Below are 144,179 nucleotides of genomic sequence, written 5' to 3'. Positions count from 1 at the left end.
TAAAATCTCCTCCGAGTTTCTCTAATTCGTGCGGCCATTGGGTGTATGGTGCACACTCGTGGTAATTCGCTTGGCTCGGCCGAGTTTTATTGCTCGGCTTGATTATAATGTGCATACACGGGGGCTCAAAATCACGCGTGCTCTTAAAAACCCAGCTCGTTTTAATTGATTCCATGAAACGGTGCTAGCATCAACTCGAGTCGAGTGTGTTATTAACTCTAAATGAAAAGAATTCGCTTGGAGGTACATATATATATATACCAGACTTGCGCACGATGTTCTTCGCTTCAACAAACTGCAATTGGCTTTCTGGATGAATTTTAATTTACGCCCAAACGTTAATTGCGGGTGTTACGTGTGGAAAAGCCTCTTGGATGTATATACTATATACCAAACAAACGTGTAAATTGTTGAATTAATGTACATTAGGTTCTTTCACTATACCGTCGTTATTGATCCATTTGATCATTTTGGAGGCTTGGGTGTGGCGGGGAACAACTTAGGCTTTTATTCATCATTACTCATTATGAAACATTAAGAACAATTTCTTTTTTTTCCGGCAGATCGTGTGCAATTAATTTTAAATATTGCAGTTTAATGTAAAGTTATTTTAAATTTAATATTGAAATAACTTTTCATGTATACGTTGACCCTTTATTTCAATTTGTTTTCTTTTCAATTGTAATCCATTGTTACTGATGTAAAAAAAAAGTACGTTACCTGCGGGAGACTGTAGCTGTAGATTTACACGAATCCAACGCTTGCTCGAAAGTTTGACATCACATTTTAGTTCGCAGACAAAAAAACTCATCCACCACTGCTGTTATCAAACTTTTCTAGATCCAACATCCAAGCGCTGATTCCCCCCAGCTTATAACTTCACGCTCTCGAAGCAACACATATAATATATGTATCGCATCTTTCGCGTACCAATAAGTTAACACTTTTACCTTCCATTTTCCGTAGCGGCTTTGGGAAAAGCGCGAAACTTTACGGCTTACACGCGTATACCCGCCGTCTTGTAACAGGGGGGTATCCTCTCACGTACGTGCACACATATTATAATACAGATACGAGCTGCTCGGGAGATCCTCGCCTCAAGATTACACTCGCGCAAGCATTAATAAGGCAGGTGCATGAAGAAAACATTGTGCACGTATATACCTGAGCCTATGTATATTTCTTTCTCCCTCCCTCTGGTATAATAAGCGGGAAATATGTTACGCTTGCATTGTACACGCGCAACCGCGGTATGGAGACAAAATGTTTTCACCGAGTCCCGCGCGTGTGTGTAGGCATTTGCGATATGATGTACGGTATGCAAGTAAGGGAGGAATCGAGGAAAAACGAGGAGAAAAATATACAAAAGGGGGGGAGGAGATGAGCGATAATTGCAGTACCCGTGGATGCATAGTCAGTGCGTTAAAACTCGCTGCTTTACGGTGACCAAAGTAAATGACTGCGGTGGGGAGGCAACGAAAACGCATTTACGCTTGTGCCGGGGCTGATGTTCCTCGATATGATAATATGGCTCTTTTGATAAATCAGCGCGGTAAACCTTCTTGGCAATAACACGCCACGCACGCGATCCTCAGCCGCTTTCGTTGGTCCATTTTCGTTGTTTGGTTGTATACAAAAACGTGTCGCGGCCAAGCATTATCAATACGCACACTGGCAACAAAATCTACACGCTCTGCATCGTACAACAATCGAGAGCTTCGTTTTTTACAATGATATACGCTCCAAACCCAATAGAGTAAAATGAAACTCTACAATACAGCAACTCCTTAAAATTATATAATAGTAAAATGGCAAAATCACTCTTTATCAATGGTAGTTTTGGAGATTTCCTTTTTCCGAAGAAGAAATTTTCTGTTATTACTCTTGTTAAAAGAGCAAAGAGCCAAAACTACTCTTTTCAAAGAAGTATTGATACTAGGAAATAACACTTTTGAAAAGAGAATAAATCTTCAAAACCGGCATTAAAGATAAAGAGTAATTTTGCGATTTCACCATAACATTGAAAAAGCGTAATTTTGATGAACTACTCTGTCCACAGCGTCTTCTTTCACTCTCTCTTGGATACAGATTATGGAAATGTATTAATGGATAAGTAAAAATGAGAGAAAAAAAATGTATTTAGTTTCGCAACCACCTCCGTCACCGGCTCGAGGCTCGCTCGCTCCATCTTCCGTAACTGAAAGACGAGTAAACAACCATACGGGTACTACTTATTATTCATCCTAGCGATCGATGCCAACGGACTTGCGAAACGATCGTTGATCGAATCAATTAATTAGCGCCAGATTCTCTATCATGCAGGCAATGCGACGATTGTTACGAGGATTATGGCGACACCCAAATCACACACACACATACCTATCACCCGATGAGTCCCCGGTAATTAAATACACCTCCATCCACTTGTACAAGCTCTCTAGTTGGCGAATGATGTGCAATTAGAGTTGCCCCGCCGTATATGATTTATCCCGCACAGACGCAAACACGGAAGCGTATATATCGCGAAAAAGCATCTCCAGCGACCCGGTGCCTCATCTCAAAATATAATGATTTAGAGGGATCCCTCTCTCTGCAGTGCCTTTCACCGAATGCCTGCCGGATCGATTGTGAGATTCCCATGGAGACCATCTCTCTTTCCCTTTCGACCGATATATTGCACCCCCCCCCTCCCCCGGAAAAGAAAGGTGGGACTCGTATAATATGTTATATATGTATGTGCAGCGCAAAGTCGCCCGGACAAGAAAATCTATCTCAGGCATCAGGATGAATTGCCCTTCCTGCAGAGTACATCTCGCGTGCGCGCATTGTGTTATATGCGGCCTGTAGCGCAGCTATATTTGATGATTAAAAAAAATAAAAAAATAAAAAATAAAGAAGTATAAATCTATATATACAGGTAAGTGTATACGTACAATATACTCTCGAAAGCGAGCTTAGCCCGAGGCGCATCTCGCGTATCGCGTACGTATATCGGATATCGTACAAGTGCAAGCGGTCGATGCATCCTCTGAGAAGGAAAGTTGTTGTGGGTACCTTATGGTTATACTGTTTTTTTTTTTTGTTTTGTTTTTTTTCACTCGCGCTTCGGTGAAAGTGGCCACGACTGTCTTTGTGCGTTATATGTATAATACATGCACTCGAGGCGTGAGCGATGATCTCGCCCACGAACGATATAATGATAACAGTATGCAGCCCCGTTATACCGTATACCGCCGCGGGTCGTACACCGTATACGAGTATCGATTCTTTAGGTATAGTGTTTACGGTCCATCTGCCGGTTCCAGGCTCATGCCTTATGATACTTGTTTGTTGGCGTGTCTAACCTTTGCGCATCGAGGAATACCCGGATGCTTGCACTATCGCTATTATATACGCGCACGTGGTTGCGTTGTTACGCACGCACGGGGTCCAGTGTGGGAAACAGCGGAGCATTAATGTATTATACGGTACAACAATCGTTTGGAAATAACGTATCTGCGGGGTGTATATGTGTGATGTATACATGCATTTATGGTTTCACTCTCTCCGCGAGATTACTCGTTTGGCGATTATTTATTTATGTATTTGCGGATCATGAGCTCGTGAATACGGTCATATACGGCGCGATTAGTATGGTGAGGTATAAATGGGCTTATTTCCACGCGTTTTTCCGAGATTAAAACCCCGAAGCTAAAAAGTCCGGATGGAGCCTATACTGCCCAAGCAGATTGATTGTTTCAGATTATGTGGTGTTATTTATAATCTCTGCTATTTATCTGAAAGAGCTGATGGGTGTACGCTTTTCTTTTCATCTGTACTGCGTGAACAATGCATGCCAACTGTGTGTAGGTGTGGTACAAGTATGTACACGCACTCCGAATAAAATACACAACGGGAAATCGGTGAAAAAATTGAGCATCGTTGTTTTTGCCTTTGATGAAAGGTGTATCAGCTGCATTGTATCAAGAGGTATTTACTTGCTGTATTGACACTACTTTAATTATGACTAATTAACATTCTTCTACCTTGGGCCTTTATTATCTATTGTGTTTTCTGCTTCAGTTATTTAGATAAGTAGTGCCGTCATTATTCCTTTTCAGTTGATAATACAAAATTATACATTCTAATTGCTCTGAAGTTGGCTACGTAGCCTCGTAAGGGTAAAGAAGTGTGATCACAAAAATTAAAGAATACATGAAATTTGTGATTATGAAAAGTTTATTCAATCATAGATACACAAATTTTTCAGACAGTGCGTTTTTCATGACAAGAAAATCGATAGAGGATCCAAAAAATGAGAAAATTCGTATGTTCTACAAACAAAATTCTTTTATAATTAACAAACGTAAAAAGTGTTTGTACTTAAAAATAATAAAAAAATTTGTTTTTCAGCTTAATCTGGCCACTACTTACATTTTCAATATTTTAAAAACGTTTTTACAATGTTACTAACAGTTTCTTTACAACAAAGTAAAATGCCAATATATTTTCACGAGGTTATATGAGATAAGTGATACTTCTTTTTTTTTTTTTTTTTTTACATTTTTTGCTTTGGTAGGATTTTGCTAAAATAAAAATAGGAATTTTAGAATACACACACTAAACGAAATGAAAACTTAATGACGAAAAGTACTGGAAAATGAGGGCAACACTGAATTGACATTCAGCAAATTATCGGTGTGAGTGTTTTCATGCGACATCACTATATCTTCTCGGGTAAAACTAGTCGAACACGGTAGTTGAGAACCTGAAGGCGTTTGATTCCACTCCTGTACCTTTAAACTATGTTTTCGAGGGCAGTTTATGGAACAATTATTGCAGTGATGGGGTGTGGACTTCGTATGGGTCCGTCCGTGTTTTTTAAGATCACCCTTTTGAGTAAAACTTCTCGAACACTGTTTGCAAGGATATGGCTTCTCCCCGGTGTGAATCATCTCGTGTACTTTAAGACTACACTTTTGAACAAAACTCATCGAACACACTCGGCAAACGTGGGACTTGTTTCCCGTGTGAGTCTTCTCGTGCGTAGTAAGATTGGATTTCTGAGCAAAACTTTGCGAACACACTTGGCATACGTAGGGTTTTTCACCCGTATGAGTTCTTTCGTGCGTCCTAAGAGTAGATATTCGAGAAAAACCTCGTAAACACACTTGGCAAACGTGAGGCTTGTTACCTGTATGAGTTCGCGAGTGAATCGTAAGATTTGATTTTTCAGCAAATCTTTTCGAACACACGTGGCAGACGTGGGGCTTTTCAATTAAGTGAGTCTTCTCATGACTCGATAGATGAGATGCTCGAGCGAAACCTTTTGAACACACTTGGCAGATGTAGGGCTTATCCCCAGTATGAATTCGCTCATGTTCTACGAGATGTGACTTTTGAGTAAAACTTTTCGAGCACATTTTGCACACGTGGGGCTTATAACCTGTATGAGTTCGCTCGTGCATCGTTAGATTGCTTTTCATACAGAAATCTCGTCCACAATATCTGCAAATGTAGGGCTTGTAACCCGTATGAGTTCGTTCGTGTTTTATAAGATCATCTTTTCGACAAAATTTTTTCGAGCAAACTTGGCAGACATGGGGCTTCTCACCCGTGTGTGTCCGTCTATGCACTACAAGATTGGATATTTGAGAAAAACCTTGTAAACATACTTGGCAAACGTACGGCTTTTCACCCGTATGTATCCACTCGTGTACTTTGAGCCTACTTTTTTGAGCAAAACTCATCGAGCAAACTTGACAGACATGGGGCTTTTCGATTGTGTGAGTCCGCTCATGTACCTGAAGAGTATATTTTCGAGAAAATTTTTTCGAGCAAACTTGGCAGACATGGGGCTTTTCGATTGTGTGAGTCCGCTCATGTACTTGAAGAGTATATTTTCGAGAAAATTTTTTCGAGCAAACTTGACAGATGTAGGGCTTTTCAATGGTATGAGTCCGCTCGTGCAATATTAGACAATTTTTTTGAGTTAAACTATTTGAAGTGGAACTGCAAACGTGGGGTCCATTATTCCCATGAATCCGTTCATGTCTCTCAAGAGCAACGTTTGTTTCACAAATTATGCCACATACGTAGCAAATGTGCAGATAACTACTATTTTCGGCCATATTGACAATTTGCCACTTAGACAAGCTATGGTCCAAGTAAAAAATGATGGCTATGTCGTTTTTTCCGTTGATGGTTTTTTATGTGGTAATATTTCCACACAAATTCGACGACGCTGGCGGTACGTTCGATAACGTGTATTTCCATTTAACAAAGACTGTAACAAATTTTTTATAACAAGTTAAATAACTGAAATATTGAAATTTATTAAAGTCTCAAAACAAGACAGTACTATTTGTATTTTATTGGGGTTAAAAAACTATCTTCAATTTGTAAGATAAAAAAATCTATATTACAAAAATTTTTTAACTATTTAAAAAAATAATTGTGTAACTAGATGGTACCAGTAACTTAATATTGTTGGTAACCTTGGAAACAAGTAAACAGATTTAAAAAAAAATTAGATTTTTTAATTTTTTGTTAAAACTAAAAATTTTGTAACCAACCATTTGCCCTGAATTGTCACCTGAAAAGTATAAGCTGCTGACAAATAATTTTTCAAGTTCATGAAAACAAAGTTTGATCAGGTTCAAAATTATTAGAAATGAATTAAAATTATGTAAATGATTTATAGTATCCACACTCATTATGTAATTCAAATTTTTTTACTCATTTTAGATATAAACGATACAAATAGGCTTTACTCTGGTAAAAATGTTAGGCACTGAAGCTGGTATAGTCGCGATTAAATAAATACTTTTGATTATTCAATTAAAACTCACCTTTTATTTTTCAAGTCCAAATCATGAGATTAAATTGTTTTGTTCAAACACTTTTTACATTCAATTTGCTCATGGAAGCGTATGTGTTTTCGACTCTTTCTGAAGTAGTTGGCGTTGTCTCGTACTTCGACGTAATTCAGAAATTTTCTTCCAAATACTTTTCTAACACATCTGATTTAAAAAAAAAAAAAAAAAATGTACGTGCACAATATAAGTGATCACATTGTTTACGGAATATTACTACAGTACCTTTTAGATTATTTTCTCGCTAACGAATGAGAAACTGAGATGTATACGCTAGTAAAGTTTTTACAGTCCTCCAGTGAGGGAGTTTCAATATGAAATGTCATTGTCAACGCTTAACATATTTTTGGCGTCGAGGAAGTGATCGCTTCTAATAATATATTAGTTATAATGTTTGCTATGCTCATTAGTATATCGGGAAGCAGGCAGTTAATGTATCGTTGATAACAAAAGTCTTAAAATATTCCCAATGAACGTACATTATTGTATACCTGTAGAATAATTAAAACTGTAAAAAACTTTACAGACAAAAATATTCATCCATCTTATTGATTGTATTTGTCCATTGTAAAACATGCATTTCATCCGATCCGACGCTTTACTGTATCGATACAAACGGAAAGAATAAAAGGATGATTTTAAAATGATTGGTAAAAAAATGGTCAATCTACGACAAGTCGAATATCTTTGTTTTCGGCGTACTATTTTAACACGATCGCACATCCAAGACGTATACAGTGAATAATTTAAAAAATTTTCTTTGTCAGTTTCAAGCCTTTTTGTTAGTTCTTTGTAGTAACACCACATTCTACGATATCAATCAAATACAGTATAATTAATATACGTTGCCATTTCCTTCTTTTCGATTTGTAATTTCGTAAGGTGTTTGACTATTCAAGTTCCAATTTTTTTCTCTTTGTTTTTTCATGGTCATTAAAAATCGTTATCACGTGAATTGCTGAGCATCGGGTATTACATCCACGTGAGCTTACTTATATAGTATAAGACAATATACGAGTGTTTGATAAAATTTATGACAATAAATCCTCTGTTGGAGAGATCGAGCACCGATTTTCGTAAAGTGTTGCTCGACGTAATTACTCCCTCCAATTTAACGATTACGTATGAGGTGATGATAGAGGTGTGCGCACTTTTATCCGTCCGTGATGTACAAGATGTATTGTTTCATCCGTATATACCTTAGATTATAACGTGTTAAATTGCAGGTATCGACGCACGTGCGAGCGCGCATGATTTTTCTTCTTGAGATTACTCTCGAAGCGAAGATTCAACACTCGTTTTGCGCAATAAATTTTCTCGCACGGCTTTTCCTTTTGTACTCGTACATCATGTTACATACATACAGTATGAGTTATACTTCTAAAAATTTTATTTGTTGATTGATAAATTTTTATGCACAAGCTGATGATATATTTAACCTCTTGAGCATAATATTGTATAAATAAAAAATGAATATTAGTTTCTTCAGGTGTGCTTGATACATTTCAGTACCTCCATTGTGCGTGCATTGTCATACAATTTTTTTTTTTTTTTTTTTTTTTTTTAGACATAGACATAATATGTCACGTGAACCGATCAGTCTAACTCTGACCATCAGCAAGAGTTAAAATTCTCAGAGGGAATATTTAAACTGTTTGAGTTAAGTTTTTGATTTTTTTGCTAGCAAAACATAATCATATGGTCATGTTTTTTATACACAGAAATTTAAAAAAAGTTATGGTAATTTTCCTTAAACTCTTACTTTATGCTTTATATTACATTTTGTTGTTTGCTTTATTTTCTTTTTACAGCTTAAAAACAATGAATTTTACTTTTCAATGAAAGGTGTGGAAATCAACGATTTAAAGATCAAATCTTTTCTCGATTGTACGTAATAGTATACACATAGCTATTATTTTTGTGTAACTTACGAGATATAAAATGTATGAGACGAAAGAATTCGCTTAACAAAAAAAAAAGAAACACACACACACACACACGAATAATGTATATTATGCATCTTCCTTCGGTAAAAATACAAGGCACTCCTTTAGAACAGTCGTGTCTGAAAGAGAAAACGATGAAACTCGGCGATGGAAAAAAAAGTCAGCCGGTCATATACGATAATGAATCGAGCAGCGTCGCGAGTGTACGCGAGTGCATTACATCCCGTTGAAATAAAACCACAGCCTATACATATAAGACCGTACACAATTTTCCCTTTTACATCTATGATACGTATAGGCAGAACACTTTGCAAAGTAAAGTAAATTCGCGCACGCACATTTACAATAGGTACAACGTGCTTTCGCGCTCGTCCGATGAATAAAATTCCCGCGCTTATCGAGAGCCAAAGAGTTCGCACGGCTTAATGTATATGTTATACCTACCGATCTGTACGTGAATTATCTGTATGCACTTACGCGCGAGCAGGCGATGCTGCGCGAGATTAACTTGCAACCTTATATACCTGTGTAGTTGCGTGAGAAGTTACCTATACGTGTGTACAACCTGTACTCTTATGCTTGTTAACTTCGTCAATATAATTATATGTTGAGGTGTCTTTAATACAATCGATAAAATACCGATTTCACGCAAGCTCGGGGCTGTTTAAAAAGTGTAAGCCGTACCGATCTCCAATGACCCATTTACCGATCATTACGGAAAGTAGGGTGACAACTCTCTGTTTTTCATTACCATTTTGTGCTTCTTCTTTATATAACCTAGTGGTGTCGTAACAAAACTTCAAGAAGAACAAATGTGTGTCAAACGACAGATGACGAGGACGCGCTTTTGCGAAAGGCTCTCCTTCTCGAGACTAATCGGTCGCCGATCGGAAAAAACTCCCCGATTGGTGGGTAAATGTTTGGTAATGGGTGTCGAATCACATCAGTGGCAGCTTGATAAGCACCTGCAACTCGCAGACAGATTAGAAAGTGGGCGTGGGCTCGTTTCGTACGGCAGGTATATGCACTTATGCCCACAGTTTTGACGATGCTTTTTTTTCTCCTCAGGTAAAATCGGTAGACGCGCGTGCGAAAGTCCCGAGAGATCTGCTGCAAAAATTCAATAGAGACTTTAGATCATCGTTTTACCGATTATCTTTTAACATGGGAAAACTGGTTTTGCCTCTCGGGGGGGAAAATACTGTGTCTTTCGCACGTGTGCGCGTGTCGTTTATCTTTTCACTTTTCATCGGTCCCATATGCAAAGTACTGGGTTCTCGTGGCGTCGTCGGTAATAAAAACGAAAGAAAATTAATTAGCCAGTAGCGACGGCGTTGACGACTACCATATACAAGTATACCCAGCACAGGTGAGAAGCGCCGCGGGGAGAAAGTGTTTCATCTGCCGCTCATATGTGGTACAAGTCTCTCTCTCTCTCTCTGTATGTATAGCAGAACGTCTATTCGCCTAAAGGCAAAAGCCGACGTTGTCGTCAAAGTCGTGTGGACGCGAGAGAATTCGCTTCTACTTGTTGCACCGCGAGGCGCGAGCGAGAATCCAAATGCCAAGTGTGTATTTACGCAGTTCTCCTTTTTTCGCATGATGCATGGCTCGTTCCCTTTCAACCTGCGTAGTTGTATTGTACACGAGGACGCTGCCGAGAGCAAGTAAAGAATAAAGTTTCGAAAGAGAGACGGAAAAACATGCGTTTTATCCTTCGAGTTTTTTTTTTTCCTTACAAAGACTGATTTCAGAAATTTGTTGTGAAAAATGAAAAAAAATAAATCCCGTCTTCTACCATACGGATGAAAATTTCAAAGCCTGCTTTTATACGTTACATCGTTATAAAATCTCCAATTGTATCGACCCGATAATTAATGGACGTTAGGAGAAAGAAAAAAAAAAAAAAAAAAAAAAAAAAAACACCGATTTTGCAAACTCGCTGCACCTATATGCGTTACTTTATCTAGCTCGAATTACAAAATTTTCCGTAGAGCGCGCATATGGGTGCCACACACATCAGTGCCAGCCTTTAGCTTTTGAAATTCAAAATAGCGCCTATATGTATACTATATACCTACATTCAAGCGTGAAACGATGTCTAGAAGGAAGAAGAAAAAATAATCTCACGCGTAATTAATGTAGTGAGCGGTACAACCAACCGTAGGTATACCTCAACAACGCAATATTCTAATCACGAGTCCGCTCGATAAATCGCGTACGTAAAAGTGTACAAGTCCATTACGTTATACATAGACAGAAATGCGCTCTCTTCGGATGTTATATGCACAAACGAGCATCTCTTTTCGTCCCGATGGGTTGTACTTACCAAATACGTAAAATGTCTAATGCTCGCTTGTATACCTACTTGCTCTTATAGTATCTTCTGTACATATACGTATAATATTGACTTTGGACGCTCCTCCTCTCGGCAACTCATGTTATCTGTGCTCTACCGATTTTTTGCCAATGCAACGCTAAGCGCTTTTAAAGCCCATGTCGACTCCGTTAACTATGCATACCACTTCTGCAATGTACCCATGCACTGTTGTTCCTCGTTATTACATCAGGTAATATACCTGTACCGTTCGATTGCGCGTACAGTGGCGTTTCCGGCTTTTGCAGTTTATATGCGTGTATGGATCTGGCAATGAGTTTCCAACGGGTTAAGCTGGTACTTTTTATTGCACGCGGTGTTACTGCCATAATAGGTATACTTGTATGTGTGTTTATCTTTTCTGCATACCCCGCCAAAAGTGCTTCATATCTGCCCTGTGGCAAAACAGATAATCAGTTCTTTCGACGAGGGTATGCAGAGAAATAGTATACGCACCACGTTCAGAGGTTTAAAAATGCCCTATAGATTTCACGTTAATTCCCGTGAAATCTGACATTCTTGACCTTGCTCACTAGGTGCGTAATGTACTATTGCAGGTTTATTGTACGGTCGAACTTTAAGGTGTAGTCCATTGGCTCGAGAATGAAACGTTTGGCCGAGCTGTTACTTGAATGTACAGATACATTGTTTGGATAGATGTTGATTGCGATGTTTTAGCTCTTTTGTAAAATAACCGGCATGTTTCATATTGAAAAAAGTCTGAGAAAGTCTACAATTTTTATGTGATTAAGAAATATGCAATATCGAAACGATTTATACTTACAATCGGTGTAGACAAGTAGAAATCTATGCTTGAATTTTTTATCTTTGCATTGCCCAAGAGATTATAATCAAATAACTTGAAAACGTGAAATTTAATAATAAAAAAACTTAACGATGAGGAAATAAAAAATTGAATTTTTACTAATCAACTACTGACCGATTTGCAGACTTAGTTATCAAAAAAAGTAATTAATTTTCTAGTAAGGTAGCATTAACAGTTTCGGAAAGAAAAAAATACGAAATCCTAGATAACTGTCACAGCTATTAAACTGTGTGCATTGCTATTTCTCGTTTGTCCCCGAGAATATCTTAGAGTCACGGTGGTCGAATATTATTCCAGTACTAGTCGGAAGCATATTCAATTTCACGGGTAAATTGAACGTAAAAAGTAGTTGGACAAAACAATAGCTACTCAATCGTATAAGATCAGATTAGATTAATTCTTTATTCAAACCTTGTGGTATAACCACGTATGGTTCTCGAATAATTTACAAATAATTAATAGAATAATAGGATACATAACAATTAATCAACATAATTAATAACAATGGATTAAGAATATAGTGAAGTTGACAAAAGTAATAGTTCGCAATATACATATAATTAGAATTGATAAAATAATTACTAAATTGGTAATAGTAATAATCGTGTAATTTGGCAATAAATAAATTTAACGTAATTGATTAGACTTATTTTAACACTATTGTAAGATTGTATGAATTTGTTTTTATTAAAAATAATTTTAAAATGTTTTTAGAGTCGTGGGATAATGCCTTGTTCACGGTTCCAATCTTGAGAATCAGAATCAAGCAATTTATTAAAAAGAAATGTTTGAAATTTATTTTTTAACCTTATGTCGAAAACTGTAATGCCCAGCGAATTTAGAAGGAGAGTGGATTGGATGAGAAATGAGTGCCTGTAAGGTTCAGTGTGGAATCTTGGACATACCAGGGCTTCTTGAGGCTGCCAAGCAGATCGACGAAGATGATTAAGGTCGGCTGTATGAATGTATTGAGATGATAAGTATGTGTTAGACTTGAAAAAAAAGGTGAGTTTTTTTTTTTAATAATAAAAATTGTAGTTTTCGTCACGGAAACATCTGATCAAAATAATTTTTTTTATTATAATGACCGTCGTAAATAAATTGAGCCGCATGTTTAATTTGAACTTGTTAATTTTGAAACAACTCCGTTTCATACCGCATAGAGTCATAGTTCAACTGAAATATTTCAATAGTATATGTTATTAATTTGTAATTGACAAATCAAAACTTAGCAATGTCTTAAATATAATAGTCCAAACAATATTGTATACAAAATTAAGTAAGAACTTTTTTACAGTCTTTGTTAAACGGAAATACACGTTATCGAACGTACCGCCAGCGTCATCGAATTTGTGTGGAAATATTACCACATCAAAAACCATCAACGGAAAAAACGACATAGCCATAATTTTTTACTTGGACCATAGCTTGTCTAAGTGGCAAATTGTCAATATGGCCGAAAATAGTAGTTATCTGCACATTTGCTACGTATGTGGCATAATTTGTAAAACAAACGTTGCTCTTGAGAGACATGAACGGAGTCATGGGAATAATGGACCCCACGTTTGCAGTTCCACTTCAAATAGTTTAACTCAAAAAAATTGTCTAATATTGCACGAGCGGACTCGTGTAATTGAAAAGCCCCATGTCTGCCAAGTTTGCTCGAAAAAATTTTCTCGAAAATATACTCTTCAGGTACATGAGCGGACTCACACAATCGAAAAGCCCCATGTCTGTCAAGTTTGCTCGATGAGTTTTGCTCAAAAAAGTAGGCTCAAAGTACACGAGCGGACACATACAGGCGAAAAGCCGTACGTTTGCCAAGTATGTTTACAAGGTTTTTCTCAAATATCCAATCTTGTAGTGCATAGACGGACACACACGGGTGAGAAGCCCCATGTCTGCCAAGTTTGCTCGATGAGTTTTGCTCAAAAAAGTAGGCTCAAAGTACACGAGCGGACACATACAGGCGAAAAGCCGTACGTTTGCCAAGTATGTTTACAAGGTTTTTCTCAAATATCCAATCTTGTAGTGCATAGACGGACACACACGGGTGAGAAGCCCCACGTTTGCCAAGTATGTTTACGAGGTTTTACTAAAATATCTAATCTTAGAATACACGAAAGAACTCATACGGGTGAAAAGCCCTACATCTGTCAAGTTTGCTCGAAAAAATTTTCTCGAAAATATACTCTTCAAGTACATGAGCGGACTCACACAATTAAAAAGCCCCACGTTTGCCAAGTATGTTTACGAGGTTTTACTAAAATATCTAATCTTAGAATACACGAAAGAACTCATACGGGTGAAAAGCCCTACATCTGTCAAGTTTGCTCAAAAAAATTTTCTCGAAAATATACTCTTCAGGTACATGAGCGGACTCACACAATCGAAAAGCCCCATGTCTGTCAAGTTTGCTCGATGAGTTTTGCTCAAAAAAGTAGGCTCAAAGTACACGAGCGGACACATACGGGTGAAAAGCCCTACGTATGCCAAGTGTGTTCGCAAAGTTTTGCACGAAAATCCCATCTTACTAGGCACGAGAGTATTCATAAGGACGAAAAGCCCTACGTGTGCCAAGTGTGTTCGCAAAGTTTTGCTCACAAATCCACTCTTATAACACACGAGAGGACTCACACGGGTGACAAGCCCTACAAGTGCCAAGTGTGTTCACAAAGTTTTACTCGAAAATTCAATCTCATAGTGCACAAGAAGACTCACACGGGTGACAAGCCCTACAAGTGCCAAGTGTGTTCACAAAGTTTTACTCGAAAATCCAATCTCATAGTGCACAAGAAGACTCACACGGGTGACAAGCCCTACAAGTGCCAAGTGTGCTTGAAAAGTTTTGTTCGAAAATTTAGTCTTAAAGTACATGAGTGGATACATACGGGTGAGAAGCCCTACGTTTGCCAAGTGTGTTGGAAGAGGTTTTCTCTACAACGTAATCTTCAGACGCACGAAAGGACACATACGGGTGAAAAGCCTTTCAGTTGCCAAATATGTTTACAAAGTTTTTCTCAGAAATCCAATCTTACTACGCACGAGAGGACTCACACTGGTTATAAACCCCACACCTGCCAAGTATGTCCGAAAAGTTTTGCCGAAAAGTCTGCTCGTATTAAGCACGAACGGACTCATACAGGCGTGAAGCTGCACCTTTGTCAATTGTGCGGTAGAAGTTTCAGTGGCAAGGGAAGGCTGGCAGCTCACAAGTGTACTCACGCAGGTGATGTATCCCACCGTTGCTTACAGTGTGGGAAAGATTTCCGAGATAAGAAGAATTCCACAATGAATGATCGGAGTGGTACCAGTGATTTACGTGGTCACTGCAATAATTGTTCCATAAACTGCCCTCGAAAACATAGTTTAAAGGTACAGGAGTGGAATCAAACGCCTTCCGGTTCTCAACTACCGTGTTCGACTAGTTTTACCCGAGAAGATATAGTGATGTCGCATGAAAACACTCACACCGATAATTTGCTGAATGTCAATTCAGTGTTGCCCTCATTTTCCACTACTTTTCATCATAAAACGTCCTTCTTGTAAGAAATGTTGTGAGATAAGTGATAAAAATAAAAAAAACTAGCGTGGAGTTTGTATGGAATTTCATTGGTATTTTCCTTTTTATTCCGGAAAAATTCTACTACGGCAATTAATGGGAAAGTTTGAATCTATCCCTATGTCATGATTGTTGTTTAAATAACGAGGCTAACTTTATTTTTTACCAAGGGATTTTTTTCTTAATTACAAAATACATCTTAGTCGCTTGTCTGACAAACCGATTTTAAGAAGTTTCTTTCGCAAAACAAAACTGCTGCTTGTCAACGCGATCAAACTTTGAACACATATCAGGGCATGCTTTTAGTCGAATATCTGAAGTTTGAGTCTTTTAGTTGAACACAATGCAAGCCCTAATTTTGGAGTGCTACTCTTCGATAGAGGGAGGATGGAGGCTTCAAAGTAGCAACTATAATTATGTAAAGTAAATTGTCAGTCAGTGATTACAAAAAATTGGTGGTAAGACCCTATTTTGCTATTTTTATTTTTATGCACGACCATATGGTATAGCTTTATGTTTTTGTCAGAGCAAAAAATGTAAACTACTTGAAAGTCGTCTATTTTCGATGTAAAAAAAAATTTTGAATCGAATATGAAGGTGATCCAAATTGGTCGCATGGTATGCGTATAAATGTATGTGTGTACGTAATCGAGTTTTTCGACTAATTGAAATAATATTGTAATCTGATGAGGCTTATATTTTATAGATAAAAAACTGCGAAAAAATCGGTTTTTTTCTTACGAAAGAAGGAAATTAAAATTTTATGATAAAGTGTTAAAAACAAAAATTGTAAATCTTATTAAAATAAAACTTTCTTGTTAAGTATGTATTCCTCGATAGTACCGTCTCAATTCTCTAAACAATAAAAACAAAAATCGTAGATCTTATGAAACTTTTTTTATAAAACAATAATTGTTTGTGAGATTTAATAAATGGCCTCTTCTCAAAAAATGTATTCTTTTATTCGTGCAACCTCATGTCGTTAAGCTTTTTAACATTTTACAGGCTATCCATTAGATAAATTACCACTACGAGTAAGAAGTTGAACATTAGAACCAAAAAAGTTTTTTTCGTGCAAGTTCTGTTTATAATTTACGCAGCAAAAGTTGAACTTTAGTATATACGACCATACTACGTTATAACCATATACATATATAAATAGAATATATATATTACTATTATTATTTGACACCATCAACGACGACTAAAACAACGTCATAATACTGCCAAAACTTCCTTTTTTTATAGTCTTTTGTCTACTGTCTAAAATAACGCTTCGCATCTGATCGAAACAAAAGTTTTATGGTAGTTTCTTTTTTTTTCAAACCCGTTTTTATCTGTACAGCTCTGAAGTAACAAGATCACTCGCGTATGTATATTAATTTAAAAAGGCACAACCTAATGAATTGCCTTTTCTTTACACGCATGGACATTATACTTGCCAAATGAAAAGGATATCACGCACGACGTGTATATAAATAATGTCCCGATGTATTATTTACGCGCCCGCGTCTGTTGGACACCTATACCCCGTTTATCCTTAGATCTCGATATCGAGTCAGAACGGAATCCAGTTGTGAGTGCAGCAGCCGCACACACGCTGGTTCTCGGTTTCTCTCGTGCACGGTCTTAAAATTTTATTTTTCACCGCACGAAGGATCGCTAGTATCGGGTATAGTCGGGACAAAATTATCATACTTCGGATGTGTACTCATCTCGTTGCTTCACGTAAAGAGTACGATACGACGTTTCATGGATTTAGAGAAAAAAATGTCAACTACTCATTTATTTCTTTTTCTTTTTACATAAGCTAAGAATTTTCCTCTATGCAGTTAGGTACATCGATTAAAAGTGCGCGACAAACCGTTATTTGAAGCGGGTCAAGTGTTTTCTTCTTTTTTTTTTTTCCTCTATCCTCTCGCAATTGGAAAAGTCGATAAACCCGACAACAAAGGTGTGTTCGGTGTACATTACATCGCAGCAAGTTGGCATTGTACATGCAATGAAGCCAAGAAGAAAGAGAGAGAGAGAGAGAGAGGGAAGAAGCCCCAGCCTACAGGCCAAGTAACAGTACTCCAGCCGACTTTGCTATTTTCTAGCCCTCGCTGCCAAGAAGAAGCAGAAGCAGCCAGAGTCACAGTCTCTCGCGTTGTATATATACACCCAAGTGCATAGGTAGGCACAACCTACCGGACTTTGAAGAAGAGGATCGGCTCTTTGCTTACGGTACATGTGCGCGGGACACGGGCTACCTACTGCAGTAGGTATAACATTTCCCCCTTTATGCCTTGCGATCCTGCCGAACGATATCCCTTGGCTTGTCCATAACTTTTTTCCTTCTTTCTTCATCTTCGTTTCGATACTTCGAAATTGTTTCCCTCGGATCTTGAACTGCCTTATGGTATACGTATACCTCTATACGTTTGGTATACAGGGCCATTAGAGGGACCAAGAGGATATCACCCATCCTTTCCTCGTTATTGTCATTACTCAGCGAATCGCAGGGATAATGCAACAATCACTCGGTTAAACTCTTTTTTTTTTTTTTTTTTTCATCCGCCTGATTTTTCACAAGATCAATTTCTATGGGGTGAAACTTTTCCTCCGCGTCTTCGTAATGGGAAGATCGTTCGGATAAGCAGTATATACGATTGGCCCGCAAAAGGCTCTCTCTTACGTGATTGACGATTAATCAGCGATGGCATTAAGTGCACGGCCAATGGTACTCAATGCTTATTGAATTAGCAGGAGAGCAGCCGTGGCCAATTACAGGCTTTGGCTGCGCCTATGTCGGTTTTGCTCAGCCGGTACTGCTTCTCAATTAAATAATTTTCGTCCAACCGATCTTTTGTACGTTATCACGGAAGTCGAGTGATTTGTGGATCATTGAATACACGCTTATCGTGTACGGATGCTCGGGAAGACTAATTTTATTCTAATGCCACATCGTACTAAACCGTAGGAATTCAGATAAAACAGCACCGATGGATGCGTAACTAATGGCCACGTTTAAATTGAAAGCGAAACTATCGCTGTGGTGTATCCTTAATTTACATTTCTCTTTTCTCCCATTTCGGGAGTCTCGAAGCGAACCAACAATCGAGTCAATAGCCAACATCTTACGGATGTATATCAAGTAAAAATCAGCCTTCCTCCAATTGATTCGAAGCACATCCATTTCGAGCGTCAATTTAGACTCTCGTGATAACTTTTGTGCATGAACACGTGCTGATTTCAATTAGCCTATTAGCAGAAATTTATACTTTAACTATACGAAATTCACTGGTTCACAGTAATCTGAATTCAACTTTTTAAACCAAAGTGTCCATTTACTGCGAATCAGCGTATTATCCTATGGAATGTACGGCACACAGCGTATATACTTTGTGCCATGATCGTAATATTTCGAGCAGTGACACATCACAATAGGGGCTCTCTTGCGTTGGTCTAAGAAACGATAAGCGGATAATTAGACAGCGCGCAATATCTCCCACATAAACGCATACTTCCATCTAGATACACTATGATAAGTTAAGGTTCCATACCAACGCAGTTGCAAACAAATTAAATTATCACCGAGCGGCGTGTCTGTGATAAGAGGGAGATACATGACACGGCTCTACTGAGTTCTCCCATCTTCTGATTCGTCCCTCCACATATACATATAAAATATGATTATTATACGAACGTGTATACACTCGTACATACAGGCGGATCCATGTAAGTATACGCCGCGAGGGTTTAGCCCTTTTCCATGTGTATATACATACGTAATACATGATTATTAGATACAGGTTATACGTACACCATATGTGTGTGTCTCTATCTCTTCGGATATGCCACAGTCACAGTACAATATAATATAAGAAGTACAGGTGTATATATTACATACTTTGGGGCGTTCCTTACTCGAGCTCGTTCTAACATCTATACCTATACATATACCTCTACACGTAAGTATACGCAGAGAGAGAGCCTCGCGGCTGGTATATGGAATGTAGGCTGCGATGACGCGATGATACACTAGACCTGCTCCTGTTTTTTTTTTTTTTTTTTTTTTTTTTTTCATATGAAATTCAGTCTATATAGCTCAAAAAGGTCGCACTGCAGCATCCCTCGCTCCTTATAGCTTCGATGATATCTATAGAGCGTGTCGCCCTCTCCCGGGTTTTTTTTCCTCGCGCACACGCGCCAATCACGCAATTGCCTTTTAAGGGGTTGCGTGCCTTGAATCACACGTACTCATGTACATATATATACGTATGTGATGAGGTACCACCAGCTTTTGTGGTGAGGAGTTTCGTGGAGAAACTGAGATAAAATAGATGTAGATTCGCGTTCGAGGAGACGGTGGTCAATCGGGATATTGTGCTCAGTTCACGGAGATATATTAGTATGCTCAGGGTGCGATACTTTTGAGCCATCCAAATTTCATTAACGTTAAGGGGGAACACATTCTATTATATATATATGCATTGAGTATTTTGTAGATTTTTAGAAAAATGCTTGCTTTTTTCCACTCTTGCGTACATGGCTTATGGTTTTAAATTGGCACATCAGCCTCATTGTACACACACTACACGCGCGTGTAGTATCATGTATTATATGTGTGATCGTATATCTCCAATTACAGAGCTACGGGCATTGGAACAATATTACATACATATATAAGTAGAAAATCACCTACGTATATACCTATGCGTGTTTTCAGGAGTCAAGAGGCGTTCGCTTACCATCTCTTCGTTGGGCCCCGGGGCAGTATATAGTTCTAGCGCTAAAAGAAAAGCTCGGAGTGTAATTTATTGTCGGTTTCTCTATTCGGCCGACTCGCATAGGTACACGAGGTGACACGTTGGGTAAGAAAAATTCCAGTGCGAGCGTGTATACCTACTATTTGTGAGAAACAGCACGAAAGCGTGGGCGACGTATATTTATCACGCGGACAATGAGCCTTGCTGGCGGCGCTAAGAGCCGAACTTTAGGAGCAGGTGCAGGCGATTATTCATTGGACTCGAGGGCACCTTTTTTTCCGTTTGTCGCATTGATTCCAACGCGAGCACGATATGTCGCTCTGGTTGTGTGAGAATATGTGTGTATACATAGTACAGGTAGGATCTATAGGAGTATCTATATTATACCAGACGGCGCCTGGATGAAATTAATGATGCTTAGACGACGATGTCGCGCGCAAAGGGAGGATCTTGTGCATATGGATTTTTATTCACGGTGTGTTTGAATGTAATATTTTCCACTCCCTTTTTTTTTTTTTTTTTTTTTTTTTTTTCATCCGAGGCGTGATTACAAAGTGATTTTTTTGTTCCCTGAACGTCAACTTCAAACCAGTTGATTTATCAGCTGAAAGTTAACTTAAATTTATATAGGCTCTCGGGGGAGCTGGCACAAATTATTGTACACAAGTGCACGTGTACGTCCAACCTGTCCAACTACCGCAGCATCCCCACAGTTGTTCGTCCCGCGAAAACAAAAAAAAAAACAAAGGGGCCTTTCCGAGAAACCCCGACGTATACATCGCTCATTGCTCGCAGCTGGAAAAATTAGAAATGAAACAGCACGCGCGCATTCCTCTTTTACCCTCCCGTCTCCTTCCCTACGGGTATAGGTAAAAAAGCCAAGATCGGCCGCAGTAGCAATTTAATGTCTATATGTATATACACGTGGAAGAAAAAAGGCGGTACAAGAGAGTGAATGACTGTTGGTTGGCGGCGGCACCGCATCAGCGTAAGTATAGCAAGTTCAAGACTTTTTCCGAGGCACTCTCTCTCTCTCCCCTTGCTCTCTTTCGCTTCTTCGGTAAATCGACAGCAGTCCAAGAAGGCTTTTCTTCATGGGTGTATGGTTTTATACATGACGATAACTATATATGGTTTTTTTCCCTCGCCCCTCCGTACCTACGTCTGGCGGATCGGAGGAACGATTGCATTTTAGATCAGAAAAACCCCCTGGGATGACTCGACCGACCTTATCATACATTGGGTCTAATGAGATTTCCTCCCTGCGCAGCGTTCTCGCATCCAATGTCGCACTCTCAATCTGTAATATAACGAGGGTGGAGTGGAAAAAAAAAAATGAACCGTTTCGGTTTACATGCCGTGGGGGTAGTAGGTATCAGGCGTGCGAAAATTTTTCGCTGAAAACAGTATACACCTCGAGAGTTGGCCAACGAAAGGCAGCTGCGTATATACGAGGCGTTTGTATACCCATCGACTATTTCCCTCTGGGTTGTTTCAATTACCCCTTGGTCGAGGGAAAAGTATCAATGATTCTAAATTGTCGACTGCAATTTGCCGCGTAATGATAGGCCTGGGCGCTGCTCGTAAATGCTCTTGTAGAGAGAGAGCCCGCGCGTATGAGATCGGCACGAAAAGAAAAAAAAAAAAAAAAAAAAAAAAAAAAAAAATAAGATTAGCAGACGAAGCAAAAAAGCATCGATGATAAAAATGGTCATGGTGGGAGGCACGACTCTCGTGAATCATCATCGGGCGAGGGCTAAATTGCCGGCCTCGAGAAGGAATAACTCCCTGGGTTTTTCTCTCTTATCGAGTTTGGCCGGCGGATGGTTTTATCGGCAATAAAATCACTTTGATTTCCATCGCGCGCATGTTACGCCTCGCCGGGAGCTCGCGTGATGGGCGCGCGGATGTGAAACGAGATAAGTAGAGGTGAAAAACTGGAATATAACTGCGGGCTGGTGCCGTCGACGTCGATTATACGACTCGTGTGGGGGTTTCGGTCGGCGATTGTGACTTCTCGGATCGCGATAGAAATGGCGTAGAGGAAATGTATACTACTACTTTTTTTTGTTTTATTTGGAATTGATTTTTCGTTGGTTTTCCAGATAAATAAATGACGTTGTTCCAAACTGATGAATGAATCCCTGATTTTTTCACATTCAGTCCGAGTTCGTTGTTTTTCCAAACAACACACATGAGCTGTCTTTTCGTATTACAATTCAAGAAATCGCCTTAATGCCAATTTTTGTGTAAACATTGGAAAGTGAGGCTATGGTTTTATGATTCAATCGTTTGGATGTAACAATGTGTTGGAAAACTGTTATAAAAGCTTGTAGTATTACTAGTATTACTAATTTACGTTTCCGCAAGTAGAAGTAACTATATAACTGCTACAATGTTTCTTGGATTTAGACTTATCGCCCGCAAATGAGGGTCATTATGATACAGTTCAATGGAGGTGACAACGCTACACGCATTTCACACTTGCTCTTGTAGCCGACGCGAACTGTTTACGTGCAGGCGTTAAGTTATCCTTCATACATAACTAGTATCCAAGTTAATTCAGCTGTGCTTGTTGCGCTTCACTTAAAGTTTACTAAACTTGGTGAACTTTGTCTTGTCCAATTAAGTTTACAATCCTATGGCCACGTTAATTTGCAGTATGATGTTTGTAAAAAGTCTGCTGGCAATTTTTGTGATTCAAGGTAAGTGCTTTTCGTTTGTCCATTTTATAATTAACTCATCCAACTCATAAATAATTTAGTTAGTTCCTCTTGTATTGCACAACATTCAGGATCAAAATATGATTTACGTTAATTTTGTGTACATCAAACGTGTTATGCACTAAGAACTACTAATCATACATTTTTTACAATAATAATCATCTTGTTTCTTAGTTTTTGCCAAAGCAAAAGTACAATTCCATATGAGTTGCACATACTGTGGTGTTAACTTTTAAAGTGTTTCAAAAGTAATTTGTTAACTTTATAATTCTACAATTTGATATTACAGTCTGACAGTTCCGTGTAAAGTTGTGTAAAGTGTAAAGACGGTAAAGTTCCGTGTTAGTACAGTTGATGAATATTGAATGAAAATAGTTCATAAATTCTGCCTTTACTGTCAAAAAACTGTTTTTTCTTGACTAAAGAAAAAAAAAGGTTAAAAAATAATAGAGTATAATGCAGATAATCGAATACTCGGTATCGTTATTAGAAAGTAAATAAATTGGTAAAACTTAAAAATATGTTGACGCATGAAATCGTACTGTATGCTTTGGTGACAACTAATGATTTATGACCTTATTTTATAATATTAAACAGAAAGTAAAATTTTTTAAACGTTTAATTAGTTACAAACGGTGACCACGGAAGTGTTCAAATAAAAGATGTTCCATACCACGTCGCCATTTTAAACTTGGGGAATGGCAATCAGGAAGTCTCATCACATAGCGCTGCACTTATCAAAGAAAACTACGCTATAACGAGTGCTAGATTTGTGTACCGAGGACGTGATAAACCTCATCGGTATATAGCTAAAATTGATGCCAACTTTGGTTTTCACTCCGGCAAAAATGTTTCCATGATCAGAAAATTTTTCATTCACCAAGACTATAATCCAGTGTAAGACTCGTTTCCAGTATTTTTTTTTTTTTTTTTTTTATACATAATGATAATTAAGTGGTATAGAATTAACTACGAATTTTCAGTGATTCATCCAATGGGAAATATGACATAGCTGTGATACAGTTGGATCAAAAACTGGATGTTAATAGAACTGCGACATTGCCTGCATCAAAAGAAAGAGTTGAAAATAATGAAAAAATTAGAATAATGGGCTATGTACCATTTGAAAGTATCGATGATAAGAGACTGGAATTTTTCGATGTTTCCGTCGACGAGTCATGTAAGGAAAATTCAATGACCTATCATGAATTGGTCTTACCGGACGAATCGGTATTGTGTATCACAGTTGGGAATAATAATTATGATGTGTTTGAGGTAAATATGAAACGTACACACTTATTTGAAAAAATTTCAAGTGGCAAAATTATATTTACAAGTTTTTTTTTGTTTTACATCAGGAGGAAGATAATGGTTTCATTTTGGTTCAAAGGGATGGCAACAAATCCGTACTGCTTGGACTTTCTTCTCAAGACAATCGACATTTTACCAAGATTTCGTTGCACATTGACTGGATCGAAAATATAACAAGCTATACAGAAGTTCCAGTTTATTTGAAAAAAAATGATAGTACTAACCGAGGTACCAACTCTGCCATTACCTTAACTCATTGCTATCTTTTGCAATGTAAAATTGTTAAAAAGTGTTAAACTTTTATGCTGAATTAGTTGTAGAGGCTGACCACGAAAGTGTTCAAATAAAAGATGTTCCATACCACGTCGCCAGTTTAAACTTGGGGAATGGCAATCAGGATATCTTGTCACATGACGCTGTACTTATTGAAAAAACCAACCAAGGTACTAATTCTGCCACTGGCTCAACACATTGCCATGTTTTGCTAACTTTGGTAGTAATCCGCCACATGTTAAATATTGTTCGAGTGTAAATTATATGAAGTTATCAAAGCCATTTTTCTGGAGGAACAATTATTATTGATTTGAGCTGTAAGATTTTTTGAAAGATGTAAAGATAAAGAGTTTATTGTTATCTGATCCTCCAAAAAACAAACGGATTTTCCAAGAATTGTACTAGTGATCGCTACCAGTTGGCTCCGTTCTACAACTTAATTCTGTAACACAGACGGTGTTTGTTAGAAGGTGACCATTTCAAGTTCTACAAAAAACATTTCACATCTGTAAGAGTATCGATAACGTATGTGATTTTGCAATTGAAAAGCATAAACAATTACGCACGTAAAAATGGCTTTCACTTACTAAATAACCCTTACTCAACTAAAAAACGAAATCCTGAAAAATCCAGCAACGGCACGCTACCGATAACATATCTTATCAGTTTTTTTTTTTTTTTTTTTTTTTTTTTTCTTCTAATAACATTCCTAACAAACTAGATGACCTTCGGCCAAGGATATACACGAGCAAGCTTGCCTGTCTAACTTGATAACAAATGCAGCCTAAAAACAATACACGTGGCACGCGCGCATACCAGTCCTTTCTAAACCTCAATTACCCGAAGCACATAGCAACGACAGTACAAGTTAAGTCCAGCTACCGGTTTCTGATAATATAACTCACAAACAGGTGTGGCAGTACCTATACACGTTCCGAGATAAGCTTTCTTCCTCCTTCTGCCACCGCTGATGCAGTGCGATGAACTTTAGCTGCTCTCCTTTGCAAAGACGCTTCGACAAATCGATTTTTCTGGTCGACTCGCTAAATTTAAACTCAGTTGAAAGCGAAGAAAAAAAAAAAAAAAAGTTACTCCTCGATACTGAAAGGTTGGAGATTAGAGGGTTGTTTTGGCCTCTTTTTCCTCCCCCCCAAAGAAGATCCCAGCTGAGCGATAAGAAGACACGCATAAAGAGGCGCACGACAACACGTCGAATGGGCTCCTCGCGTGGATGCAAGGCGCTACAGGGCCAATCAGTGTCCGCGCCGATAGCATCGACTCGGGACACACGTCGCTTGACTTTAAAGCTCAAGCGTGTCGAATAGCCTCCTCCTCCTCCTCCCCCTCCTTTTTCTTCTTGTCCTTAGCTGTGGCTGTCCTCCACCTGCTTTCACTTTCGAGACTCCTTGTGTCACGAACGGGGAGGCTCGAGAGAGCCGAGGAGCGCCTTTTCACTCGAAATTGCCCCGACACGCGCCGCTACCCCCCCTTTCTTTTTTAATGCTTGCCAAGGTGTCTCGAAAGGGATTTATTTTTAGTACTTTTTTTTTTTTTTTCCATTGCACCAGGTCTTTTTCACCACTGTCGTACGGCTTTTGCAAATAACGAAGTGTTGAACGCTTCAAGCGGCTCAGGACACGTAAATCTCGGTTCGTTACACGTACAACAACCACACGGGGTGATGCGTGTAAATCATCGTCCCTTGTAAAGTCCTTTGACGCCGTTGAACTCTTGTACCGCAGCTTTGCGCAGCGAAAGCAAATTTTCGCTGACAAGGGGAGAAAGTGGGTAATAAGTGTCTCTCTCTTCCCGTTATCCCCGCATGGTACGATACTTGACGGTGCCACCGAAATGATAAAACCCATTAAGCAGAGAGTTTTGATCGCGCCTGACACCGCTCGGCTCCTGAGATCTCCGAGATACGATGTCGAGGCAAAAATTTCATTGTACACGTTATGTATAGAGGCACGCATAATAATGCACGTTGCCCGAGCGAGCGGGGGATAATTGAATCCTTTCGTAACAAGGATAATAAATCCCCCGTGGGGCCCCTGCAGTTCGAGGATTTATCACCCGCGCGGTGGAGTGGGTTGGGTGAAGAAGAAGGAGGGAGGAAAAAAATTGGTTGGCTATACAAATCGGCGCGAACGAGCTCAACTGTGCGAAATGAAAATTAGGCGAGATGTATCGCGCCTTGGATGATTACGGGGTACCCCCCCGGTCGTGTTGCGATCCGTCAAATTTTCGGTTTGATTTACAATACGCATTGTTGGGGATTTTTTTGCTGTTTTAAAATAACATGAATGTCCAATGATGAACAATATTGTGCTATAATTTTCCATTACCACGTGTTTTATGGTGAAAAATAAAATAATCAATGGTATTTTCGTTTTTCTTATCTGTTTCAGGTAACTATGCATCTATACTCTTGGTCTTGGGCACACCGAGTACGCGTTACTTACGTGAGTCAAACAAGATATTAAAATTAAAATTTAAAAAAAAAACCACCAAGTTGCATCAGACTCCGAACTGTGGTATTATCACACAAATCATTGTTGAATGTGCGACTGTGCGTATTTTCGTCGCCAAATGCGGGTTACTCTGCAAATATCATATGAGCACATGCAAAAACGTATACGCCTTTGAATTCTTCGAGTGAAATCGCATTATCGAACGAGTATTAAAAAAACGCAAGTATATGGGCACAATACCAAAGTCATATCTGCACGTGATCGCTGTTGGACCGGTACGCATTTAAATACCTCACAGGTACATTTATTTGAAAATGTATATTACTTGTACACTTTTGTTATTTCGTTTACACCGAATCCTCGAACCGCGTCCGAATTCCTCATCGTAAATCAAACCATCATGTTCCTCCTCGCTCGTGACGGGATATCGCTTAAAAGAATCAATATAAATCGGCGAGAAACGCAAAACACAAAACTCTGGCCGGTGCCAATCATCGCTTCTCTCCTCTAAACGAACATGCCTATACTTTCGTCTGCACATTATGTACACGTACGCGATGTCGACAACTCACCACCAAGTACTATTCTTGTACGTAAACTAGGAGAAGGAAAAAGTAAAAAAAAAAAAAGAAAAAAAAATCCCTTCGCGCGGACTCTTGTGTAATTGGCCGAGAGAGGCCCATGGGTTGCGAAATTGACACCATCACCTGGTACACACACTCTCGCATATGCACGCACGACCGCGAGGGGATCAACCCGTCCGAGAGTAGCTTTTTTTTTTTCCTCATTCGCTCCTCGCCTTGTTCATCAACACACCGAGAGAGGCATCCCCGCACACCTTTTATTTAATTAAGTGTTACGAAAGCTCCGCGGCGGCGCGTGTCTACGGCTTATCTGGCATCTCGGCGAGTACGGGTATGAGATAAAAATTCATTGTTCTCCCTCTCGGTGAGAGAAGAAAACGACAAAAATGCCGGGACGACGTCTGTGTGTGTGCATGTGTATATTTTGTTTTTTCAACCGATGCGTCTATACATATACCATGGATATCTCGATTGCTCGATACGTCATTTGCGTATACGTATATGTATACACATATCTACGTAATACGCATTGGTCGGAGTGCAATGCAGGTATTGGAAAAATTCGCAAACAGCGAGTCCACGTACATCCAAGCACGTATACGTATTGCTCGGAGAGGCAAAATCGCGTTTCGAAACAACAATAGAAATAAACTAAGAATACAAACGAAGAAACTTGAAAATTGGGACGTGCCTCGTAAAGCTCCAGCTTATATAGACGTACGCGGGGGTACGAGCAAGTGGAAGGAGGAAATAAAGAAAAAAAAGGCGAGGAGGGTTAGATGGCGAGCGTCGATAGGATGATGTAACGAAAGTGAGTTAACCATAGCGAGGGGGCATCCGCGAGGGACGTACACGTCGATTGTTGACAGACGAATGGACATCGGGCATTCCTTTAATCGCGATCGTTTATCCGATGCGGCCGGAGTTGGGGGGGGGGGATCGCGCCTTGTCAGCGTGGTAACTCTTTCGCTTTTAAAGGAGGTGCTCGCCATACCCTCCTCGTCTCTCGTTCTTGGCGCTCTCCCTCCCTCTCTTTCATGTTGGGCTGCACTCGAGCGCCAATTAATTGGGCAATTCATTAATGGAAGTGGATTAATCTGTTTCCCTCGCCCTCTCTCCCTCCCCTGCTTATCTGCTTCATGATGCCTTTTTGCGAGTAGCGCGCAATACTCGTTTGTCACCACTCGCCCATCGCTACAAGGAAGCTCATATTGTTTCGAGGGGGTCCACGCGAGCAAATGTTCAATCCGATCGTTTAATCGGTGGAAGTATGCTGCCCCAACATCGTGAACAGTAAATATTAGTTCGTCTTAGGTGATATAACATAATTCCTAAGGTAACAGGATGAGGCATTATCGATATCGTGTCTAACATGGATTGTGAAATTGGTGAATCATTTATTATTGCTCAAATTTTTTTCATCAATAGCCCACACGTGAGAGGAAAAATTTTTTTTCATAGTATTTGTGATGTTGTTGTATTTAACGATTTCGACGCTTCACCGCGGGAATGTAATATTATCTCGTTTGTTCTCTCATTTTCACAAGGAAGAGATGATACTATTTTATTTATGTCTGAAATTTACTAGTCGACACCTCGATCACTGGATTGTGTCGACGAAATAACAACTGTCATTATGACCTTCTACAATCGTACAAATCCAACTTATTCGATAAAACTGAAAAAAAATCTCTCAATTAAAAAAAAAAAACGTATTCAACTGCACGTACTCCGACGAAGTAATCAAACTTCAACAAAGCTAAAATCCAAAGTTGGATACCAATCTCAGTAAGAGGAGCTCGTTGGAAACCCATTTGCATTTCGACGCGTGCGGACGGTAAGTGACTCGGCACATCTTACCACGCCGGACGCTCGCGCGACCATAGCTCGAAGCGGATTATCGCCGTGAGTCAGCTTGCAAGATATCTCACTTGGATCTTGCTTATGAAACTATAGCGTCACGGCTGAAAAAAAAACAAAAAAAAAACGGAGAATTCGAATATCAAGCAAAATCATTTACTTGATAACAAAATTCTCATGAAAACACGAGCAGATGATCGTCACTTGCTTTTTCTCAACCGTGTAAAATTACGTAAAACCCTGATCCTCCACCATCGATCCCGTTGTCTTAGTTGCGCAACCAAAATCATTGATCATCCTTACACGCTTTTAAAGAGCCGTACCAGCCTCATCGTCATTTCGAAAATGATTAATGATACGCGTAATAAATCATCGTTATAGTTCAAAGATACGCGTGTTTCGGGGAGCAAATGTGAAATTGTCCCTCGTCCGCGCGCTCTTCGATAAATTTGCGCGTAGCGGGTTTGCGTAATCAGCACCGTCAAAAAACAACCCATTGTGGTGAATGATTTAAAGTATCGAATGTGTGCACTCCACGTCAACTGCAGACTATATACCTACGGAAAAATCAAAAGAGAAATACATTATACGCGTACATCAGCGGCGTAGGGAGATAAGTAGTTGATGCTCGCGGAATATGCGTCGGTGAAAATCTTCGCGTGCAGCTCGAACGATAATCGACGCCCGACGTTCTCACGAGGGAAAATCGCGGCGATGGAGCATAAGTACACTTGCATCGGATGCAAAAACCATCCTCCTCCTTCTCCGATGCCTACTGTTAATGCGCGTCTGCAGCGTCTCCTCTGCTTCGGCGATCATTGTGTATATATACATGCGTATACTCCACCCCCTTGCCTTTTCTTTGCGCGCAATGGAATAAAGAGATTGTGCCGATCCTTACACGAATTTACTACCTATACGCGCACAGAGACCCGACAGCGTTGCTTGTTACCCATTGCTAACCACTTGGGTGTACATTTAAAACAACATAATGTACAAGTATACCAATACCAAACGCATCTTTTGCGCGGCCTTTTCCACGTGGGTTTATACATGCTTCCCTTTTATTACGCCGTGTGTTACATGATATAGTATATATTTATGGGTTCCCGCAAAAAGTATCGCATCGATGCGTTTACGATACTGTTGGACGACGATAACGACAATACCTACACTCGAGGGATATTTGTATGTTATTATAACATATTCTCTCGTGTACAAACACTCGATCGCGTCGTTATCGTTTGCGTATACATGCCGTGTAAAACTTGGTCTCGATTGCCGTACTTGATTGAAAAATACGCTCGTATAATCCGGTACGTGTATAAAAGATCCGTCGATGAACCAAAGCACATGGAAATCGCATAAAATCCAAAGAGAGGCGAGGCTTGGATTTTCATTCGATATAATACATTTCTCGGATACGGCGCCCTCGCAAAGATACTCGCTCACTGGCAGAGATGGAAAGGCATTAATAAACTCGGTCATCGAGTTGGGGGAAGGGGGAGTATATAGGATCGGTATACCATGCACGAGTTTGTATGTGCACTTGAGGTGATTTTTATGTAATGCGTGCGTTTATAAACAGGTGAAACGGTGGTTACCTCACATGTGTACATATGTATATGTATATCGAGGGCGCAAACTTTTTACCGATTCCCGTCGTCCTCGAGCTCCCCGAGTGCACGTATACGCGAGCGTGTATTAAAATGTAGGTGTGTCCGTATGCATGTATATATGTATATACACGTAAGATACGGAAAACAGGTTGCCTCGGCTTATTACGAGTACGAGACGATGCGAAATAATTACGTGTCCCTTCGAGGTCTCGTGGGCGGTGCATAGGTGTATACACACACGTGAAAGACATCCAGTTATAGGAAGAGGAGGGCAGGGAACTTTGGTTTGCACATAAAAAGGAAAAAAAAAAAAATAGAGAAATAAGTGCGGATGTCTCGGGGGAGATCGCGTAACCGAGAAGAGGATCGAATTATTTATTGGTCCGCGATGACGCAGCCCCATCGCTGCGGAATCGAGGATAATAATCGGTTTTTTTTTTTTTTTTTTTTTTTTTCTTCCAACTTCCACGTACACCCGCAAAGTGATATAAGTAATGTTTATGTATAATGTTAACCTCTATATGTATATGGGTGGGGTGTAACATATTCGCGTATGTACGGGTATTCCGCGAAGGATCGATTTTTCGCATACATATGTATTTACACTTGCAGCTCAACAACAAAGCCCATCGTCTGTCGAACGAACAAAAGTAATCGTCCCTTGGTTGGGGTAGAAAATGCGCATCGACAACGCGCCAAGAAAAAAAAAAAAAAAAAAAAAAAAAAAAAAAAAAAAACTCGAGTCGCTTCGCGCGAGGATGATAATTGGCTGGACAAAAAAGAGAGAAAAATCCATCGAGCACATCTTCCCGCGTCTTGTTCCTTATGCCTCTCGGTGCATCAGTTGTTCAGGGCCACCGAGGGACCCTGGCGTAGAGACGAGTGCGTGACTGCCTGCTTATATAGCCGGTGACGACAGGTTTGCTCTCTCTCCTTCGACTGCAGGGTGGAGCAGTGGCAGAAAAACCACACACGGTCCCCCCTTGCTCGTCCTGGACAGTATATACACACACGTACATGCGTGGCAGGTGGCACATGGTCATTCCTAGTTCTTCGCTCCCGATTTCCAGAGCCCCGAGGGCGATTTTATCAAGGGCGCAGGCATCGGCATCAGAGGGCATGAACCTCGCGTAGGGGGGGGGGGAATCTCCCTTCTCCTGCCCTCGCCGTGCGTGTGTACAGAGGCCAACAATCGACGTGCACCGCCTGTATATACGTGTATGTAATTACGCGCTCTCGAGAAATTACTCACGTGTGTGTACTTGTGTACACTATACACCGGGAGATGAGCTGCACCGACGTCTCTCTCGCGCTTGAATAGCCCGCAATTAAAGGGTCTCTGGGTTCCCCCCCCCCTTCTTATCCTATCTCTCGTCTTCGCGTCTTTTTCTCTCGACCGTGGTTGCTTGGCTCTGCTAGAGAAGTTGGTGTTGTACACGTATACGTAGTATATATGTATACAGGTACTTCTTGAGTACGTTGACCGATGGCCGGGGTAAGAGTTGATTATCGCGTGCGGCGGCGTCTTCCTCGCGCGACGCTTACTTTTTCACGCTTAATTGCCTCGGCTCGACTTTGCCGAGTGATTTTTCGCGCGTCCAACGTGTAACTCTATACTTTTTTTTTTTCCTTTTTTTTTCTTCATTGTACGAATTCGATGCATTTTTCCTTCAAACAAACTTTACACTCGGCAGTTGACGACGCCTTTTTTTTTGTGCTCCAATTGAAAAGGAAGCCCACAATGTGTGTATGGCATGACGCGCCCGAGCAATCGTATAAGTTTCATTATCCTTCGAGGTATAAGTACTCTTCAGCCAAAAGCCTCTCGTTCCCACTACGCAGTCCCACTGTATTATATATATATATATGTGCCATTCACTAGCGTCAAAGAGATTTCAAACATAGAATTTCCTGCGAACGGTTATTGGACAAAAGGAGGAGCGAACAAAGTATATATACGTACCAGCATATAATATTCAGACACACAGTGAGGGTATACTTATACATTATAATGTATGCGAAAAGCCATTGTATCCGCAGCGGATACACATATATAGCTCCAACTCGGACTGTAATAAATTGTCCGCTTACCGTACGTTTATTTACAATATCTCCTCCACCAAGATACAGATGCGCAAACTTTGAAAGAAAATCCTCTCAATCTTCCGTGTACAGTCGCCGGAAGCCAGTACTGCATAGGTTTCGCTTGATCATCCAAAACATCGGTATTTCCGCGTTGAAACAGGTTTCGAAGACAAATTTTCTCTCCGGCTACTCAGAGACCCGTAGGGGCGGGGTATCGATATTTTATACCGATGCGTATATGATGCGAGGATGACACACCAAAAGACACCGGGAAAAAAGGATACGGGGGCCGAAACGCGTTACCGAGGACAAAGATCGATCGAAGGGTGTACACTTTTCTGCCCCGTGCCCATATATCGAGTTAGCGGCAGCTGTATACGACACCATCGTGCTTTATCATCTTTGCTTCTTACAAGAACCTATACCTATACTTACATGTATAGCTAGTTGCAGGCAAAGGGTGACTCTTACACGCGCGGGGAGATCGATTTTCATTTTCTATAATGGGTATCGGTAATGCTCGCGCGTTCGTCTTCCGATGGGATTTCTTATAATAGTGTATAGGAATAATGGGCCGATGTTGTGCATCGGCGGCTGCTCGAGGGTCCTTTTTGCCGGCCACGGCGCGACGATCGGATGCTGTTGAGTTGCCCGGTTTTTTTTTTTTTTTTCTTCTTCCTCATAAGTAGTCCGTGCGGCGCGTGGCAAAAAAACTGGTCTCGTTTCCTGCCTCGTGCGCGTCAGGTAGATTGCAAATGGGTTATTGGCTGTTTGTGCGTTAAACCAACTAGTTGCTAACTAATTTTTAGTATCTTTTGTATCGCTTTTCATGTATATATCGTTACCTTGGTTGGAAAATAATTTGAGCGATGATACGAGTACCTGTGACTTTTATTAATGAGTATTCGTCGGCTGGTGTTGTTCGGTCGATACAGAGTATGGCATCGATCTCCGTATGTGTAGGGATCGATGTACAAAAGTTTCTCCAGAAATACGAGCTGCTCATAAAATTTACTCAAACAAAAATACATACATTCATTGTTTCAGTATATGCAAAATTTTTTATTCTTTTCGATATTAGTTTGTACTAACTAATGAAAATCAAGTTTGAATTTTTTTTTTTTTCTTACAAGATATAAATCAAGTTCTCCGATGTACGTATACTCGCTCAAATTGAAATAATACAGGGCAACTTAGGAATTTGTCAAACCTCAACATAAAAATAAAAAAAACAGTACTTCATTTTGATCTTTATCAAAGTAAAACTTATTAAAAGTGACATTAAACAGAACTCCCATTGTACCCAAACACATGTGATATTTGGTTTCGCAACCTAATACTTTTCGTATAGTATAGGTACAGGTAAGTACGTCATCTAACGAGCCTGAAATTCCATTCTCAAAGCACGCGATAATCGGCGCGCATGTAAACAAAACAAAATGTCTCGCGTGACGATCAAACACGACGGCACGTGATCTCAATCTCCTATACTTTACTTGTTTGAAAAAAAAAAAAAAAAAAAAAACAAACATTTTTTCTTATCCTTTATGGGCCATACCGGCCTAATGTCCATACGAACCGCATAACTTCGCAACGAAGTTTACACACGTGCGCACATGCATCAAGTATATGTGTGTGCAATATCTGCATTACAACAGCGGTAGGATAGGTATGTTTGAAAAACGAGTTTTCACCATATCCAGAGCCACACAGCTTCTCATTTAGAATATACCCAATATTCATACACGCGTGTATTGTGCACAATCGACCACCTTCTTCTCGTGCTACTGCTGCTCTGCCCTATGTATAACATAAATTCACGATATATACAGCGAAAGAAACGTTCGCTTAAGACACAATTAATAATAAATTGTTGCTCGGACATTGAGATAGAAGCGCTTAGTTTTGGGTATCAATTACCTATATACTATTATGGCCATCCCTTGCATCCATCCTCAAAGTTGGGAAATTTAATTGCACCGCACGGGATAGCACTATTACAATGTATAGATATATGTATACATAGCCGCAATCGCGTATCCATTACAATTTTCTGCTTTTGCGCATCCAGTCGTTGGAAAAGCCTTTCGACATATGGCGCTTTTATTGACAAGAAACCCCGTAATTATCGAACGGAGCATCGATTATGCATATATATATATATATATCATTTGCAAAATAATCCTCTCTGTACATTAGTTTGGCAACTTCCGCGAGCTGTGCAATCAATCGAGCGACTCCTCCAATAATAATCACATGCATTGTTCGTCCGAGCACAAAATTACATATACCTGCACTTACACATGTCAAGTCGGTCTTCTCGATCGCGCATGTGTACGTATATATATTTATCCGTGGATTCGATTAAGCCCACGAATGAAGATGCACCTTCCCCCCCTCTCCTTCGCGAGTGAGGCTGTGCAAGCATCGCTCGCCAATGGCTAATGACTTTAATTGCACCTCCGAGAGCTACGAGAGGGTTACCTTTATACAGCGAGTGAATGTTCCGTGAAAAAAAAAAAAAAAGGAAATAAAAACAACAAGCAAACAGCAAGAGAGAGAGAGAGAGAGAGAGGGAGGATGGCAGCCCGGAACAACTCAATCGCCAACAGGAGCTGCATACATAGAGTACCTATACACAACAAACTCAAAAGTATAGCTAGCAACTGCATTATTGTGTAATTACGCGCACACGGCGGACCGGCCTTGATGGCCCGTGTATAGTCCACGTGAGAGGCCTCGACTGACGACAGGAAGTCATTACCGTATGCAGATGCGCGCTGCGCTGCACTTTGTCCAATACGTGTATATATATATATATATATGTGTGTGTGTGTGTGTAAATCGAAAGAGCTGAGAAAGAAAAGAAGAAGCCTTCTCCAATTCCAAGTGCAGTCCATCGCTATATCGCTCGGGTATTTGTACCATTACGTTGTTTGTGCTGAAATTCCACCATATATTATACGGTACACTCACTGCGTACGGACACCTACACAATTTTGTACTCAAATTATATACGCGATAAGCGATTCGATTAATCATTGGGAGGCAAAATCAAGCAAGCCTAAATGTATATATATATATATATATATATATATATATATATATATATATATACATTATAGCTACGGAAAAAACGCATGAATAAACCAACGAAATAATAAGGGACACGAAAACCCGTGGGATGATGAAAATAATAACAATGGTGGCAACGGGGTGTAAGCCGGGAAAGAGGAGAATAGTACAATATATCCCCCCCCCCGACCCGCGCTCGTTCCGTAAATCTTCCTTGCACTTTGGCCCTTTGCTTGCCCGCACCTTTGGCTATAAAGAAAAAAAAAAAAAAAAAAAAAAAAGAAAAAGCTCTCGCTTACATACATACACACACGCCTACGGGGCCATCTAATGGAATAGCACGTACAAACACGTACACGATATGGGGGGGGGGGATAAATGCATCGCGTGGGTGCGCTCAATGAAAAACGCTGCCTTCTTTCCTTCCTTCCTTCCTTCCTCCCTTTCTTTCCGTACACGCGAGAGTTAAGGAGAAAAAAAGCGGATATATATAACCACCCGGCGTGCTGCACGTAAAGGTATATATACATAGACACGAAAGCGCGGGAGGAAGTATATAATATATACACACACGTAAGAGGAGTAAAACGCTTTTGCCTGTTCGAAAAGGGGGAAAGGACAGCCATGGAGAGGAAAAGGGAAAACAGCTTGCACTTTGTTGGGGAATGTATACAATATATACCCATGGATAAAGTACAGTGTGGGGAGTACAAAGAGAGAGAGGGACGATTTCGCAAAATAGCTGGATATACTTGTATATATATGTATATAGTGACAAGTAAATGCTGCGGCCGTAAACCGATGGAGCATCCCTTCGAGCCCACTTCGCCCCATCGGACCATTTAAACGCGTTAACCCACCCTTGCATCTCGAAAGCCCGTGCCAAACAGCAGCAGCCTTAGATCCGCGAGAGATTCCTCGAGAGCTCGCTCAACCTCTTTTATCATCGGATCTCCGTGCTAATACCGTTTGTACGTGGGAAATCGCGTTGTTATACTCCCTCGATTGTTTATCCCTTTGCCACGGTATACCGATTAAACATTTTCAACCTCGGGCGCATCGGGTGCAGGTAAATCAGTCGCATGTGCGAGATAATGGGAGTACATCGGGGGGCGGGAGGGGTTATTTTAATCTCTCGCGGCTCATCGGGAGCGCGCACTCGTAGATATACATACATATATATATACATTTCTGGGAATCCCCTGATGGCTCGAGTCGTCCTCTCGTCATAAACGCCGCGTATACAAGCGAAGATCTTGCAGCGTCGAACGCGAAAACCTTTTATCATCCGATAGCGATCGTGTAAGGTGGAAACCAAGGGAAAATGGAAAATTGCGTTGATAAATCCACTCTCCGTGGCTGGAAACAGGGAATCAGTAACAACAGGGTATGGGTACAGGAGGGGGTCGAGGGGAAGAATAAAAAGTTTTCTCTCTTTGCTAGCAGAGATCGCAATAATTGGGGAAAAAAGCTCCGAATGGTATATAATACATATAATGTATAGCCTCCCGATTACGAGACACCGGACAGTCGGTGTGTTGTTACGTGCTATTACACGTTTGGAGGCCTATTTTATACACCATACGCGCGCGTATAAATAAAAAAAAAAAAAAATAGGAAGAAAAAGCATTATTTCCATCCGCGAGGAAAAAGAGCCTTCGGGCCCCCCTCTCTTATATACTGCACTCTCGCGCGTTCCGATAGATATAACCCATACCCATGAGCGTATGTGTGCACGGTCGATGGGACAATGAGATATGAAAATGCAGCCGCAGAGTCCTTCTCTACATATATATGTACTTATAGTTGCTGGTTCGGCGTGGCGAAGATTGAAATCGTGCAGCTTTCCTCGTGCATGCACGGGCTGGGCTGTACCCCTTATTCGAAGCTATTATGTATGTGTGTATGGGAAGAGTTGGTTAAACAGACACGCAGAGAATCGACTGGAAAATCGCGGGAAATTAAACAGTCCATCCTATATAGGATATAATACACGTGTGTGTTATTATATTTATGCAGCAACAAATTTTTACCTGCGCTATTCCTACACGCGTACAATATAACAGGTTTTTGTACAATAACTGTGTACGCGGGAGACAAGAGTATATTATACGATGATGACGATAATGTAGACGCAGATGTATACATAAAAATGACGAGGCGAGAGAGAGAGAGAGAGAGACAATGAGCTCGGATCGTTGTACCGAGGCAAGGTCGTCGTTGTCATCGTACCTACACTCTGTCCATAAAGATGGTCTACGCGTTATTAAAGAAATCGCGTGTATAATGGTCGACTCGGCGATTATGCGTAATCTCCGTGACGATCGAGCGCGAGTGTGTTTGTTTGTGCCTATATTCGTCAGTACAGGTATACATATATATGGTATACCTCCAAATTGCGAGGCTAACGGGGAAAAAAAAACAGTCCTTGTCGTGTGTAACAAGTACACCAAGTGAATTGATATATTGAAATATCAGTTGTATAGGAGAATCGCACGAGTATGTAGTATGATGATGAATCGTCAGCAGGATGACGTGGGATTTTTATTCTGTGCCGCGCTGTCGTGTATACCTTGGGCGATTAAAACCTCAAGACCGCCGTGAGGCAAGTCGAGTCTATTAATATCGATTGTACCCTGTAAGTACGCGGTATACCCAATGCCGATAATTTCACGTATGTACCGTAACGGATTTTATACATTTTTCGACTCGCGCGGTCGAATGCGAAAATCGCGGGGAATAACGCCTATATACTCACGCGTTCGGTGTATACACCTTACATGCGTACGCGTATCGAATTGACGCCGTTGAATCGCCCGAAATGAAATCAACAAGAGTCACAAATAGGTATGTTGACGCTACAAGTGTCAATGGACCGGTACTCGATTAGATCGTGGCGTGGGATGGAGATTAGCCGATACACTCGATCCTTGGGTGTTTCGTAATCACTGCGATGTATATATATGTACTATTAACTGTACGGATTTTTTCGCCCCGTCACGCTACGACAGCGTTGACCAATTAATCTGCGATTTTTCATTTCCATCGAGTAGCCGCTCGTGGATCTCGATAGCGGATGGTAGGAAAAAGAAAACCCGAAACTGCGGGTGAAAAATAATAGTACTTGCGATCAACATCGAGGGAATTGCGAAACGAGTCAGATTGCACTGGATTTTTCAATCAAGATCGCAGGGAAACAATAATTTTCCCGTTTATCCCTTTTGCAAATGTTCACGCTTCCGATTGGATTTTCGCAACATTTTTTTTTCCCTCAACGCCTCGAACAAACAAACAAACAACTTTGGCGCAACACAGTGTACACAAGAGACGAAATTGTTTCGAAATTGTTTAAATTAATTTCACCCCATGAAGAAGGGAAAAGACAGCTCGCCGCGATCGTGGAAAAAGCTAACGGACATCGGGGGAGCGAGCCTATACAACAAGTGTCCACGTACGCGTGCGCGGTTATTACCGGCCGATCTTCTATATTATATTCGGGCCCCGACAGCGCACCTATACACCGTCATTAAGCGTTCGCACATCCTGTGTGTCGTCCCCTTTCTTAATCGTCTCGCGGCTGCAGCGATCATCATCATCCTCGTGTGTGTATATATGTATAACAACACTCTGAATATATATAAATACGGAGGAGTCGCCGAGAGAGCCCCTCGGTCGGGCTTTCCGCGACGGTAGGAAATTTCTAGAGGTGCCAGTGCACACACGCGCTCCTCTCCTTCTTTGGGACTGATGGGTACAGGCCGCGGGCGAGTAAAACAAGCGAGTACACATTATATACATATATGCGTACGGGTATATATAAGTGAACAAGTGGTCGCGGAGTGTGTGCCCGGCGGTCTAATAATACACGCGTGCGGCGGAAGGGGGGGGTGGGGGGCATGCAGGGCACCGGGGGAGAGACGAGCTGTGTGGAGGAAAAGGTAGCTCGCACCGCACTAGCGTTGTAAGTATACATAGGGTCTATACAACCCACCACAGGAGCGAAGCCGCGGACTGCGAAGTCTGTACATGTGTGTATGTGTGTTTAATCCGAGGCGTATCATCTTCCTCTCGTATTCGAGCTTTGCTGCGGGGGTTTTGGATTTATCTCTCGGCTCTTGATTATGATAAGGGAAAACCGGGAAGGAGATATTATATTCCAAGGGCATCTTGCGTGTGTTTGTTTTTGGTTTGATAAGGTGGTGATGTCGTTATTAAGGCCGAGGGCCGATTACTGATGGCTCGTGTTGGTTTCAACAATTAAGACGATGCCCCTAACATCCATTTTTGAGTTTCAGTTCTTTCAACCGTCAATATAGCAGTGGGTATGTGCAGCACTGTGCAAACAGCCCAACACGTAACGGGTGGCGGTTCGAACACGTACAATGACGAATAAAACCTTATAATAATTGATATGGATGAGACATCTTCCCAAAAACCATTTTTTGTGTGTGTTTCCATAAAGTAAATCACGACTCGTGTATTTTATATATATATTTCTATTTGGTTTTTGACTTTGGCGTCAAAAGTGTCGAACAAATTAATTTTGGCTCGTTCGCGACTGCACACACGCGGACACGCTGACGGTTTTCACTTTCAACGCCTCATCCGAGGAATTTCACGCGGGCAATCATATACATGTATGAATACACGGACGGTCATTTCTCGAGGAATTCTTACGTGTAGGCTCGGCGCAATAATAAGAGCAACTGCCTCTACGGCACTTGCATATATGTAGGTACCCGTATACAAGTGCAGCAAAGAGCACAGATACGGTTTTTGCCCTCAAGTGTATTTATTTGCGAGCGTGTGTGTGTCTTCTCCGTTCGTTCGCCCCGCGCGCGTGCTCGCGCTCGGCTCGGCTTTCCAGGACACGTTTTTCCCCTCTTTTTCCACGCGCGGAGCGATTCCTCGGAGCAGAGAGCAGCTCTCGGGGGAAAAGTAAAAAAAAAAAAACGAAGTTGAGAAAAAGCCGCCTCTAAATCAAGGGCCCCTGACGTCCCTCCTCCAACAACTGCGGAAACCCTATTGTAGCCTCCCACATACATGTATATACCACCTGAGGTGCTTCTTCGTTTTGCAATCGGTGCCTGTGTAATATACAGATCAGGTCCTCCCGTGAGATCGAAATTAGTAGAGGTTCCTTCCTTCTAGATCCGTCATGTGCTTGAAGACACTGGTCGACGTGGCCGATGCCGGTACACGTGTTGCTCTACTGTTCGGGTGATTGCTTTCTTCATGTATATGGGACGACCGCGAGGGAGATCGGGGCTTTGCGCGTGTAAGTGGATATTCCGCGATGTTACGTAACGCCTCGCGTTTCCACGTGGTTTTATATCCCATTATAAATTTCATTTGGAATCGAGTTGATATTCTGGTTTTTCCTGGAAACGCGTGTGTACCTCTTCTTCTCCTTCTTCCTTTGCGTTGTTAGGTATACACATCACGCGTGTGAATGCATCCGTATAATATGTAATAATTGAGCGCTTGATTGATGCAATAATCAAATCCTTTTTTTTTTTTTAAATCTTTTTTCTTCCTTTTCTGCTTCAGGTGAGTGTTGCCCAATCATCACTGCACACATCTCTCCAGGTACACACACACGTATGTATACATGTATTTTACACACTATGTATACTCTGTTCATAATATAATATACGCGTGTGTTGTTACATAAGACCATTAATATATACATGTATTATCATTATTGTGGATTACTTTGCGCGATGAGCCAACATGTAGGTATATGCTGGCTGTTAAAAATATATAAATAACACGAGCCATGTATTAGGCAAAAGACAAAACGAGATAAACCATATACGCAGGAAAAATCAAATGACGATGATTGAGCTATACACAAATGATGCTTACTATGTGTGTATATACATACACACCGCCGAGGGTCGGCGAATCGTAAATTTCGCGTTTTTTGTTAAATAAGTACACACATATGATTTTCTCATAACGCTGCTAACGAAACAATGAAACAGCAGGCCGCGTTGCAGTCGGTTGAGAGTTTCGCACGCGTTACCTATACAATTATCTACAATATACCTGTACTTTCGTATAATGTATGATTACATTGTACTGCAACCCATACGCACGGGACACCCTATACTCTTCCGAAACGCATTTTACCACTCGTCCTCTGTCATATTGATGCATCATATGGTATGTATACTATAAAGTCGCCATAAACAGACGCGGTATAATTTGGCTTTTTGCTTCATCCTCCTCTCTTATACAGCGAGTGGAAAAGACAGGCTCTTATCATTTTCATTGTACGCGGAGAGACGCGAGCTCTTTTCTCCGGGAGTCTCTCGCGAAATGACGCTTCTTCTGAGAATATAACGATGCTTCGCGTACGAGTATAATCGCTCGTTGGACCGATGATGTATACATCGAAACAATATCAGCTGCGGAGAGACCAAGTTAATATCGCGTATGATGTGCTTCTCCAAGAAGGAAAAAAAGAAAAGAAAAAAAAAAAAAACAGGTGTGATTACGGACAATACATCGAGGGGTGAAATTGCGTCACCGTAATAAGAAAAAAAAAAAAAAAAAAAAAAAAAAAAGAGGGAAACAATCACCAAAATCCAGAAGAAGAAGGATCGCGCAACCCAGCTTCCTTGGAAACGCGCCATTGCCCGCGTGCACATCGGAACAAACGAAAACCCGTGACGAAGGGAGGGAGGGGGGAGGGGGAGAAAAAAAGGTCCAGCTTCATCAGCGCTTGCACGCGCGACACGATTATATGTACACACAGCAGCGACACCATGGGTAAAGGTATATATGCATATATGTATATATATATAGCCCTTTGATTGCACTGAGGAAATTCGCCATTAGCGCCGCCCCGTAGGAATTTTCCCGGTGTCTCTCTCGCGTGTGCATAATGTGTACACGTATATATATAGGTATATGTCTATACAAAGTCTTACTCCCCCTGCTTCCGAGTCTCATCTTCTATATATAGGTACCTGCAACAATGCACCACCGCAGCATCGTCTCTTAACTTGTACAAACTCTTTTATACGTGTGTGTGTGTGTGTACGTACAAACAAACACACAGAGGCACCATAATCCACTCGCTCTCGGGCTCCGGGGTTGCGCAACCTCTTATGCACACGGAGGCCCGTGTCTTTCTCTCTTTCTCCCCCGTACGTTCACCTTAGCCCCGCTGCATCCTTACGCTCCCGTGTAGAGTATATAGTACTATACCTGTCCATGCACACACACACATATATATTTACACACACCCATACTACGTGGATACGCAGTAGCGAAGCAAAGGAGAAAGAGAAAGAAGAAGAGCAAGCGTATAGCCTCGCGGTACATATATATATATATATCGAGGAAGTGCGCGAAAGGAAGGAAAATCGTCCCAGGGTGATCGGTTGTTTTCTTCGCGACTCTCAACGCGCAGGCAATAACCGCCCTGTGGGAACAATCGTACACATACACACATTTAAACGTAAACCCGAGATCAACTACATAATATACATATATATACGTACGTACACACAAGCTATATAGCATCCTGGTCCAATTTACGAGCAGGACTTTATTGTGTGTATACACATATACACAAATCCACGAGGAAGCTGTAGCGCGTAAGAGGTGCATTCCGCGGTTGCAGGTGGACTCGCTCGTAAATCTCCCGCTCGCTTCTGCTGATCCTATATAGTGTACGTATATACGCTCCCGGTGCTGCTTAATTCCCTTCTCGCGGATATAAAGAGAGGAAAGGATCGACGGGCTGCAGCCTCCCTATATAGGTATATACATGTCCTCCACCTCGCGTCTACACGCACACTCTTGAGTTTCTAAGCTCTCTCTCTCTCTCTGTATACTCTCCTTTGTACGAGCGGACACTCCGTCGTCCAGCCGTAGTATAGGTATGTATGTATGTATGCTGAAACCCGACCTTCGCAGAGGCACATAATAGGTACCGGGTGTATATACTCTGCTTCCTGGAAGCCCATTAGTTCCGTCCAAAAGTACCTATATACCTACGGCAGCAGGAGTCCGATGTTTCCCCGTCCGCGTGCACATGCGCTTTATGTATACGGTCTTCTTCCTCGTGTATATGCGCGCTTGCGTGAGCCCACCCACTCTCGCAGCCTGATTTTCATTAGATACACCTGTTGCTCGGTTCTGCCTGCGATCGCAGATTTTTACTACCATGTATAGCTGGGGAGGCGGGAAGGTAGAGAGACAACCGTCCCTTAATGGCCGTGCATGCGTGTGTATAATATATTTATGTCTATACCCGTTTTGCGCACCCTCGGGTATTCCGAGTTCGCGCTGTATATACTTATCACGTATATGGCTATACGTCGTACATTATATTATACGTATAGGATATGTACAGAAGTATGTAGGACCCTTTCGCTTTGGCGCGGACGCAGATCTTTCTCGTTTGGTATAGGCTTCGTGAGAAAACTCGAGATAAGGATAATTAGCGCCTATCGAGTGTATACATGTATGTACATAGCTTGAGGTACAGTTTTCTGTGTGCACACGAATGCGTATATTATATTACGTTTTGATGTAAGTAGGTATATATACGCGTTACGAGCGTCCAAGCTGGATGATACGGTGTCTTACCAACTCTGGACTCGTACTACTTGGCTCTTTTGTACGTTGCGTCGGATGTGCAACGTACACTTTTGTGCAACTCACGTACAAGATTATTATTTTTGTATGGTCACGTAGAGCTGCCGTGGTGCGTCTAGTTTTTTTTTTTTTTTTTTTATCGTGTAGGTTCACGGAGATGACATAAACGTCCGCAGTGCATTGCTGTGTAATATATGTACACATCGTAGCGAGGAAATATTTATGAGGTTGCGCGTAATTTAAAATAAACACCTATGTGCCTATATAATATGCTCTCCATCGGAGCGTCGAGTGGAATTCGTGCATAATATGGAGTCCCGGCGTTACTTCTTGTGCAATATCGGCAATTCGATACGATATATTATATTATATATGTGTGATATAATAATAAACCTACAGCTTCATATTTTACGTGACTAATGTACCTATACACGGTGTGCAATGATCAACGCTCAGGTCCACACATGGGGGCGCCCGTTACGTATACGTGTGTAAATAAATTAAGTAGATCAGTTGGATCAAGCTCAGCCGTAAACATAATATTATTTTTGCCGTCCCACATGGTCAAACACATTTGGGTATTTTTAGATTCCCAAGCTACACTTCGGGGGTGACTTTGTACAATTTATTTTTCTTTTTCTTCTTTATTTGTTTTTCCACGATTCTCGCGCTCGTCCTTGCGCAAAAATTCAAGGATGAAAGAGTGTCTACTTTCAAAGCGTCGGCTCGATGGTTATTTGGCTAAAAAATTTAATTTAGCACCACCAGCTCGCGCCCACCGAGCGAGTAGTGAAAAAAAAAAAAAAAAAAAAAAAAAAAAAAAAAATCAGAACCAATCCAGTTTTTGTTCCCATAACTCTGTAGCGCAAAACTACACGTGAGAGCTTCCTTTTTCTTTTATTTAAGCGCTTTGGTCTGCCCCGTTCACGCAAATTTCGTCGAAACAAAATCGCAAATCAACGCTGGCTAATTTTCCTCGACGCGCACGAGTCATCCGCCAAATTTTCATAAAGGAATGCCGCAACAACAACACCAACGTAACAAACAACGGTGGCGGGCACGCAAATATAATCGCTCGGAACAATCAACGCAGCGAGCGCAGGAGCAGTTATAGCAGACGTATACCTATCATGCCTCGTCCCAGCGCTGTACATAGCCAAAATTCCTCGTCGCTTTTGTTGAGCGAATAATCTCTCTCTGGTTGCGATAACGTCGCGTGTGCTGATGGTGTATACCCATACATATACAGCGGAGGATAAGAGAGAGAGAGAATCTCGTGTTCCAGTTAACACTTATATACACGTGGTCATGTAAATGCACTTGTACCCATGTGTATATACGTACGGGGAGGAAGACGACAGTGCTCAGTTGTCTCTCCGTAAGTTATACGTATGTGCATGTCCTTTTTTTTTTGTTAATCCCCATATCTCTCTATGGTGTGCACATGTGTACCGTGCAATTGCCCAAGTATATCTTTCTACGTATGCACGCTTGTTGTTGCTGTTTTGCTCTCCTGCAAAGCGAGCGACTTGAATACAAATAAGCTACCTTATGGCACAGCTCGAAAGACAGAGATTAAATATATGTATATATGCGTACGTGCTCTGACAAACCGCGAGTGTTGCGCGCGACTACCATCACATTGTCTTCCTTGTTTCGTCACTGTCGAAAATTGAATGGCAGAGATTCTGGTTTCGCTCTCGTCCTGCGTTTTCTTCTTTTTTTTTGTCATCGAGTTGTCTTTCATTGCTTGCGTACGGAGAAACTACCATTTTTTTTTTTTTTTTTTTTTGATCGGCTTACGACTGATGGGCACTGAGCAGTTGGAAGCTCATGCATAGAGTAAATATTTTGATTGTACAAACTTATTAATATTACACCATGAAACAAGCGTCGTTACAGTGGGATGTATTAAATGTGCACACTTATGTAAAACCAAAAGAAATTCACAATGAAAAAGACATTTACGTATAAACACAACTAATAAGCAAAAATAGACTGAAAGATTCGTCCATCCCTGATTTTGTGTCCACTCCAAAATTTGATTTCCTCCATCTCGGGCTATTTCTGCGGCAAGAATGTCATGTTTTTTGGCTGCAGTGGTAAATACCTGTCACAGCCCAGCCGCTTACGTGCTTCATCCATTCGCGGCACACAAAAAAAAATCCTCGATTTATCGATAAAAAAGCCTTAAGGTCAATTTTTATTTTTCCCCCCTACACAACCTGCTGCGTTTGATACCCTATAAATAAAACTTTCTTACAAACGGGTGTACAGACAGTCAATCGCACCTACGAGATAATGATGAAAATGAAGAGTTTATTCGATCGCCGAGCATCACAGAAACGTGTCTCCGAAAAATCCATGCCCGATGACGCTTCATTCACCAGTTGCAGCTTGCTTCTGTCACACTACAATCAATTTGCAAGCTGTAAATTATCCAGCAGCTCTATTGCGCCGCCAATCAACTCTAATCCGCTAATCCATACAAAGGATATCCTTGGAAAGAAAAAGAGAAAAATCCAATTCTCCTCGGCCTTACTTTTATACAAGAAGACAGTAGTAGTTGTTGACCCAAAGTCCTCCGATCTGCTTACATGTATTATTTTATACACCAACACTCACCTCATACGTAACGCGGACGGTGGTGCACCTCGGAAAAGTACGTCTCGCTCCAATAATCCTACTACCCCCCCCCCCTCCTTTCCTCGTATATGGACACATGCAAAGCCAAGTACGTAAGCCGAGTACACCTACAGTGAAGAAGAAATCCACTGACATGCTGCCACACAATATTGCGCAGGAAGCTCCCACGGTCGAGTCGAGCCTCTCTCGTAGCGAACGCCTATATATGTATTCTTACTCGTCCTTGTCTCTCTCCGATTGACTTCTCCTTTGCAGAACATGCATGCAATACATAACTCCGTTCTATGCATACCAACATGTATATATATTCGAGACAACTACAGATAGTATATACAGATGAAAAAACTAAGCGAGGCGCAGTTCATCTCTCAAACTGCAAAACTATCTATCGTCACGTGTATTGTTGTATTGTACCTGTATACGCGTGCGTATAGACGTAGATGAATAGGCAAGGGGGGGGGTTGGACGCACTAAAGGGGGGGAGGAATAATAAAACGATAAATCTCAAGCATCGGCAATATGACGTGATAATCCAGTCCCGCACACCAACAGAGAGATAAAACGCACCTCTCGCGGCTGCCGTAAGGCCCCACCTCATCCCACTCGATCTGCTTCAAGGGCTCATTGCGCATATGTATATGTAATGCCTTTTCTCTCTCTCTGTTTACATGCATGTTTCATAAAGGGAGTCGAGAAGTGTATACTTTCGCTCGCAGTGATGTATAAGCACATCTTACGAGTTGTTGGTTACATATATGTATGTATACGGTTGGGATGCGCTCGAGCTTTTTCGCGGGCGTTGAACAATGGGCCGTTTTGTACGGACCCCCTTTTCTCGATCTCGACGCTGATGTTTTCAGATGAGATCACTGCTCTTGTTTTAAATACATTAGCATGTACATTTTTTTTCTTTTACCATTGATCTCGTACGTTGAAAATGTTAAAGATAACGTGAGTGAATATCCGCACAATAATAATAACCATTGAGTAAATAGTCATTGATATTTCGTTGATAAACGAATTAAAGACTTTTTTCTTACATAGATTTTAATTAGTCGACGACTAATTGGGTTATCCATCAAACTATTATTTTTACTTTTATCTCGAAACAGCGTTTTATTGAGAATTTTAATATGTGCATGACACAGTAGGTACTTGTCTCGTCGACACTTTATTTCGTTTTTCCTTCTCGGCTCATCATAACCATATCCCTCGAATTAATTGAACCTATACATCGCAGGTGCGTGTAACGCGTTACCAGATCACCTTTTCTTTATTAAAATAGCGCAAGAGGAAAAGGTTGTTGAGACACTTTAGATGCATCCAAATGTGGGCCGCTTAATCTTCAGATTGGCATGTAAATTGCTGTAGAAATTTTTTCGCCTGTTTTTGCATATACGCTTCAAAAGCGTACAGTCTATTAAAAATAACCGTGAAAGATTGATCATCATCATCATTACTAGTTTCTCCGAAGAAGAGAACTAGTTTCGCACTCTTTGGCTATTATTTTCCCTCAATACCGAAACATTTTTCAGACCTTATACATAGTACAAGTAATAAATGTACAGCCCATTATTTATCGACGCGATTTATTATCTGTTTTTATAAAAAAAATTGATTCGGTTGTAGGTCATACACGTTTCTCACACCTTAAACGTGCATCATTATAACAACGTTAAGAACAACAATCGGAATAATTGATTTAGCAATTAGCTTATGCAATAATTTTCCCAACGATATTGCAGCGCAAATCCTCGTAATTGTATGCTTATTTCCGTCCGACCGACAAATCTCATTTCCCAATTGGCGCGTATTACAATAATCCCGTGGCATCACCGACATTTGTACGATTAGCATTGAAAGCAACGATCCGTAGTGATGTATATAAAGAGAAGAAGAAAAAAAAAAAAAAAAAACGAAATCACAGCGCAACGATGATCTTCTTCTCTATCTCCTTCTATTGTGTAAAGTATAAGTATATGTGTGTAGTAGTAGTAGGCGGAGTTGGGTCTGCATATTATGCTGTTTTGATGCCGGGCCGGGCGTGACGCGTAGCCTTGACCTTCCTCTTTCCCTGTCGTAACAACATGTTTTTGCGCGCGTGTGTGCGTATCGACACATCGTCTCTTCTACATTGATATGAGTCGTATATACATATATATACTGGATCCTCTGCGTGCTATTCCAAGGTCATCGACTTTTGTGTAGTCGAAATTCCTTCGTAGAGGCGCACACGCGAACTGTTGGTTTTTTTGTTTTTTGCATCGAAATGATGATCATTCCTGCGCCTTATTTCCGTATTTGGTTTAAAAGAGGGCCCGCTAATATGGTACGTTTTATTCTCTTTTTTTTTTTTTTCGTAGAGTTGTGGTTTTTTGTCTTAATCGATGGACAGGAGGAGGAGGAGGAGGAGGAGGAAAAAGATGAGGATGAGTGCTGTGTGTATATTTATATACTTGGGGCGTAATGTTGCTGCACGTGACGTCAAGAGTCGTTTGATAAATTATCTGGTTATGTTTCCATCAAGGCTTTTCTAATGATTCGAACATTGTTTACGCGCCGCTACTCTCTAAAGTTGACTAATATTGACCAGTTCGACTGATCTAACTTTAAAGAGTATGTTTGCGAAACTACGGAATTTCATATTTTTACTAAATCATAACTTGGCTCGTGAGACTTGTACCATCGATTGTTTCGTGTATTGTAGCAAGTCGCGCATTTAAGTTTTATGACTTTTAATCACATTTATGAAGTTGTCTCATTAGAGTTGCTATCTTCTTTTTTTCTGAAAATTTCTGGCTTGGTTTTCTTATCTGAGACATTAATGAGTAGTCATTTTTTTGGAAACTATTTGAACCAGACTAAGAGTGTTTACGATCAACCAAAATAATACGATGATAACAACCATTGGTGGTGATTTATTGTATGCTATACTATGTACATGTGACTGATGTATGGCATTGCACTAATATATTAAGCACAATAATGACCTGGACAGAGACAATACTTGGATGGCACATGCACTGCAGAGAAGTTGGTTATAACCATGCAGTGATCGACTTCCTCTCTGATAAATAATTGAATCTTCTGACCCCATTGATCCAAAAACTTTTGGTTAACAAATAGCCTGAAATCGAACATCGAAAAGAAATATTGTTGGATCAGTACGCCCAATATTTTATACAATTGTATTGATTAATTTTACACAGCCATCACGGCAGCTTTTATAAATAGATATGTTTAGATTTATACAATGTGCGTTATAAATCTGGAGTAGTTGTTTGGTTACTGAGTACATCATATGTTATTTTAAAAATACTTATAACACTAAATAAATACGAAAAATGGCGATTAACGATGAGTTAATGAAACACGAATACAGCAGTGAAATCATTCCACACCTCGTTAAAGTATTTATTGATTCACAGGTTCGTGAAATGTATTCAGTTCTCTTTAGGCTACTAAACACGAGCAGTTGATTGTGAAAGAGGAGTTTTATTCTCAAATTCATAGTAAAAATGGTTAGGATGGTTCCTTCAAAGATTGTTTTGGCGGTTTTGCTAGTTCAAAGTGAGTTTTTGGTACAGTATACGTATTGATTGCGAAAAAAAAAATTCTCGAAACAATACAGTAAAGTAATTCATGATTTAGCTTTTAATAAAATAAAAGTTGCAGCTATTAGCGGAGCCTATGTTGGATCTGCAGATATAGTGAATAAAAAGAGTAAGTACTTTTTGGTGTAATTGCACTGTTTCTGAGTACGTATGTTCAATAGTTTTTTTTTTCTTATAAAAAAAGGTGCAGCCATAGATAACATTGATCCATTTGATTCTACAGAACAAGATAAAAGTAGCGAAATCATAGATATTCCATCTGACGGTGAGTAACTGTTGGTTTTAACGTATATTTTATTCTATATATTAAGTTCACAAACTATGTTACCAGATACAGTACTTTTTTGGTAATTGTACTGTTTGTAAGTAAAGTTTGATAATACTTTTTCTTATAAAAAGGTGCAGCCACAGATATCGATCCATTTAATTATACAGAACAGGATGAAAGTAGCGAAATAACTGAGATTCCAATTGATGGTAAGTAATTGTTGGTTTTAACGTGCACTTTAACATGTAAATAAAGTTGTCAAATTATAATACCAGACAAAGCACTTTTTTTGGCAATTGTACTGTTCGTAAGTAAAGATTGATAATACTTTTTCTTATCATAAAAGGTGCAGCCACAGATATCGATCCATTTAATTTTACAGAACAGGATGAAAGCAGCGAAATAACTGAGATTCCAATTGATGGTAAGTAATTGTTGGTTTTAACGTGTATTTAATTATGTTAATAAAGCTGTCAAACTATATTACCTGATACAGTACTTTTTTGGTAATTGTACTGTTTGTAAGTAAAGTTCGATAATACTTTTTCTTATAAAAAGGTGCAGCCACAGATATTGATCCATTTAATTTTACAGAACAGGATGAAAGCAGCGAAATTATAGATACTCCGTCAGACGGTGAGTAACTGTTGGTTTTAACGTATATTTTATTCTGTATATTAAGTTCACAAACTATGTTACCCGATAAAATACTTTTTTGGTAATTGTACTGTTTGTAAGTAAAGTTTGATAATACTTTTTCTTATAAAAAGGTGCAGCCACAGATATCGATCCATTTAATTCTACAGAACAGGATGAAAGTAGCGAAATAACTGAGATTCCAATTGATGGTAAGTAATTGTTGGTTTTAACGTGTATTTAATTATGTTAATAAAGCTGTCAAACTATATTACCTGATAAAGTACTTTTGTTGGTAATTGTACAGTTTGTAAGTAAAGATTGATAATACTTTTTCTTATCATAAAAGGTGCAGCCACAGATATTGATCCATTTAATTTTACAGAACAAGATGAAAACAGCGAAATTATAGATACTCCGTCAGACGGTGAGTAACTGTTGGTTTTAACGTATATTTTATTCTATATATTAAGTTCACAAACTATGTTACCAGATACAGTACTTTTTTGGTAATTGTACTGTTTGTAAGTAAAGTTTGATAATACTTTTTCTTATCAAAAAAGGTGCAGCCACAGATATCGATCCATTTAATTCTACAGAACAGGATGAAAGTAGCGAAATAACTGAGATTCCAATTGATGGTAAGTAATTGTTGGTTTTAACGTGCACTTTAATATGTAAATAAAGTTGTCAAATTATAATACCAGACAAAGCACTTTTTTTGGCAATTGTACTGTTCGTAAGTAAAGCTTGATAATACTTTCTCTTATAAAAAAAAGGTTCAGCCACAGATATCATTGATCCATTTGATTCTACGGAACAAGATAAAAGTAGCGAAATCACAGATACTCTATCTGATGGTGAGTAATTGTTGGGTTCAACGTGCATTTCATGATGTAAAGAAGTTGTCAAATCTACAATCATTTAAACAAGTTTTTTTCTAACGTGAAAATTAATAAAACTATCTTTCAAAGATTATATCGAAGCTAATCAAGTGACAGCCAACAAAGAACAGTTCCCATATCACGTGGCCGTCGTGAAAATTTTAAAATTCTTCGACAAATCTCGCGAAGTCTTATCATGCAGTGGCGCACTAATTAAGGAAAACTATGTCGTCACGAGTGCCAGATGTGTGTACAATAAAATTGGTGAATCATTCGCCTATATCGTAAAAGTTGATGCCTCGAGTAACAACTTTTCTGCAATCGGTGTCCAGTCCATTAACATCCATAAAGTTATCATTCACGAGTACTACAACATGAGGTGAGACTACCTTTCCAATTTAATTCGTATGAAGTGGTGATACAAAAGTTTTGACATTTTTCCAGCGACACGCGCAATGGCCAATATGACATCGCTGTCTTGGAGTTGGCCCAGAAACTGGATCCCGCTAGAGTTGTTGGTCTGCCCAAGTTTCAAGATAAGGTGGGAAATAACACCGAGATGACGCTGATTGGCTATCAACTTGGCGAGAATGAAAGGGACCTGGCATCTATTAACGTCGCTGTTGCCGATTCTTGTCAAATAATGTTGGGTAGTGGCTATGAAGTTGTTACACTCGATAAATCGCGCTTTTGCGTCACTGACACGGAAAACATGTTCCAAGTGAGTACCTATCGAGGTGATGAACCAATACGTTTGTTTAGCTACAGTAAAATTTATTTTGCCTGTTTTTTTAATGTTTCGCAGATCATGTATGGGTGTATATCGGTACAAAGAGTCGACAACAAAACCGTTCTGACGGGGCTCTCTACCAAAGAAACTTCCATTTTCACCAACATTGCGATGCACATCAATTGGATCAATAAAATTACCAGCGGCGTCATCGGCTTAACCCACAGCTTAGCTGTGCTGATCTTTGCAGTACTTTGCAGTTATGCGATGAATTCACTTACATTGTAAATGGTCCTTGTGAACCATATTTTAGATAAGTTATTAATTGTACGTTTATGCTGTATTATTTATTTGTATAAAGAAACATGTGAAGGTGCGCCCCTTTGGCTTCGGTAATCAATATGTTTACAACAAAGAGCCAGAGACGAGATGAATCACCTTACTATCAAAGCCCTTGGAAATAAATTGATTCTTTGAAAAGATAAAAGTGCTCGTGTTGGTTGACTAATGCCATCGGGTCCAGTGTAATCGAAAGGATCTCAAGTCAGTGTAGAAAAACAACACCCATCTAAATACCTTCGAAAAAAAAAAAAAAAAAACTTAACTCGATACAAGCAACAGTGTGTCTTACGGACCAAAGAAAATATACGCAAACGTATACGCATGAAACTCATTTCCTACTCGAATGAAAAACCTATCAATCGCACTACTGTACCGTACAGGTATAGTAACCGCAATTACAGATTGTATCAATGTTATTTATTTTTTTTTTTTTCTTTTCTTACTCCTCACTTGAATACATCCGAAGCAGAGTAACGGTGACTCGACCCCGCTGTACACGTATACCCACACGCAAAGATCGACTCGTCCAAACAATAGAGACCCGATCCCAAGATCGAGCCGCGGCGCGTATTTCCTTCACCCTCCGATCCAACATCCCGAAGGTAACGAACGATCTAAGCAAGAAGCAGCCGCTGTCCCGCATTTAATCGGCATCCGGTGCACGCACGCGGCAGCACCATATTTCACGCGGTATAAAGTATTGTATACCCACGTGCAGCATCGAGGAAATCGTTGGCGCGTAAACGCGCCGATGTGCCTGTACGCGACGAGGATGCAGTTTACCCCGAGAACTCGTCTCGCTTTACATTCGTGAGGAGTCAATGATCTTGATCGTGATCGCCGCGGTTGCCGCGTTTTGCGCCCTCCTTACCTCCGTTCGCTCGGTACATAGGCAGTATCAAATTCCCCTTTCCTCTTTACCTACTCGCCGCTAGATAAAACATCCCGTGTACTCGCTGCAGCTTGTGTTTGCATGCACGCGCGCACCCTCGCTAATCCGAAACTCCCGGATGGTGGTGGACATCAGTTTTGCTCTGTTGACCACGACCCAAGTGAGTCCGTCGTGTATATATATATAATGTCAGCTAACTCGCCCGATCGGCGATCGATCGATAAATTTCACGGTGAACGCAGCGCTGCGTCCGATCGTTAGTGCAAAGTGAGAGAGAGAGAGGCGTGCTTTTTTTCCGCGAGACTAGAGCCGGTTTTTCGAGCGCGTTTGCTCCTAGACGCACGTGCGCGGGTTTAATGCGCCTAGGAGTGTACGTGTGTGCCGATATGCGTGGAAATCCGGTCGCCCCCCTGGCAAATATGCCAAAAGGAAACTGCGTTCCGGAGCGTTTTTTTTTTTTTTCATCCGATTATTGCGCGGCTGTGAATTCCTGATTGATCGGGGCCGATTTTGCACGCCCGTGAAGCTGGAATTCTCGCTCTCGTTTGCAAGCGATTGTTGGGAGAATTGACCGGTCTGTTTGTTATCTGGATGAAAGTTGCTCGTTGGACATTTTTTTTTTTTTCTTTTTGTTCAATATACATCTCTGTTATAACGCAGAGATCGGTAATGCACGGGGTTTTTATCGATGGGGAAAAAGGAATTTCAACCGCATGTGTGCGCCTCATCGGATTAAAACACCGCCAGAGGTGTATACGTGATATACCAACCCCCGCGGGTGTAAACACGTTTTCCGCGATGTAAAATCTTTTTTGTCCTCTCGCGCTTGTAACGCTCTATTAAGATTTAGGTAATCATAAATTAGATAAACGATATCTAAACGTGTCGTGTATGGATATTTCGACAAAATTACGTACGCTTAAGTAACACGCGCGCATTACGTTTACTCCCAAAAAAAAAGAAAAATCAAGTGATCATGAAACAAAAATGTTTCAACAAGTTTAAATGTATAAAATGCAATAATTTACCGCTTCGGCAAAAATTGCGTGCATATAAACAAGAAACCTGGTAAGTTGACGAAAGCTAGCTCGTTTGCACCGTTTTTGGCGCCAATACGTCTCCGAATTTGATAAACTCACTCACGAAAGGCATTTCAAATGGACTTTCCGAGTTTCGCGGTGACAAAATTATGTTCCCCTCTTAACAGATGTATCATTAAAAACTCGTAAAAATTCATCACCAAGTCCCCGAAAGCCCCAGGAACAAGATTCCCAAAGTAAACTGGATACGCGCCCACGCACACTCCTACCCGTTCATTTTTCACGCGAAATCCATTATTATAATGACCTTCTAAATGGCACGGTCGGACCGGCGCATTAATAACCTCAGCCTCCGACCGAGTGGAAGAAAAGCCGACGCTGCCAACGGATCGTCCACGCGATGGGGCCAAAGGAGGTGGATGAGGAACACGAGAACACAATATGAGCCGATGGCGGTGGTGGTTTTTGAAATAAATTGCGGGCTGCTTCTCCCCCCAATTTATATATCCTTCTCTCTCTCTTTCCACCTCCTTATCCCCATCCCACTTTTTTGCCAACGCGTACAATAGACGATTCGTCGTGGTAGGCTCTTGGAGCTATTCATCAGGTGGTCTCTGAAAAAAAGGAAAAAAAAGTGCGGAGGAAGAGAGCGGTCGGCGAGTGGCATTTCCCCGCGTATATGCGTATAATACTTGTACACGGAGGCTAATGCCACGCATTTTTCGAGCATTCCAAAGTACCCACGTATACGTTACACACGTAAGGTACACAAATGCACGTCCGGGAGAGGACGAGGAGGAGGAGGAGGAGGAGGAAGAAGCCACAGGTAGCGTGTATAGGGGGGACGGAGGCTATTGTGCACGTGTAAGTATACTATTCCGGCAGTGGGAGAATATTTGCATGCAGGGGAGGATTTAATGGATCCGTGCAAAAGTAGCTGCTGCTGCCGCATAGCTCCGACGTCTATTGTGCTGGGAGAACTTATGTAATGGAGCCTCTTCACACACACACACACACACACACACGTAGTTACACTGTCTGTGTGTATATATATATGAACGCGAGATAGAATCGCGAGCCCAAGAAAGAGAGAGACACGACACGTAACTGCACGAAGAGAGGGAGGACGGGCCTCATCCCTCCGGGTGACTGCGGCATCGGTCGGGAATGATTTATACCCACACGCCTACTCCCACTCTAATCGATGCCGGTCATCCCTTCGTTCCTTCTCTTGGCTCGACCTGATAAATCTAAGGATGTATATACCGCGCTGCGCAAAACGTCGCGTGTCCGCTCATCTAACGAATGCGATACCTTGGGAGTCGCGTTGGTCTATACCGATTTACGTGTATACCTTGATCTAACGGAGTTTCAAGCTTTTTGGCGCCCATTGTTTTTTTTTTTTTCCTTGCATAGTAATGTACACCTTAGTTACGCTCGTATCGAAGAAGCGAGATGACGGAAAAAAAATAAATCCGGTTTTAACGTGAAGACGCGAGCGTAAGTATCGAGAGTAAAAGTTTTGTCCACCGAATCGAGTCATCAGTGGGGTATTTTTGGAGATTCTATCGCCTGCCCATACTAAATCGGGTTCACGTGTACATTAGAAACTGTTTGATCCACTATTTTGGATGTATCTTAAAAAGTAAAAGTGACAAATGACCACGTATTTACATTACCTTTTTTTTTTTTTTTTTATAATGTATGCTAATCAGTTGTACGACTCGGCGTTAATCCTCTCAGCTCGTCGGTCAACATCCGACCGAAAATAACGTACACGAGCGACGAACGATTTTCAGCTGATTCCCTTCCAGAAGAACCTCTTTCTCAACACCTGTCCGTGTTCTCGCTTATAAGCGATGCATCCACGCGGTCTTTTTTTTCCGTGGCTGATTTCTTTTTTACACCGAACGAAAAAGATCGGCTGGGTTCCCAAGGCGATTATTTATTGCCGTAGTCCTCCCTTCCTTTTTTTATTCCTCTTCCTACACCTCCAACACCGCGCCATCTCCAGCACGACCTTATCTCCGTTATAAATAAGGTGCATTACATCGCGCGCTTCGAACGATGATTTATATATAAAAACCAAAAAAACAAAAAAGAAAGAAAAATACGACGCGGTAAATAGCGTCATTGACGAAGGTCACCCGATGTGTTCTCTAAGACACCGTCTCCTCTGTTGACACTAATCAGCGTATAAGATACTATGTGACGTAGATCGCTGTTGTTGGTTGTCTTTCTCTCTATCAGTGTGCTCCTACGTGGGATTTTGCGTGATTGTGTAATTGCGTACAACATAATACCCTCGTCATCTCGTAATAATGAGCAATAAAAACTCGAGACCTCGGAAAAAATAGAGAAGCTCGTTTGTAATTGATAGCCGCGTGTGCCGTGTTCGTACCTCTTATACATACATAGGTGTCATCCGAGTGTTACGGAAATTATTACTTAATTTAATTCATTTTTTTTGTCTTTTCTAGATAATCTCGCGTAAAAATCTGGGCGTTTGCATAATTTTTGCGTTCATATGCTAAGGTCTGTTGCATAAAATGCGCGCAAATCGTTGAAAAAAAAAAAAAATATATGTATATATAAGAACCCGACACTCGGACACGCTTGGATGCATAATTACACACCTATTGGACGCGTAGCGTTGAGAAAACGATAAAGAGGCATTCGGATAATTTTTGTTTATTTTAACTCATCCCATCTAAAAAAATCACGAAAACCGCCAATGTATGAAAAACGCGCGCGTAAGCGATATTTCCCAATTCCCGCAGCGCATAAAGTATAAAAAGTATATACACACACAACACGTTACGTATAGCTACTTGAACATGAGCACTGGAAAAACCGTCATAATTGGCGCGCAGGTGCGCGCAGTGACCGGAGTGTCCTCTCTCCTCTGTATCCACGAGCGGAAACGGATACACGCTTTTTGCTCCGCCGTTTGCTCGTAACCTTCCCTCCTCCCGCTGCTGCCGAGTGTACTCGCGCTCTACGCGTTCACAAACGGGAGAACGTTTTAGCCGGCTATTTGTGCGATACGTGGATGTCATGCGTTATAAATGTTATACGCTTACCTTTCGTTTTCGTCGAAACCTTTTTTGTCGTTGCGCAAATATGATACTTCGATGCGTGTGCTACTGTGAAATGCGGGAGCCATCGATGTCCATATATAACGAATATTCATTCGGTGGAAAAAGAGAAAATAGCCATTTCTACATGTCTCGTTATAGTTGAAGTCTATATATAGATGATGTATCGAATCATAACGTGGATGAATGGCTAGTTCCATATTACGATTAGGTATTGGGTATACACGAGGAAAAATCTCGTGCGCAATAATAAGCGCTACTCCGTGTTATATAGACGGCCTTTTTTTTTCTTCTCACCGCGTGCGTGTGACATAATCGACTAATAACTGTCGTTCAACTCTTGATGGTATTACGTGGCGAGAGAATGTGCAAAAAAAAATGAAGATTACGAATGTAAGTGTGTAATATGACTCGAACTCGTTTGAGGATAAAATAATCGAGCAAAGAATCATGAAAAATCTTTAAATGCTCGGCTTTGGATGACGTGCCAGTAGATACAGACAGTTTTAGGGCAGACAAAACGCTCAAAATTGTTTCCACTCTGCTACACTTTCTGCATAAGTTTGCATAAAGAAAATAATTGTTTTTTTTTCTTTCCCTCTCTCTCTTTTTCCTCTCCAAAGTCAGGAGGAAGCTATTTTCACGCGTAATTATATACCAGCGCTTTGGACTTCAAAGTAGCAGAGCAGTGCCTAATACTCCCGAATAAATCACCATACCAATCATTAGTTTCTCTAAAAAAGCTTGCTTTCTCGAAATCAAATAATTTACTATACGATTTGGCATATTTGTGTTTGCAAGTCCACAGCCCATGCAAGCAATGTGGGAGTCTATACCTGCAGGTACACCGCGAGCCTCGGGAGCAATTTGCCAAAGAGCCTAAAAATCCTCGCGCCCCGCGGTATATAGGCCTCTCACAATTGTTTGCAATCGCCGTGGCGCAGCAAATGCGCGTAACACGTACGCTCCTCTCTCCCCCCTCCCCGGCCCAACATCTTTAGCATAAAAAGTGTGTCGTGACACGGCTCTCGAGGAAGGCTATGCAAGCGACGTACAGCACAGCGAGGAGCAAAGTAAGCCAGGCGTGCATGTATATATATTTGTGTGTACACCATTGCTGCGGGCCTCGGGAGATAATATTTCGAGATAGAGCGACCCCCTCTGGGGTTATCTCGGAGCGGAACACAATACCTCCGCCGGCTCCTCTCTCTCTCTCTCTCGCTACGAATAAAATGCATAAATCAAGCCGGGCCCTCTTTTATACGTGCACACACCGAGTGCCCCCCTTTACCCCTTTTGATTTTTTTTTCTTTTCGCATATATATGCGTACTCGCATAAATAGCTTCTGCGAGAGCTGTGGAGTGCAGCTAAACTGTGCTGTTTTCATTTTTTCGTCCTCATTTCGCATTTATTATACCCATGCGCGCGTGCAGTTGGTAGGTACCTCAAGTGCGAAATAACAGGTCAGAGGTAAAGAAAATACTGCACATAATAATAATGCACTGATATCATTATAATCCATTATGTTTAACAAACATGTTATCGTCCACTAGACTCACTCTAGACGTTGTACTACGTTCAATGTAAATTTATGAAAGGCGTTTGTGCTTACTCTATACCAGCACGTATTGGTTCAGAGGTACCAGCTCGGGGCACGACTTTTTTTGTACCCGTCGCTGTTGATTTTTTTCTTAAGTAACAGTATATACTTGTCGAAAAATTTAATGTACCCTCCCATCCATCGACATGTTTGTCCTAGACGGTGAGTTTATCTCTCGAAACCATTAGGTGCGTATACGATGTTCCGTTGGAATTTTCGGGTACGGGTCAAGTGTTCGAGGCATCATCACGAACGACGACAATTCAGTAACTCTCGAGCAGACGCGCTCGTTTAGATTAACATTTTTCGTATCGGCGTGTTGGCGTTGTACTGTTATGCCATTCACGAATTTTTGCATAATAATCCCGTTCGCGCGTCTTTTGCGCCAAAATCTCGACTATACCATCGAAGATACCGGGGAATCCCAGAAATATAACTCAACGAGTTGCTGGTTGTTGCGCAACCGAGTTTTATTTCAATTATATAGGCAGCTCTCGTTATCAACACTTTAAGCCTTTTTTTTTATTTTTGGAAATCCAAGGGATTCTCACCCTCTATTATTATAGCTGAATAAATAGCTAGATGTAATAAAATAAAAGCAAACGATCCCTGTATTCCGTAAATCATACTTAATAGACTCCCCGCAACTCGTGTCGCTAAATAAATCAGCGGAGCCATCTATTTCCTCACGTTTTCCCACAGATAATTCATGCCCCCGCCATCAACTGCCGGCGTAAAATTCCTCCCAACGCGTTCTCTTCCTCCGCTCGTTCGCTCACCGTGCAGCAATCGCACCCAGTTACTCGTCATCGTAATCATCCGCTGCATCATTAGCGCGTTTTTCCTTCCACCCATACGTGTATAACGCGCCGAGCGGCAGCAAATGTACAAAGAAACAGGCCGCCTGTTGCCATTGGCATCACCGCCGCGTACAATAAAATGGTATACACACACACACACCTCATTTCCATTCGCACATGGTAACGCCTCCAACCTTGACTGTGCGCGCTGCCGCGCTTCCAATCGATTTTCCATTTCGCGATGTACTTGACGAGTCCAACCGCAGCGCGCATTGTATAATACTCGTTAATCCTGCCCTCGACTTAGGCATGCGATCTACATATGTATATGCAGGGCGCACGCAGCAAACAAAGCCACGCGCTCGCCGAAACCGCGGGAAATAATGTATGATTTACCGATCAACTCCTACAGAGTACCTCCTCTCTCGCGTGTAAATCATCCTCGCGGACTTCATATAATATAATATACACGTGTTATGTTCTGGCGGTTGGCTCAATCGTATACGGCCGAGGCGAAGATAAACGGTGAACGGGAAAACCGAGGGGAGAGGGGGAAAAAAAGAAATAGGGGCTTTCAAAGTAATGGGCCGATCGGCAGCTCGTTATGCCCGGATTTATATAGATATCGGATCGATCACGCGGCCAGAGTTTGGTTGCGTATGGTATAAGACCGGCGAAACTAATTGCTCCGATTTAGAGGATCCGCCGATCTGATTACCTTGTATATGTACAGAGCGTGCAGCGAGAAAAGTACGAATCCGTGAATCAATTCGGGGATTGTAATTCGTTGAGCAAATTATCCTCTGGCCCTTCATTTCGTTGGCTCCTTTTTTCGCGATCCCTGCACGCGTGTAACACGCAAGAGTCATCATACAGCGCCCATCGTAAAAACCACTCGGTCATATTTCGGCCCAGACAGAGCGCGCGATTTGTCAAACCTGTTTAAATCCGAAAGTCCCGGGCTTACCTCTATACGGTCATTATCCTTCGCCAAGGATACCTGCGTGTGAGATTTTCGAAGTCGAGAGGACTGTGAACCCGTCCTCTGCGCCTGTAAATAACGGAGCCCATGTGGCCGATGCGCCAAGGGGACGGTGATCTATCATCCCGGCAAAGAGCAACGACGCGAATATCGATCGGCAGCGGTTGAGGCCTCTGTACGCTGCCCTCTGCGCGTGTACCGTATACCTGTACGTCGATCGAGTGTCAAGATAGATCTCACTGGCAGGCAGAGCACGAGGATCAATTTTAATCTGGCGATCGAGCATCGGGTACACTAACCGATCTCTCTCTCTCTCTCTGTCTCTAGGGGTATCCATCCGGAGACGAAACCTCGCGTACGATGATGACAATGATCGCCAGCATCCTCGTTCTCTTCTCGAAAGGTTAAGGGGGGAAAAGAGAAAACGAGAGATGGACTCGTAAGAGGAAGAAAAAGGAAGGGAAGAAAGACCAGAGCGTTGTAGCCGATGATCGAGAGGATGCACGCAAGGTGTTGCACGAGCGGGCGCTACCTCGGCTAATTTCGTCCCATTAGCATAATGGCCGGGCGATGATAGCCACGTGTTCTACACAATACGAAATCTTGGTGGAGGAAAAATGAAGCCTCGGACACGTGTGAGATACCAGCCCCACGCTCGCCTTACTTACCCGCACTGATATATATATATATATATATATTTTTTTTCTTCCGACCGACCGTTCTCCTTTCCTTTGCGCGTATCTGCCGTTAAGCGGGGCCAACAATAACCGGCTTGCCGAAAGGAGAACACTTTCTCCGCGGTCGCTGCTGCCTTTGACCGCGAGACACACAGTGGGCGACGTTTATTTCATTTCAGGAGTATCGAGAGCATGTACATGCGAAACGAGTGAGCGTGGGTGGAAACTATGGGTTGCCCCACTGCTGTCCCGGGGTAAATAGAAACCTCAATCGGGCATCGGTGGGAATCGTTTGTTTGCTCGTTTGTGCGCATACTTAATGTCTGCTGTGCCCTTTGCCATATAGGAGATAAGTGTCGATGCACGAAAGTATATAGTAGAAGGGGTGGGGGGGGGAGCACCTCATCCAATACTCGTGTAATGCAAGCTGGCTACACAACGCAGCTGGTCGATAAAGGTGCACAAGCGTGGGCCTTTTTTTTTTGTTTATACTTTGTCCGTTTCGTCGGTATCGCGTGTAGTTTCGACTAATTAAATTATATATGCTCGCGCACGAGCGTCTAATACGTACGTTTCGGTGTCGCCTTTTTTTTTTTTCTTCAATTTTATCTCGATTCTCTCCTCTGGATCTTTTCTTTCGAGCGCGAGCCGTTGCATATATTATTACAAATTGCGTCTGTTGCCATACGTACGGCGTGGGTCAAATTGCGAGGATCTTTGGGCGCGTGTATGGCTATACGTAATATATGCATGTATATACAGACTGTGAGTGATCGATAAGAGATACCGAAGGCTGGAGTCGACTTTATTAGTTGCTACTCTCCGGGGAGAAACTTTAAGATTTCTTTGCGCGTATATATATAATTAGCATAATAAACACGCAATAACTCAGAGGCCGTGCCATGTTTGTGTGTGTATAATAGGTACTCTACCATTTGCTTGTGAATTACCGATGGCGCGACAGTGGCGTGCAGGCGTTGAGGATGCGCTGTCTGCCTCCAATACGTTTTTTTTTTTTTTTTTTTTTTTTTTTCGTATAGGATTCTTATCGGTACAATTACGATGTGCGTACGAGGCGTTATCCTGATTCCAAAAATCCTGATATCGATGAAGCCGTAATTTGAGTGAAAGAGAAAATAAAAACTTCGAACGCTATAGTATAGGCTAACGTGTCTTTATCAGCCGCAAGCTAGCGAATTAAGCAGAGTGCTTGTTTCGCGTTTACCACGTGCTTGTAGAATGTCTTTTTTTTTTTTTTTTTTTTTCTTGTCTGTACGTAATCGTATGTACGCGAAAAATGCTGTGTTCGTGTGTGGCGTCGAGTATCCTTCCATTTGATTGTCTGTGATGATTCCAAGTGCCCGTAATTATTATCATCCGATAATATGCGTAGTTAGACATGGCGCCATCGATCTTCCCCGACTTGATTACTCAATCTCTCGGCTCATCCTTTGTCTTATCTTCGATTAACGTATCGTTTCACTCGCTATCTTAGTCGATGATGTTACGCTCTTATGTATTTTTTGTTCTTACATTTCTATAGCTCCTTATTCTCTTACCTTTGACCTTTACGAAATATAGGTGATTCTTTGGTCTATAAGGTTCTACTCCAAATGATTATAATGTTGTGATTTTCATTTACTGGATATAGTTTAACAATGAGTTACTTACTAAAAGACTGTCATATGGATGTATCACTGGAAAAATGATTGTTTTGTTGAGTCAAAAAAAATCAGTTACACATTTTTTGTTTTCGAACCTAAATTTGTACAAGATATCAAATATAGTTTCCAGATTGTACGTTCTTATGAATAATGTGATTATCTCCTTCGCGAAGCATTTTTTACCCCCAACATCAAGTTAAACTGGGAAGAAGTATAAGAAAAATTTGTATTCAAACTGCAGATTTTTCGTTAAGAACATTTAAATATATTAAATATAGCTCAGTTTACTCTATTTCTCATCATTTGACGCTGCATATTAAAAAAAAAAAAAAAAAAAAAAAAAAAAAACTTAAATTTAATAAAAAAATTTAAACTACCTAATTACGAATCAAATGAATAAATCCAATACCAAGTGTCTAACCATTTCTGGCTTCAGACGTAACGGAATATTAGTGATTATAGAAAATAGTTAAACTCAAAAGGAATCTTCTTTGGCTCCCTAAAGATTTACAGATAATAATTTTTCACTTATGTTTGACGTATCTACAATTGCTAGTTAACGAAAGCAGTGGTATTAGATTGTCTATACTGACCAGGATTGAGTATAGTGACTCCTTCTCTCGCTCTTTATGTGGCACAAAAAAGAAAACCAAGACAAAAATTGTACATTGATTTCTTGATATTCTTTTATAATCTAAACTTCGAATTTAGATTGTAAAAAAAGATGCAGATAATCACACCGATGACTATCACTACTAAATAATGTTTTACTAAAAATAAATAAATTAAAAACATAATTAAGGTAATCAATATACGTATGATTTTACTTATGTGTTGAATTGCACACGTATTAGCACATACTTGTACACATTCGTATTATATTTCTAAATAGTTAATGCAGCGAGCACGTATAGGTATAATATTCATACATTTATAACAAGTAAAGTTAAAAGTTTCAACAGCACCAAAAGTCGTGCATATGTACACGTACACATAAAGTACACACATATAATATATGTGCACTTATATATACCGGATGAGATTAAACAAACGCCGCAGCCGTAAGTTGAGGTGAGCGAGCAAACGAGGCGGAGAGAGTAGATAACGGTACGCTAGCTGTATATATAATAATACCACCACACGGTGTACGTAGCCCCGGCCAACTCTCTCTCTACGTCACTTTGGATCTGATTCGCTGCCGTTTTCTCGTTTATACTCGAGCCACACGCGGTTTTGTTTTGTCAACTACACAAGTAGGTAGTATATGGAAGAGAGAAAAGATCACCGATGATTTTGGTTTGTTTTGAGGTCACTCTGTTAAACGTCTCATCGCGCGCGCGCGTGTGTGTGTGTATGTTTTCGGGGGAGTGGAGGCGGCTCCGTTTTTCGAGGTAAACGGAACTCGGTGACGCTGAGACACATTATGCGCCGAAACTTTCACGATCCGTTATCGTTTATTCGAGAGAAAGGGATGTGGGCCGCGAAAGTAAAAACGAACGAAAGAAAAATTCGATTGGAATTTCATGCAAATTAATGTGCCTCACTTTCATTATCACTTTAAAGGTGGACTCGGATCGGATACACCTAGATTTTACGTTTGTTTTCTTTTTTTTTTTTTTTTTTTTCTTTTCCCCGATGCATCTAAAGATAGCAGAAAAATGATTTTTCAAAGTTCATGATTTTTGAATTGTTTAATTTTGCAAAAGTATTTTTTTGTCAATATTATGACACAATTATCGAAATGTATCAAAATATACCTAGAATTTGTGCACCTTCATTTTGAGTATGAAGTCAAGCTTTGAAATCACCGTATATACTTTGTTGACTTTCGTTACCGATAATTTTTAATACAAGCTTTGTTTAGCAAAATTTTTTGTTTCTTCCATTCATCCAATAATATTGATAGGATGGTAGAAGAGAAAACTAATTCAGGCATGGGTTGAAAAATATCAGGTAATTTAAAGAAGCGGCTGATTTATGAAAAACGTTTTTCTCCAAATTTATTTTCAACCACTTGCTTTACCAACCAAAATTTTTTTACTGTTTCAACGTTTAATATATTTAAAAAAAAACATCTTATCTACATGTTAAAGCTACAATCAAGCCAAAGGTTTTGTATGACTTGAAAACTTCTCTCTATCCGTAATATTTTTATAAATTAATTTTTCATTCTGAATAATAAGCTCATCATCGATTATCATCAGTGCCGAGTAGAAACTATTCAATTAATTGAGGACCCGACAAGTGCTACTCTCATTTTGCCAAGTTAAAAACCGTAGTCCGTACTTTAGCAGAGACAAAAGTAAAACCTTTACTTCCTATACACTAGTAAAGTATGAAAATGATGTAACAGACCACAACAAAAGTCCATAAACAACGCATACACAAAATAATAGTGATAAAAATTGTAACTGACAATCAGAAGCTACAAGTAACCGAACCCCCGTCCTGTACAGTTACAGATCGCACGGAGTACGAAGAGCGTCAGGGGCGGGCGTCACTGCCCACGGAGTCACCCCGAGTCAAAGCACGCAGGGAAGACCCGCTGCGTGGCGTCCTGTCGTCGAGACGGCGCAAAGTCCTCCGGCAACGAGCCACGGCCGAGGGGGTGATGGTCGTCGGTAGCTCGCGACGGGCGTCCTTGCGCCGCAAACCGGTGATCAGGGAGCAGGTGATCATGGCCGCGGACGTGTTTGACATGCAGGAGTCGCAGAACGGACTGTACGTCGCTGTGCCCGAACAACCGACCCTCAACGACACCCACATCGTCATCGAGACGCTCGGCAGTACCGGGTACGTTTGTCTGTACTTGCGATCGTTTTTATTCAAATTTACACAAAACGCAACCGTATCGGCCCTTTTGGTCAATTGTTTTTTTTTTTTTTGGACCACTGCCAGCCAATCATGTGTACACTAATTTTTTCCTCAATCAGGCCGAACGATATAAATCTCAGCGGGTGTACTCCAACTCGAGACGTCATGTTTCGTACACCGTGTGCCTGTGCAGTATACGTATATGGGTCCCAATGATTTATTCCGTATTATAATCGCGACCCGAATTTCCCTCGAAAGAGCGCCCCCGAAAAATTTCATATGCTCTATCGCTCGAGGGTTTTTGCATCGGCCCACACTCGCCCGATATTCCCACGTACGGAATCGTGACCGAGAGGGCTCGACCGAAACGTTGCACGTGCATGTATGATGTAAAAATATGTCACTTCTACGTTTGTGTCTCATCAATGTGTATTATATAAAAAAAAAAAAAAAAAAAAAAAAAACCACAAAAAAATGTTTTGATGAAACTATACAGGAGCAGGCGCAACTCTACGGCTGGGAAATCATACCGAAGCCACAACAACGGTAGCATCAGTTTGAGTCCTTTGCCATTGGAGCAGCGTACGAAGAAAATCGTAGCTATGCCCGACTCGTTGTACAATCACTTCAGACCAGTCGAGGACATCCCCATCGAGGACATGTCCCAGTTCTTGTATTTCGGCCAGAAGCTACGGGGAACCGGTAACGCTCTCGTTTCTCCCTTCCGGCTTTTTCCTTTCGAAAGTCCTCCTCCTCCCACCGCTTTTACTCTCTTCCTCTCGCACGCGCGGCTTATCTCCCGAACGTGACTCACCTTTTCGCACTCGGTTCAAAGACCCCGATACACGACCGGCTCTTAAAAGCCCCCCCCCCCTTCCCCACCAACGAGCCTTTATCATATACATACTTTTATTATGCGCTCGCACTTTCTACCCAACCAACGCACGTCCCTTTCTCCCTTTTCATATCGAACCGAGTCGAGAGAGAGAAAGAGAGAGTTTATACACGTTCCAGTTTCTCTCGAAAATCTGGGTTAACGCGCGCTCGGCACACACTTTTATTGCTTTATTTTCATGCTCCGCAAGTAGGTGTGCACTCCATCGGCATAATCCTTCCTCGAAGCTGCTTGTTGTACAATGTTTCCACGAGCGACCAAAAAACATGATGATTCTTAGGTATGGGAAAGGACAGTTCCTCGGCGAGTCCGTCGCCGAACAAGCTGCTGCCCGGCCTCGAGGACATAATAGACGAGGAGATGAACAGCGTGGACCGGATGGGTGGTGGTGGTGGTCTGAGTCGCAAGTCCACGAAGATGCGGTCCGTCACGAGTTTTCGCGAGCACACGACCAGGCCGTCGTGCCCGGACAAGGAGGCCGAGGCACGGGGGAGGAACAGCTTGAACACCACCGACGCGGAAAAGAGCGCGCCCGGCGTTCCCGACGCGGCCAACACCGCCTCGAATCTCAGTTTGCGCATCGTCGTTACCGAAGCTCCGGTTGTTGCGATCACGACCGCCGGGAGCACGTCCTCGACTACGACTGACCTGCCAATTCTCACGGGCTTCAACGCGACGGAGGAGGCCAAGGTTTGCCTTTTTTTTCTTTCTATTACTTCCACATCTCATATCCCTTTGACTTCTTGAAAATCGGTGTACCTATCTTCACTACTCATTTCCATTCTCGCATAGTATGTCCAAGAGTGTTGTTCAAAATTCAATATTTATAATTGTTTGCAAAGTAGCCGAATAGATCGAAGGCGTGAGACAATCGACTCTTTCGCGAGGGTCTTAAATCAGTATCAGATGGAAAAAAAAAAAAAAAAAAAAAAAACTTAATTCAGTTTCGTAGTTCGTGGAATAATTGTCAATGGATCGATTTGGTTGATTTTAAAACTCTTGCAAGCCTGATTGCGGTGCACGACAGCTGCATCCGATGGCCAAAGATCGGTAAGCGCTAGTTGAAATTTGTTTTTTCCTCGTTTGCTACATTTTTATGAGTACGAAAAAAACCACACAATAGCTTTGGTTTACAAAAAAGCCGAGTTCATTAACAAATTCCAGCGCTATCGCCGCGAATCTCCCTGGAAACTCATGCATTTTCAAATCGTTCGTACGTACAAAAGCCGCGCGCAAAATGTGTGCATAGGTATACTTATATATATCGTGTTCCGAACAATCTGAGGCATTATTGATAAGTAACGTGGTCTGATCTCGCAGGAAAAGGATCAAGAACAGGGGCAGCAGCACGTGACCGAGCCGCAGCGGAGCACGTTGCGCAACTCCCGCGTCGTCGCTGGCCCTACTGCATCAGCCGAGACCGGCAGCGGAGCGATCACCTCGTCCTCGTCCGCCTCCTCCTCTTCCTTCTTCTTCTCATCGAGCAACAACTCGCCGGCCGCTGGCGCTTCTCGGCTCAGTGCCGGCGCGACCGTCGAGCAAGCCACAGCCGCTGCTCAACCGAGCGCCAACCGATCCCCGAGCTTACCGATCGCAGCTACCACAGCAGCGCCCCAACAGCCCCACTCGGGCTTCACCATTAGGTGGACGGACGCGAGGCCCGCGAGCGCCGCCAGTAAGAGGCGCAGACTCGCCGCGGCCGCGTCAGCAGCTGCGGGCAGGCGCCGTGACAAGTCCGTCCGCAACCACACCATGGAAGAACCGCCCAGCCCTTCGGCCGCACCGCCAATCAATTACACCACTCCCGTCGACAGCAGCAATGTAACCAGCACTGCGGTGCCAATAGTGCCTTTTTCCTCGAGTACTACCACATCGACGACGCCGATGCCAACGACCGAGGCAGTGGAGACCGCGGAAACGGTCACGGAAGCCGAACCGATCGTCACGACGATGGGCAGGATGCTGGACCCCTCGGAGGTGCAAAAGATGTACAGGTCGGGCAGCAGTAGCACCACGTCGACGACGACGAGCCCACCACCAGCGCCGACAGAATCGACGGAGGAACCGGCAGAGACAACGATCGCGATCGGCAGTAGCACGACACCGACGGCGTCGAGCCAGAGCCCGGAGAGATCGCCCGAGGTGCGCGCCCGAAATTTGGCGGACAAGGCCAAGGACGACGTGCTGCCGATCATGCAGCGCTTCAACACCTCGAGCATGTTCAACTCGAGCGAGGCGTCGTTGGTACCCTCCACTACTGCCACCCCGAAAAGGACAACGCCGGTGCCGATCGCCAGGCCGGAAGTACTGCCGATCTCGACGACGACGAGGCTCGAGCTGCCGACTGAGCCGTCGACCGCGCCTACAACGAGTGCGGTCAAGCCAACCACGGCGACGTCGATGCCAAGTACAAAAGTAACCACGACGACGACGACGACGACAACGAGGCCAAGGACGACGCCGAGGCCGGTGATCGGCCAGAGGATGGGCAATCAGTCGGGATCGGCAGCGAGGCCCTACGTTCGCGAGTTCAACGGTTCGGGGTATTACCCGCTCGAGTTGGGCGGCAGGTACAACAACAGCCGGACGTTTTTGGTGCCGGGGGAGTCCTTCGTTAACGCGAGTGAAGTGGTATCGAGGCGACACGACGCCGACGCCCTGGCCAGCCAGGAGACCCTCGCCATCGTCAGCTACATACTCGCGAGCCTCCTCGTTTTTCCGATCGCCGTCGGCGTTGGACTGATCTTGAGAAGACTGATACTTAGGAATCGTAAGGTGAGTGCGCGAATCATATAACGGTTTTGCTTCGTCCCGAGTCACGATCGAAGTGTCTTGTTTTGGAATTGTCGCGCGCGCTGTGGCGTACAAAAACTGCTGACGTTCATTTGCAAAAACTATTTCGCGTGGGTATGCGCGTGCTTTTGTCATCGGAAACGAATGAAAAAAAAATAAAAAAAATAAAGAAAACGTGATTCGATGTTTCCGGCGAACGCTCGAGTCGCCGATTCGCACGATCGCTCTTCTGACTGTGTTGTAAATTGGCTGCGTCGGTGGTTTCCTTTTTTCTTTTCATTCACCAAGCTTGAGGAACCCGATTGAGTTTTTTACTATTGCTTTTTGCCGCGCGGAGCAAAAAAAATTTGCGAATGGAATATTATACAATCGGCAAACAATAAAAAAAATTTAAAAAATAATAAATAAAACGAATCGAGGTGGGAAACACAATTTTCACGTCCGTGCCTATTTGCGCGAAATGTATCATAAACGAGCTCTCGGGATTTCAATGTCGACGAGAGGAACTTTCTCGCAGTGAATCGGCAGAATCGCAATCGTGTAAATATTCGAAATTCGACGGAAAAGGGAGCGAATACAGAGATGTGTACAGTTGGGCTCGCAGAGTCGTGGTTGTTAAGCTGTCAAGGGAAAGAGCAACCTTTTCCGCTTAGCGACAATAAATGCAACACACGGGAAGGGGAGCGGCGAGGGAAAAGGCTAATTAGCGCAAAGTAGAGCATGATTCCCGTGCTCGGCTATTATTTTTTTCCCCCTCGTTCCGTATACAGCTTGTACACACGAAACCACGAGGATGGGTGTACGTAGGATTGATGAATTTACCCGTGCGTTTTTTCTCCTTCTTCCATCCACAGAGTGTTAATGTATACACAAATAGCACTTACGTACCGCCGTGGCTTTGCTCCTTACACGTGTACTACAAACACCTAGAGTCCATCAAAGTCGCGCCGTTACTCTATCAATTTTTTGCCGGTCCGATGAAATGCGGCACGCCACGGAGAAAAGCCAAGCCAAAACAGGTGTCCGATACAAAATCGTAAGATTTTTCTCACGTGTACAACCTCGTGTCGCGCTTGTGGACTGTTCGGCACTCGAGCGCATCTTTAGATGTATTGTAAACTTCCACCCACAAAAGTACCATTGTATATTACAGAGGGACTAGGACCCTCCGAAGAAGAAGAAGAAGAGGAGCAGCCCCTCTCCGTAGCGGTTTGGGTGTATATACGTGTATACAATAACCGCAGGCACTTTTATCCCGCGAGACGGATTTATGCCCCTGCCGATTTTACGATCGCGCCTTTGAAAGCGCATACATATACGTGTGTATATATTATAAGGAGGAGGTATCGGTGGGGGAGCGAGGGCTCCATTCTCAAAATTCGGGCCCGGGGGTTTCGTTGCGCTTGGCGCTGGCGGGCGTCTTTCTCCCGCGTGGGCACACAAAGGGACATGTACACAAGGTAAAGGATGCGCCGTAAGAGAGGCACAAAGGACCAGGAGGGTGGGGGAGAGGCATGATCCGGTGTGTATTTCACGGGGGAGGACGTGGGCTCGGGAATTTCGGGATTTAGATGCGGCCGATCGGTTGTATGCCCCGCTATTTCTCTCGCTGGCGGTGAATGTATACATAGGCGGGTATAGTCGGGATCGCGGGGAGGTCAATTTAACTTTGAGACGTATAGCGGCGAGTTGATATCTTTACTGTGATTCCGCGTTGAAACACTTACCTACTTAAATACTTTTTTTTCTTTTTCATCTAAGCTTTCACGAAACCTTGCACCCAAATTACATACGTATAATCATTTATGTAATTTGCACCATGACTCTACGATTGAGGCGTTATTGCTTCGCATCCAAGCATCGCACGAAAAATGGTCGTATATCGAAATTGGCTGTCATTTTGTAGATGACTACAGTACTTTATGAGAAGGTTCCCAAGATTTCGGCTCTCGGCGTTGACGTTTATTACACGGTGAGATAGCCATCAAAACGAGCGTATCCTTATTACCGACTCCCTAAAATTTTCTCTCACAAGTATCAGTACTTTGCGTCGTCATGAAATACTTGTCGAGATCTTTTTTTTTTTTTTTTTTTTTATTTGATCACTATATTAAATTTATCGAAGATTTCGAGTAAAGATTATGACGAAATCCAAAAGTGCAGCACTGCCGAGACGTTTAAGCTTTTCGTTAAAGTGAAGAGTTGAAGGATAACCCATAAATTATTTTTACAGTCGTTTTGTTTAAATGTACAAAAGATAAGCAAAAATCATCAATTTTTCTCGAATGACCATGGGTACCCCGGAAAAACGACGGCAAATGTCCAAGTAAAAAAAAAAAAACCAAAGAAAACTTCGCACGAGCCAAGAGCTAATCGAACAATTTACGCTCACGCACGTACGATAATTCGCTTCGCCGTTTTAATAGCCTCCCGCGCTCTTGCGTAACTCGAGAGCCCCGAGACCGCACATATCCATGTATACAAATTCACTGCGCACTTGTCGCTTACCACTTACTACACACACACACACACACACTCACGGGTATTTATCGGTATTATACGCCATTATTTTCGTCCCGCTCATCAGACCCCTAATATTATATACCCTCTCTCTCATTATGGCTGATGCCCCATCGAACGGAAATGCGTGTACCTATACTTGTTTTTCCACAATCTCGTTCCGATCTCTTTTTTTTTTCCCCATTTCTTTTCGTTTCAACTGTACTTGTACTCTTTTTGCTTCCACGTGTGCTCCGGTTTCTCCCATGTCATTAAAAGTGCGTCGAACCTCTCATACATGCACACGCTTACACGAACGCTCGTGTAAAGGTGAGCGCGATGCTCGTTTGGTTTTCCTCGGCAAACTCGACCGGAAAAGCCGCAAATGCGACAGTTGCCACTTATGGAGCCCTCGGCTCTCGCGCGGTATAAATATATAGCTCTCGGATATAATTGTATACTCGAAAAAATCGACGAGGAGGCGGATCTGATGATTATTTTCGGTATACCATTACGGAGACCTTGCGCGTGTCCTATTTACACGCGTAAATGCTAGAACAGAAACGGGAGATGAAAAAACAAGACAGAAACCCCGTGTCCGTCACTCCGTACGTATACTTCGAGAGTGAATAATTTTTGTAAACGTATAGGTATAACGAATTCGTGGAAGCACTTGATGGGGCAGGTAATATAGGTGTTGCAGCTGTGCATAACACACGTGGCCTCACTCCCGTCGCGCAAAAGGTATTGTTTTACGGGCCGTAGATTCAATGCCGCGCAAAAACCGACGTTGCGCAATTGCCGATCGAGTCGACTTTGGCGTACTTATCGTGGAAAAGAAAAAAAAACAATCGAAACAAAAGAGTTTGCGCGATTAAGCGTCATTTTTATAATTATCATCAATCGTCCTTGCCGTTACGAGGACCGAAAGGGAGTTGGCGCGAGTTAAGAGAAAGAAACTTGTTTTGAAGATGACGACACTGCGATACGTGTATAGTTAGTTACGTATGCGTAACACATACCAGGGAAAAAAAGAAATGATAGCACTTTCTTCCCAGCTAGAGATGGCGCTTTCTTTTCCTCGCGCCCTCGACACGCGGACGATTTGTAAAACAAATATTAAAAACCCGAGTGATCGATGTCGAGGTGTTTCGTAAATGTAGTGGTGACGTCACGGGTGATCGGTACATCATATATACATATACAGGGAGAAATCAAAACAAGAGGCAGGAAACGCCACTCCGCGGCACAGTCGATGAGGGAATCCGTATTTTTAGAAAACGCTCGGCTACTTACATTTTTGAGACATCACGAAAAATCGATACATTCCCCCTTAATATTGCGCGCCGACTCTTTTTTTTTTTTTTTTTTTTTCTCCTCGAAACGATCGTATACATATATATAACCTCTGCGGAGACTTTAGATCAAATTCAACGATATCTAACTATACGACTGGATACACGAGTCGTGCGAATCCAAACTAAAAACAAACAGGAGCCAACGTGGAGTATTGTATGAAGTACATGATTATTCAAACGCGCGTATCGAAAGGAGCGTCATTCGGTGTGTACATTAAATTACCATATTCCAGTTCTCGGGTGATATGTTTAATAATGAAATTTCAAACCACTATTCAAATTACCATATACAAAAGCCACTTCTTCTCCTCTGTATACGTGTGATGTATGTGTATATACACAAGTCACCTTGCGCGGGCCACATGCGGCGGCGCATTCATGTGCTGCCTATTTAGTATCTCCCCGTGGGCCCGTATCTCTTATCGGTTTTGAAAGATATTTCAAAAGAAGTGCACGCAGAAAGGAGGGGGGGGGGGAACGAGCGAGCGAAACAACGAGTAGATTCGACTGCGTGGGGCGAAAAATATAAACTACGTGCCATTCGTGTGCGGGATTCCATAACTGAAAGTGCCATTGTGCATGATTGTGTGTGTGTGTGTGTTGCACAGGTGCTGGAAGAATCGGATACGTCGTCGGAGATAAGCTGCAGGAAGGACGCGCTCGGCCTCGAGAAGGGGGACTTTAAAATGCCCATCGAAAAGACCATCACGAAACTTCCGAGGATACAGCATCTCGTGAGTATTTTTAAATTATTATTATTATTATTATTTTAACTAGAGTTGAGATGCTATGGTATTTTTGACGAGGTTGGCATACGATGCTTCGTTTATCTTTCACTATTCACATCATATTGTATATTTGCCAGTATTGGCCAATCCACGCGTTTCCGCAACAGCTGCGACGCGTCTTATCGAAAAGTACTTACTTCGAAAAACACTCGCTTCGCACACCCGCTTTTTTTCGTGAGCAAATCTTGAAGGTGTACATATACGTATACGTAATGATTTTGTAACGAGTCTGCAAATATTATTCCACCTATACCAACTTATTTAGAATGTATAGATAAGCACGGGGTACTTTGTTCTCTTGTACATATACCTATACAATACGCCAAGTTTCGACTCTGTCGTCGAACACTCCCCGAAACCTTCGATTTCACCCGTGTAAATATTCAACGACGCGAATCTGTACAGCTATACAAGGCATACATCGCACATGGATTTAACCTTTGTGTAAAAATATAATGCAACCATTAGCCGTTGATCCGACGATGTGTTAAAAAGCAAATGAGTGTGAAATGAGAAAAAGCTGGTTGCGTGTCGATATCCCAAGATGTGTCATTTTAATTTATTCAAAGTAAAAAAAAAAAAAACAAAAGAAAAGTCGTATGAAACGTGTGTACGATTGTAGTGTCACGAGACGGAAAAGCCACCGCCGCCCGCGTCACAGGAGTCGCGCTGGGAATTTCCTAGGGACAAGCTCAGGCTGCAAACTGTGCTCGGCGAAGGGAACTTTGGCCAGGTGAGTTGAAACGATGCTTCGATCTTTATCTCTTTTCTCGAGCAAATTCAGTGTTATTTGCAACAACATAAGTGAAATTCACCTCGAGTACGATCTCGTAATTTATACATATTGTAAACAAATGAGGTGGCGAGAGAGTCACCGGTTCACGATGATCGTACATTTCGCCGTATTGTATACATGCTCGGACGGTTTATATTCCACGGATTGATTCCATGATCCGTTTCGTTAAATCCTAAAAAGATCCCCGCGATACAATGAACGAATAAATCTAATGTGTGTGTGTGTCCGTGCAGGTGTGGAAAGCGGAAGCGGACGATTTGACGGGCCACCAGGGCACGACGCGCCTCGTCGCCGTCAAAACGGTCAAGGAGGGCGCCTCGGAGCGCGAAAAGGAGGACCTCGTGCGCGAACTCGAGATCATGCAGCGGGTGGGCAGCCATCCCAACGTCGTCACGCTCCTGGGATGCTGCACGGAACAAGGTGAGTCAGGCATCTGTACCCGTATATAGTCTGGAGATTGTTTTTTTTTTAAACTGATCCTCCGTAGGCGAATCGTATGCGTTTGCTTTTTTCGTTGGCATTCGCGAAAACGGCAATAAACGCGCCGGACGCGTCCATATTTATGTTTAATGGTGCTTTTAGCGACATTCATCATTCCTCGCATCGATCGACTCGTTTCTATACGTATACGAAATCGTAGTTTATGGTATAGCAACAACAGGTGCGTCAACGCACGTATTTTTCCCTCGAAAGACGCAGGAGCGCGCGATCGAAACGAGAGCCGATCAAAATCGGCAACAACAATATAACAAGTTGAACGAACAAGCAAACAAACAAAGGGTATACCCGTGGCTTGAAAAGCGCATAATCGAGCAATCAAGTCCGAGTCTGTGTGTGTATGTATCTTCATCCCGTGCGTGACTGCGTGCCCTCGTATATATATATATGTGTATGTATATAAGTACACACACGCACAATAAAACAGCTCGCCTCGTGGTATATACTCTTGTCCCTTTTCCAGCTCCTCCTCCTCTTCCTTCCCCGCGCATGTATTTACGTATGCGTACCTGTACATACGGGGTCTGCTTGAGACATCAAAACTCCGGTACAAACGACCATCCGCGTATATAATGGTATAGGTATACAGAATAAACAGCAGGGCTTACACGTATATATATTATATGCGAAGGGAAAACAGGGAAGGAGGTGGAGAAGAGAGCCGCCCCTATGTGCTCGTGTACACATATATATATTTTGCTCTATACTGTATAGGTACGTGATGTATCCGATGCCCGAGAGAGTCGGGTCCGCCGCGAATAAATTTCCGCGCGTCCTCAAGATGATCTTCCGGACACAATGCACTTATTACGTTCGCGAGTGCAGCGGCCGAGCCCTCGGTGCATAATACCAAAGCGGGCGGGATCGCCCGCGGGTACATATATATATATATATACGCCCCTTCTTGTAGCTTCTTGTACGCGTATACGAGGGGTGGAGAGCCTCCTACGAGGAATAAAGTGGTACACAATCGGATTTGCTCCTTTCATCCTCCTCCTTCGCTTCGGGTTGTACGTTGTATACTCGTGAGGGCTTTCACCGATGAATTAGCATTCGAGAAATTTTAATCTTGTACCTATTACTCGTGGGATGTCTTTCTTTCCCCCTCCCCTTTGGAGCTAATGAGGATAACGAGAGACGCGTGACCTTTTTTTTTTTTTTTTTTCTTCCTTCTTCTCTTGACCCTGTGGTAATAAAGATATCGATCCGCGTGCTTTTCCTCGCGATTTATCGTGTGATTTGCAGCGCGTGCGGAGGAGTAAAAAATTTTACTAGCCAAAAAGTAAAAGTTCCTAATGCATTGTTAAAAGGCTGCGCGGTGCGCGATTCTTTTTTTTCCTCTTAATGGCCCGTGTAATTTTGTTATCGCGAGAGAGCCATTGTTTCAAAAAAAAAAAAAAAAAAAAAAAAAAAAAGAGACAGAGAATAGCGTTTTGTTGTTGTTTTACTCAACGTCCGCGCGACACTATAAAACGCTCAAAGTGCTGCGAAACAAGGACGAAAATCAGGTTTGAAGGATGTATTCTTTTTCTTTTTTTTTGCCGTTCCAGCTCGGTTTTAATTTTCTATACGCTCAAAGTTGACGCACGATGACCGAACCCAACAAAAAACAACAAAAAAGAGGCTTTCGCTCGAGAAAAAAAAAAAAAAAAATCACTCGTCGATATCATCATGATACATTACTCACGGACATTCACCCCGGAGAGAGATACTTATTAATGATGAAAAAAAAAAAAAAAGGAGAGTAAGTACTTAGTGCAACCGATGAGTAATCACTATACTTTCGGGCAGCTGCAGCGCCACACACACGTAGTACATACCGGGGAAGCCCCAAATAAAATGGCCCGAGGGAGTACGTATACATACCGCGCGGACGCAATTACTTTCACCGGGGCCAACGCGTCGCGTTGTATATATTTATATACCCAAGCAATTCAGCGGGTGACGGAGGATCCTTTCGCCGGTGCTTGTATATGTATTTACATCGAGATGCTCACTCTCCCTTGCGCCGCCGGTGGTAGTGGGTTATTGCCACCATATTTTTGCAGGAACCGGAAATGCCGGCTCGCAAAGCGCGTAAGGACCTTTCGGCGGACTCTGCACGTGATGCAAGGACAGGTTGATCGATCGAGGCGATAGCGCAGGGGGCCCGTGGTGGAGCGCGAAAGTCATCGCGTGCTTTAAATCCCGCGCGGCTTCGTGATGCGTTGGAGAGGGAGGATCGTGCCAGTGTAGCGTTACACGCGCGGGTAATAACGTCATTACTTTTCTTTATTACCTCCGTATGTCAATTGGGCAGAGGGAGGGGGTGGGATATGCGTTATTTTTTGGACGAGCCGAGGGAGACGGGTTTCGTTGCGCCACAGCGTTTTCGGAGAGAGAGAGAAAAACAAGTTTTTAATCGATACTGCATCTTTTATGTATAGGAGGTTCGATATCAAAACCAGAGAGAGAAACATGACATTTTATACGTAAAGTTGGGAGAGAGAATATTAATTTATGGGCTTGGAAACTGATGAGTATACGATGCGTTTTTGGCCGTAACACGTGGTGAAGGATTTTATACGAAGACGACCTGCCACGCGTGATGGGCGGAACAGAAGAATCTGACTAGTCCTTTTTTTTTCAAAGAAGCAATATAGAGTCGGTTATTCAGGGAATTCAGGTTGTGCCTACCAGTCGCTAATTGGCTATTATTTTTTTCAATGATGATTAAGTATTCGATGCCCCAGCAAATGATAAAAATTATTCGCAAAGATAACTACAATAGGTTTTTTCCCGCTCGCGTCAAATCTAGACTTACGCGTGAGTAATTACACGCGCGCTCTCTCTCTCTCTCTTGGACTATATTTAGCCGTGATGGTGTATTGACACTATACGGCGACTAAACCAGGTGCATATATAGGTATTTTCCTCGCTTCCTTGCGGGGCTTTTGAGGAAAGTAATAAAATGAACCTCTCCGCGCTTTTAATTACAGCACGATGGTAAAAAAACGGCGCGTTGCGAGTGCATAAAATACCCACAACGGGCGCTTAAAGAGAGATATATACGTACTCCGAGGAGCCGAGAGGCTGCGCGATTTTACGAAGCCAGACCCTCCCCCCCCTCTTTTTTTAAGGACCGCGTGTATGCAGGCCTTGGCTGCACGCGAGGGGGACCGCAAACCGCGAGCGCGGCGCGTAAAGTTTACGGTATTTAAATGCGCGTAGCGGCTACAACCCCCTTTCTTTCGGGGGAACGGAGCATTTTTACGGGAGAAAAAAAAAGGGTACAAAATAAGGGCCATTTCTCTCCGTGGTATGGTGCGTCGATGTGGTCCGGCAAACTGTTCTTTCTCCGCGTCGAACTACTCGAGATCGGATTTCGCCCCTCGGACCTCCTATATATATGCACGTATATAGGGTCAACGTGTCCAGTATTTTTACCCACACGAACACTGGGCATGTTGTACCTTGCGGGCTCGTGGATTTTTCCACGCAGGGCTTGGATTACAATTTCACGCTCTTGTGTGTAAACCTCTAAAGGCATATACCTTTATACCTATACTTGTACATAATGGTTTTTCATGGTACACGCACACCCCGCGGTGCAAACAACTCTCTGTGTGCGTATATTTATTATTTACAAGGAAAAGGGTTAATAACGTGCGTGCCCTTTTTTTTACGTGGATGCTTTCACCCTCCCTGTATTTCCAGCGCATTTGCGTATAGGTGCGAGCATGAATCGATGTTTGATGTGCCATTATAGCCTTTTATTTAAAAAAAGTTTCCCTATCGCGAATACATCTGTTTAAAAAATGTTGTCATCCCAACAGCTAAGCGTTTACCACCTTCGTTACGTGCGCTTGTTTGCTCGGTCCGATCGACCGGAATACGTATAAATACATCGTTAACCATTAAACGACGCAAGGCTCCGATTCACCCGGTAAATTGATTCGAAAATTTCATCGACGGCGCGCTATTAAATTTCACCTCGAACTCCTCCTCCCCCCCTTTTCTGCATAAATATATAATAATGATAATGATGATGATAATAATATGCGCTCGATGGCGCGAAAGAAGAGCATCAGCGGCAGCCTCCGACAGCCCTATAATTTAGCACTTGGCAACGCGCGTGCAGGCTAAAGCTGCGGAGCACACTCGAGACAAGAGCGAGGGGGTGGGGGAAGGGGTGATGTTTAAAACGCGCTCGAGAGCAATTACAACATTAGCCTTCAAATAATCCTTGTGCCTTAATGGCTTTCCCGGTGCAACTATGTGTGTGTGTGTGTGTGCGCGCGCGATATGCAAAACCGCGCGATAGCGTGCGTCGAGGAGAGCGCCCCTAATGCCCTGCTGTCACGGACGTCTGGGATAAAGGGTGGAGGGAGTAGTGTGAGGGGACTCGATAATCGGTAAAAACTTGCTGTGAGTATATAAATAAGATGAGCGGCCAGGGGTAGATGACCATCCGGGGCTCTAGAGGAAGGGTACGGTGGTGAGACCTTTTCATCTCGGACGAGAGAAGTTGTTTTTTGTTTTTTTTTTTTTACGCATGATCGGTGTATTACGTGCATCGGGAAATAATCGCAAGGCTTTCTAAAGTTGAGCTGTTCCGTGAGTCACCGTGTCACACGACCGTTTGGCTTGTTTTGAGCATATACGGATGTTTCAACATGAGAAGAGGAAAGGATTTTGATTGAACGTGCACTATGTACTATTTATAGCCGCGTGTGGTGAATGCATATGGTTATTTCTCGTTAATGAATGAACGGTCAATATAAGTCGATACGTGCGTGCACAGGTAATGACTCACGGGTGAGTGCGCGAGTCGAGACGATTTATCGCTTTGCTCGCGATTGTGATTTTCGCTCGATTTCTCCGTGATTTTACTTTGAAGAGCTTTTTGCCGTAACGTCGTTATTTGGTAAAAAACGCGTTGTTTGGGGCCCGGGTGTTTATTACGGGAGTGAACAAATTTTTTACCCGCGATCAGACGACTCGTGACTTTTTGACAAACATCGTAAATCGCACACACATGCGCGCGCGTATAATATAATTTACGATCGAGACGCGTGTTCCCATTCACACCAAAAACAACATTACCGGCAGTCACATCATCTTTTGCCCCCCAATTATACCTCAACAAAATAACAGTTGTAACTTACTTTTGCCGTACATCGTAAAAACACGCAATAAAACCCAATGTAATATACGCACGTCAAAACTTTCCGCTGGTCCGAGGAGTCCTCCCCGAAAAAACCCCGATCGGCACCAATTTCACGCGTAACAGTATACGAGCACGTATTACAATAATGTACGGTCAATCCAAACAATAATAATCTTCGGGCTTAATCAGGCAGAAATCGTCGCTCGTTACGTTAAAACGGCCCTCCTTAAAATAATTATGTTGGATTCCCCAAACTCCGTTACCACGCACACGTACTCCACCGGTGAGAAAAAAATACCTCAACCCGATCGCAAATAACACATCCTCCCTCGGTCTGTCTCCGCAACCGGATAAAACACGCAAAATCTGAACCCTATGCCATTTAAGGTATATACACAAGAGGAGCAGGAAACCGTTCGGAATCTTCGCTAAAGCAGCTCATGGTTATTCGGGTAAAATATACAAGTATCGAGCGGCGTACACAACACTGATTTTTCACCCAAACGAGAGATAATACGTAGACTTTTTCCCTTCCTTATACAAGTAGACTTTGGTCCAGTCGGACTGTACCTATATATGTATACGTAGTAAAAGCGTCCGTAACCGGTGCATTGTACCCACGGGGCAACCACAAGCCCGCGCGCACGCCATTGTTTAGCTTTATGGCGGGCAAAGCCACGGGATTATTGTTTTCGACATACGAGTATACATATACCTATACTACCTACTTACCTGCATTGGGCACCCGTATCGCGCGTATATACAATAATAATATATGCACCCGGGAGAAGAAAGTAAAAAAAGAGCGCGCGGGCCTTTTTCCGAGCATCCGCGTTACATCATACACGTGGCACGACGAGAGAGGGCACTGCAGCTTTTTTTATCTCCGTTATAGGGGATGAGTTGAGTCTTTCACTTGGCTGTCCCTCGTTGTTCTCTATACCCTTCGTTCCACGGAATGTAGGAACTGCACAACAGGTGCAATCGTCCAATAAACGTGTACATCGTCAAAGTACAATCATACGAGGGTTTCTCCGTCCACGCTCGCAATCGTGGATCATGACTTGCCGGTACGACTGCGAGAATCGCTGAAACTCCCACTCAGATGGGTGGCGATTGTACCGTCTTTTGGTTAACAGTTGTAGCTACCTATATACTCGAGTTAGCGAAACGAGAAGAATGAGATTAAATTAAATGAATAATGTCTATATGGTGTTGATTTCAGAGCCGCACTACCTGATCCTCGAGTACGTCATGTACGGCAAATTGTTGGCCTACCTGCGGGACCATCGCACGCGCCAGGACTTTTACAACTTCAGCGAGGACTCGGCCGCCCTTACGTCCCGGGATCTCACGGTCTTTGGATACTGCGTCGCCCGGGGCATGGAGTACTTGGCTTCGAAAAAGGTAACCAATACTTATACATCCTTATTTCTCTCTTTTTTTTTTTTTTTTTTTTTTGTTCTCTCCCAACTCCCTTTTTATGCTACCTTTTAATTTTCGCGATCGGCGCATATAGCAAGCCTACAGCTCTCTCCTCCTGTCTGCAGCTCGTTGAATTTTTTTTTTTCCAAAAAGGAGGTGCGTGTATACGCGAGCACGTTAAGTGAAAGGAATTTTAATCCTCCGCATTTGTCAGGTCCATCCGCTAACAAGATGGGTAACTGATGAAGAGCCACCCTTTCTTTCTCGTTCGTCAGATGTTGGTTGTGACGTATATTCTTGTACATCAATGTACGTATACGGACCCTTTCGTCTATATTACAATCCATTCGATCCGAAGGCGATGCGCGCCATCGGTATAAAAGTGCACCACGTTATCGTTGGAGCTTCGCGATCCTATAGTACGTATATACCTATAGCCCGGGAGAGAAAGAGGATCATTAATCCAAGCGTGGAGGAAAAAAGAGACGCGACGGGTGGGCTTATTTGGGATGTGAACAAAAGAAAGAGAGAGAGATGGACCGGACGCGCGGAAAAGGGATATTTCGCGATAGAGACGGTGATAATGGGGTCTCGGGAGCGACTTGCAAGTGGAAGATAAGAGAAGCTCGTTTCCAAGGACTACGATTGATTGTTTTAGCCGAGTAGCGGAGATCGGATTCCTTTGTGTTTTTTTTTGTTTCTCCAAAAAAGAAATCTTGTAAACGTCACCAGTGGAAGGAATTCTGTCATAAAATTATATTTGTCAACCATTTGCAAGCTTTGCCATACGTGGGCATTTCTCTTCTTCTATACAAAAAAGCCAAAGTATCCAGGACGAATGGTCGCTTGCAGCCGTAGAGGAAAAGGCAGAGTGTCTTCTAATAAACTTTGAAACACGGCTTGTTCTCGATCAAACCGAAATACGCTCACCTGTATTTATTGCCCCGATACGTTAAACGCCAAACGAATCTTGATTACGACGTATACGCCGTGTTTTTGTAAAATCTTTTATCGCGCCAACGCATGACTGTATGTATACATACACATTCTTGTTATCCTCATTACACGCGCCTGACTCCAATTGAGTTGGAGCGTTTCGAGAGCTGCGATGCAAATTACCGAGCCCGCACCTCTTCCATGCATTTTTTTTTTCTCTCGGATATCTTCCGATCCTCCTCTCTTTACCGTACACGAGCATTTAATTGTCAAATGCATTCCTTCACGGCATCGTGCATACATATCATGTATTGGATACCCTATGTCTGCGAGCTCGTGCGCAAGTACTTGCACATTTTTCCGCAATTGCCGAGAGATCCGCGCTAAATTCCTCGATTCCCTACTCCTTCCCATGTACACCTGCTTATCTCGCACGGGCTCTCGCGTCATCGCCAATAATAATACATGTACACGCACACATCAATGGTATATTGTAATTTTTTTTCTCCCCTCCTCTCTCCCTCGCGGTCGTCCTTTTTCTTATTCCACGTTATATGCATGTACACACGGCCTCTCCGTATCGGCCCGTATCTATCGTACGTATAACGTTATATCCATGCGCGAGCGCAGAGTGGGACATCGAGATAGAGATTGCCCCCCTCCACCCCACCCGCTCTCTCGCGTTTCAATTGAGACGACAAACGGTATAATTACGTTTATTCGCGATGCATATCAGCGTCGGGGGGTTAGCGCGTATCCTTTCTCGGATGTGCGATTTCTTGCGTAACGTCATTTTTCTTATGCCTATATATATATATATATATATATATATATATATATATATATATATATATATATATATGCGCGTATACATTTATGTCGTCGCTTCGCGGTTTGTTTATTTCCCCTCCGAGTGCGTATATTAATCCATAATGTGCCAGGAGAGCGTACGATGTATACATCCCCGCGGTGATTGAGACGGGCTTTTGCCCGGTAGAGGGTACTTTTTTGCGTTTAACTCGAGGAGGACATTGTCAAGTGGATGGAAAATCGATACAATTCATCGCAAGGCGAGTCCCTCTTTTTTTTTTTTTTTTATTGGGTTTCGCTTGTAACTCAAGAATCATTGGGCAATCGACGCTCCCTGTGTCTACGTGTTTTTCTCCTTATCCTATGTACCGCGAGTCGATAGTACCGATGCATCCTCAGTGTAATATATGCACCTGTGTGTGCTCCTCCGACTCGTTTGAGTTATGCGATGATATGGCTATCTGGCCTTGAATAATTACAGTTTTCTTTTCTTTTCTGGCCCCTGTAAAAAAAAAAGAAAAAAAAAAAAAGATTTTTCTGATGTCACGTACATAAATACAGTTCGGATAGACCCCGACGGGGACGAATAATTATATCGTTGAATCAAGCAAAGTTCGACCGATGAGCCACCATGTGAATATCGTCGCACTTCCATGTAACTATGCACATTGTATATAAGTATTGAAAATCGCGTGTAATTTCTGCGATGGTATACACAAACATGCACACCTTTTTTGGCCGATCAATCGAAAGTATAACCGCCGAAATGAATTAATTTACCGCGCGACTCCTCCCATCCCTCGTATGTAAACGTATAATATATACGCGTTTATTTGAAAAGAGAAAAAAATAGAGACTCCCGTATCTCGCCGAGAATAAATTTCTCGCTCCGGATCTCGTGTACGTATACACCATCGGGTTGTACCACGCGCTCCACGGAGCCCATATTTCTTCCATTGTCTCTCGTCCCAAATCGGCTGCACGTGTATCCAACATCTGTATACGGCATTAATTAAGGCCCCCACGAGTATGTACTATCTATTATATCCCTCTCTCTATCGCATCCTTGCCGCTGCATCAATTTAGTCCGCGTCGAGCACCTGCGTATTATCGCATCGACGAGATATCACAGAGAGCTATAGGTATATTATGCGTCATCGTCTTTCTGTCGTGCTCGCGTGGCACGGATATAATATCTTGCACCTACTTGGTGCTTCTCTGACTCATTTGTTCTTTTACGATTCGACGGAGTTTGTACGGTAGTGCACGATATACATACGTATATTACATGAGAGAGAGAGAATAGCCTCGCGCGCGTACATTAGCGAAGGGCAAATATGCCTCGGTTATAATAGGTCCCTCGTTCGCTCGTTACATACACGCCGATAAATAACAATTACACGGACCGATGCGGCTGATGATGCCTTTTCTTTTCCCATCGCCGTACATCGGTCTTGTCCTAGTTCGCCTTGTCCATGTGCACCCGTGCGATTATTATACCGTGGAGGATGTGCGAGCGTTGGGCTTCCCTTTTCTCGGTACATACGTAAGTGTACACACGTCTGAAGCTAAACTGACTTTTCAATCAATCAGTTATTTCTCATCCATTCGCTCGAGTCTTATTTAATGAAGAGCTGTGGGCACGGCCTTGTGAACAATAAAAAAAAAAAAAAATTAATCTCTTCTTTTCCATCCGTCGTCGTTGGCTTCTTATGATTTGCCAAAACGACTCTATACTCGATGTAGATTTTTTTTCTTTTTTCTCTTTTCTCCGCTGTATTAGCGCTAAACGCTGTAACGTGACTCACGCGCGCTTATCTGTACGCGTTTGAAAACCAGTTTGTTCTCGTAATTGCCTTTTTTTTCTTTTTCAACCTCGTGCACAAATGTTTGCTCTTCATTAAATATATACATATACCTCGGTTTCGCGGTAGAAATTATGTTAGTTTTAGACAAAATGGAAAGAGAAAAACAAAGAAAACGAAACAAATGGTCCTTCGTTTTCAGATAATCCATCGCGACTTGGCCGCCCGCAACGTCCTGGTGGATCACAACAAGCTCTGCAAGATCGCCGATTTTGGTATGTCGAGGTTCGCCAACAAGGACGACGAGGTGGTCGAGGCGAGGTACGGGCGTAACGCGATGCCGATCAGGTGGATGGCGCCGGAGTCGCTCGTCTACTCGCTCTTCACCACCAAAACCGACGTCTGGAGCTTCGGCATACTCATGTGGGAGATCGTCACCCTCGGTAAGACAACACTCCCTTGAGCTGAAAAAAAAAAAAAAAAAAAAAAAAAAAAAAATGCTCACCAATCGGGGTGTTGGTGTTTCAGGCTCGACGCCGTACCCGGACATGACGGCGCGGGACGTGATGCGCAGCGTGCTCAAGGGCTACAGGCTCGAGAGGCCGCTCCACTGCCGGTCGGAGCTGTTCCGAGTGATAGCCCGTTGCTGGAGCGCCGATCCCGAGCGTAGGCCCGAGTTTCAGCATCTCAGGCGGGACCTCGCCCAGCTGCTCGAGGACAACATGAACGGCCACTACGTCGATCTCGAGAGCTTCGTCTCCGAGAGCACCGACTGAGCCCCGGTTGTTTTTTTTTTTTCTCATTTCTTTTTTCTTGTTCTTGTTGTTGTCGTACAATTGTGAGTGTTTTTTTTTTTTCAATCGATGCGTTGTATAAAAAGGCGAGTAGTGCGTTCGATCTCTCTTTTTTTTTTTTTTTTCAAAGGTGTGCTACATGTATACGAGTACGTTCTTTAAATGCCAGGTCCAGGGGGCAAGCTTGAACAGGTGAGGACCTTTTGTGTGTAGGGGATAGTGGTTCTCTTTTTTTTCTCTGCGCTTTTTATGGATTAGTGAAAGGATGGAGGATGCGTCGTTTGCTTTGAAAAATCGTTCGATTTGTTATAATACGTTGCTTCTTTTTGTGTATAAAGTTAGTTTCATCCGTGTTGATTTTGCGATGATGAAAAAATAAAAGCAATTGTTTGAAATTCGAGGCTATTGTTTGCGAGGAGGAAAAAAAAATAATGTTGGGTTGTAGATAACTTTGATTGTTGAATCGTTGTTCAGTATTTGCACGAGAAAAAGAAGCGAAGAGGGTGAAAGATTTTCCAAAGAGAGGCATTATCGAGCGAGTAATGGGATTCTTTGTTTTTTTTTTTTTTTTTTTTTGTTTTGTTCAACTTATACGTGGGCGAGCTTGTTAGGAATGCAAGTTTTATTTCTATTGTTTGCGAAAATTAGTCCTTAAGATAAACAGTATCGACATCAGTGATGTTCGCGCCATTTTTACTTCAAAGCTCACGCGCTCTACACTTATTATTTTTTACAATATTTATTGTCGGCCGGCGAAGGTGCAACACTTTCATAAAATCCTCTGTGTAAGATCTTTGGAAAAACACTCTTGTTTCTCCGGTCTTTATTTTTAATTTTGTATAATTTTTTTTTTTTTTTTTCTTGTGCGATATTAACATGCTCTCTTACGTAAAATCAAAAAAAACAAAAAAAAAAAAAAATGAAAAAAAACAAACAATAAATAATACATACCTGTAAAATTGTACATAATAGTTTTAACCGAGCATGTTTCTTAGTTATTAAATCCTATAATCAAACGTACCGCAAGCAATTTTGCATCAACTTTGACTTTATCAAGCAAAATTGACAATTACTTTTGACAATACTTGTTAGTAATATTTACATGCGTTTAATTTTAATGATTCTAGTCTTTCGACACATGTGGAGCTGAGATCAAGTCGCAAACATTTTTCGTTTTATTTATTTCTCTTTTTTTGTATACGTCAACATATATAATTGTCAATACAATTGTAACTCTTGGATCGAAGCTCCACTTTTGTCAGTTGATGTTTTATTTAGTTTCTATAATCAAACACAATTAAAACTTTCGATTACTTTGCTGCGTGAATTTGTCTATTTGTCTCTCGATTACTATCGAATCAATCGGTTAATTGTAAATCTCTTCGTAAAAACAAAACTCATTGTGATTCACGTACGTACAAAAGAAAAAAAAATCTCTGTACATAATAATAAAGTTTAAAAAAACAAAAAAAACAAACACGCTGTACTTTACATTACATATTGTATTAAGAAAACATTTGTGAGTAAATGTTATTATATATTTTTGAAAATTTCGCATTTGTTCTTTGAAAAAACAACACCACCGACCATCATCCCGTAGATCTCAACGGCAATGCATTTATCAACGCTTCGAAAAAAAAAAAAAAATCGAATAAAATCGTACACGATGTTCATACTCCACTCGTAGCTCATACAGTACAATATACACCGTATCGCGAGTCAAATGCATCTATGGCCGTATCCATTGTACAACATGCATCTCCGTACGTATTATTCATTTTGAAATGATCATCACTCACGCCCGAGAGATTGCAGCGCGCGAGCCTTGAAAGGAGTACGAGTGTAATGCATATGTAATTGAAGATACTACGTACCCGAGAGTGCCACACTCGCGTTATTTTTAAATCGGTTTATTTACAACATTCTTAGAATTCGTAAACACACTTTAACGGGCCGACTCACGCTGCAAAAACGCGCGTGCATTTCAAACGGTAGAAACTCCGTCATTGGGAACACGGAGGATGAAGGATATAAAAAAAAGGAGTGTATACCGATATTTCATTCAATTGAAACCGTCCACACTCTGTATACACTTTCTCGAGCTGGTACTTTATTATTAAAATTCAATTCCAAAGCGTTTCGGTTTTAATTGTTCCGAGGAGGAGGAGGAAGGAAAAAAAACTACGATCCACCGAACATTTATTGAACTTTCTGCTCGTTTGGTTTTATTATACCTCCCCGTTCCGCGCGAGGAAAGGGAAAAGCGTCTTCGAGAGCGCCTCCGGAAAGTAGGCGTTTGACCCGCGCTGGCATAAAACTGTGTCAACGGAGCTCATCTCGAGTGACGCGCATCGAAAGAGAAAAGGAAATCATAACAACAGCACCGAGATCCGTTAAATGTATACCCGTGTGTTATTGTCCGCGCGTAAAATCGGCAGCTGCATCGAGAGACTTGGTACGGTAGCGTATTAATCGCACTCTCTCTCTCTCTTTTCAACTGTAAAATTAACGCGGGGATATACCAAAAAACATACATATGTAACACTGGGTCATCGAGCGAAAGTCGTCGCCTTTATGGTTTTGTTATGGTGTATTTTTGGGATCGGATGTGGGGAAAACTGGCCAGTGACAATATTGGAATGATAATAAAAAAAAAAAAAAAAAAAAAACAGCAAGCCTCTTTGAGCGACACGTTGTCGAACCGAGTCACCATCTCCGATTAAAATAAACAAGCCGGTGGCTCGTGTTTCCCAAACATTTCCTGGTAATGTCGGTAGAAGGACGAGTGATGACTTTTATTTTTTTAAATGTCCCTTCAGTTGTAAAAATAAACTCCACTAACGACCCGACAACATCCTCCCCCCGTATTTTTTTTATTGAACCCTTGAACCCTCGTTTAGCCCATTTCCAAGCGCAGAGCCGTAAACGCATCCTCGTTAAACGCGCTACCTCACGTACGCGTAAACTCACGTAAATCAGCGTCATTTCTTTTGTTTTTTCCATCCCGTCAAACGTAAATATATATATATATGTAAACGTAACGATTCAATCCAACGGCGCGCAACAAGTGGCATCGGCTTCTTTCGCTCCTTTGGCCGTCGTTACCGCAAATTGGATCGCATTCCGGAAATCCCTTGCAGCCTCCGACGTCGTTCCTCTGTACTCTCGGACGCGCAAATCAGAGGCGCCCGCATATGCAGGAGAAACGGGTGATGATTTTTCATCCCGAGCGACTCGTATCGTCCTTTTGTCTTTCAACACACCACCGCCACCTTTCAAGCGCGTGGCGCCTAATACACCGTATATGTGTGCGCGCGTGTAACGTATATACATATACATAATAGGCCGAGCTAAGAGCGCGGAGATTTATTGGCAGAGAAGAGCTGGCCTTATTAAGTTTGCAAACCCTCGCGGTTGTAAATCAAGTCGGGGATGCGCGGGGATATGCATCGCGCTCTTCTCTCTTCTGCCCCGTGATATATATACACCGCGCGCGCGCGCGAGTGTTGAAAAATTTATTTAATGGACCGTGTGTGCGTTTATTTAACACGACTTTCAATGGTGTATTTTCTATGTAGGAATTTTTTATATTTGCTTCGCGAGGGAAAGACTAGCAAATGTTTATCAGTTACCTAATTAGGACATTTAGAAAATTAAATTTCGGGTGTCGCCAACGACTATACCTTCGGCTGACTGATTAAATTATACATACATTGACTGTTTTATAATAAAAATACACTTTTTTCTACAAATTACAAGTATAAAATGGGGTAAGAGAGAAATTGACGTGTGGCACTATTGAAATAGTAAAATTTCACCCCGATAAAGTTAATAGTCACTATTTGAGCAGTGCATCATTATGTGGTACGTATACGTATTGTAACTATTTCAAATTTAGAGACAAAGGAAGCGTTAATTGTTGAAAAATCCCTCGGTGACGTTGTGTCTATACTGTTGCGCTATTCGTTTAGCTTGTAAAAAAAAAAAAAAAAAAAAAAAAAAAAGTTATAAAATAATAGACAACAAGAGCTTCTGTATCGTCTTGAGTGGGCGCCCTTATGGATACATGCATGTGGAACACGACTTGGAGTCGTGTGTACCATTAAAATATCCGTGGCATAACCACACGTATACTATGTATACCTACAACGCTTTCCGGCAGATAGTCTCGGAAATCCAAGCCCCAACGTCAATCAAACGTCAAGTCGCGCGAGGAGGGGTGGGAGGGTATAATGGCCCCTGCGAGTGGAATCACGACGAGGCGCGGTAAGCTCATAACAAGAGGAGCCTCGGTATCGTCGTCTTTATTTCATCCCGTCTCCGTTTCAGTCTTGTTTTTTATACATTTAAAATTATTGAAATTAACGCTAATAAAGATAACGAATCGAAAGCGAGAAATGGCGGGAAAACGTCAAGCGGAAATCCGCGCCTTTTCGAGCCATTGTGTTTTTTTTCTTTTTTTTTTTTCCTATTTTTTTTCACTTTCAGCGACGCTCGAGTGCGTTGGCGGGCCGAGTGTACACTTGCTTCGTCAAGACCATGTTGTGGTACAAGGCAGGTTTGTCCCAGCCGAAAGTGAAATCTCTCGCGGGCGAGGGTCAAGAAAACGCCCAAAAATCTCGGGCAGTTCCAAGTAAAGCCAAGATATTTAGGACATTGTAGTCAGGAAGCGTACGGTTTCGCTTTTGTTCTTAAGCGGTTTACGTTATACCTGTATGCCTTTTTGATGTTCCTTGCGTCAAACGTTTTAGTTTTTCTTTTCACAACTTTCTAGAATCGTTGCTTGTACTTCTTGGATGTATGAATCAAGTTGGGGCTACAGGTGTGATATATGCAAAGAGTAAAATATACAGTGTAAAAGTATGAAACAACACTACTTTTAGGTCAAATTGTTACAGAAAATATTTGTTATTAATACTGTTTTTTATGGTCATTGCATTCAATTTGAGGTAATTTTCCACGCGATGCGATGTATTTGTTAATTAAAACGTGTTTAGATAAAAATTGGTAACAATCAAATGTTCCCACATTAGCCAATCATTTGTTACTCGCGCTGTATGGTTTTACTTGAAATGATACATAATTAAGTTTTACCAAAAATTCACGTGATGTGAAAAGAAAATTGAAAATATCACGATAACAGCGGTCAAAGATAAAAATAGCAACGCTCGGGTTCATCAAAGAATTTTACCGACTCTAGGAAAAAATTAGGCAAGAATTTTAGTGAGACAATTTTTTGTACAAATGTTATTTACAAAATCAAGAAGATGTGCAAGCTAAAAACTATAGAATCAGATACCTAATACAAGAAAAGGACAAATGTAAATTACATACCCCTACACCCATCACCATTGAACAAAAGCAGATATGGTTGACATTGAAATGCACTCGTATTACTAACAGGGTTTCTATAGATCCGGGAAAACCGGGAACCCTCGGAAATTTTTTTTACATCATAGAAACCGGAAAAACTCTAGAAATTGACTTTTAAATCCTGAAAAAATCTTGGGTCTACTTATACGTATGAAGGTAAAAAAGACTCAAGCACATACTTTTATCGTATTCATACTGTAGTTTGTGCAAGTATTTGGCTAAAAAAAATTAGTTAAGCTTTCATAAGTCATGCACAGTTATAAGTTTTTCAACAATTCGTACACTGCATATTTGTTAATTTATTATTACTATTATATTACTTTAAATTATTGTACAAAGTCAAATGTCTCAGATCATTGTTCACTGTATACAAATTATAAATTATTGTACTCGGATAAAATATCCGGGAAATCTTTCTGTTAACATATTTTAATAAATCCAGGAATTTTCAGATTTTTGAAAGCATACCGGCACGTAACTTTTCTTTTCCCCAAACTAACGCCAAACATCATTGTTCGTACGCCTACGCTGGAAACCGTTTCATCCAATTGAAGAGAGAAGTATGTGTACGTAAGCTCAGGAGAGATGGGAATAACGACTTTAGTATTTCGTAATAACCATCTAATTTTATATGGGTATACGTATCGGATTAGGCGAAAAGAGCGCGTCTACGAGAACCCGATTTTATCGGAAACTTCCTTTTTTTATTTTCGGGCTTTGAATGACATCGCGCGTTTCAGCGCTAATTTTTTCAACCCATTACACCGATACCCGACGAAGAAAGCGCCCGAGAGTTTGTCTACGGATTCGAGATCACAATCTTGATAATGGACGGCACTTGTACATTGAGAGAGACACCGTAAGAGGGTACATTGCGCATACATGTGTACATATATATATATATACCTTTTGTACACATGTGCTTACAAACTGCGAAAACTCTACATTATACGCGTGTGAGAATTACGTGCTATGATATATCGATGTGAAGAAACACCCCCATGCACACTCATTAGCCGTATTAAATCGTGTTTGGTATTTGTTACAATGTATTTGTCTTTCTTTCCTTACGTTACAAAAGGAAATTTTACTACCTTTGCACGCGGAGCGTTGATCTTATAGTCCCATTTGTTTGTTAACCCAACGCAGGTTTCTTGTGCGTGTTCCCAGGCACGTCGATCGTGTTTGTCGTTGGTAGACGCGTTAACTGTCGTGCGTTGGCTTAAATCACTTTCGTTCGCTGATTTAATAGCACACGCGTGTTTTGTTTGGATCACTTTTTGTGAGAAAGGGAAAACAAAGGGGCGCACAGAAGCCCATGGGATATATATATCTTCGAGGATGCGCCGACCAAAGAATAGATAGTTTGTGGGAACTCGTCTTTCTCTGTGTACAATCGATCCACGCTGCCAACGCCCATATTATGTGGTCCCTGGATAAGTTAATCAAACTGTTTGGTGAATGTTCCATTATTCACTCGATCATACATGATTTTTCCTTTTGGCTCAATGATGTTTAGCACCGAGTACTTTTACTTTCACTGTTGCATTCATAAACATTCAACTTGCTTCATACCAGTTTTTTCTTTTTTTTTTTTTTTTTTCTTTTCTCACTTACCTTTGATCAATCACCAATTTGATCGATTTTCAAAAAAAAAAAAAAAAAACAAGAAAGAAAAAGAAAAAAAAACCGGTTTCACCGTGGTATTGTTTTAACAGATCGCAGCGCGGGACTCGTATATTTTTACTTGACAAACGTGTCTCTAAGCTGTACGTACTCAGTCTTTTTTTTCTATTTTACGACAGACTTTCTTCCTACCTGTCTAACGTCTTTACAACTTCTACGAACGCCGGGTTTTTTTTTCTTCTTCTCTTTCTACGTACCTTTTATCATTTTTTTTTTTTTTTTTTTTTTTTTACAGTGAATTCTCACGTGTATCCATCCCTCGAAAGGACGAGACAAAGACGAAGAAGAAGAAGAAACGTGTGATGTCTTTATAATAGCCGGTAAGCGCGACGAGTTTCAATGAGATTTGGGTTGCGAAATCGCGAGCGTGCGCGCATCTCCGGAGTACGGCAGGCGGCAGCCGCAAAAAGAGCGACAATTGCTAGAAAGTGTATTTTTGTGGGTAAAAAAAAATTTAAGAAAAAGAACACGTGTACAACGCGTACGACACACAGCCGTGGAATGAAGAACCGGTGCAGCGATGCCCAATTGTCCCGGGCAATCAACGCCGAGAGTCAACTCCGGCGCGCGCGTGTGCATACGCCGCAATTAGTCGGCTTTTTCTTTTTCTTTCATCTCGGATTTCACTGTCTCGCGCGATTTGCCATAGGGTTCTCGTGAGTGCAGGTTTGTTTTTTTTTTTTTTTTTTTTTGTACTTACATCCATACGAGATGGTGTGTTATACATCGAGAGCTTGTCCTGCCCCGATGACGAGTGGGAAGCAAAGAGAGCCGGGAGGACGAGCGACGGCTACGGGCCATTGGCTTTCGGAAAAAGAAAGTAAGAATTTCTCAACTATCTCGGTGTTTCTCTCTCGACGGAAATTCACACGGCTAATTGCTCTCTGGTGCTTTGAGAATCGTGTCTTTTTTTTTTTTTTTTTTTTTTTTTTTTTTTCTTCATCTGTCGTGGAACTGGTAGTCGCGCTGTTTTAACGCTGTAAATTGATTCGAAGAGTTGAATGAACATTACTTTTATCAACGTGTCACCCGCATAGGGGCATATACATATAGACAACCTGTTGGAGATTTCTCATTACATCCGGTTTTTTGCCGATCACTTCCTAATTGCTGTACATATGTAAACGAAAGTGTGTACCTAATTTTTTGGAATTACTTTTCTATTGCTAACAATAAATTTGATTTATTGGAATATTTGTGCGTCACAACAATTAATAGCGAGTCAAAATTTGGTTAGTGGGAATATTCAAAATTCAATCAGTTGAAGATTAATGTCGACACAAAAAAGTTTTGAGATGCGATTAAAAATAAGTAAATGCCTTTATCTGTTTGTGTGTTTTTATAATGACAATATTTTCTTTCTAGATTTTAACATCACTTGCTGTACGAAATTGTTTATTTATAATTATTATCGTTTGTTGTGGCCAAAAAGCAGCAAACGCGAGTTTTAATACAAAAAAAGTATCAAATTCATTGAAAAATAAACTCAAATTAGAAAAGACTTTACAAACATCAATTTGAGACAAACAGTGGTTACATACTGATATTTGGCGCACAACGTTAAGAGGCTTCAATGCGATCCGTAATAATTGTTGATTTGGAATACAACTAAATCAAATGAAAGGACAAATTGACCAAATACATAGTTACACTTTATGTCATTGCATTGATAAATGTACAGTTCATTGGCTCTGACGAACCCTCATTGCATACGTCATCTGTATATAAGTTTTCTCTAAGTTGCAAAAAAACTATTTCCCATATGTGGCGCAAGACTTTATTTTCGTGGCACGAATTGAAAATTGACCGTAGTTGTTTTTTTTATTTTCAACACAAAATATCCATTGTGTACAAAGAATATTCACTAGATGACTTTCCAATTCGTGTGCATCTAAGGTGCAGTACACACCAGTATTGTAAAAATACGTGTGACCATCATTCGAAATTAATTTAATAATTACATACTGTATTTCATAAATGACGTAAACGACGAGACAATGGCATTTGGAAAACCAGTGAAAGTTAAAAACCACACCCACGTGGCAGCCTCGAAATGTCTCACTCGAACTCTTTGAAAACGTTAATAACAATGCACGTTTATACTGTAAGTAAGAGGCAAACCCGATAATTATAAAAATTTATGTCAGATTAATTGAGCGCCTCCCCACACATTCCCTTCTTTATACACTTTGCTGCTATACACCATGAAAGGGCCCATCGCTCGAAAAAAAACCCTCGCCGGAAATAACAGCCGCGGGCTAACAGGTAGTTTTGACTCTCTTAAAGCGCGGCGGGCTCTCGGGTATTACACCATAATCAAAAGGTGAAAAAGAAAAAAAAAAATGATGCACGATTTTTTAAAATTACGCCCCAGAGTCCGCCTTCCTCTTCCCTCTTTGAGAAAGTCTCGCGAGGAAAAGAAGAAGAATCGAGATTAAATCAACGATTTTCACGTAACGCGTCGTTACAATCGCACCACCGATATTAACCGATATTTATCTACTCACGTGCGCGCACATGTTTGCATTTCAGCTGCTGCTCTCGGTCTTTTGGTACATAAGTATACATACGTATACATGTATACTTTGCTCAATCGAGTTTTCGTTCGTCTCGGTCGGCAAATCTACGCTCGAATGGCTGTATACACGTATAGATGTATATACATGTGCGTAGTGTCCGGCCTACTTAAATATGCCTATACGTCTCTTTTCGCGAACTATAGTCGGGTTGCTAGAAATGAGGAAGAGTATATACATATATTGTATAAATAGCGGAAAGAAGAAAGCTTGGGTGTCTTTTCATTTTTGCGAATAAAAATTCCTTTTATCTCTCGAATTTTAATATCACGAGATACAGCACTGGAGTTTGGGTGCGAAATTTTGATTTTTTTTTTTTTTTTGTTGCTTTCTCGAGGAGAAAGCACGCGAGTTTCGATGCGATATCAAAGTTATTGTTTCTCGTTTACTGATGCATATATGTGTGCGTGTGACAATTATATTTTTGTAACCATTAGAAATTATTTTCACACAGAAATGTACTCGTGTTAGAAATGTTTATCGATTTTTCTATGTTTTATAAAATATTTGGAATTTTTCATGTAAAATAATCACGAACGGGAGAAACTATAAACTAATGGTTTGATAAACATGTGAAACCAAAGTAAAAAGTATTAGTATATAAGGTGTACTGTAATGTGAGTGGTATCAGTGAGTGCAAGAGATTTCACTCTCTCGTTTTTAGAAAAGCTCACGTATTCGATTTTTACGATAACCCGCGTTCGTACATCAGAAATTCACGAGTGATATTGCTTTTAGAGAGATTTTCACTTTGTGGTGCTGCAAAATTAAAATAAATTACGTAAATTAGAATTATTTTTAAAACCGCACTTTTTCATTACGTCTCTCTCGTACAGTTTCACGTTTTTAACTTTTATTGTTGCTTTAATTGCTTCGATTAATCCGTGACACAATAAAAAATGTAAACTATATTACCATCGGCAAGCGATTGACCAAATCAAAGGAAAAACACCTCTAACAAAATCGGTTCAACGCAGGTATCATAAAAACACACAAGATATTAGTGACCTTTTAACACACATACAACAATTTTTTTCGTCCCAAAATATTAAAACCGTATAAGCACGAATAACAGTATATTAGCGTGGGTGGACAGTTGGTCAATGGCTCTTACTTTACGAGTACCCAATAGGCAAAAATCGCGCTCATTCACTTCGTATTAGCTTTGAAAGTGAAAATCCACGAGGTGATAAGATCTGCCGTCTATTCTTCAAATGAGTATAGTTTCGGTAGTTATTTAGATCCCCGTACTCTCCAACAGCAAAGGAGACCGGAGAAAACGATCTCGAAACATCGGGAAGACCGGCTATAACAGCCATGTAACACCTTAATTGCTGGAAAAAAAAAAACGGAGGAGAAAGAAGATGCACTTTATTACAACACCTTCCTCCGTCAAATGGGTCGAAGCTTTTCTTTTCCGCATCCAACCATCCTCGAACCGGAGCCAGCACCGCCGATCTCCTAATTCTCATTCCCTGCCGGTAATAATTACTTACCGCCGAGAAAAGAGAAAACCGATGCAAAGCGGAAAAACCAAACGAAGAGAAAAAAAACGAGGCCGAGTATCATCGTCATCATCGTCACCACAACTCTATCTGTATACGTCACTTCTTTTGAGAGTCGCGATTCATTTCTCCTCTTCATTAAGCTCACCTCGAGCTGTACCAGCTCGTAAATAATTGATTAACGCGCTGACAACAAAAAAAAAAAGAAGACAAAACCCACGGAGGAAGAAAGGAAGGAAGGAAGAGGGAGTAGGCCAGTAACCGCGCGCGTCTCCCCCTCTTTTCTTCGGCTCGTCCACCTGTCCACTTGCCTCCGCGATCTCTCTCTTTACGCGGCTTTTTTCTTCTTCCTCCCTGTTTTCTCCCGATCACACGGCTTCCTTCCGTCTTCCATGATATCGGCATCGGAAGTACAAGCGTTTACATATACCTCTGCAACTGTCAATCGATACCGATCACTACCGATCAATCGAAAATCGGCACTCGCGTATACAAACGTATATATATGTACAGACGGACAAACGGGCCGGTAGAAAAACGACACGCACGAGGAAGCGTGGAGATTTTTGACCTACAAAAAGCGCCAACGGCAGCAGTGGCGGCCAGTGTATAGGCAGCCCAACGGAGCCGAGCGAGCGAGCGAGCGAGAGGGATCATCATTAGCGGGAGCGCGCACCGGGATGAGGCTCGCCGCCGCTATACCACTGTCAGTCCGAAGCCGCGAGCTGCGCGACTTGCACGCTATTAACGCCACCGCCAACGGTTTATATCGGCCGTGCGCGACCCCCGTGACAATAGTTTAATATATATTTTACTATAAGTTGCAGTTTTTGTTCCGTGTGCTCTTGTACATCGTAGTTTTTGTCGCTGCAACAGTGGAGTGAATTAGCGGACGAGTCTCTCTCTCAGGATGAGGGCCATCGTCAGTCGAGACGGGCTCTTTTTGCTCCTGGTACAAAAAAACAAACTCAAACATCGATCTGTTTCGTTGCCTCCGCTCTATTATATGTACCTATTTACGTGCATTTAAACTGCATGGCTCCTCTCAATTATACAGCGCGGAACGGAGCCGTTGCGGTGCACACTTCTAGCGGTCGCTTCACGGTTTAACCCGATTTTCGTCTCGGCCGTAGTTTTTTTTTTTTCTTTTATTTTCTCGCTTCTTGCAGTGAATTTATGCAGTGAAATCAACTGCGCTCGCCATCGTTAATACACGCCGGTTTAGTGGGTCAAGACTCGATTGCAGTGTGTGTATATATACATACACGGCTATATGCATGGAAAATCGGACTTCCTGTAGTGTAGCTGCGTGACTTATTACAAGCCGCGATAGTACAATGTACATGTATATGGTGTGTATAGGCTCCTTTTGGCGAGTCATTTTTCTCGACGGAGGGACTTTTCCTCCTTTGGAGGGTCTCGCGTCTTTTCCGCGACTTTCACCTCGCGCCTCTCTCGAATCGACGAGTTTTCGCTTAATCACTCGGTTGCACATTTAGATGCGACCATCACCCCTCCTCTCTCTGTTACTTTAATTATAATTTTTTTTTTTTTTTTTTGTTTGGCTTGCCGAGGACAGGCGCTCGCTGTTTTGGGCGCCGCCAATGCGATCGAGGTTGACGGGGATTCGGGCGACGAGGACGAGCGACAGGGGATATCAACCACGCTGAGGGTGGACAATCGGACCCTGGGAAGGAGCGCGAGGACGAAAATCGGGCACTCGCAGGTGAGTCGTACAAAAATCGGTAATTTACTTCGGCCCGGCTTCGTTGGTGAGCTGATTTTTGCGGTGATAAAAGCCCGAATATTCGATCGTCACGGTGTTAATTTTGAATATTAGATACAGAGACCTTGTTTTCTTTCTTTTTTCTAACTCATTCGATACCATTTATATTCATGTATCCCGTCAATGTCAAACTTTAAATTCGACGCGAAACGAGTATCGATTGTTTTCGTTTTACAAACGCACATATATCGCGTTTAGTCACGCTATATCCATACGATAGTCGCAAAAGATTCCAATACCAAAGCAAAGACTCGGTCCTCGTTTAAGCGAAAACGGGATTGAGCAATCGAATGGGGTTTAGCGCGAATCCGCGTAACTGCAGCATGGGAAATTAATAATATTTCTCGGCGTGTCTCTCTCCTTTAAATTGAGCGCGTACCAATTTGATTAGCATAAAACGATCGGCTCGTCCGACATCTCGGAGAGTTATTCCGTTGTCCTTCGTTGTCTCGGTGAAATAAAAGTATAATCACCGTTTCGACGAGAAATAACGGTGGTGTTTGGTAATCCTAAACGGCGCATCGAGGAGAGAAAGAAAAAAACAAAAAAAAAAAAAAAAAAGGATCGACATAACATTGATGTAACGAGTATACCGATCGGCGGTCCTTACCGATGACGAGTTTTCTCTCTCCCGCACACGTGTGTGTGTAACCGTGTGCCTGTTGCAGGTGTCCGGTGGAGCAAACGTAACGGCGGGCACCATCGATGCAACGGCCAAGAAGACAATGGCCACGGAGGAGGGAGCCGAGGACAAGCCCGAAGAACTGCCCGAGGTGAGCTGCTGCGTCGCTCCCGATTTCGTCCAGTCTGGCGTATATTTTTGCGGTCGCGTGCGAAAGCGTGTGGACGACCAATTTTGGGGAGATTCTCGATGGATTTTTCGCTTGCGAAATACGCCTGGCCGCTGTAGTAAATTCTTCCTTTTTTTTTTTGTTTTTGCTCCTCGTCTCCGATGCGAAAGTCCGCGAAAGCAAGAGCCCATCACCGGAGTTTGCATGATAATGCGCGTCCACGTCAAAAGGCTGATGTATCTAAATTGAATCTCCGATCGGTAATGTTATTCATGGGCTCGTTCGCCCATCGGTAAGGGAAAAAAAGAGAATGATTAAACAGGAGCATCTTCTTTCCCGGAGTACATAGGGGGACCCATAGAAAGTCCTTTCTCTCCGCCTATAGGTGACGGTATAGTCATTTGAACGACTTGAGCGTCAAAATTGTTTCCCTGGCGTCGTTAAAACCGATATACTACCGGGGAATTTCACTTTTTTTTTTTTTTTTTTTTGGTTGCCGCTAATAACAGCCATCATTAAGGCCTCTTCCATCCTCGTTGTACCACTTTCGAGATTAGTAAATGTCGTTCTTCGAGGCCGTAAAAGCGCAAAAACACCGACTCACTTGCCATCTGCATCGGCTTATCGATACGCGGGCGAGAAGAAAATTAGAGAAAACCACCGTGTACTTTCCCGGCTGTTGTGTATGAGTACCGCCATAAAAAAATAATAATAATAATAATAATAAAGAGGCAAAGGTATGCGCAGTCGTAAAAATATACATTCGGGTACAGTCCATATAATTGGTCATTCTCTGGTGTTTCGCGTACTTTTGACTTTCTTGGGAGCAAGAATGAGCGCAAAGCCCTTTTTACCCGCGTTTATTACGCAACGCCTTTGTTTCCGCGTAAAATTACCAAAGAGTTTTATGGCGATTTCAACAATGACAAAACACTTTTGAACTGCACGCTTATTTTCCTTTGCTTTTCTAGGTACACGTATAATCGCTAAACCAAAAAGTAAAACCGTCGCATATTTTCATGAATTCCCTGCTGCACCGCACGGTTGGGTAAAAAGTATATACTACACGAGAGAGGGAGAAATAACAGATTTGGTGGGTATCGCAATGCAATCCACGAGAGAGCGTATAGCGACCATGTAGGTACACGGAGGCTCTGGGTGTAATATATCTCTCGGTGGCCCGAAAAAAAAAAAAAAAAAAAAAAAAACAGCAGCAGCAGAGCCAGACAATGCGCATCCGCTCGTGTCTTTGGAAAAGAGAGGCTTATCGCGGGAACGGTTCGCACGCGCTGCCCAGGGGATACTTGTATTAGGGACTTTCACACGATGACGATGACTGCACCGCGTTGTTTCGCGTGTATTTTCTCGATTCTTGCCGAAATCCGGGCTTTCCCTCCTCATCTCCGTGGATCGGTAATTAGCGCGTAGCGAGTGCCCTCCCCTTCGCTTAGGAAAATTTCACGGCTCCGAGGACCATTTTTGAACGAAAGAGCCAAGTGTATGGCTAATAGCGGGCGTTTTTGCCTTTTTCTTTTTTTCCCCCTCGCAGGCGCTCGAGCTCAGGTTGGTCAGGCCGAGCAAGTACAGGAGGCCACACTACCCGCCCACCCGGCGGCCACCCGTCAACCGGAGAAACGTCTATCACGGTGAGTGTTTTCTTTTTTTCTTTTTTTTTTTTTCGAGCATATTATATTGGAGCGGACAAAATAAAGGTCATCGTCTGGTTGAGAAGAAAATAATAAAGAGTCGATCTCAAAGGAATTGGAAGATAAAAATTATACCGAAACGTGATATTCATTGTGATAAATTGCGGCTGTTAACTGGGTAGATTGGTTTAACATATAATTAAAATCGATGCCTGTAATTATATACGACTACGTGTGATAATTGCATCGGGCGAGCTTTTACGTTATCATTAATATTTATACTTCGTGGTTTTTTTTTGCTAATATAATCAGAGGTCCGTACGATATTTCATGCAATTTTGCTATTAGTAAGAAAGTTAAAAAAAAAATAAAAAATAATACAAGTTCAGGTTTAAAGTTGCAATAACCATACCTCACGGTGGAGCAATCGGTTTTTTTTTTCAATTCTTGATTAAATGTCTGGATTTTTTACGATCGAATTACCGCCTTGTTTACTGCTAGGCTAGTTATCACCTTTCTCCTCTTGGCTTTGCGACATTAAAAGTCCACGGTATCTGGGTCAAAGCGAGAGCAACGCCTAATCGGCAAATACATATATATATATGTATATAATAAGGAAAGTGAATTAATACAATATAAATCACATTAGTCGAGCAAACAATTAACAACAAATAATAAAGGTGAAACGCTTAATCGCGCAAAAGGGGGGGGGGGACAAAAAAAGTAACCCACGTACACGCGCGGACTTACCGATCTCATAAAGATCCATTATCTCCCGGGATCGGTGTACAATAATAATCCCATCAGGGATCGATTGTAAACACCCGAGCACACACATTGTGTATGTGAGAACGACTTTTCAAGGCCCACTTTCCATGCACCTCGGAACCATATACGTACATACACATAATACCGATCTCTATTCCAAAGTCATTTCGCGTGATTATCTTTCTTTCTTTTATTTTTTTTTTATCCCGCGTGTAGCACCTACACTCGCATAAAACTTAACTGCTCTTACGCACGTGCACGCGCGAGTGAAAAGTCGAATCTGCATTATAGACTTACAGCTTGTCAACCGCACATATATTTCATGCGCCATTGGTACGAAAATTTCTCTATACGTATACATCACGTGTATATGTATATGCGTTAAGCCGATCGGATAACTGTATAGAGACAAAAATAAAAACACGACCGCGGGTCATTATCCGTGATTGCCGTCGTCAATTAAACTCTCTTATTTTATTTTTGCTCCTCCTCACAATACCCGGGTGGAGGAAAAAAAAGAAGAAGGGGGTAGATAATAACGATTTTAATGAGTAAAAACCGTAACTGTACTATATGACCATGATGATGATGATGATGAAATGAAAATACGAGTGTTAAAACAAAAATGAAAGAGAGAGAGAATAAGAGATGAGGAAGAGTGTAATGAGGGAACGGCTTGTTTTAATTTCGAAGATAAGCCGCTGCGCGGCTCGGCGTCGTCGCTGCGCCCGACGAGGAGGCCGCACAACCCGAAAAGAGCGCCGACCGAGAGCGAGTGCACTTTCTTTTCGAAAACCGTCTGCTTGGAGGCTGCCGATTATCCCATGTATGTATACATATACCAACTTGTGCTTATATATATACGTTTGGGTTTTGAGAGATTGGAGAACCTGTTCCGTCGCCTATTTCTATGTGTGTACACGACATCGCTTTCCGCTGCACTGCGCTTTGTTTGGTTGCTTTTTCCCTCCGTCTGCACATATGTATATACATGCCCGTCCTTAAAAAAAAGCCGAGTTTCACCGGTAGGACTGACCCATCAATATTGTTGCTCCCTTTTTTCAATAGGGAGGCGATAATGCGGAGTATCCGGAACAACAAGGAAATGGTGGCAGCCCTTCTCGCGGACTTTAAGGTGCAGGACTCGGGTTTCGCGGACGAGGAGGACTTTCCCCAGTCGTCGTCGTACAAGACGAGCTACGACAACAGGTACGACAAACGCTACGAGAAGAACCGCTTCGAGACGAGCAACGAGATCAATAGGTCAGTTCATGTTTGTTATTGGATTTTTTTTTTTTTTTTTTTTTTTTTTTCGAGAGTGGGAGATCGGTATACTGGTATTGCCCCTGGAACTTCGTCGTACCGAGATGGGTGCACGTGCGCCGGGTCGTCGTGGCACAGGGGCACGATTCTGTTTGTCAAAAGCGATGTGGAAACACGTTGGTCCTTTGTTTCGCGTTATAATTTGTCAAGAGCAACAACGTGGAGATTCAAATACTTTTTCCACGGGGTTTTCTTGCGCATCTGCCGTCTTATAAATATTTGTGTAGGCACATTTGTCGCTGTCAAACATCTTTTTTTTTTTCCTACATGGTAATGTACACCATCACAGGAGGTTCGAATTTAATTCGCCGTACAACAAACACAACAACAACCATAACAATGACAAAGACGACAACAACGTGGAGGAAGGCTACACTTGTCCATCGCAGGTGAAGTACGCCCAACCTCAGCTCGCCCGAGCTGCCTCCGGGGTCTGGAAGTACATCATCAACACCGGCGAGCACACCCAGACTCTGAGACTCGAGAAATGCCTGTAAGTTGTGTTATGCATATACTCTTACTCATAGTACAGCTTTACTTACGATACAAACGTTGTTTCGTGCAACTTATAAACCAATAATACCTTTACCACCATAAATTGTACAATTTGCCGGCTATAAGCATTTTTTGGTTTACCTTTATACTCAGGTTGCATATGGATATACCTGTCAGGAGTGACGCGCGTGTATGTTGTCGACGCCTTGCGCAATAAGTTACCAAAGAGGTCGGGGGCTGTTCATTGTTTTAACGAAAAAAATTCGTAAAACTGGTCTGTTCAGGCAAATACCTACTCGATGCAGTTGGGTAGGAGAGGAACAATAGTCACTTGTAATCTCTCAAATTCAGTTTAAGTGTAAATGCAGATTTAAAAAAGCGGTTGTAGCGAGCTGTCAGAAGTATGGGGTAAAAAATGGCCTGTGTATACAGATCCATTTTTTATTCGTCATAAATATTTTTGACTGCGCTCGTCAATACAAGGATCAGTCACAATATCGCGTGCATATTTTTTAATCAAATTGAATGGAGAATGAGTTTCTCCACTAAATATTCATCCTGTCGTTGAGATAAACGCGAGAGCGATTAATTAAAGGTATAAACTTCTCATCTCCCCCAATGGTAAATGACGTCAGTATGAATGCACGTACATTTTTTTTACACCCTCCTTCCCTCGCGTGCTTATTTTTTTCTTGCATAAGGCACGATTATAGCCGCAAAAAGCATCAGCTCGATGCTGCACAGTCTCTGCCGACACGACATCCGGGCTCTCAAAGCTCATGCTTTTTCCGATGACTTTCCTTTTCCCCCGCCTAATACCATTGTCTAACCACCGCTCAGTCGATCAAAAAAAAAAAAAAAAAAAAAAAAAAAAAACGATTTGACGTTTGTGCACGAGCCAATCTCTTTTTTTTTCCTTCCATCAACGAGAAGAACTTCCCTCTTCTGTGCAGTTGCATAAAACGGGACGGGGCTTTCTTGGGAATCCGGCGATGACGACGGCAGAGTTACGGACGCCCGGGATTTCGTAACCCGCGATCTGCACTCTACAGGCCTTTTCCGCCTTTTCCGATCGAAAGTGAAATTTTTCGGGAAAAAAAAGTGCAACAACGCCCCGCGATGATGCAGCGGTACATCCGTATAAATCGTGCATAGCTAATCGGATGAAATTAACCGAGTATGGGTGAGACAGTAATTCCGAATCTTTGGCGCAATTTTTATCCACAATCGATGAAACCTCCGTGTCCCGGAGTCGAGCCCAGAGTAGTCACTTTCTCCATATCATTGTTCCTCCCTCGGACTGGCAATTTCAATAAATATGAAAATCATTTGCCGATGGTATCGAAATTCTATAGTCCACTTTTGAAAATTTCTCCGCGTTGTAATCTCATCCGATCCCAGTTTCGTTCGGTATGTGTTTACGGAAAATTCGCGACCCGCCCCATGTAAACACTGTCATATACCGCGTACCAAAGCGCGAGAAAAAAGTGACCCGCTTAAATCTCCCGAGAAAGTTTGGAAAACGTTTGCACGAAATGGAAGACCAGAGCCGTGTGTAAATTAGAAAGTTTCGCGGGTGGGGGGGGGGGGGAGGCTTTAGTTTTATCGCTCGTTGTCGATAAAAAATATACACCCTTTGGCAGACACGCCAAACGAAATCTTTGAGCGAAAGTACCGTTAAGAAAACGTCAAAAAGGAAAAAATCTTAAATTTCAGCAACCCCCACGCAAGCTGCTCCTTCATCTCGGAGAACTACCGGTCATCCTGTGCCCAAGTGTACAACTACCACCGGCTCCTAACCTGGGACGCCAAGCTCGGCCTGCACATGGACATATTCAAGGTGCCCACCTGTTGCACCTGCCACGTCCACGGTTACGCTGACCTGTTCCCGCCCCACCAGACCGATCCGCCCCTCAAGTCCCAGGAGCCCTTTCCAGGCGCCGATTTCGCAACGAGTGATCCTCACGTGGGCAAAGGTAGCCTATACATGTAAGAAAATCACCATGGCTTTTGAATAACTGTACCTATCCATTGACGCGCAGGATCGAGCAACATAAACAAGTACGCCAACAGCCTGGACTCGGCGGCGTTGAATCTTTTTCGCGAGAGCTACGGCCAGGGCGGACAGGAGCAGGACCAGGAGACCCAACTGCAGCACTCGAGCAGCGCGCGGAGGCCGAGCATCGCGCGACCCCCGAGGCCAAGGAAGCCCTCGAGCGGTGGTGGTGTACCACGGCCCTTCAACAGTAAGTTGCCGCAGCAGCACGCGCCCAATACGCGGGCACCGGGGTACACGGGGCCGTGGCAGCAGAGGCAGAAGGGGCCCTTTCGCCGAGACTCCCCGTCAGCGGATGTATCGGATCATCCGGAAGGCCCAGCGAATCTTACGCTTAACGGGTCGGTACAGTGACTTATCGTGTGTTTTTTTTTTTTTTCCTTTGTTTTTCTTACAATGGAAATCCCGACAGATACGGTCAATCGATTGACTGGGACGCGATAGAGTCGAGCAGCACGAGGCTGCGCTCGAGCGGCTTCGACGAGGAGTACCAGGAGACGCAGAGGCGGGTCAACTACGACTACCACCCCATCATCGACTTTTTCAAGCCCGAGGCGGCGATGCTCAAGTCCGAGGGCCCGTCCTCACCGGCGACGCTCCACGACTCTTGGAAGCCCATATTCAAGACCTGAGCCCGCGCGCTGACCTCCCCCCCCCACCCTCCCAATCAATCAATCTTATTCTTTCATCGAATGTACCTGAGACATACCTCAACGAAGACGAGTATATTATATATACATGTGTGTATGAATAAGTGAAAGGAACGCGGCTGCCCCACCCACTTGTATAGTATTAAGACTTCACGGACGATTTTTCTCTCATCGGGTGTACGTATACCCCATACCTTATATTATACATTTGTATCGTTGTTGTTGGTTGTTTTCCCCCCCCCCCCCGTGGTGTTCGAAATTTTCAAACTTTGCTCTTTATTTATTAGCTTTTGCGTCGTCGTCCGTGTATATGCGTCGTTGGACTGGCGACTCTCTTCGTATCATGTAATTTTAGTTTCCTACTACCTGATAGATCTTACACTTAGTCGATATCATCTTTTGTAAATGTCCCTCATGCTTTCGTGTACTATTTATGTTGTACTGTATGTTTTATACATACATATATTTATATATATATACATGATTATGTATCAAATGTGTATTATGTGTTTTTATAGTTTATCGAGTAATAAATTTGTTTAACGTTATCATATATTATTGTCGCTGATCAGTGCCCCTTGACGAAATGACCGTAAAAGAGTCCGAAGAAAGCGCTTGGCGCAGTTTCTCGGTGAAATGGATTTAATTTTCAAGCAAAAAAGAAAAAAAAAAAAAAAAAGGAAAGAAAGAAAGAGCGGGGCAATTGTTGTCGATGCCCCGAGAGAGACACTCGATCGACGCGGCAAAAAAAGTCCAAGTTTCGCTCGACCGAAGCAAAGTCAGTCTAGTGTGACTGCCACAGTCGGACGAAAGATCGGTTTAAGTTCCCGTCATCCATTATTTCCCCTCCACCCTTTCCGCCACTCCGAAGCGCGGAAAATATAAATTAGAGTACAGCCTGAGCGCGGCGTGCAGTACCGACCGACTCCTCCGACGAACGAGTTGTACCGGTGAATTAAACTTTTCTTTTTTTTAATTTTACGTCACAATGTGTTGAAACATAAAATATCATAGACGCGCGAGAGCACAATGAGGTGAAAGACAATGATCGAGCTGTGCTATTGGATGCTCGTTTCGTTACTCTTGACCAGCGAGTACACGTGCTTGACCATCCGAAATCCAAATTCGGGGTCCATCGGCGCAATCCTCGAATCGTACGCCAATGCCTACACGACAAACGCACCGGTTCAACGACACACCTACTTGAACATTGGAGTGGAAAATCCCAACTACCGCGCGTATCCTCGTGCTGGGGTGAAAAACTCGGGTCACCCATCTCGGGATCCCGTCGGGGAAACCTATTCGAGTGGAGCTCCGGAGAAATCGGACCATCGCTCGGTCCCATCCTCCGAAGAGAGCGAAGAAGAAAGTCCCAGGGGACCTCCGGACCATGTCGTGCCTCATTCGGAGCACGAGAACCCCAGGGAGCCCAGGACTCGGCCAAATTACACGGCCCCCGGCGCTTGGGCCAGACCACCGGTGGATAGAAATATTCCACTTGACTTTGTACCGACAAAGTTGTACGCCCAGGTCCGCGGGAGCCACACGGTGAAACGCGTCCCGAAAGAGGAGGCTATCGAGGGCGCCGAAACGAGCGAGGAGAGGGAAAACGCGGCGCGACTCAAGGAGGTGGTGAAAGTCACGAAAGCCAACACGGTGTACACCGAGGAGGGCTACGAGGACGCGGCGTACGATCACGCCGGACAAATCAGGGACGCGGACTTCAATGAGGACTTTGCGAGGAAGTCCAAGGAAAACTCGAGAAAGAAGAAGAGGAAAAAATTCAGGAGCAGCAAACCGCACCAGCGGAAAAGGAAAAGCAAAAGCTACGGTGATCGCGCCGCGGGGGAGGAGTCGCGAGTTTTTAAGGAACAAGTGACGTCAGAGAGTTTGGAAAACGCTGTGAACGGTTCCGTCGTTGTACCGAAACTGGTCGTGGAAAGTGGGATTTTACAGCTCGAGGAGGATTTGCGGAGAGAGTCGCGCGAGGCTGAAACGATTTCGTATGCCACTACGACAATGCCCACAAAAGTGGCAACGGTGACGATAAAAAATCAAACTGCCGAGACATCGACAACTGTGAGGCCTAATGTATTCACGGTTAGGCCACGGAAGCCAACATCTACCGTGCGTCCAAAAGCTCATGCGGCCAAAGTAAGAGGACCAAAAAGTGACATATCAATTTCCAAGAGGAGTGACAACTACGATGGTTACGATAGTAGACGATCCAACAAGTATACAAACATCGATAACATCCAATCGTCGGAGCCACTCGACAGAAACTTGGACCAAAGGACCGTGGGTAGTTCTTTGGACGTGGCGACTATCAATGGACATGGGGCTTATTTGGATAGGTTGTCAAACCCTTTGGAAAAACGAGATTTGGGACCAAACGTTCGTTACGTTCATATTTCTGCTAAGGACAGGAACAAAGCTTCAATCAATTCGTATCTTGAACGTAAACCCTTCCACAAAGAGAAAGTACAAAAAGTGGAAGTGACGAGTGAGAGTAGCATTCCTCAATTGATGTACGGCATAACGAATCATCGTCATCACCGTCCTCTGGATGTAACAGATGACGACGAAAGTGATAGTAGTTACGAATTTCCGGGACTCAACGTATCTGAAGATTCGACGGAAACGACGGATCATTTGAGCAGTGATTACAATGATGGTTTCGAACATACGGAGATGATACGACCACCGAAAGTTTCGGGATCTGCCGTCACGTACCCCGAGTATTTGCTAGAGTCGCATAACAAAACTTTCAAGCAGAGATACGTGATGCAAAACAGTGGCCAACCACCGAGAAACGCGTACGAAGTGGTGGAAGCCGTCAACCCTTCCCCCTATGAGGTGGTGCTCCAAAACGGTGCCTTTTTTCCTATCACTGAACTTCTTCCACCATCTCCGCTAAGTGTCAGTGAGTACACAAGCTTCCTTGTTCAAAACAGAAAAAGTGGTTCTGTCCTACCAAAAGTGGTGGCCCTGGTACCCATCATCCGAGAGATTCGAAAACACGAATCCAAAAAAAGCTCCTTCTCGTTTTTCTTGAGAAAGAAGAGGTCGACGGTCAATCATTCGAAACGACTGGAGTCGTTGAAAAGAAGCAGAGATCCTGAAGAGGCTCCACCTAGTGCGATTAAAAATAAAAACACATCCAGAAACGTAAAGTACCCGACAAAATTCAAGTTTTACTTAAATGAATCTCCAAAGGTGGCTGGGGAAATAGTAAACCTAGAAATCGGCAAAAGATTCAATAACGATTCGACGAATACGACAAGGGAAGGCAAACCGAGGAATATGTCGGCTCAATTTTCAATTGAAAATCAGACAAGTTCATCAAGCGAGGTCTTGGAAAATGAAATTAAAAAGAAAAACGTGACAAAAGAACAGGATTTGGTTCAAGTAGAAGTTCCAGACTTTGACTTTAGCGGTGCATTTGAAGATGATGAAAGTGATGAATCAATTACAATCGAACCAACAATCAACGTAGAAAAGTATCCGTTTTATAACAGCAAAGTTTTAAGAAGCACAGCATTGAAGTACGTTATAAATCCAATGAAAGTTCCTCGCAAGACTCTCGGTGGTATGGAATTTTACGAGTCACGAAATTTGGAATGTAAAGACGTGGATCCTAATTTGGAAAAAATTGTACCTGAAGATGACTTGGAAGAAAAACGTGGCCCTAGAAAAGATGAGTCAAGACTCGGTGGCTTGGGTGATAAGTTGGATTGCTTCAAGGCCAAATACTTTGACGAAAACCCTTTGGATAGCCCACTATTTTTCGAGAAAAATGTAGAAGCGCCATCTTCACCCAAAGAGCTTGATCCTAAACAATTTGCATCGAGGATTTTTGAACTACCATCTGAAAAAGAGGAGTACATCGTCTCTAAAGGTCCAAAATCACCCGAACGATATACTTTGTCAACGCGAATAGCTTCAAAAAATACATCAAGAACTACTCCACAGAAAACTGTAAAATACAATTCTAATAATAGATTGAAAACTGTCAGTCCATCGGTAACACGCAGTCAAAAAAATAACAAACCACCGGAAATTCTTCTAAATAATAGAAGTAGACTTTCGTTAAACCGTGCGCGATCCAATCCTCGATATAAAACACATTATTTGACAGTACCACCGTTTTATCAACATCACGTTTACGAAGATGTCATGGGAATCATCAAAAATTCCACAAAAAATAATAAGCCATCGATTACGAATGAAAATCTTGCTTATCCTACCTACCATTCACAGGAACAGGACATACAAGAAAATCAATCCAAAAATACTCTTCAAAAACATCTACCAAATGATATTGATGGTTTAGTCCCTCCTTCACTGTACCCGTTTGTTTTCGTGCCTCACAAAAATGGTCATTCAAATTACAGACCTCCTTCACCGAATGTACACAAAAAAATTGTCCAGAGTGTACGAGTGTTTAAAAGAAGTGCCAATCTTAATGATACCAAGAAAATGGAACATTCGTCGAACAACACGAATGGCACCGAAAAAGTTGAGAAAATTTTTAGAATAGTTTTAACGACTCCGTTGGCTGAAACAGAAAAGCCAAAAACTTTCACAACCACCTTGAAGACATTTGCTACTCTAACAAATCCTAGTAATGGTAATTATTCGAGATTTACCGGATATCCATCGGATGTCGGAAGGTACGGTAAATTTTACATCAAACAAAATGTCAACTCATCAGCTGATTTCAGAAGAAATGAACCTAGATACAATGATTCTTTTCGGAAAAATGTGACAGTCGGCTCCAACGTGCCAAAAGTAGTTTCAAAACCCAATACCGATTCAAATATCTCAGATTCAACGTTGATTCCAGTTATTGCGCTTCCTGATAAACAGCTCACCACTCGAATACCCCAAGAAAGTAAGATTGAGTATTCTCGACTGAAATATCCAAACGGTTACAGTAAACATGCAAGCGACGACAAAGTTGTGATTAAGTATCGCGAAGGAATAGATAGTGAAGAGCACAAAGAATTGCTTGACTTTTTAGAGGGTGACCCACCTGGGTACGCTAAAGCATTCAGCCAAAATTCGTCTTTTGACAGCAACGAGAAACAAAACAGCAAGTCGGAAGACTTGGACAACGAAGAATCGAAAAATCATAGTTCAAACGAAAACCAATCGGATGAAAAAAATCAATCCATAGAATTGAGTTTGGATGAAAGCTCGGCTGAAAGTACTGAAACTAAGCCCCAAGCGGAAGATCAATCTCAAAGTGGAGAGGATTCTTCAGAAAGTGATGAACAAGAAAAAAGCGATGAACCCTTCGAGAGATACTCTGACAGACCTTACTCGCCGCCAGAAAATTACGATGATGAGAAATACGCGGATCTCGGCCCTCGAGTACATAAACCGTACTTTTATCACCCGCCATTCGAAGCTCCTACTGACGAAAGACGTGAGTTAGGAAAAGTGGTTGATTTTTCGGATGAAGATCACGGGGACGAGTATGGCCACGACGAAGAAACAGATCTCACCGAGAGATATCCGTTTTCATTGGAAAACGATGAAGCTCGCGAAAAAAGCGAAGAAAGTCACCAGTACTCCAGTTTAGGCAGATACGAATTTCCATGGGACAGAAAAAAAAAGAAAAATAAACAGAGACGAGACAGAGAAAAGTCAAGTTACAACGATGAGGATGAAAACGACGAAGAAGCAACGAATGCCGAGTTGATGTATGTTCCTCCTAAAAAACGGCATTCACGAGGTAAAAAAGATGCGTACGATGTCGAAAAAAAGACAAAATATCGTATCCCAACGGAACAATCTTTGAAAGGTCTTGTAAAAAATGTAACCAATATCACCAACATTTCAAAAGTAAAAGAGAGCGTAAGGGACGTTAGTTCGACCCCTTCACTCCTAAATACTTCTACAGCCTTCACACGTTTGAGAAATCGCATCACATCATCCAAACCATCGACCTCATCCAACTCAACAATTAATAATTCTAATCTGATAAGATCTCGTAAAAATATTCTCAAAAGTGGTAATTCCAATGCTACAACTGAATTATTCAATAAAAGTGATATTTCGCCAACATCAACAACTAGAGTAGTTCAAAGACGAGGTCAACTCCATGTGAATACCCTATCGACAACAGTGTCGCCAAGTACATCTACAATTCGAAGAAGAAACCGGTTGATAGCCAATACAACAAGTCCTACTGTCTCAACTACGTTGAAAATATCGGATGATCAAAATAGACGATCCTTATTATCGAGAAGAGTGGCGAATACCCAAGATTTGCGTAAGACCCGTCAAAACAATGTAACAACGTTACCTTCCGTTTCTACGTCGACCGAGCAAACGATCGAGCATCATTCTCTGATTTCGAAAAAAGAGATAATCACTAAAACATTTTATCCGGATAACAATAGAGAAAATTCGGAGGAGTCGTCACCGGAAGAGAAAAATGTCGAAGCATCAACGAGGGATCCACAGAGGGATCGTTTGAAACTGAGTCGTCGTCGAGGGCCAAAGAACAGCTCGAAGGAAAAGCACAGCACGAAAGAGAAAGTTGAAAGAATAACCATAACAATGGAGGAAACGCCGGAACACGTGTACAAGACGAGAGAAATTGATAAAGATGGCGTGAGAGGGAAATTCGTTACCATCATTGCAAACAATCATTCGACCACGACCGATAGTGGAGTGGACGACTTTCGTGTACTGGATGAGGAAATGGAGGAGATAAAGAGCAACATGAGCGCCGTTCGAAACCATCGGGATTCAGCCGAGGACTCGAGTAAAATTAATCGGGCACAAGTAAGTCTTTCCCTGTGGCAAAACAAAGCGATTCAGTTTGGAAAAGGAAAGACTATTGATAAACAAATTTCAACACACGATTATCAATGTCATGTTCTTTTGAACATTTTTAAAAATGTGTAATTAATGTTTTGAATCTTTTTTTATTTTCAGCATTACCTGATGCAGAGTCTTTTACAAAAATCTCCACTTCCAGTAAGTGACTCAAAAAAAGCAACCAGTTTATCGAAACAACAAATTGGTAAAAGCAAAGAAGACGACAAAAACAACGAAGAATATGGTGATGAAGAATATTACTATGACGAAGATAGCGACGAAGATAATGGTAACGACTACGAGGGCAACGACGAAAGCGTGGATGAAGCAGAAAACAAGGATCAGCGTGACAAGGAAATAAATAAGATTAACGTTAGGAAGGAAAATGGAAAGGAAAAAAATGCCACTACAAAGCCAAGAATTTTAAAGGACCCCAGCCGTAGGCAGTATTTTTACGTCGAATAATATTCTATGAAATAAGAATAAGATTGTTGCTCAAATTACGATTTTTGTACCAAAAAAAGTGAGAGAAAAAAAATGTTACATTAATGCTCCTTTGTGTTAATGTATTATATAGAAACTACGTTGCGTTAAATCCATAACTTGCTGTATTTCATAATGCGACAGGTGTCACCTCGTAACACCACCGAGACGTCGACAAAACTCGAAATTCAAAACGCGTAAGTATATAGTATCCGCACGCGATCTCTTCGATCCAAATTAATTCTCGATCCAATCACCTTGATCCACTATCCCAGAGATTGATACATACGCGGTAGACTCGACTCTCGAGGAAAAAGTCACGGCGCGCTCTCGTCACAAAGAAAGCAGCAAATGACTTGAAATTAAATAATTACACGAAGAGGGTCCGTGTGTATCGCAATGGAAAGTTTCATAATCATTTCCCATCGACAAGTGATGAGTCTCAATTTCTCTTTCTTCGGTGTAAGTACATGCATCGAGAGCACTCGGGTCAAACACAGCTCAGGGATAATAGTATGGAGGGGCCATTACTCTCTCTCTCTCTCTCTCTCTCTTTGCCTTGATCGCACCCTCTCGCCCGCGGGAGAAAGAGATCGACACGTGTAAAAGTAAGTATTGTGCGCGAGCCGGGGCTCTATTCTCTGATGGGCTGCATCAAGGTCAAGGTAACACCAAAGGCATACAAGTACACTTGCGCTGGTGATCATAAAATCCATTGCGCGCGCGCGCGTCGATTTGAAAGGAAACGCTACCTCGCTCTGTATATAATTCGTACTTTGCTCTCGTTTGCCGCTATTTCGGCCTGTTGTTCGATAGTCAAGCTCCGGCCCGAGTCTCCACGCAGGATTTCGTCAACATGGCCTCTCCGAAAGTAAGTTTCATTATTTACCATCGTTAATGTCACGCTGTGCCTTTTTTTTCTTTTGTATGCCCGGTTTTTGTATTTTTTCATATTTTTGGTTGATCGGTATGCTGATGTTTTTTTTTTTCAAATCATTCGAGTGCATTTTGAGGATTTACATGAGTAAATTATAGATTCGCGTGCGAATAATTATACATTCGGAATCGTGTAGTATCGTATAAAAGGTTTTTTTTTCCGATAGGTAGTGTTTAAATATGTAAAATCGATGAAATGGTTATTTGTTCCTCTATACAGTCAAATCTTCGATGGAATACTCAATAACCAGAGGTGCCTTACTTTCACCTTATCGGGCGACAAAAAAAATTGCACGTAATCGAGTAACCAGAAACTTTGCGCGTAAACTTTCTATCCAACTTGACTGCGTTCACAGATCGTCGCTCTAGCCGCTGTGGTCGTGCTTTTGGTGGCGACCAACGCCCTGCCGGTACCCGACAGCGCAGGCATAGTCGAAATGCCCAACGGATTGGCTTACGGTGAGTGAAATACACTTGTACAAGCACCCGATATCTTACGTGACTCGCTTAGCGTTTGCTTGAGCTAAAAATGTGTCAGGGCTTGGCAACGCACGTTGAACGGGATATATAGCGTGCGAGTATATTACGTGATTGAGATGTTTCCCTTGTTCATCAAGTTGACGCTCTTGCAATTTATTTTCTGCATTTTGCTTCTTTGTTGACGATGCGGTTGAACAGTAAGCTGTCATTTTTCATAGCTTATTGCTGTTGCGTAAAATTTTTCTCCGCTGTGTCAAATTAAGTATCTATTTTTTCCCGCTAATTGGTACTCCAGTTCACATAAACTATAAAAATGAACTATCGCTCATCTTTAAAAACGCGTATTTTTTTTTTAAACTTTATAATTAGCGAAGAATCGCGTGTTCCAAATAAAAATATACCGAAAGGGGGAAAAGGAACTTTTAACTCAAGGCTCTAGAAAGGATATACTCTTGAACTATTTTTGTACGAAAACCTTCCTTGTTGACACTTGATTCCTTAAAAGGTGTCGATTTATTTTTTTTTTATTCCAACGTTTCAGGTACACCAACCTTGATCTCAAATAAAGTCCTTGAAAAAAGTATACAAAGGTTAGCTCCCAAGAGAAAAAAAAAAAAAAATTGTTTATCGACAGATTCCTACCAAGGAAATATATCAACCATCGATTAAATCCTTGCTCCTGTAAGCACACTTTGGAGGTTCGTCAACAGATAGCTCTGAGAGTCTCTATATTGACCTCATCACCAAAAGGACACCCTTTCACTTTTACAAAGCTTATATATAATTTTTCGCACCCAGTTGTATTGGTGTTCATGATATACACGCGCGATATTCTAAGAAGTAAAGTCGAGCTGATTTTTCGGTGCCATTATTTAATACGCGCGTATCGTCTTCCACTTTTTTTTTTTTTTTTTTTTTCGATTCCCCTCAAAACACGTTTTTGTGAGCGTCCTCCCAAACGAGGCACCAAAATCCAATAAATATTCAATCAGGGTTCTGTACGAGGGGACGTTTTTTTCCTCCAGGAAACTCATCCAAAGTGAAAGGAGCGACTCCCGAAACCTTGCATTCATTTAAAACAACAATTCCAAAGACTTGGGTAAAAAATTTTCCTCAGACTTTACCAACAAACGAATTGCATAACTCTACCAATTTAATATACGTACCTACAAATAATTGCACACGTGGCCGTTAAACTCGTTTGAATACACGCACTGGCGTAGAAAACCCCGGCTTGAGACCCAATTTTCGCAACGATTCGTTTCATTGTTACGCCTCACCGCGTTAACGGTAAGATCTTTATTTTTTTCCCCCTCACACGAGCAACAACAACCACCCGTCATACGATTTCCCAGTAAAATTATCTCGAGCTCCAATTAAATCACAGATCAGAAGTTGTCTGTGAGTATAAATGCAAATGTTTTCATCCGCGCGCTTTGCGTCATTTTTACAGGTGGAATACCTTACGGCAGCGTAAGCGGCTCCCTCGCGGCTTCCCAGCCACAGGCGGCTTACTACGCGTACAACAACCTCCAGGCGGACGCATCCGAGCTGGTGGCGGACACGAGGACCGTGAATATTGCAAGTCCCATTGGATACTGAGACTTTCCGTGGCCAAACGCGTTAGAAGTAGAAACAGCCTAAATCACCACGTGCCTCTTGAAATGGCACGTCGCACACAGTGGATATTATTTTAGTGATCGAGTGATATGGCCATGTGGGTGCCGTGCGTTTCGTCTCTAACGAATCTGTGGACTTTTTTAGTCTTTGCATCGTTATTTTATCAATATTTGCATCCGTTGTTGTTTAAGACTATTTGAAATAATCGTTATTAACGTGTGCCAAAAATTATAATTTGTGGTGAATCTCTTTGTGTCAGTCGGGAAAAAAAAGTTTAAACGCATTACAAAATGACATTATTGAGAAATCACTGATAATTTTTTTGTTATTAACAATTTGCATCTTCCCACATTGATTGTTCGCCAGTTTGTGATTGTCATTTTACAATAAATATCAATGTGGTTTTATTTGAATATATTATACCAATACCACACTGCGTTGTTTCTTATATTTATTGTAATTTTTAATCATTGCATTGTTAGAGGAAATAAAAAAAATCCTTTTTTTTTGCAGCTCACCACAGTATTTTCTTCAATTTAGACGATATGAATAAAAGTGACGGTAAAGTCAAAAAAACGCCTAGCTATTTATAGGCGATTACGGGAAACCCCAAAAATCCTCCCAACCGCGGCCTCACGCGATAGAATCTCCCTCTGGTGAAACTATATACACACGCGCGCGCACACCTGCCGAAGTAATCTGAAGAGAAAAAAAAAAAAAAAAAAAATTTGCCATCGAAAATAAGTCATTCTGCATCATCGCCTGCGGGTGTCTATTTACGGAGGGAATCCAAAAACGCGCGATAAATCCTCTTGGCCATCCGCGCGCGTGTATATTATATGCGACGAAGCGACCGAGGCTTGCTCGTTTGTGCGTGCGAGAGAGTCTCAGAAGCCAAAGCCGCGTGAAGGACGACCGCTTTGGGGTCCCACGTCGACAGGGGCAAGTCTTTCTATAAAAAGGGACTCAGAAGCCTTGATTTCTCTGCTTGGTATACACACCACTTGCTCATTCATGAATGACCGATGCATTTTCTTCGAGTGCAACTACGATCTAAATAATCTATATATACCTGAACGTTCCACATGCGTAATGTTTTTTTTTTTTTTTTTTTCGTCCCGAAAACATTTTTCTTCAATCAGATGCTTACGTCATCAGCAGCTACCGATTCAGATGTTACGTGATACATGCAAATTCGCGGTACATTATTTTGATGGAGCTTAGATTTTACCCACCGTGGAGGCACGTGATATATTAGCTTGAGCTGTCGATGAACCTATACTTGTCGTTATAAAGTGCTGGAACGAATAAGTTATGTTTACGTATCAAAACGATTTACGATAAACAAAGCGACGTATCTGAAAGTTCGATGGTGATGGACACGTAGTGGGTACTGGAGATCGTAATCGGTAACATGTAGTCGTTGCAATGTAATGTCAATCGATGCAATCGGAAAATTTTTTTTACTCGCGTTAAAAATTACACCAACTATAATTTATTTGCTCGGATAGAATAATTTTCATGTACTGGAGGTAAAGGAACGTCCAACGTTGGTCATTCACCTTTGATTTTTCGCAAACCATTAAAGTTTCGTTGACCTTTCACGCATTAGATACATCGGGTCAGATTTATCTTTATTGCCCGGCATTAATTCTATTATGATTCAAACGCTTCTCCAATAAATTTACACAATAACTAATGACCCGTACCAGGAATTGTCAACTGTGTTGGATAGTTTTTTTTTTTTTTTATTTTTTTTTTATTTTTACGTGTACATTTACAAAAAGGACACTAAAGGACATAGAAATATTTGAAAACCAAATCATCGAGAAGCAGAATTTTAATAAGCTGCTTAATCGTGCAAGTTTATATTGTACCGGAGGAATGACAGTAGAAAAATGTTAGAAGGTACGCCGATTTATCGTATGATTATGTAAGAATTTAATTTGATACTTTTCTAAAAAGAAAAAAATTCCTTTTTTTTCCTCTTTCAAATCCCTGGATTTATAGGTTGATAATTTTTGTTTGTTTTACCATCCATCACGAATGAATGAACGAAATTGCAATATAAAATTTTTCTTTTGCATGAAATTACTCAAGAATATTTTCACTCGAATTATTTTCCATGCCACTTTCTACTCTTACGTTTTCGGGTAACGGAATTAGTTCTCGTTAGGATATTCTCTTGACCATAACATCACGTTGTTGATACATTTAATGAATTTTGCTACGATAATATAAATATAATAGTACACGGTGTATACGTGGGTGCACACAACCTCGCGAGTGGGTTATTAAATTTTTCCCGGAACACACATGTTTGGCCGACTGACATGTCGCAACGAGCGCGATTTCGCGTCTGAAAATCGTTAGATTCGCATGGCACCGCGCGCGTTTCACAATTGTCTCTCGTTGCATTGAATTCCACGACTTTTCGTGCACGCAGTGACTTAATTTTATTTTATTTTTTCTTTCTTTCCTCCATTTAATATCAAGACAGAAATTTTCAATGCAAAGTCCAACGACAGATAAGGACGTAGTGGATATCTTACGGGTTATGCAAAGTAGCAGGCGGATCATTTTATACGTCCACTTGTTGGATTACGAAACGTAAGTGTTTTAGACCGGGTTTCGACCAGTTCGAGAAGATCTTTTGTTCCACCTGGCTAAGTATTTAATAATCTGAAATAAAAAAAAAGAAAAATTACATATTCCGATTGTTTATGGTGCAATGAATGGTAATCGTTTATTAGTGTATTTTAATCGATTCGCGATTCAGGGGATGTAAAGTGTGCAATAAAACGTTTGAATTCAATATCGAGAAATGCCGGGGCGCCTGGAGTTGAAGAAAAAGAAGAAAAAAATACACAAACCGATTTTTTACAAAATCACCATACTTCGAACGTAAATCACGGCGGGTTGCGTAATTTTATTGATTTACTTCGACTACTTTGAAAAATTTTAATCAAGTGAAAATATATGTATTCGTGTACGATGTGCAAGAAAACCTTTTTTTTTCATCACCGTATCGTTAAATAAATTTAATGAACCATCAAACAGCACTGCCATAATCGTCTTATCAACAACGAATTCTAACGTGTAAAGGATTTACGATCCTCCAAGCTTGTATGAAGCAGAATAATTTAGGATCACGCCTTTTTCTGCGACTATCCAAATGAAATCCGCTAGTGATAAAAATGTATATACATTAATTTTAATTACTGCTACAGTCAGGGGTCTTTATGGGAAGTAGTAATAAGAATCCCAAAATGTATGATACAGATTGAGATCAAAATTTTTAATTTACTTACTTTTATCGGTATAAAAAACGACTTTGAGTTGGAGTAAATTCATATATTCAAAGATGCAGTCATTGCGTGACTTTCGTACTCACATACAAATGTTTGTTGAGAAAAACACAAGTCGAAAATTATAATTAGAAATTACCCATCGAAATAATTATCATTTGGGAAAAAAACGGCGCCGGAGGCACGTTTCACATTATAGTATGACCATAGAAAGCTGAAGTAAGTGAGCTCGCGGTCATAAACACGGACTTCTCCTGGCAAACTTTTGTCACTCTACTGCTCGCAGAGCTAGTATATAAAAATGAAGAAAGAAAAAAAAAAAAGAAAAATCTCGATACAATACAAATTTCCCCGCAATTCCGAAGAAATGAATAATTCATCGGTCATTTCGTAACGATAAAAAGGCACCTCTCATTCACACGTCAACTGTATATATCCCCGATTTAAAATCTCCACCGGTGTATAGAAGCATCGATATCAGCAAAGCTAGAAAACAATGGGACCTATAAGCTCACCTGCATATATATATACATTTCAAGGCACCTCCTTCCCCTGTACTTATGCGTAAAGGCGTAAGTATACGTAAGTATGCACCGACGTGTGAAAATTAACGCTGCACAGTTTCCTACACCGTGTATATACAAGTACTCGTCTAAGTAGATCAAGCGATCGGTAACTAGCACGTGCGGTGCATTGCCGATCCGATGATGTGCGGACTAGACAGCGCGTCTCGCGTCGTTTCCCCGCAAATGCAAAAGACGCGCTAGTAGATGGTGGAGGGAGAAAAAAAATATAAGCCATCAGCTATACGCAATCCAGCACGTGAGTTGCGCTCTCGCAGGGGAGGTCATTAACTTGTCGGCGTGGTGTGTATACTTCCTCTCGCGGTATGTTTTTTTTTTTTTTTTTTTATTCTACTATTGTCGTCGGTTTCGTCGCAGGATGGACGATGAGTGTGTCACGAGGGACTCTCTTCTTTTTTACCTCCTTCACGGAGAAAGTATAAATGTGATCGAGGCACTTGCGCGCACTTTAGTCTTCATGAATCGTACCCACGATGTATTTCGCACCGCAGGTAAGAGTTTTTCGTTTCCCCTGCATCGATTTGCGTATACCCTTGGAATTGATAGGGTGGCTATATACATACTTACTCCGGTGCGTCGAAAATTAAAGATAGTTTTTTAATTCAAAGATGTGTGTGGGAGATACATATACGTACGATTGAATCGGGAGTTGATACCGACTCGTTGTAATTATTCAGTCCGCCTCGAGCGGATATTCATAAATCGTTAAAACGACTTCTTTTGCGCGTTTAGTTAGACAAAATATTTTTCCTATGGAAAATCGACAATTTTGAGAAATGGTTTCACTGTTTAAGATTAAAGTAAAGGTATAATGGGTACGTGATTGGTAAAAAAAAAAAAAAATACATTTCTCATTTGAATTATGATAATATAACTTCACTACACGCTAAAGGTACCCGTTTTTTTTTTATCCCCCAACTAGTATTCGTGCTCACTAATGATAATTACGTCATTTTTATTTTCTTCCTTTTTTTTTCGTGAATAATCGCTTTGTGCTTCGCATTAGAAATCCCAATTGAATAGTTATATCGTTTTCTCGCGTACGTGAAATTAATGTACCACTTTCATTTACACACGCGTCAAATTCTTAAGATTTTTTTCGACCAGCCATACAAGATTTAGGCGAAATACAGTGCCGGTCGGGTTTTTTACTTAAACCATTGTTGAAAATTTTGTGGTTTTATGAAGTTGAGCCATTAGCCAACCGATTCCACGCGAAGAAGAGACATTGCGGGAGAAAAAAAATAGACGAGGACTTCATCACTTGAATGACGACGTGTGTTCGAGAAAGTATAGTATTTGCAAATGTTGCGTCATAGCCGCTCGTGCGATGGAACACACGTCGGTGACCACGGGCATGACGAAGAAAGAGCGCGCGTATGGCATCATTGATAATGACCGGCCATCATCGATACTCAAAGATTTCGGTGGGTTTTGGAAGAAAAAAAAAAAACATTGTTTTGCTCTCAAAGAGTTCTATGCCTTCGTACGCGCTTGCGGTGTGCGTGTTAACGTACCTCTGCGTGGCGCTAATTACCGTAAATCTTCATCCGATCCAACGACTCGTAGAGAGGGGGGGGGTATACTTTTATTTTTCCCCATTGTCTTTTTATTTTTCAATTGTACATCCTTACCACCCGAGTTCTCAAATGTACAGCGAGCAACGCTTGATTTATAATTCCAACAGGCACTTCTGAGCTGCGTTGCGTGGCTTAGCCTTCTCGGGCTTGGGAATGCGGCCAGAGGCGTTGCACGTAAGTCCCACTGTCAAACTTCATATTATTTTTTTCTAATGGACAGCTATATATGCTTGCAATAGAATAAGACGAAGGAAAAAAAAAAATTGCAATACGCACTTATGCACTTGTTCACGGGAGGAGGACATTGTGGCATTCATCGAAACAATTGTTAACCGTCGACTTGCTTATTCAACAAGTGCTCCTTAATATTACGAATTAAATACAAATTATTTCTCGATCAGAGGATCAATCGTCGTCACCTTGAAACGTTTCAGCCTCGGAGATTTTGTCGCACTTTGCGCACACGGTGGGCACGGCGTTGGAGCCCGTCCTGGGCAACGAGCACCACAAAGCAAAGCCAACCTCGTCCGAACGGTCGGCCATAAAACCAAGACAGGTGTCTGCTCAGGAAGCTGGACCGGTCGGCAATCCCGGCACCACCAGCAACGTGCCCTACCAGAACCAAGCCCTTCCCTTCCATCACTTCGCTTACAACCAGTTCCGCTTCAACCCCTACGCTCAACAGCAGCTCGTCCCCAACTTCTACTCCGGCGTCAATGGTTTCGTCAACCAACAACAGCAACAACAACAACTACCCCTGAATCCACGCTTTTACCAACAGTACGCCGGGAACCAATTGTTGGCACCCGTACACCCGGGAAACCCCAAGGCTCTGTTACCCAACAACAACAACGTCAAGGTACCCCAATGTTCAAGTCCCACTGTAGATAATGATAACTCTTGAGTACGATGTCACTAAAAACAAAACCATGAAAATCACTCGCAAGTATCTTCCACATCCACGACCCAAGGAGATTGAGGTTGGCAACACCGACCCAACCACGGATTCCAAGTCGAGCGCCCAGCAGAGCCGGCCCTTCGACGGGTCGGATTTCTCGCCTTTCGGCCAAATAGGAGGAGCTGGTGTCAACGTAGGTGGCGCTCGCGGCGGTCTTGAGCCCAATCTCGGTGCGGACGGGCGCTTTTCGGCCCTGGATTACGAGCGACTCCGGCAAAACTACTACGGCAATCCGTCGATCGACCAGCAACGGAACTACTTCTCTTCCCTTAACGAGATCCCGTTTAGTAGCGGACCGGCATACCGGCCGGACAGATTTTCCGGGGGTCTGAACTACAATGGCGCTGCGGGCGCTCAAGGGACACCCGGTGACATTGGGTAGGTAATATTAGTTGGGTTTGGCTGGAAAGTCTTAGGGGAGCATGGATGATTTCTCGATTCTCACCCACACCAAAACAGGTCGAACAGCGGGATCGGAGGAATCAACAACCCCTACTTTGGCAACTTCTTCCAGGGCCCATACCAGGGCCTGAACTATAACGGAGCAGGGGCTGCAGGGGAAGGGGCGCAGTTCAACGGCTTCGATAAGGCAACAAACCTTGGACTCTTTGCCGGTGGATCAGCCCAATTTCAAGGTGGTTTCAACCCTCCCTTCTTCCCGAACAACAACGGGGGCTTGGGCGGGGTAGGTGGCGCTGAGGGCGGCGGCGCTCAGGGGGTTGCCAACGAGCAGGACTCGTCGCTGAGGGCGTCGTCGGCGAAAGAGAACGTGTCGGAGACGGAGGCGCCGGAAGATGACTCGCCCGAGGGAAGAGAAAATGTCGAGCACCAGCAGCAGGAGGAGGAAGATGAACAGGGGGAGGAGGAGGAGTCCGCAACTAGGGTAGACAGGAAAGATAAGGGCCGATTCGTCGATGATGATGATAAACAACAGCCACAGCAGCGACAGGATGGGGAGGAGAAAGCCACAGCCGCTAACTCGGGCGAAACTTGAGTCTACCTTTGCGACCAGTATTTTAACCACAACAGTATTGTACACGAGTAACGTCGATCTGTTATATCTTAGCTTTATACAACATACCAATGTATATCTTTTTTTTTTATCATATCTCACTGTGGTACACGATGTAGTACTGCGGATTATTATTATTTGTGAAAAGTTTTACGTGTACAGAAATAAAATTGTCACGTGACACCAAAGTACCATTCCTTGGCGTAATTAGTTTTTATAGCGCTCCAAAAAATGATTACAGGTGCCTATAAGTATACGTATACACGCGCGAATAAGTGAAGAAAGAGAGTATTGTTATACTATGGCTCGTCGCGAATGTTTTATCAATTGAAAATTCAAGGCTTCCGTGTGAGAGGTACGAGAGAACGTTTGACTGACAGTCGAAAGTTTTAGTGGGTCAGTGTATCATTAGGTGAATCAGCGTCTGGACTCGCTAATGTTCCCTGTATACAGCTGTAATTGGCGATCTAACGGTGTTGAAAGAAATTTTACTTAATTGTCTTTGAAAAAAAAAAAAAAAAACTGTACAAAGTAAAAAAATAAAATAATGACTTCACAGTCACAGGAGGGAAAAGTATATCAGGAAAAAAAAAAAAACATCCCAAACGATGTATCCACGTCCAGCAAACTTCTGAGAAATCGAAACGGCCATTATACCGATAAATAATAAAAGCCTCTCCGTCCGTAACATATGTACATCCGAACCGTTAACGAACAAAATAAAAAAGTCACCGAGCACGACAGTTTCAACTTTACGCCCACCCACGCGCGTACTCTCCGAACGATAATAACACTCGTGGGTGTACCTCCTCCCAGCTGCACGAGCTATGGTGCACGTTGGAAAAAAAAGAAAAGAAAAGAAATAACAATAATAAAAACAAAAGGATAGAAAAATGATCGGCAGCGTCTTCGTGGCGTAATCGCACGCATACCTGTAAATATATATATAATGTATACATAGAGATACGCGGGTATATCCTACTCATATATGCACCGGTGTACACAAGAGCCTCTGCCATAAAGTATTGCGCAAAAAGTGTACGTAGGATCTCCTGACTTGTGCAGAAGCAGCATATACGTTTGTAATAATATTTCTGCCCTCGAGGACGAGAGCCGGCGCGTATAAATGAACTCGATGATTACGCTACGATGCGCGCATGTATATATATGGTATGTATATCGCGTCCAAGACGTCACACGAGGGGGAGGAGTAATTAGCGACCGAGCTGCGCCCTCCACTTTTAAAAATAATGACGGTGACCACTGGTACAGTATATTTTTACTGCTGCGTTTCGTGAGCTTCGACTAATATATAATGCACGGAGGCTCTTCAGTCTAGCTCCTCGTAATTACGTCCGAGACTAATATTGCGGTGAGGATTACGAAGGTATCAATGAATTTTGAGGGTCGATCGGCCATTGAAAAAAGCTCAGGACATTGGCACACATTGGATTCATTTTTTTTTAATATCAACTTAATCTTCATAAGTAAATTTGATCGATCGATATTTCATTTGTAGATGGGTATGTCTGTCAAGTTACCTATCAACTCTTTTTTATGGCCATTTTTCGAAGGCCCTTTTTCTCAAAATTTTACGCTCGATCTTGTTGAAATTTACAGTTTATAGTACGTATTGGAGCCTATGAAGCTCGAATTTTATTAAAATTTCTAGTCATGGATGATGTATCATGAAATATCGAAAAAAAAATGGTCCTAAAAACGTGGTTTTATGTTATTTACTCAAAAACTACCGGACTGATTGTTGTTTCATATATCTTATAATATAACATTTTTATCCTTAAAAACACCTTTATAAAAATATTTTCCAGCGTTCCTCGCAAGATGCGCAAATACGCATGATTACCAATTTTTATTTATTATTATTTTTCGTTACCATCAAGGTAGACACGGATCCACGTTTAAACAAAATACGTTGTTTGTGGTTCTGTTATTGAAAAAAAAAAAAAAAAAAAAAATTTAAGGTATCAGTTAACATGATTTTTTACCATCTTTCGGCTAATTCTACCCATAGCTATACATACATGTGTATACCAATTTACGCGCATAATCGGCGTTTCGCAATCGCGCTCCGTACGGCATGCACGAGTGATATACGGACAAGTGCAAGCTTGTTATTATACACGTGAACACGAGGACGAGGTCTCTGGGGAAAAGAGGGGCCTCCTCCGCCCCGCCCGAGCTAATGTACCCTGCGCTGTGCCGCCGATGGTCAGCCTTTGGCTTGTCTATTGTCTCGCTGCTCCTTTATAAAAAGAGCGCGTTATCGCTACGAGACCCAAAGACACGCGTCCGACTTCTTCTTCTTCGGCTCTGCTCGCAAAGTCACTTTTCCGACGTTCTTACAATATACCATTGTTGTACTTGCTTACCTGTTGGTCGGTTGGGCGAGACGACGCTCCGTGCATCAGTTCCTCTTTGACTAAATCAGCCGATCCAGCAATGGCCCGAAGCTCCAAGCTCGTGAGTCGATTTACCAATTATCCACATATATATGTATTTTTTAATTTTTTTTTATTTTTAGCACATTATTGATATTTTCGTGCACCACCTTGGGAAGTTTTTTTTTTTTTTTTTTTTTTTTTTTTTCGATATGTTATTGAAATCAGGCGGAAAGGCACGAAGATAAATTAGTGCTGCACTCCTTGTCGCGTGTCCAGAACAACACTTCAGTGTCATCTTCGGACCACTGCATGCAAATGAACGGCGAGAATTATAATAAATACTTAACGATCCAAGGTCGATTGCGCAAACGACTTTCATAATTTGTTGCGTTTTGGTATCGTGTATACGTATATGCAGGTGCACCTTTTGAAAATAAAGGGTAGAGTAATTTCTTCGATAAATTATATATCACGGGTGGAAAAATGCGTGGGCGTGTTTATTTTTGTACTGCATTAAATTGGATGGTTGTGTTGCCTTTGGTACGCGCAGATGGTGGCGATTTTGCTCGTTGCCCTGTTGTCGTTGGTGTCGGCCAAGCCTAGTTACTTCGGAGGTCTGGGATACTACGGAGGTCTCGGCTACTACGGCTATCCGTCCTACTACCGGTACCCCTACTTTGGCTACGGTGTCGGATATGGCTATGGCTATGGATACGGTGAGTATACACCAATTCATACTTGGGCACAATTGCCTATTTTCCTGTAAAAATTGCATTTTTTTCTGCTAAAAACATCACGATTCGTGGTACTATATCTACTGAAAGAAAAAAAAATTGTTTACTGGTGGATGAATGCAACACATGTTAGATATTACAGTTCATTGCTAAGTACTTGGAATTAAATATTTAAATGCTTGGACTATTTTTTTCTTTTAATTTGTCTTTTCTGTCAAACTACAATACGTTGTTCTTAATTTGTGAAGCCACGTTATTTATTTATTTATTATTATTTTTTTTTTTTTTTTCAAGCAAATGCATCAATTTTTTTTTTTTTCTTCATTCAAGTAAATTGTCAAACGAGTTGAGTTTTTTTTTTTTTTTTTATAAAATATCGACGTTGCAGTTGATTCAAAATTGTTGACGAAAAATCGACTATTTCAGGCTACCCCTACTACGGATACGGTGGATACTTGATTTAACGAGAGCTCCGACGAATCCTTCAGCAAACATGTCCATCGTAATGAGCCCGACACGCCTCGACCCTCGGCTGCAGTCCGACACGATTGACGAGTCACGCAAACCAACCTCTGAGCTTCTTTTTTTTTTTTTTTTACATACCTGTCTTCTGTTGTTTGCACAATATCGCTTCATTTTGTACGTGAAAGTTTGTTACCTTTTTTTTTTTCAATAAAAGTACAATGCATGTTGTTGAACGCGTTTTAATATCCCATACGCTGTACCGGTTTTGTGCGCTAATTTCGCAACCGAGACACGAAAAGACGGTAAGCTCGGGTAAAAATGTTATCCCCGAAAACAGTCGGAATCCCAATGATGCAGGAAAAAAAAACTCCGTGATTACACTTTTATTTATAGAACAGTCCCCTTCTCGCGTGACGAAATCGAAAATTAAATTCTATCGCTCGAAATCCATCGTAAGAAAATATTATATATACGTATGTGTCCACGCACGCAGTCCGAATAATAAAACGCTCCCGTAATTGCAATAATCATTCGAACAAGCAACGATGATGAACCCCACGTTTGTGTGGACACTTGCTTTTTGCGCAATCGAAATTTCGTCACTGATATTATAACAGGTATGATAAGCAAAGCGAAAAAAAAAAGATCCCCGAGATGCTTCGGAACTGCATGCAAATACCGTACTTTGTATTTCAACGGAAAAAGAAAAAAAGTCTGAATTACAATAACCAAATCAAGAAATTAAATTCATGAAGGAAAAAAAAAAGGAAAAAGGATGGCGGGCTCGGGCAAAAGTCGTAAAAAAAAGGTATTCTGGAAAAAGTCACCGTCCTTGATCGGGGGGGGGGGGATTTTTTTTCAAAACCCGTAGACTCCAAGGTCCCGCGTTTCCGAGAAGATGGCAGCCGAACCTTTTTCCCCGTCGCTACTTATACATCTCTCGATTAAAAAAAAAATCTCGCATCGCTGCCCATCGACAAGGCACACTTTGGAATGGCCCGAGGCTACGTTTTGCCGAGCATGCGCGCGCTTTGGGCATTAGTTGACATCGAGACGGTATTTAACAAATGCCGCATCCACGCTTGAGTTATCGCACCAAAGTCCCGATTAACTATATCCACGAACATCGAGACGCGTAATTTCGACACTAGATCTACATCATAGCGCCATCGTACAAGTTGGATCGAAACAATTTCTCTCTCTCTCTCTCTTTTTCAGGCACCTAAACAAGAAATTCATCGATAAACGACCCACTCGTCAAACCCTCCTCAAGTTTTTATAATCCCTTGCTCGAAAAGGAAGATCGTGTTTTATTTCGATATGCAAACGATGAGCTCTTTTCAATATTTATCATATTATCTAATGCACTTACAGCTTCACCGCTGATGCAACGAGTGTGAAACAATGCATGTACGACACTTTCTCCATCATCTGGTAACGCACACTCGTAATGCGAAATGGCGATGAAAAAAAAAAAAAAAAAAAAAAAAAAAAACAAACACCAATAATTTAAACAGTAATTTGTTTACCTGATATTATTTTTATCCAACAAATTGTGAGCGCGGATTGTTTAAAATTTACGGCCAAAAGAGTGAATAATAAAGTACACGAGCGGAGAGGACGCGGAGAGGCGATTTTCTCGGATAAACTTGTAACGTCGGAGTGCGGTGAAAGGCGAAGCTGCAGAGGCGGCACGACCCTTTGGTTGGGAAAAATTTCAAGAAGGTCAAGTGAAACGATTTGATTTTAACGACGCGAATATAAGCAGGTAAAACGATGGCCGTATGGATTTTTTCTCTCTCTCTCTCTCTTCGCGTACTCACACCGGGAACAATCGCTCGATAAAAACGTGTTGCGGCGTTGTGAGTATCGTACGTACGACTCATTTTACCACGGATGATAAAAACCGTATTCAATCATTCCCAGATTGAAAAGTCAGCAACACTTTATCCGCTAATTAATTATCCCGATGGTGAGGAATTTTTCCACTGATTGGCTTATTTGCCTGGGGGAGCGTAAAAAAAAACATTCATTTGCAATAATTTTATAACGCGCGTGCGTTGGGGATATAAATTTTTCAATGCACGTAACCCACGTATACGTTATATTATATACAAATACGCGATCGAGGTTGCGTGCGCGCATCGACACGAGACACAAGAAAGTTATGACGAATGACCGATTAGCTCCATCAATCTCCGATAACTAGGCTTAAACCAGAGCCAACGTGCAACATCGATACATTTGGCGTAAATTTTTTGCAACAGGTAACATATCAATCATGCCCCTTTGTCCTCGTCCCGGTAAGTAATTAGACATTCGAGCAGAGCGCCCCTGAGGGTGGGTACGTAAAAGTTTTCGTCACCGTGACCATTTGCCAAATACGTGATAAACTTTACAGCAACATCGAAAGCGAGAGTTCTACACTCATCTTTGGCTGAAGTGCCAACGAAAGTGTCAACTATACAACTCTATGGCGATAAAACAAAACAAAACGACTGAAAGACGATTAAATCGTTACTTTGCTCTGCCGATATTGGATCGTGTACTTATATAAAACATCAGTCTGGTTGACAAGCTGTAGAACATTTCCACAATCCTGTTGGTCGGACCGATGCCTGCGGTTAACGCGCGAGTGCACGGTGAGCCTGTACGTTTCTCTATCTGTTATTCAAACACGCGCGTCCGACTTCAAATTCTTCATAATGTATGGGCTGTTGCTGTAATACGCAAACAAATGCAACTTTAACGTGGAGAGGATGTTGGATAGATATGGGTAGCCCGAACGGGTCGATCGGCGCATTGGTCAAACAGTTTCGTGTGGGTATATCCAAGTCAAGTTGATCAATGTAAATTTTGATGTTTTCGATCGTGCTTATACGTGCATTTATGTTTGTAAACAGAGACTTGAATTGATGATTTTCACTGGGATAAATAGCGCCGGTATGCCATTGGGTACGTAACTCACGATCTTTGGAAACTACGTGTCCTTTATCCGAACCCATAAATATACGTACGTGGAAACTTTTATTTATGCCATTACATTTTTTTGTTCCACTATAAAAAGATTTTTATCCACATTTATTAATGATAGCATGAGCGTATTACACGGTATTGATAATTTTGCTATTTATATATATATATACGAATAATATCATTAAAACGCCCAAATTTCGATGATGCTAGTACATTCTGATTCCACAGTGCCATAAGGAGCTAAAAAAAGACCTCGAGATAATAAAATGGTGAATGTAATTTCGGAAATCCCGAGAGCAAAGTAGATTTTTGGCACACGCGCGCTAACGCCCCGTCCAAACACTTAACGCGTTGAAACGTCCCGCAATAAATCGCAAGTGTTCCTTCGAGCGTCAAAACACAATCGTCGAATAAACTCAGGCGCCAGTACCTGTGTTTTACAACGAGGAAAGGATGATTCGAGCTCGTAGTCTTTTGCGGCCCATTGTGTTAGCTGCTGGAATCGTTGGGATGGAAATTAGCATTCTGATGTTGCACGCCAACTTTTACAATGATGCATGATTTGCCCGTTTGGCGATGTATGCTGATTCGTTGCCAACTTGGGTGTTTACAGTTATTTTGTGGGAAATTACGGTGCGCCGTTAGATGTTCGCTAATCGTTGTGTCGTGTAGCTATTCAAGTTGCATAAAAACTTGTAGGATATTAAAAATATGTCCCGCAGCTTGTAAAACATTAGATTAGCGGAAATATACGCAAAGGAGCGTTTGGACAATTTTGTGCTTTTTTTCTCGTTCTTCCGTTGTCACTTGGCTTGGGTGCTCGGTACTAGCAACTTTGTCGAGCCACAATTGTTACAGAATATTAATTTATTGTGAAATTTTACAACTACGTAAGTAGAATCAAAATTTCCCCAAATTTGAGATTTTTTTTTTTTTTTTACGTGGGTACACGATTTTCCGAATGTTTTTCATCTACGAATACAAATGGCAACATTAAGGCTTTACAAAATGTGTGTTTTTCACAACAAAAACGAGGGTAAGTCGATAAAATCACGCACACACGGGGGGATTTTACGTGATTTTAAATTCAACATGAAGTGTAGGTATAAGTATATTAATATTATTGAAAATCACTCCGCGTTTCGACACGTTGAATTTTTAATAACCATTTGTAGTTAAATGAACAACTCGGCCGAGCCTTGCTTCCGTACTCAATCGTACACATTCAATTATTTGCATTAACAGTACCTGACATTAGCCCATCTGCCGCTATGGGGGAAAAAAAAAGGTCAGAACCATCGAAAAAGAGGTCGTCCTAGAGATTTACGGTATAATCGCTCCTCCGGTGACCCGAGATTTTACAGACCAACTCGCCACAATTATATATATATAAAGTGGCAATTAGTAGGCCCTCGCAGAGAAACCCAATACGCGAGAGAGAGAGAGAGAGAGTGAGTGTATACACAACGAGCAATCATCATCATCATCATTATCATCATCTCCGATGGTCACTCGTGTATACCTTTCTTCGCCCCCACTCTCAGCGAGTAGGCGCCGCTGGGATTCTGCTACCGCCGCTTGTGGCATATTATCCCAGGCCTATGGTAATAATAATCGCGCCTCTCTGATGGACCATTGGAGGCTTCTTCGTCTTTCCTCCACTCGTGGCGGGCCCCACTCCTCCCCGATCGGCCGCTGCGCGGGTGAATCCTATAAATGCCCGATCACGCGGGTTCACGAAGAAGTTGACTCCCGGGACTCCTCATCCCGCGAGACATGTTTTCGTTTTAACACTCGGACGCACGTGTGCAACACAGTGAGAACGAGGGAATCACGAAACGAGACAAATAAAAACAAAAGGGAAGAACAACGATGGCGGTAAGTAGTGCAGCCCTCGACGCGCGAGTGATCGAATCTTGTCTATACGTAGCGCGACTTTGGTGACTAACGGACAAGTGAATATTACGTACACATGCATATACAATCATACGTTTTCTTTTCAAGTGCATCGAGCTCTTGTTTTCCCTCCCTCGTGGGTGATCACCCCGTGACTTTTCAATCGAGTAGCCTCGGGGCACTCTGATCTCATTATCCCTGCCCAAGAACACCCTGTATACACACGTTTTCGCCCGGGAAATGAGAGAATTTGTATTGCTCTGCTGTTTCATTGGCAATTTCTTCTCTCTGCTCTATTTTCTTTGCTGTTTCTTCCGGTTCTTCGTTACCCTGTGCGTGAGCATCTTCATCATTAACTTTCACGATTACGATCAAAAAGTATTGAATCTGCTGAAATCCTCGCGCTTTGCCAGCTGAGTTTTTTTTTTCTACAATTCCATTTTCCGATTGAATGGCAACATTTTAGCCTAGAGTTGTACGGAAGCGTGTATAAACTAATGCTTGCTAGGAAAAAAAAAAGTAATCAAAAGACAAGCGTGCAGATTACTTATGGTGCACTGTATAGCCTACGAGCGCGTACGATAGCCATCAAAGGTAAATAGTAAGGGTGGTTCTGGAGATCACTGAAATTTTTACTAGTATTCGGGATTACGAAAGAAAACATTTTTGTGTGCATCATAAACACATTGTTGAACAATACCACTCGTGGATTATGAATTTTTTATTGAAAAAAAAAATAAAATAAAATAAATGCAAAAGATTGATGGCAATATTCATGACGCATGATTAATTTATACGTAATATTACCACATCGCGTGTCGCGCGTTACTACCCATGATTCGTCAGTCGTATAAATTGCCTACCCGGCACAATTAATTCATCAAGCGCTTGTGAAATCTCGAATTTAAGATATTTACGGGGCTTCGGGACGCGTCTTCTCCAGTGAAAGGTCAGTCGTCGAATGAAATTGCGCAACGCGTCTCGGTGCTCGAAAAAACGAAAAAAAAAAAAAAAAAAAAAAAAAAAAAACGAAAAAAAAAATAAACGGATCATCGAATCCCGAGTGCTTTGTCACTTGCGTGAGATTTGTCGAGGAAAATCGGTAGGAGGGATAGAAACAAAAAAGGCCGCCACCGCGCCACGCTAACCAGGTGACATAATGGCACGAGCGAGTGTCGATGAGCTACGCGCGATAATCGCATTAGAGTTTCAACGCTTATCGTTTGTTGGGATGAAATTAATTTTTCTCGCAGCTGTGTGGTTGCAAAGCAAATAAACCTTTTGTTTGCGTATTACGCGCGTGCCATTTCGTTTGTGAAATTTCATACGTCCCGTAGTGTGCATAACTCAAAGAGCATTCATAATTTCAAGTGTCATTACGAAATTCGGCTTTTGTTTTGTCATCGATGTTGTATAATTATCATGCCCGGCGGCAAAAATTCGGTTGAGAATCTTTTATTTTTCTGGTCAAAAAGAACTACCGAGTCGCTCGTTTTACATTTCATAACGTTTGCAATGTACCCTCGGGCTTTTCAAAACCATAAAACACAAGCTCAGGTGTAATCGCCAACAAATTCTAAGTTGCTAATGACACTTAATTTATTTGTAAGCAATTCGTTACGTTGGAAGATTATTATGTATTTTTTATCTGAAATACTCGACTTTTTATTTTTTTTAATTTTCCTTCGACGAAAAAGAAATTAAAATTCGAACATGCATTATTCAGTTGGGTTGTTATTCCTTGGATTCAATGATGGATGAGATACGAAAAAAATATATACTTGAATAGAAAATAATTGTGGTAAGCCACTTTTTAAATTCCCCAAAATACACGTAATGACATTTACATGCCAGTTTGTTATAAATCTTTAGATTTGACAAGAACGTCTCGTCGTAATTAATTGATACGGTAAAGACGAAGGTCAATGCGACTGGTTATTGGTCGATAAAATATTCCGTTTTTTCAAGCCAGAAAGACAGAAAACAACTTTCAATTTCTTGAAGATTATGCAGGCTATGGTGTTCATGAGTAGGTGTATACCTATATACGTACGTAATATCAAATACGTACATACCATAATCCTTAAGCATCATACCCCCCTCACCGGGTCTCACGGCAACGTTTTTTTTTTTTTTTTCTTTAGCGTTTATTAACTCGTCGCTATTCATCATTTGCATTTTCTAAGATTGCTGTGGTGTAGTTTGGATAGCCTTGAAAAGGAAAGGTGTCTTTTATCGATAAGAATAAAATTAGTAAATTACTTGAAATTTGTAATTACTAAAATTACTGTACCACACGATGACACAGAATTGCGATGCTACAAATTGCCCAAAATAATAAGCCACGATAATGATTATTATAATTTTTTATAATTACTTTTAATACATACATGTCAGTGCTATATATCTCCTTTAACACTACATCAAAAGTAACTCAATTGTTCACACTAACTATTATTATTATTATAATTAAACGTTGATTGGCAGAAAGCTATAAATTAAGTCCAGCTACTCATTTGATTGTAACTTTATTTTAATGCTTGCATTTTCCATCGGAAATACTGTTATTTTACTTTATTGCAAGTTAGCTTTTTTACAAATATTACAAATATTTTTTCTTACCAGACAAACATAAGTACATATTTTTTTCATTACAAATAAAAAAAAATTTTTTTTTAATCCATTGAAATAGTAGACTTATGTCGAGTACTTATTTCGATACAAACTGAGTTAATTAAGAATTATTTGATTTTAGTTCAAATATATATGGGCCACCACTTTAGTAGTGGTTATTGCTTCATGCCATGCAGACAAAAGAACTGCACGGGAGATTGACAGCTATTCACCGAATTTGGGTTTTAATGGGTATACATACGATCGCCCAAGTCAACCATTTCCGTACCCAACGTAAGTATTAGGTTCGAGATTAAACATTATAAATCAGCAAATGTTGCACCTCTTAAAACATTGTAAATTTTTCATATTTCAGAACGGTCTCATCAATAGAACCACAACCACCTAAGGAACCATCTAGACCACAGCCACCTCGTCCACCAACTCCACCAAAGATACCAATACCACCACAACGACCTCAGCAACCAAATCCCACAACTAGACCACCACCTGAGCAACCACCATATCCTACTAGACCTCAGCCGCCACCACAACCACCTAAGCAACCACAATATCCTATTATACCTCAGCCACCACCACAACCACCTAAGCAACCATCATATCCTATTATACCTCAGCCGCCACCACAACCACCTAAGCAACCACAATATCCTATTATACCTCAGCCGCCACCACAACCACCTAAGCAACCACAATATCCTATTATACCTCAGCCACCACCACAACCACCTAAGCAACCATCATATCCTATTATACCTCAGCCGCCACCACAACCACCTAAGCAACCACAATATCCTATTATACCTCAGCCGCCACCACAACCACCTAAGCAACCACAATACCCTACTATACCTCAGCCGCCACCACAACCACCTAAGCAACCACAATATCCTATTATACCTCAGCCGCCACCACAACCACCTAAGCAACCACAATATCCTACTGTACCTCAGCCGCCACCACAACCACCTAAGCAACCATCATATCCTATTATACCTCAGCCGCCACCACAACCACCTAAGCAACCATCATATCCTATTATACCTCAGCCACCACCACAACCACCTAAGCAACCACAATATCCTACTAGACCACAGCCACCACCACAACCACCTAAGCAACCACAATATCCTATTATACCTCAGCCGCCACCACAACCACCTAAGCAACCACAATATCCTACTAGACCTCAGCCGCCACCACAACCACCTAAGCAACCACAATATCCTACTAGACCTCAGCCGCCACCACAACCACCTAAGCAACCACAATATCCTATTATACCTCAGCCGCCACCACAACCACCTAAGCAACCATCGAAACCTACACCTCCTATAAGCCCTCCATCAACGGATGGGTACATTTATTCAAAACCAAATAAGACTTTCTCCTATCCAACCACAACAACAACATCTCAACGGACCTCTACGAGTTCACCTAAACAAAGCTCAACCACCCCATCAACTGACGGTTACATTTATCCTAATCCGGATCAAACTTTCACCTATCCATCGATAGAAACAACAACGACATCCCGAAGACCGCGACCTCCTACAACAACTACCACGAGACGAACGACGTATCCAACCACAACAACATCTCAACGGACCTCTACAAATTCACCTAAACAAAGCTCAACCTCCCCGTCAACTAACGGTTACGTTTATCCTAATCCAGATCAAACTTTCACCTATCCATCGATAGAAACAACAACGACATCCCGAAGACCGCGACCTCCTACAACAACTACCACGAGACGAACGACGTATCCAACCACAACAACATCTCAACGGACCTCTACAAATTCACCTAAACAAAGCTCAACCTCCCCGTCAACTAACGGTTACGTTTATCCTAATCCGGATACAACTTTCACCTATCCATCGAAAAAAACAACAACGACATCCCCAAGACCGCGACCTCCTACAACAACTACCACGAGACGAACGACGTATCCAACACCCCCGACGTATTTACCTCCAGGCCCCCCGAGTACAACAACAACGACAACTCCACGACCAACTACATCGCCAAGAACGCGACCTCCTACAACAACTACCACGAGACGAACGACGTATCCAACACCCCCGAGTACAACAACAACAACGACAACTCCACGACCAACGACACCCCCAAGAACACGACCTCCTACAACAACTACCACGAGAAGAACGACGTATCCAACACCCCCGACATATTTACCTCCAGGCCCCCCGAGTACAACAACAACAACGACAACTCCACGACCAACTACATCGCCAAGAACGCGACCTCCTACAACAACTACCACGAGACGAACGACGTATCCAACACCCCCGAGTACAACAACAACGACAACTCCACGACCAACGACACCCCCAAGAACACGACCTCCTACAACAACTACCACGAGAAGAACGACGTATCCAACACCCCCGACATATTTACCTCCAGGCCCCCCGAGTACAACAACAACGACAACTCCACGACCAACTACATCGCCAAGAACGCGACCTCCTACAACAACTACCACGAGACGAACGACGTATCCAACACCCCCGAGTACAACAACAACAACGACAACTCCACGACCAACGACATCCCCAAGACCGCGACCTCCTACAACAACTACCACGAGACGAACGACGTATCCAACACCCCCGACATATTTACCTCCAGGCCCCCCGAGTACAACAACAACAACGACAACTCCACGACCAAAGCCATCAACCACTCAGCCACCTCAAAAATTATCTACGCGACCAAAAATACCACCCACTGGTCCAACATATTTACCTCCGCAATCCTCCACTACTACTCAGAGATATCCACCTATTCCTACTTCTACGACACCTCGGCAACCACCACGTCAAACACCTATAATTACCTCTCCCCGAACACCACCAACGACACAACCAAGTACCCGAGCCACCTATTTGCCTCCGAATCCTGATAAAAAACCTAATCCCCCACCGTCTCCAACGCCTCCACCAACTCCTAGTAGGCCATTACCGTACTTGCCACCTTCATCTCCTAGACCAAGCTATCCGACGATTCCTGTACCTCCATATCCGCCAGTAGTATACGGCAATCTGACAAAAACAACGACCACCACAAGAAGACCACCTGGTCCGCCAGCACCAGGTCCAACATTCCCTACTCCCACTAGCAGACCATATCGAGGATACAGTTACCCGATCCCCGAATTTTCGTTTGATTATCGTTAATCGTTTTTTTCAATCTACGGTTTGTTATTTTTCCTTTCAATTGATCGTAAGCTAGATACAATTGTAAAAATTTCCGTTGTATTTACGTGAAAAAAGAAAAAAAGTCGACTAGCATAATAATAAGTGATAAAAATACTCAGTACGAAGTGTCGTGAGGTTGAGTAAGTCGGCCAAATATTAAATGGGTTGTACACACGTATATGCATATGTATACACAATATGTAAATCTGACCAAGAAAGATCTAGCAAATAAACAGATGAAAACTTTTTACAAGAAAATAAAATAAAAAAATGTATTTTTATTTCAGATTTTCGCCTAAGATAATTAATTTAATCAAATAATTACTGGTCACGTAAACGATTGACCTTTCAACTCGCTTTACGGTTAGCTTGAAATTTATCAAGTAATTTCAAAATGTTTGAGTGTTATTTATTTTAATGAGGTTTTGTTAATTATTACAATGTTATGCTACGAATTATACACTTGATACTGTCATCAATGATTGAAAATGTTACGATATCATAGTATCCATCAAATAATTATGGGACCGAGAGAGACAATGATCGGAGACTTTCAAGGCAGAACGAATGGAAAAGAAAAAAAAATGTAAAACTTGTTTTATACACATGCTTGTGCTTCAATAAACAACGCGAGCAATGAAAAGTGGGCGTATCAATTTTTCTTTCTAATTTTCAACCATACTGCAACTGTTGTTTCATCAAGAAATATCTTTAATAATTCGAAAAAAAATTCTAAACGAGATGTGAAAAAGGTTTTTTTTTTTCTTTTTTTTTTTAGAATCCAGCGCATCACACGTATTTTCCATTGTTATTTTTGTAATTAAACGCAGTGGAATTTCACGGTTGCCGTAATTTCAGAGAAAAGCATCTTAAATGTACCCACCACGTGTGCACATTGCAGTAAGTAGTCCAGAACTCTCAGGCTTCTCCTTCCATGTGAAGCCTCCCCCAGACTCTGACAAAGAAAATCTCGCCTCACACGCGCCGTCTTAACAATCGTGAGATCGTTAGTAAAAACTCCCAGCGTAAAGTGTAACTTCTCAGTGTTTGGCGATGCATTGGGAAGGCATCACCATACCCACCAAAATGCGTTAAAAACCAACAAAAGTGAATTTTCAAGTTTTACGGGATCTCCCGCGATATTCGTTAATCATTGTTCGACATGTCGATGTGAGCGCAATACGTAACTGTGTCAATGGTAAGGATCACACCCCAGAGAGTATAATATAGTATGGGACTCGGTACTTGTACGAATAAAAATAAACATAAAACTTTTGAAGGACCCAAGTCGAGAAAAATCACACGCCACGAGGGATATTTTCAGTACTGGTCGGAGATCTGCCATCAGTACGTCGGAGTTTGGTCTGTACTCTGATTACAGCGACCACTACAAATTCGACACGTACGGCAACACAATTCGCAAATTCGTCATTGGAGTCATGGTTGTTGTCTCCGTGATATTGGTAAGTACCTATATATGTATGTCGATAAGCACTGCCCAACGCGAAAATTTCACCGCAAGAGAGAAGGAAAAAAAAAAAAAAAAAAAAAGAAGCAGCCTAATAGTTTTGCGAGCCGTGTTTACTCGCATTAAAGAGCCAAAAAACTTATTTTCACCAAAGTCGCGCTATGCACAATCTCGGCTGGCTGCACGCATGACGGCCCAAGCGGCAAGCCACTTACGCGTTCTCTCCACACGCGTATATGTATACAATACACGTTAATGGGGCACAAGTAGCCAGAGAGAGAGAGCCAACAATCTCGCGCGATAGAAAGGAGGCGTCCGCTCCTAGGGGTTAATAACTACTTAATTTATGCGATGCACTCGCTTGTACACATGTGGTGTAAATATGTTATACGGTTTTTCGGCAGATCGGCATATTCCTGTACGACTTTGCGTCGAGCGCCTCGGTGAGCAGCAAAGCCAGCCAGGAGACGAAGCACATCTACGTCCTGCAGAATAGTCTGAGGAAGGGCCTGGCCGTGACGAAAAGGCCCAACGCCACGCTCCCACCCAGCGTGTACATCGTCAACACGAGCAGGGAGACGCTCTTCGAGGATCGCTCGGATGACGCTCGGAAGGTCGAGTTCGAGACCGCGCTGCCCGATAATGAGACCCGCGAGCAGAGGATGGCTACCGACGAGCACGACCTGGTGGAGTCGAGGGCGCAGAATTTGGAGAACTTCAAGCACCGCGGTGGCCTTGTGAAGCGCCTCCACGAACAAAGCGACGTCTTCGACAACCACGCGATCGACTACCGAGTCAAGTGAGGAAACGCCGAACGAGTGGCGAGTTTGACTTTTTTAAATAACGATTTTCGTGTTTTTCAACACCAGTAGGCTCAAGGTGCCGTCGGGGATGGTCGACGAGGATAGTAGCGACGAGGAGACCCACCGGGGGATTCCGTTCAGGTTCGAGCTGAAGGGCCCGCACCCGGCGTCGTTCAAGCGGCTCAAGTACCCCCAGCTCGGTCAATACCGTTACCACCCGCACGCGACGAGGAACATCCAGGACGTGATAAAGTACCTGGTGAGCGACCCGGACACTCTCAATCGGGGCTTCAAGTTCACGGGGTTCTACGTGAATCCGAAAAAGTACGACAGCGGCCATCCGGATATAGGGGTCGTGGCGATGAACGGCGACAGGTCGGAGGAGCAGGAGAGCGCCGGTTACGCCGTTGGTGCCGATCCGCTGTACCAGTACAAGCCGAAACACCCCACCGACGTCAACCTGCTCGCTACCTCGAACTTCAGGTGAGACGCGCTACTACCTACATGGTTTTTTTTTTTTTTTTTTTTTTAAGTTTATTTGGGACTGTGGAGTATTTAGTGAGAGCCACCACAACCTGTGCTGTATCATTTGGACACGTAATCGGTGGGTGGCACTTTGAATCTTTCGTACAACGTGTAACAAGGTTCGAACAGATATAATAATTCTTACTGTTTGTATGTTTTTAAAGGGATTACTTTATTGGATGAAATGGATGTAGTTTGATTTTACGTGTTCAAGCTATAAGTTGAACAGTGACATATTCTATTGAAAAAAAAAAAAAACTGGGATTTTATCACCATTTTTAAGAACCATGTGGTTGATTGAGACAAAATCATGTGGTAAATGACTAAAACCACATGGTTTTCTCGATAGAGTACCTCGTTCATTGTTTACGAATAATTTTTTTGTATCAGAGATAAAAATGTCCTTGCTCCAAAATCGAAGGAAAAAAAAAA

General features: G+C 41.9%; 6 protein-coding genes across 6 annotated transcripts; all 6 read left to right on the top strand.

Annotated features, from left to right (window-relative positions):
• Positions 1-22,816: 22,816 nt before the first annotated feature.
• LOC149374573 (uncharacterized) lies at positions 22,817-25,166 on the top strand. The gene is made up of 5 exons (XM_089593234.1): positions 22,817-23,021; positions 23,666-23,936; positions 24,023-24,314; positions 24,398-24,578; positions 24,665-25,166. Exons 1-5 carry the CDS (start codon positions 22,958-22,960, stop codon positions 24,880-24,882), a joined length of 1,026 nt encoding a protein of 341 aa, XP_089449360.1. The 5' UTR covers positions 22,817-22,957; the 3' UTR covers positions 24,883-25,166.
• Positions 25,167-51,097: 25,931 nt separating this feature from the next.
• LOC149374572 (uncharacterized) lies at positions 51,098-53,999 on the top strand. Its single transcript, XM_089592981.1, has 11 exons — positions 51,098-51,149; positions 51,231-51,302; positions 51,378-51,458; positions 51,808-51,885; positions 52,056-52,097; positions 52,232-52,309; positions 52,661-52,738; positions 52,877-52,957; positions 53,072-53,360; positions 53,426-53,702; positions 53,787-53,999. The coding sequence occupies exons 1-11, from the start codon at positions 51,098-51,100 to the stop codon at positions 53,997-53,999; spliced, it is 1,341 nt and encodes a 446-aa protein (XP_089449107.1).
• Positions 54,000-55,063: 1,064 nt separating this feature from the next.
• On the top strand, positions 55,064-88,244 carry LOC149374571 (uncharacterized). Its single transcript, XM_089592980.1, has 11 exons — positions 55,064-55,105; positions 67,233-67,600; positions 68,118-68,323; positions 68,797-69,206; positions 69,837-71,291; positions 75,775-75,900; positions 76,577-76,687; positions 76,984-77,170; positions 83,623-83,804; positions 87,576-87,816; positions 87,902-88,244. Exons 1-11 carry the CDS (start codon positions 55,064-55,066, stop codon positions 88,147-88,149), a joined length of 3,576 nt encoding a protein of 1,191 aa, XP_089449106.1. The 3' UTR covers positions 88,150-88,244.
• Positions 88,245-88,329: 85 nt separating this feature from the next.
• On the top strand, positions 88,330-108,804 carry NT1 (Neurotrophin 1). The gene is made up of 10 exons (XM_089592979.1): positions 88,330-88,359; positions 100,887-101,075; positions 101,762-101,866; positions 103,434-103,530; positions 104,992-105,124; positions 105,367-105,561; positions 105,911-106,114; positions 107,833-108,092; positions 108,159-108,513; positions 108,585-108,804. Exons 1-10 carry the CDS (start codon positions 88,330-88,332, stop codon positions 108,802-108,804), a joined length of 1,788 nt encoding a protein of 595 aa, XP_089449105.1.
• An 8,156-nt stretch (positions 108,805-116,960) lies between these two features.
• On the top strand, positions 116,961-119,174 carry LOC149374570 (uncharacterized). Its single transcript, XM_089593383.1, has 3 exons — positions 116,961-117,010; positions 117,432-117,534; positions 119,009-119,174. Exons 1-3 carry the CDS (start codon positions 116,996-116,998, stop codon positions 119,155-119,157), a joined length of 267 nt encoding a protein of 88 aa, XP_089449509.1. The 5' UTR covers positions 116,961-116,995; the 3' UTR covers positions 119,158-119,174.
• Positions 119,175-128,979: 9,805 nt separating this feature from the next.
• Positions 128,980-130,324, top strand: LOC106638384 (uncharacterized). The gene is made up of 3 exons (XM_014351507.3): positions 128,980-129,098; positions 129,570-129,735; positions 130,180-130,324. The coding sequence occupies exons 1-3, from the start codon at positions 129,078-129,080 to the stop codon at positions 130,215-130,217; spliced, it is 225 nt and encodes a 74-aa protein (XP_014206993.1). The 5' UTR covers positions 128,980-129,077; the 3' UTR covers positions 130,218-130,324.
• Positions 130,325-144,179: the final 13,855 nt, after the last annotated feature.

Source organism: Copidosoma floridanum, unplaced genomic scaffold (genome assembly GCF_036245765.1).
Source record: "Copidosoma floridanum isolate Cflo_tuat_1 unplaced genomic scaffold, Cflo_Japanese_pri ptg000019l, whole genome shotgun sequence".
Classification (NCBI taxonomy): domain Eukaryota; kingdom Metazoa; phylum Arthropoda; class Insecta; order Hymenoptera; family Encyrtidae; genus Copidosoma; species Copidosoma floridanum.
This window is presented reverse-complemented; position numbering and strand designations above follow the sequence as displayed.

Coding starts and splice junctions, on each gene's coding strand:
- LOC149374573 (XM_089593234.1), top strand. CDS start 22,958: ATGGCCACGTTAATTTGCAGTATGATGTTTGTAAAAAGTCTGCTGGCA. Junction 23,022..23,665: donor GGCAATTTTTGTGATTCAAG/GTAAGTGCTTTT, acceptor ACGTTTAATTAG/TTACAAACGGTGACCACGGA. Junction 24,315..24,397: donor ATAATTATGATGTGTTTGAG/GTAAATATGAAA, acceptor GTTTTACATCAG/GAGGAAGATAATGGTTTCAT.
- LOC149374572 (XM_089592981.1), top strand. CDS start 51,098: ATGGTTAGGATGGTTCCTTCAAAGATTGTTTTGGCGGTTTTGCTAGTT. Junction 51,303..51,377: donor AGATATAGTGAATAAAAAGA/GTAAGTACTTTT, acceptor TTATAAAAAAAG/GTGCAGCCATAGATAACATT. Junction 52,739..52,876: donor AACTGAGATTCCAATTGATG/GTAAGTAATTGT, acceptor TATAAAAAAAAG/GTTCAGCCACAGATATCATT.
- LOC149374571 (XM_089592980.1), top strand. CDS start 55,064: ATGGTGGTGGACATCAGTTTTGCTCTGTTGACCACGACCCAA. Junction 71,292..75,774: donor TGATACTTAGGAATCGTAAG/GTGAGTGCGCGA, acceptor TGTGTTGCACAG/GTGCTGGAAGAATCGGATAC. Junction 75,901..76,576: donor TTCCGAGGATACAGCATCTC/GTGAGTATTTTT, acceptor GTACGATTGTAG/TGTCACGAGACGGAAAAGCC.
- NT1 (XM_089592979.1), top strand. CDS start 88,330: ATGCCAGGTCCAGGGGGCAAGCTTGAACAG. Junction 101,076..101,761: donor ATTTACTTCGGCCCGGCTTC/GTTGGTGAGCTG, acceptor TGCCTGTTGCAG/GTGTCCGGTGGAGCAAACGT. Junction 106,115..107,832: donor CTGAGACTCGAGAAATGCCT/GTAAGTTGTGTT, acceptor CTTAAATTTCAG/CAACCCCCACGCAAGCTGCT.
- LOC149374570 (XM_089593383.1), top strand. Junction 117,535..119,008: donor GCCCAACGGATTGGCTTACG/GTGAGTGAAATA, acceptor TCATTTTTACAG/GTGGAATACCTTACGGCAGC.
- LOC106638384 (XM_014351507.3), top strand. CDS start 129,078: ATGGCCCGAAGCTCCAAGCTC. Junction 129,099..129,569: donor TGGCCCGAAGCTCCAAGCTC/GTGAGTCGATTT, acceptor TGGTACGCGCAG/ATGGTGGCGATTTTGCTCGT. Junction 129,736..130,179: donor TGGCTATGGCTATGGATACG/GTGAGTATACAC, acceptor CGACTATTTCAG/GCTACCCCTACTACGGATAC.